Below are 144,179 nucleotides of genomic sequence, written 5' to 3'. Positions count from 1 at the left end.
CACCTCCTCATCTTCTGTCCCTGGACAGTAAAGGCGTGGTGGTGGCAAGTTCCTATGGGACCAAACTGCTGAGGTCATCGGTCCCTAGGCTTACACACTACTTAATCTACCTTAAACTAACTTACACTAAAGACAACACACACATATCCCCGAGGGAGGACTCTAACCTCCGACGGGGTGAGCCGCCCTAACCGTGGCAAGGCGCCTCAGATCACACGGCTACCCCGCATGGCAGTAAAGGCTTCGGGGCTTCGGGCTTCCTCTCATGGCAGGTGTTTCGCGCCTACTTGATAATTTAATTAAAGAAAAAGGGACAGTGCAAAAGTTACAGAACTATGATATCCAATAATGCGATAAAATTTAAACGTAATGCAAAAAAAAAAAATCACGAATGCCGTATCACATTGTTTTCATAGCAAGCACTCACAATTTTGAGGGACTTGGCACGATGACACATAGCATTAGGACAAGGAATGATACAAGAATGCACATAGAAACATAGTGATAATTTAAGTAAGTCCATTCCTTGGAGACAGCGAGGAATCTTAGATCGAGATGAATCAAGAGAGTGAGAATCGCAAGCAACGAGTTTCGTATTTCAAAAACAGGCAAAAGGGTCAAACGACGAAGATGGGATCGCAATGCTGGGTGCTCGTAGTACCAAATGATGTGATTGCTTAGTATCAACAAGTATAACTACTACAAGCTTCCTACCAGGAATAATGCTTAAAAACAGTCTGGCAGGGCAGCATGCATCCTTTTGAAAGAACACCATAGAAGTTGGAAACTTAGATAGGGCGGTCCTACTTTTGCGTGCCACCTGCTTAAAGAAGGCCATAGTTACAAGTTGAAACATAAAGTGCTATGTCACACCCATAAGGGGAGAAAGATGAAGTATCTTGAAATAATGCTAATTAACAAACACATGTCCATCAGTCTCTGCCTAGTACTGAATGACCACACACAGTTCCCTTACTCGCCACTTCTAATTGCAGATACTAGACATAATCCAGCCCGGGCCATGCTGTAAATTACTCCTCTCATTCACATTCCTAATTTTGTTTTGGATCGGTTTCCTATAATTGCCCTTGTTTTGTTAAAAAATTACTTTGTGGGATAATAACTGCTTCACTTACCTGCTTAACCTCGCTAGTATATTTTATCTGTTTGTAACTTAGGACTATTAAAGAAACTATTAATTTGTTCAGTCACACCTTTTTAACATGTCACCAAAGTTTATAGTTCAATTTATTTTCTTCTATGCGCATCTGTTGTGACTTATATACAGTCCATTAGTTAATGTGTCACATATTTTATCTTAGTTAACTACCTCACATCACATTTACACTGAAATAATCCCTTATGTTTTATTCCTAAATTTAACATTAATATTTCATCTCTGAAAATGGGGACACTCTGTAGATGCACTAGTTTAAAATCTTTTATACAAAAAAATATCTCTGCACTACATACTTATCTTTGTACCTGATGATGAGGTAATAGCCGAAAACAGTTTTGTGAATTAAATAATACATATTGTAGATTATTACACCAGTGTTGTGCGTGTGTTCATTCATAATGCATAAAATATTCTACCAAGAACCGACAGTAGAGTCAGTCTATACAAAGGTGAAACAAATATTGCCGAATAATATGCAAATCTTTTGGAATGTGTGACCTGTAAAACGCGTGAGGAGAAACTGTGATTCCAGAATACAAATTTATCATTTCATTAAAGAATTGCACCCGCCAACAAAATTACATTGACAATGGTAAAACTGAGGTATTTGAAGCATGTAGTCTGTAAACATCCGCCCTAGTTATCAGATTTGGCACCAGCTGAGTTCCACCTATACCTCCCCCCTCCTTCCCTGAAAGGTAACTTTATAGAATTTTGAGTTTACTGACGAGATGGTAGCATCATCATACTTTTTCAGATCTTCCAAATTTGCCTTTAATGGATGGAATCTACTCACTGGGCAAAAATTCTATAAAGTAGTTTGATCTGAAAGTAGACCACTTCGAGAAATAAGTAAATTTTGATACACAAAGCACAGTATTTCACTTTCAGCCGTCGAAAAACACATACAGAGAGGATAATGGTACATTTAAAATCCACGCCCTTACCAGATACGAGACTGATTCTCTCCACTTTCGTTTTACGAGATAACGACGCTGGCCCGAGACCGCGGAGACGACTCCCGACTACTCAGGAATGATATTCAATGGGACATGTTACAGAAAATATCCCTTCTGAAGTCTCAAAATACTGTATATACTTTGTTTATTTCAAATGGCTCCTGGAAATTGCAAGCACAAAATTAAGGAATATGAGGTAAAATTTTTAATTACTATATACGTAAGACATGAAAATAGTGAAATTTACAAAATTAATACTTGTACACTTTGTTTGCTTGAACGTAAAGTCATTACACAATATGTCATTCAGAGTTAACCCTTTCTGTAAACTAATCAAATTAAGGAACAATTAGGTGATAAGCATATACTTCGAAGTATTATTTAACATCTCTTTTACAAAGTAAAACAAATTTCACATGTTTGATAGTTCAAAGAACTTGGAACTAATCGGACTGAGAAGCAGTCAACTTCTTTTATTTCTTTATACAGTTTTTGGAACGTGATGCTTTGCATGCAGATGTATTGTCACTTTATTAAACAATCGGTTTCGTCCAGAAACAGACCATCTTTGAGTATCTACACACCGTGCAAAAGACAAAAAAATTGCCACAACTCGTAATTAAAAAGCAATCATAGTATTCTATTCACCATTCTTCACCTGTCATATATTTAAAATTTGCAATCAGTAATCAGTTGCACGACAGATCATAACTATTAACAAGCATCATGTTCTAAACCAATATGTTAAATCCAACTATAATACTGGAGTTCATGCAGCACGCGGTAGGTAGTGTGGCGAACCACATGCAAGACTGAACGGGCCTATGATCTTCAGCCATAAAAACGTAGCCAAAGACAGTTGAATCGTAACCAAAGATACTATACAGGACAAATGAATACTCTTAGAGATTATATGACAGGTAACAAATTGACATGTGGTAACCATCCTATTACGCACTGTCATCAAACATTCTTCAACTCTTCAGTGTTGTTACAGTAGTGTGACACACCATTAGGCATGTAATTAGTTACAAAAAGAAAATGGTGCCATAAGTTTATAAGCTATTTACAAAAGTTTGTATAGTTTGACAAGTTACCATACGATGTAATAAGCCGATAAACTGAACTCGAATTATGTCTGATTCAACAAATTGGCATGTTCAGTTTTCCTATTGGTATAATAATGTGTTCATCGTTTCACTTAGTCCAGTTAATTTGCTGATTGAGTCAATGATAGTAAAGTTACCAAAATGTCAAGTTGGAACCTGTACTATTTCTAAGAGTAATCAGTTTTCGTGTCTAGTAACTTTGGTTACAACTCTACCATCTTTTTCCATGTTCTTATGACTGAATATCCGATGCCACTTCAGTCTTTCCATGCTTTGTCACATTACCTGCTGTGTGGTGTATATATTCCATTATCATATTTTGATTTAATATGTCGGTTTTTGACATGATGCTTGTTAATAGTTCTGATTTGTTATGCATCTGATTAATTATGTCACACTGTAAGTATGGGATAGGTCAGGAATGGGAATTAACATAATATGACTTTTTGTAATTACTAACTATAACTGAGGATGGTCTCTTTTTGATTAAAACTGGTGATGATAAAAATAAGGATAAGGTGATAGTATAAACTGTGCCCACCATGATTTTCCAAACATTTCTAGAAGTAAATCATCGCCTCCTTAAAGTAACGTATTTATATAGTGTTTTCTTCCTTTGTTATTTGTATTTTACAAACTCCAAAAAACGTCACTATGTGAGCTTCCACCGAACAGTAATTACAACATGGAGAGGGCATTAACTTGAACGGATGTTTCGTTTTATTGTTAGCCATGAAGCCCTCTTCATCTATTAATGACGACAGTTTCGTTCCACTCAAGTTCAGAACTAATAAACCGTGAGATGTGAGGCATGTAGTGATGGAAAGCGCATTACTGAGTTCCTTTGACGTTAATTTCCTCATTATTCTTTCGCCTTAACTGCAAGCCGTCGATGGTAATCACAGTGCTGTGTATGTCGTAGGAAATGATACCGTTGAGACAGTTTAAAATACGACCGATTGAGGGAGCGTGGGAGTACGGCGGTGGACGGCGTGACTGCTGCAGCGGCGGCAGCAGCGGCCGCTATTCCGCTGCTGGTGCGGGTTTCGCCCCTTACATGGGCATGCGCCGCTCACTGAATCAGCGCGCACATGGCAGCCCCCGCACCGCCCCCGCCGCCGCCGGGCGTCGCCGCAGCCGCCGACGCCGCCGTTCACCCCTGCGTCGCGGAAATACGGCGATTAGCGAGTCGCCTTCCACAGGCTGCCCGTGCAGAGTATTGTCGTCGCAGTGTTTGCACTCGCCGCACGTAAGTGACGGCCTCCCACGCCAGGTGTTTGGCGAGAGCGGCCTCCGGCGCAGCCCGCGACCTCGCCGTCTCTGTCCTCCCGTCCCGCCGGTTCGTCGGTCCCCAAACGGCCAGCGCCGTAGCGGCGATAAGGGCTCTCCACCCACAGGTGTGCACCGCTCAAAAGAAGCCACATCCAAGACTACGTGACGGCCGCAGCACTGTGTACTCCACTGTGGCACTTTCCTGGTCATTTAAAAAACGACACCTTCCGCTGAATACAAATACATATGAAGGGTGGAAATGTCAAGATGCGAAACTTCACATTTGTTAGATGAATCAAAAAACAATGTATCTCGTTTTGTGCATAACGTACTTGTACAAAAATATCAGGTTTTCTGATACGACAGAATTAAGCTGTTCACCTCATCACTGCAAAAAATCACGAGACCAATTAGAAAATAAACAACTTGCTAAGAACGTTCTGAAAGCCATACCAGAAAACTGACAGGTTCTAAATACCAATCAGAAAGTTTTATTTCAAATGCCATCAATACCTGGACACTACGCTGTATTTGTGATAACACAACTACAGAAATGCAGCAGTAATGTTTTACCTAGTGGAGTAGTAGCCAACAAAAATCATTTCTCATACCTTTTAAATTTTTGCAAGAAAAGAAAACCAAATCCAAGAAAAAAATATTGAGAGTGTTCTGTTGTGTCAATCTAACTACAAAAATGCGTGCCAGAAAACAAGGGAAATTCACCGGAAGTGAAGACCAACATATTGTGAACGAATTGTTTTTCGATTTGAAAGCAAATCAAAATGTAAGTACCTTAATTACAGACCACTGATGATGCCTTACCTCAACAAAGCGAAACGCGTCCGGCGAAGAAAAAGAACATGCACTTTTGTAGCTGCAACAACAGAACAAAAATAGAAATTCTTCCAATCCATATGTGGCATACAGCAAACCAGTGCTTAACAGTATTGGTTAAAGACAGTCTTGGTTGCAATTTTAGTTTTGTATTTTTCAACGACGCGTTTTGCCTTATTTAGGCATCTTCAGGTTATCTTTTCTAGATGGACGCGAGACTCACCAAGATCTGCATAACGCATTCCCGTTCACAGGAGCGAGTAACAAACTAAAATTGCAACAAAGACTGTTTTTAACCAGTACTATAGAACAAAAATACCCTCGAGCACTGTAAAGCAACTACGGAGAAGGTGGCCACGGAAATGAAGAATTCAAGAAAAAGTCTCTCAGTATTGACTTCTGTTTGTTACACAAATCCATTCTTGTTACACAAATCCATTCTTAGGGTCAGATGCTGCAATGTTTACTGCAGAACTCTCTGTACTGTTGAGTAAGAAAGGGCAAAACCTTCATCAGGTCTTGCTGTTTTGCAACCGATGATTATGCTTGGTCTTCCAAATGAAGTATGATGTGACATGGATCAACCATGATCATTTCTCTTTTGACACACTGACATTTTCTACTCCTTTGTTTCAGTGTAAGAATCTTTAAATAGCTATTTGAAATGGATGAGTATCATACTGCTTTTGGAGACGGTACACACCTGTTCGAGGATTGACAACAACTATTCAGCAGCATCTTTAAAATAGAAGAAGTCGGTTATATGTACTGGAATTACATGGTTTGGATTCATAGCATTAACTGACTCAACAACTTCGTTTAAGTGCTGTGGAACAAAGACTTCGTTGGATGGTACTTGGAACTCTGAGGCAAGTACTCCTTGGCACAAAGACCATTGCATCTACTACTTAATGTTTTGAACATTTTCTGGATGATTTGGTACTTGGAATAAGCCTAGGGACATGCAAAAGTGTACCGAGAACGTAATGGTAATGAAAACGCTTTCTGTAAAAAAAATTAGAATTATTGACATTTTCACTCTTCATATAATTACGACTAGTTACTGAAATACTTATTCGTTTCCATACAAAAGTTCTCGAGCCATTTTAGGCTCGTCTTCATATGGAGTACGCAGAACTTACATATCTATTTTTCAGCATGATGGTCCCGCCACAACAACTCTTGAATCACTGTAATGTAGCCTTGAGTGTTAATTATATGGCAAGTTTTGTCAAAAAACGAACTACTTCACTTACTACAGAATGGACAGTAACATTATTAATATACTGGCTGATTCAGTGAATCTGTTCATCTCAAATATTTGCTGAGGCGTTCCGGGAATCACAAATCTGTTTTCACCCACATTAATCGCGAAAAAGTCCTAACTAAACGACGAAGGGTTTCTTGTCACAAATATATTAAATACGGAGATACACGTGTTAACTTCGTTTTTTGAAATGGGAATACAGGAATTTCTGCTACTAGTATTGAGGTTCTAAGAAATACAGATTCAATGGCGTTTGACTCTTCAAAATTAGATAAGTAGTTTCGGAGAAATTATAATATCTCGAACTGTGTATTTACGTGTTTTGAATCCAATGCTGCAGTCACGGAAAGTTAGAGTTGTTACATGAAACAGTCACAAAGGGCTGACGCAGCTTCGAGAGTCTACAAACGAAAGTAGTGGAGAAAAGCTTAATTTAAAACTCATAATAGTCACACTTGGCTACATGTGGCTGGATCGATAAACCAACTGGAAATCAGTGGATATAGCGTCTAAGGATGATTCACCAGTTAATTATGGTAACAGTTCTGTTCTTGTTTCTGTCAGAACACTGAATGAAAGATACACGCCAAAAACTTAATGATTGTATAAAACACAGAATTGTGGTATCAAAATCGTTACGTAAGAACTTCTCGTCATAAGTTTAATGTCAAGATACACTTCAGCAACAGCAGCAAAACGGAAGTCACAAAAGAATATGGTCATAAATACTTGTTCAAAATTCCATGTATGTCATCAAGATTTCTAAATTCTCACCGTCTACTGTAATACATGTTTTTAGACGCTGATGCAAGGATATCTAAGAGACTGAAGACAGTCGTTCGATATCATTGCACAGGCTGCTGCATTGTGATGTTTAAAATCCTCTAGGTTCGTCGGAACTTGTGCCTACACTTCATCTTTGAGTTTATCCCATAAAAAAAGTCCACTGGCTTCAGATTGGGCACGTCGTAAGCATCGATAAAGATAACTCTGGCTGAGCACTTTCCTAGTCACAAGCGAGTTGTGTGCCGGGTAGCCATCATGCTGGTACTACATACATCCACGTATTTCAAGTTGTACTTTCTCTAGGAAGGCCGACAACACTTCGGTAAGAAACTGTGCATATCTTTTACCCGTTACGGTTTCTTTAATGAAGCAAGGACCAGTCACTGAATCACCAATTATTCTGCAACATTCATAGTACACTGCAGCTCCCTCAGCCAATGCGGACACTTAGCGGCCCAATATGCATAGATCTTACGTTCAACTTTCCTTGATTTCTAAAGGCAGCATCACCAGTTTAAAAAATTCTTTGATGAAAGAACCTATGGTGCCGCATCATAACCAGAGCTCCATGCGACATCTGCAGTCCCACTGGTTAATTTGTTGGTTATGTGACACATGACAGGGATGGAAGCCGTTGGTGCGCAAAATGCGGGCAACGTTTAACAGAGTTAATCCACGGGAACTCGCAATTTCTCTGCAGCTAACATGCGAATTACGAGCAACAGCTGCCAGCTGTGCCCTTCCAGTCGTCCCACACAACGAACTATCGTTGAGTGAGTGTGTACAGTGTGTTTCGCAAGAAATATTGGAAGATGAGGACGTCTGACGACTGTGCTTTCCACAATTATGCGTGGCACGCTATTTTTTAATTGCGACATAGACACGTATGTTGCTAGAGACACACTTGAAAATGCGCAAAGCCCGGAACGGGTAGCATGAAAAATAAATAAAAAATTTTATACACAGTCTGGTGAAAAAATCTTTCTTCAGTTTTAATGAGGCTGTGGGTCACATGCAGAAGAAATAATAAAAAACTAGAGTTTCATTCCAAGAAGTGTAAGTAATACCAATATCTCTGTAGTTAATAAAACTGTCAAAATAGATTATACGTCGTTTAGTGGGGACTTTCTCACAATTCAAAAAATGGTTCAAATGGCTCTGAGCACTATGGGACTTAACATATGAGGTCAGCAGTCCCGTGGACTTAGAACTACTTAAACCTAACTAACCAAAGGACATCACACACATCCATGCTCGAGGCAGGATTCGAAACTGCGACCGTAGCAGCACCGCGGTTCCGGACTGAAGCGCCTAGAACCGCTCGGCTACAACGGCCGCCTCTCACTATTCACCTGAGTAAAAACACTTTCACGATATCTTAATCTGTTCCGGAAAAATTTGAGGTGAACAGCGCAGCTCAATCACCTTATGTACCTGGCTGATCTTCAGTACCTATTGGTTACAGAATTGATCATTATTCGTAAATCCAGGGTAACACTGTCAGGTTAATGCTGTCAGAGTTTATAATGAGTGGTGATAGACATTGAAAATAGAAACTGTCATGTGGATGTTAACAACAATACAGCCCATGCTGCCACAGTGAGTAAAGAAATTCGTTTTTCGACACGTTTTGCCTGTATAATTAGCACTGAAGGCGATACAGAAAGAGTTTCCTATCTTCTTGTCGAAGACCCATCAGTAACACCATACACCGATTTAGCAGTAGGCCTGTTCTGACTGGCCGACGGCTGTCAGGAAAGCAGTACGAGGACGGCAGTACGAGGAGCGATCTATTTTGTGGTAAGTTCCGATTTGACCAAACTGCTGAGGTCATAGCCTCTAGCGTTACGTACTACTTAATCTAACTTAAACTAACTTACACTAAGCACAACACACACACACACACACACACACACACACACACACACACACACACACACACACACGCCCAAGTCCGAGGGAGCACTCGAATCTCCGACGGGGGTGCCGCGCGAACCGTAGCAATGCACCTAATACCACGCCGTTACCCCTGGATCGGGTAGTTTGAATAATTCCCAGTAATTATACATGAATATGTAGGCTTCCCGTAAACTTTAAAAATATGTTTCTCGTTCGATCTACTAATTAACAAGCCGATAAAAGTTTATGGCAAATTCACTGTTGCTGTTGTTGTGGTATCCATTCCAGAGACTGGTTTGATGTAGCTCTCCATGCTACTCTATCCTGTGCAAGCTTCTTCATCTCCATGTAACGACTGCAAGTTACATCCTTCTGAATCTGCTTATCGTATTCATCTCTTAGTCTCCCTCTACGATTTTTACCCTCCACGCTGTCCTCTAATACTAAATTGGTGATCCCTTGATGCTTCAGGACATGTACTACCAACCGATACCTTCTTCCAGTCAAGTTGTGCCACAAATTTCTTTTCTCCCCAATTCTGTTCAGTACCTCCTTATTTGTTACGTAATCTACCCATCTAATCTTCAGCATTCTTCTGTAGCACCACTTTTCGAAAGTTTCTATTCTATCCTGAAAATTTATTAAACGAAGAAACCAAATTTGATTTACACCGGTTCCACCAGTTATTTTATGAAGTGCTGTAAATAAGCAACCAGCCGGCCGGAGTGGCCGAGCGGTTCTAGGCGCTACAGTTTGGAACCGCGCGACCACTACGGGCGCAGGTTCGAATCCTGCCTCGGGCATGGATGTGCGTGATGTCCTTAGGTTAGTTAGGTTTAAGTAGTTCTAAGTTCTAGGGGACTGATGACCTCAGAAGTTAAGTCCCATAGTGCTCAGAGCCATTAGAACCATTTTTTAAGCAACCAAAATATGAAACTTGCAGTATTATCTTGAGTTTTTACAGATGTATTTTGTAAGCTAAGCAGAAATGTACAGATATGAGATGTCTGTATAAACTCCCATAATAGAGGCGATTAAAATGTAAATTTCGTTTTCTGTAGTTGTAAATTATTTTTGAATTCACTATACCATGGACGTTGGAAGCACTGCTGTATAGTCAATTTGACCTTTGCCGCTGTCAGTGTCACCATTTACTGCCGTACATTAAACATAAGTCTGAGTACTATAGTAGAGTCACTTTAATCTTTAATGCTGTCAGCCAACATTAAGCGCAATCTTTAGCGCTGTTAGCCAACTTCAAACGTAAGTCACCATACTGGAAATAGAATATGTACTTTACGTAATGTCAATGTAAGTTTTCCGTATTATCTCGTTTTATATCTTTCACATTGTATATACTGATGATGCTCTTGTTTATTTGAAGAGCGGAAAAGGTAAATAAAAAATACTAAGGTCAACTTGTGACTGTTTGAAAAACTTAGTACTAAACGTCATTCTCCCTGCAGGCAATGCCTGCTCTTGCTAAATATGGTTGATTGTAATGAGAGGAAAACTTGTACAATATTCTAGTAAGGTGGGATTATTAACAAACCCATTACCAGCGCTTTAATAGCAGTAGTGTTTTGCGAGTGATGGTGTTATTGATATACGACATTAACAATGCTGCATTTAAACCACACTTCTAAGAACTGGCAGTCTGGCGGGATAAGTAGTAATTCATTCTGAAGAACTGACGAGACCCATTAATGGCGTATGAGCTGCACTGTTAGTTAATCAAGCAAATTTCAAATAATATACGGTCACACAGCCAATAAAAGGTATTTCGTAAGTATTAGTGTCTAGAAAGTGGTATAGATTATTGTGTCAGTGTACCTTTACTTTATGAAAAGCGGGAAAGAACTCGCACAGCACGTCAAGTGAAAGACGGCAGCGCAAGGCAAAGCCCTTAACGGTCGTGGCTTGCAACCTCGACCCAAGCGTCGACCTCAGCGCTGATCTGTCGTTCACGGTCTACACGGAGCAAAATAACTGACTCGGCGCCACTAGGTAAATCCCAAGCCCACAGGTGTGTCCCAGAAATACCTGCCACCTCTGCCTTAAGTAGGACTGGGTCAAAGAGTCAGCTTCTAACTTGCAGTGACCGAACACGGTGTCACGGCGTACCATTTCCCCGCCCTGTCATTCTACGTAGGTTGGAACTTAAATAGTGGCAACTATTTATTCACAACCTATACAAAAGAGTTACGTGTTTGCACCTGCTGCTGTCCTTCAGAGTAGTTACCAGTGTTGTGCAGAACCCGTTGCCAGCGATGTGGAAGGCGTAGTATACCGTTAGCAGAGCCTGTACTGTTGATGGTGTGAATGGAGCGGTCTACTGCCTCTCGAATCTCTGGAACAGTTCTGAAGCAAATGCCACGAAGTGGTTCCTTCATCTTCGGAATCAAATCAAAGTCACAAGGACTTAAGTCCGAGGAGTATGGTGGATGGTACAGTACTTCCCAGTCCTATCGACCGAACAGAGCAGCCACAGTTTGCGCTATATGCGCCTGCGCACTGTAGTACAAAATGATGGGTGCGTTGTGCAGAGAAAGTCGCCGCTACTTTCGCAGAGCTGGTTGCAGGTGATGCTCCAAAAACGACCAGCTTTGCGAAAGAAGCGGCGACACTTTCTGCGCAACCCACCCATCATTTTGCACGAGAGTGCGCGGGCGCATACAGCGCAAACTGTGGCTGCTCTGTTCGGTCGATAGGACTGGGAAGTACTGTACCATCCACCATACTCCATGGACTTAAGTCCTTGTGACTTTGATTTCATTCCGAAGATGAAGGAACTACTTTGTGGCATTCGCTACACAACTGTTCCAGAGATTCGACAGGCAGTAGACCGCTCCATTCGCACCATCAACAGAACAGGCTCTGCTGACTGTATACTACGCCTTCCATATGGCTGACAACAGGCTCTACACAACACTGGTGAATACTCTGAAGGACAGTAACAGGTGCAAACATGTAACTCTTTTGTATCGTTGTGAATAAATAGTTGCCACTATTTAAGTCCCAACTCTCATAGTTGCCACTATTTAAGTTCCAACCCTCGTAATTTGATGTCGACGAGAAGGAATATTTATGACTGGTTAGAGCTTTTATTATTTTCTAAAATGGAATTATCCACGTCTCCAACAAGTGTGAAGCATTTCTTGGTTAAGTCATTACCGGTACGTTCCCTTTACTCCTTGAGAAAACACTTTTTTTTCGTCTGCTACAACTCTAGGGTTTACTTTCGTAGTCGGGAGTGGAACAGTAACGGCTAGAAACAAAACTAATAATCTTTCTTTGATTACACACAACTACAAGTGGAGTCCGTTGGAAAACCCGTAAAATGCTACTAAATAGTGAATTTCAAAAACAAGTCTCGATACGACCTGGTCTATTGCAAATTTGTGCTTGTAATCTCATACGTATTATGCTACATACATGTTGCTTTTAGACTTATGAGAAGGTGAGTTGCATTCGAACTGTATTCTCATGTAAATTTGTCACTTACGTGTATGACACAAGTTCCGTTTCAATAAAATTTACATTTTGTCCAGTAAATCACAAAATTAAGTTAGTCTTTCAAAATATAATTAGTATAAGCTAGAACAATTCGTCTCTGACACATTCCTCAAAATAATACAAGAAAAATGAAGGCCATGTGTGGCGCTCCACTATAAACGAGAAGGAGGGTACAGCAAACTTGACATAAGAACATCAGAATATAATTTGGCTGTGCACTACGGACAAAGAACGCCTTGGCAAGAATGAAAAACTGTATCGCCATCATTCTAACAAAATGACTTAGGTCCAAAAACACTGCATCTCTGACAAGTCTTGTACGTGAATTACCACAGCTATTCTCTTCTTGTCTTTTATATACGTATTTAAGTGCTACGTGGTTACATTACTAGTACATTAGCGATACTTATTTATCACTTTAAGTTTATCTGGAATAGGTTAACTGCACGGAATCTACTAACAGTGCAGTCACAAAACACCTGATTATAACAATGATATACTCTCTTTTGAAACTCATCTATCGCCTCATATTGCCTAAGCATGTTGTCGGCGCATTCGGAGCCCTAGGTGACTGACACAGAACTAGGGTACTACGCGGCAGTTACTTGAAATTGCATCTGTTCGCTGGAGTATATCCTATCACTGTCATTCATGGTGAATTGTTGCACATAATCGTCGTCACGTACTATTCGTCATAAGTTATTGGTAGCACTTTCACGTTTCTCAGAATAGTTTGTGATGGATATGGAACATAATCGACTATAGTGACAAGCGGGAAATCCGAAGAGGAAGTCACAGAAAAGTCAGAGTTTAAAAAAACTGTCTTAATCATGTCTAAAAACGTTCTTTCCTCACTGCCTTTCTGTCTTTGGAGCTACTTCTGTATTTTTCTTGAAATTCAATATTTTCCCGATATTACTAATTACTAATAGAAGTACCTTTCAGTAAATTTCTCCAGTTCGAACTTTATGCACATTGGAGTAAGGGAAGGAGAAAAGGGCTTCTCAAAGACTAATACGTTTTTTATCTTCAAACTTACTATCAACGGTCGTGCTTACTTAATAAAAAAAAGTATAGTTGACGATCATGTCTTGAGCAAAACATAATTTCATTTTATTCGTATTTCCTCATTCATATGCCATTACTGCTACACCATCCTCAGGTAAGCAATATTGTACAAAGTTATACATACAGATGAGTTCAAACTAATGAGATTCACTGACAGAATTTACATAACATACACCTTATTATAACAACTATTTGATCATGTTGCTATCTGCCTGCTTTGTTACAGGTCGTATTTTAATACTGTTTGTAACTTTCAATATTTTTTACTTCAACATAATTTCTGTGAATTATAGGCCTAAAAGTGGAATTACTGTCTCTGCTTTCCTGTTTTATATGCTACGTCTCCCAAACAGCAAACTGCTGTTAATTTTGCAGACTTCTTTTCATTAAAATGTTTCTGATCATGTTTTTGTGGTTCTTACAAAGTATGCTTGGCTGTGAAAAACAAGAAGTAATTATAATGATAGCTAAAAATTATGTTTGTTACTGTTTATGGTTATTTTCACGTTATTAAACTGTATCACTCTACAGAGTGTGATACGTGACGACCTGCACCAACAGTAACAAATAGAAATTCAAGCAATAACTTAAAAAAATATTTTCTCATAGTCGCAGATGATTCATCTCTGAATCCAAGTAATAAAGTTGTTTATTCATAACCACACTTAAATTAATAAAAACTACAGAAATACGACGAAAATCGTATATCTAAAAGAAGTTGACGTAATTCTATTAGTGGTTTGAGAGACCTGAGTATTTAGCCACAACAGATACGGTGAGGAACTGACTCAAATTCCAACATTTCCACTGGTGGACCTAAATGTCATTTCATAGACGTTTTGTTGTTGTCGTTGTGAGTCTAATGACTGGTTTGATGCATTTCTCCAAGCTAGTCTATGTTGAGTAAGTCTGTTCTCTGCATGGCTAATGCAACGTAGGTCCACTTGAACCTGCTTACTGCAATCAAGTCTTTTTCTCTCTCTGCAGCTCCCACACTTCATTCCATTACCAATTTCACGACTCCTTGGTGGCTCAGGATGAGTGCCATGTATTGATACCTTCTTTAATCAAGTCATGCAACAAACCTCTTTCCTTCAACTCGAGTCAGTACTTCTCCTTTAGTTACTGGACGTTTCCACCCAGTCTTCCTTAGCTACACAATTCAAAAGATGTATTCTGGTTTTGTCCGCACTGTTTATCGTTCGCGTTTCGCTTCCAAAAATGGTTCAAATGGTTCTGAGCACTATGGGACTTAACATCTGTGGTCATCAGTCCCCTAGAACTTAGAACTACTTAAACCTAACTAACCTAAGGACACCACACACATCCATGCCCGAGGCAGGAATTGAACCTGCGACCGTAGCAGTCGCGCGGTTCCGGACTGAGCGCCTAGAACCGCTAGACCACCGCGGCCGGCGTTTCGCTTCCACATAAGTCTACCCTCCAGACATATATTTTCCTAAAAGGCATCCTGGAGTGAAGAATGAGAAGAATTTCCTCTCTCTGTTGCACAGGCGGAATCGCCCATACAACTGATATACACTGAAGCCCATCATGAGACCACGATTCTGTGTGCAACTGGAAGACCGGCAGGGAAGCGTGAACCTTATTGTAAACAATTATAAGATTGTTATTCCTTCCGTGACCAAAGATCATGGTGTTGCCATACTAGAAGCCATGATTTCTATCTCCGGGATGGAGACTGTCAAAGTATAAAATGTCAACAAACAGTATTTTCCAAAATGTGCATGCTCTATTCTTTATCAATTACCTTCACGTGTAGTGGTGCAAATTATGATACAGACACCAACAAAGACAACACATGTATTACGAAAGTCTCATATTAATCCTCGAGAAATATGATTTTCATAATCCAGGATGTAGTTCTCTACAATACCATCAAATACACTGAAGCGCCAAAGAAACTGGTGTAGGCACGCGTATTCAAGTACAGAGATATGTAAACAGACAGAATACGGTGCTGCCGTCGGCAACGCTTATATAAGATGGTTCAAATGGCTCTGAGCACTATGGAACTTAACATCTGTGGTCATCAGTCCCCTAGAACTTAGAACTACTTAAACCTAACTAACCTAAGGACATCACACACATCCATGCCCGAGGCAGGATTCGAACCTGCGACCGTAGCAGTCGCGCGGTTCCGGACTGAGCGGCTAGAACCGCTAGACCACCGCGGCCGGCGCCTATATAAGACAACAAGTGTTTGTTGCAATTGTTAGATCGCATACTGCTGCTATAATGGCAGGTTATCAAGATTTAAGAGAGTTTGAACGTGGTGTTGTAGTCGGTGCACGAGCGATTGGACACAACATCTCCGAGGCAGCGATAAAATGGGGATTTTCCGGTACGACCATTTCACGAGTGTACCGTGAATATGAGGAACCCGGTAAAACATGTTGCGTCTCGTTACAAATTGTATCGAGCTGATGGACGAGTGCGAGTATGGAGACAACCTCATGAGTGCATGGACCGTGCATGTCAGCAGGGGACTGTTCAAGCTTGTGAAAGTTCTGTAATGGTGTGGGATGTGTGCAGTTGGAGGTATATGGATAGATACGACTCTGACAGGTGACACGTAAGTCAGCATCCTATCTGATTACCTGCACCCATTCATGTCCATAGTGCATTCCGACGGACTTATCTCATTCAGGAGGACAATGCGACACCGCACACGTCCAGAATGGCTTCAGCAACGATCGACTGCGTTTAAACACTTCGGCTGGCGACCAAACTCTCCAGACATGAACTTTATTGAAAGTATCTGGGATGCCTTGCAACGTGCTGTTCAGAAGAGATCTCCACCCCTTCGTACTCTTACGGATTTATGGAGAGCCCTGCAGGATTCATGGCGTCCGTTCCCTCCATCACTACTTCAGACATTAATCGAGTCAGTGCCACGTCGTGTTGCCGCACATCTGTGTGCTGCTGGGGACCCTACACGATATTAGGCAGTTAGGCAGGTGTAACATTTTCTTTGGTTCTTCGGTGTATAAAAAGTAAGTATCTTGTATTCCACTTTCATATTAAGATTTTTCCATATTCTATACGTATAAGAATTTGCAAACTATTAAAGATTTTATTCCATAATCAGTATTCTAATGTGATATCCGGCCACGTGTGCGTTGTTTTCTTTACCACCCAACTGTGATAGAGATTCCTAACCCTGCCAAAGTATTTACAAACTGTGCTTCTTCCAAATGTCTACCATAAAAAAACTTCTGTAAACACACATTGCTAGCTATGGAAGCGAACTCTGATATTCACTATAACACATGAACTATGTTGGATGTAGGGTGTGTTATTTGTCGAAATGTTTCCAGAAATGTTGTCTCTTTACGTTGTTTCTGTATGTTTGTCTATAATGTTTCAACGCATTTCTGTGAAGTTTTCATGGATACTTTGATGTTCAATCCATTCAGATACGACAGGATATTCATTCGCTTTTACCGAATGTTACAGCATTAGGTTTCCATCTTCAATCACTAAGTAAAACGTTTATTAGGCTTCTCCAAGAAGTGTGTCTAGAAATTTTACTAGAGAGCTCAGAATTATGGAGAGTTTGGCGAAAATGTTTCTAGCCAGAGTTATAAATTATCTAAGATTACAATACGATACTTTCTGTTTTATGAAGAGAGATGTAATAATTTATAATCAATTTCGAGAAAATATGCACAAGTCAGGGCTTGCAGAAATGGAAAGTTGCACGCCAGTAGTTCAGCGATAGTAAAAATCTGGAAGAGTTATTACCTCTCTTAGTGGAACCAACATTAAGAACACACTGGTCTCTTGAACTCCTTCTCTGTATAATCGGTAGAAGTAGGTAGTGGTGCAAAAATTTTAATTCAGTTTAGTGATGGAAAGGCTTATTATTCATAAATACCCGAATGAAGCAAGCGAGAGTAAACTGTTGATTATGTTGCTCAGACAAAAGTGCAAAAAAAAAAAAAAGAAGTTACAGAGCATCTGCTACAGTTTAAATCACTGAAATGAAATGTAGTTAAACGTTACTTTAACATATTATATAGAAGTAAAATAGCATAATCAAAAAATATTAGTATATATTGCGCGATAGGTGTTCGATAGTTCATCAGTGCTCCTGGTCCTGTGCTACCTTAAACTGGCCCTGGTTACAAATGCTACTCATATCTGTTCGTTAGGATGCACGAATTATCAACTTTTGTGTCTCAGGTTCCTCACAGTATGTCTCCAACCAACAGCCCAGCGATCTTTGTTCCAGCAACGTTTTCTGAGAATTGAAATTAAATCGGGAAGTTCAACACCCTTATTTATTACCTTAGTTGGGACGTACATTGCCTGACAAAACCAGTGAATCACGCAGATGACAAGGTTGGATGTCAGTGTAACTTCATACACGTACACGCCATCGTCAGGTATGTGAATTGTTAAGAGTTACAATTCTCTGTGACTGGTAGAACAGCCACAAGAGTAGATTAGTGTTGGTCGTGTTTAGTGTTGTTACCAGGCCTTGTGGATTTATTAGGGACGTGAACAATATCATACGTTAAGTGATCGCTGTGAAGGACGCGGAGATGCCGCATTCTCGTCTGAGAACGCATTAACAGCAGCTGACAGGGGTCCCATTTTGGGTCTACATTTGGTCAGCTGGTTACACTCTCCAACACCCAAATTTGTAGGGATTTGATAGTGACCCGATGTTGGAGTGCATGTAAACGTGAGGGCAAGCATATTCTTAATCAAGATTCCGGTCGACCGCATCTGGTCACCATATTCTGCAAGAAGCACACCGTAACGACGTCACATTTGCGCCCTCGAGGCCTACGAGAAAGACAGGCCGCGGCGCGTATGTCACGAAGGTATTCCTCAGCACGTTCGCTCGCTCACCATAGCAGACAAACTACTATTCTAACCGTATTAACTCTCCACGAGGTATATATGTACAAACGAGAATTGCATATACACTCCTGGAAATTGAAATAAGAACACCGTGAATTCATTGTTCCAGGAAGGGGAAACTTTATTGACACATTCCTGGGGTCAGATACATCACATGATCACACTGACAGAAGCACAGGCACATAGACACAAGCAACAGAGCATGCACAATGTCGGCACTAGTACAGTGTATATCCACCTTTCGCAGCAATGCAGGCTGCTATTCTCCCATGGAGACGATCGTAGAGATGCTGGATGTAGTCCTGTGGAACGGCTTGCCATGCCATTTCCACCTGGCGCCTCAGTTGGACCAGCGTTCGTGCTGGACGTGCAGACCGCGTGAGACGACGCTTCATCCAGTCCTAAACATGCTCAATTGGGGACAGATCCGGAGATCTTGCTGGCCAGGGTAGTTGACTTACACCTTCTAGAGCACGTTGGGTGGCACGGGATACATGAGGACGTGCATTGTCCTGTTGGAACAGCAAGTTCCCTTGCTGGTCTAGGAATGGTAGAACGATGGGTTCGATGACGGTTTGGATGTACCGTGCACTATTCAGTGTCCCCTCGACGATCACCAGAGGTGTACGGCCAGTGTAAGAGATTGCTCCCCACACCATGATGCCGGGTGTTGGCCATGTGTGCCTCGGTCGTATGCAGTCCTGATTGTGGCGCTCACCTGCACGGCGCCAAACACGCATACGACCATCATTGGCACCAAGGCAGAAGCGACTCTCATCGCTGAAGACGACACGTCTCCATTCGTCCCTCCATTCACGCCTGTCGCGACACCACTGGAGGCGGGCTGCACGATGTTGGGGCGTGAGCGGAAGACGGCCTAACGGTGTGCGGGACCGTAGCCCAGCTTCATGCAGACGGTTGCGAATGGTCCTCGCCGATACCCCAAGAGCAACAGTGTCCCTAATTTGCTGGGAAGTGGCGGTGCGGTCCCCTACGGCACTGCGTAGGATCCTACGGTCTTGGCGTGCATCCGTGCGTCGCTGCGGTCCGGTCCCAGGTCGACGGGCACGTGCACCTTCCGCCGACCACTGGCGACAACATCGATGTACTGTGGAGACCTCACGCCCCATGTGTTGAGCAATTCGGCGGTACATCCACCCGGCCTCCCGCATGCCCACTATACGCCCTCGCTCAAAGTCCGTCAACTGCACATACGGTTCACGTCCACGCTGTCGCGGCATGCTACCAGTATTAAAGACTGCGATGGATCTCCGTATGCCACGGCAAACTGGCTGACACTGACGGCGGCGGTGCACAAATGCTGCGCAGCTAGCGCCATTCGACGGCCAACACCGCGGTTCCTGGTGTGTCCGCTGTGCTGTGCGTGTGATCATTGCTTGTACAGCCCTCTCGCAGTGTCCGGAGCAAGTATAGTGGGTCTGACACACCGGTGTCAATGTGTTCTTTTTTCCATTTCCAGGAGTGTATATATGAAGGTAGTATCTGTTCGCGAAAGAACAGATACCATTGGTGACCGTGTAGCTTCTCTAGAATGAAATGACAATTAAATCGACACCCTAGCTGCAAAGAGGCGTTGATATACATAATTGGGGACATGTTGAAAATGTGTGCCCCTATCGGAACTCGAACCCGATACCTCCTGCGTACATGGCAGACGCTCTATCCTTCTGAGCCACTGAGGACACAAAAGATAGTGCGCCTGCAGGGACTTATCTCTTACACGCTGCCCGTGAGACCCACATTCCCAAGATATCCACACCACTACATTCGTAGTGCACCTAATAGATGTTTCCCCTTTGCATCTTCTACTGTAATCCGCTGTTGTTGAGTCTTACTGTTATTAGTCCTACAATGATCGGAAGTCCATAGACCTACTTATAATTTGTTACGGCTGTACTAGGGTACAATGAAATTAAAATCATGCCAAAATGACTATCAGTTGCATAAGGCATCACTTCTTGTATGAAATGAGGACTGTTAAGCAGAAAAAACTAAATGCTTCAACCAAGCCGTTATACCATTTCTATAGAGTACTGATCCGGAATTAAATTTTGTTGTAGTACTGTTAATCAGTAGGACTTTATAACGGCAGATTCCAGTTAGATATGAAATTCTCGTTAGTACGCACACGCCCAGTTTTGAGTTAACAGGTTTAGAAACGCATTTTGTCTGCTGAGCCGAGCAAGCGAGCGAGTTCCGGCCTACCTTCGTGACGTACGCGCCGTGGCCTCTCTTTCTCGTGGGCCAAGTGCCGCCGTCACCTGGGAACAAGTAATGGGCACCCGGCAATATTCTGTGCCATCCCGCGCCATTGGTCAGGGATTAGCAGCAGCCGGATTAGGGGATTACCCTCGCATGCGTACGCTGTCGTAAACATCACAACACGAACGGCTGCACTTGGAGTAGTGCCGTGACCAGAAAGCATCGACTGCTGATGAGCGGTGTCGCATTGTGTGCAGCAATACGAGTGATCATCATCGGCGAGTATGGCGGCGTCCTGGAACTATGTCCCTTTCTTCAATTACTTTGGAGCGGTAGAGCTGTGCTACTTCTTGTGTCAGGGTGTGGGAAGCAGTCGGTTATGACTTCAGGTCATGGCTGTGGAGCTCTGACAGGACTACAATATGTCACCGGTATCCTGCGTTCTCAGATGTTACTCTCATGCGACAATATTGTGATGCCATTTTCCAACAGGACAATTCTCGCCCACGCGACGCACGTGTCTCTTTGGAGTGTCTGCGCTGTGTAGCGGTAGTGTCGCGGCCAGCAGAATCCCCATTCTGTCCCCGATACACCTTGTGTGGGACCAGCTCGACCTCAAATCTGTCCCAGTGCCAGTACCCAGTACATCAAGAATAGTTATAATAGTTGTGGGCCAGCATGCCTCAGGAGAGGATACAACGGTTTTATGACCTCCTTCCCAACCGAATGAATGCATGCATCTAGGTCACAGACGGTGCATCGTTATTGTGATAAGACGTCTAACACTGCAAACTTTCTCTAAAACTTTGACTTGATTCATGATCACTGTAATAACATCACATACTGTCTCAAACGGCGAAGTTTCATATCGTTTCCTCGTTCCTTTCTGAATTCTTCTCTTTTTCTGCCTGGCAATGTGTTTATTCAGAATGTAAACTTGGACCGTAACTCCTCCATGCGTTCCACATTCGAGCAAATTGCTCTCATTTCTTTCTTGGCACGATGACCGTCACTGATCATCTCACCGTTTTTAATTGAACTTAGTAATCATCTTTGTTATAATGACATCGCAGTAGCTAATCTCTGTTTATTGGTTAAAAATATCTAAATGTAAGGTATTTATGTTTGCTCGATGTAAAATTATTGTATTTGGATGAGGTCTATTCAGCACATTATGAGATAGTAATTTCAGTACTGGTTTGCAACCTTCAAAGATTGTGTGGCTTTTGCAGCTGAAACTGATCACAGTGAAAAAAAATGGTTCAAATGGCTCTGAGCACTATGGGACTTAACATCTATGATCATCAGACCCCTAGAACTTAGAACTACTTAAACCTAACTAACCTAAGGACATCACACAACACCCAGTCATCACGAGGCAGAGAGAATCCCTGATCCCGCCGGGAATCGAACGCGGGAACGCGGGCGTGGGAAGCGAGAACGCTACCGCACGACCACGAGCTGCGGACACACAATGACAACATTCGGTTTTATTCTGAGTCCACGTTTTCTATTCAATTTAATCCAAATGATTTCACAGTCTCGTCTATCTTATACCTTTCTACAATTAATACTTACCGTTACTACAACAACCATTCTGCCTGGGAAATACAACCCATCTTTTCAAGATATGTTCTAAGTACTTTTTAACGTTTAGGAACTTTTTATCTCTTGTTTCATACAGGACTCTGTGTCTAACACTTATCAGACTGACACGAAAGGTATTACCCGTGTCAGCGAACAGGAATTTTATTTTATGTATGGAATGACATGCCTCTTGCTTGATACATACACTACTGGCCATTAAAATTACTACACCACGAAGATGACGTGCTAAAAACGCGAAATTTAACCGATAGGATGGTGGTGGTGGTCGCTGTGTTTAACGTCCCGTCGACAACGAGGTTATTAGAGACGGAGCGCAAGATCGGGTTAGGGAAGGATTGGGAAGGAAATCGGCCGTACCCTTTCAAAGGAACTATCCCGATATTTGCCTGAAACGATTTAGGGAAATCACGGAAAAACTAAATCAGGATGGCCGGAGACGGGATTGAACCGTCGTCCTCCCGAATGCGAGTCCAGTGTGCTAACCACTGCGCCACCTCGCTCGGTTGAACCGACAGGAACAGGATGCTGTGATATGGAAATGATTAGCTTTTCAGAGCATTCACACAAGGTTGGCGCCGATGGCGACACCTACAACGTGCTGACATGAGGAAAGTTTCCAACCGATTTCTCATACACAAACAGCAGTTGTCCGGCGTTTCCTGGTGAAACGTTGTTGTGATGCCTCGTGTAAGCAGGAGAAATGCGTACCATCACGTTTCCGACTTTGATAAAGGTCGGATTGTAGAATACCGCGATTGTGGTTTATCGTACCGCGACATTGCTGCTCGCGTTGGTCGAGATCCAATGACTGTTAACAGACTATGGAATCGATTAGGTGGGTTCAGGAGGGTAATACGGAACGCCTTGCTGGATCCCAACGGCCTCGTATCACTAGCAGTCGAGATGACGGGCATCTTATCCGCATGGCTGTAACGGATCGTGCAGCCACGTCTCGATCCCTGAGTCAACAGATGGGGACGTTTGCAAGACAACAACCATGTGCACGAACAGTTCGACGACGTCTGTATCAGCATGGACTATCAGCTCGGAGACCATGGCTGCGGTTACTCTTGACGCTGCATCACAGACAGGAGCGCCTGCGGTGGTGTACCCAACGACGAACCTGGATGCACGAATGTCAAAACGTCATGAATCCAGGTTCTGCTTACAGCATCATGATGGTCGCATCCGTGTTTGGCGACATCGCGGTGAACGTACATTGGAAGCATGTATTCGTCATTGCCATACTGGCGTATCGTCCGGCGTGATGGTATGGGGTGCCATTGGTTACACGTATCGTTCACCTATTGTTCGCATTGACGGCACTTTGAACAGTGGACGTTACATTTCAGATGTGTTACGACCCGTCGCTCTACCCTTCATTCGATCCCTGTGAAACCCTTCATTTCAGCAGGATAATGCACTACCGCCTGTTGCAGGTCCTGTACAGGCCTTTCTGGATACAGAAAATGTTCCACTGCTGCCCTAGCCAGCACATTCTCCATATCTCTCACCAACTGAAAGCGTCTGGTTAATGGTGGCTACGGTCGCTACTGGCTCGTCACAATACGCCAGTCACTACTCTTGATAAACTGTGGTATCGTGTTGAAGCTGCATGGGCAGCTGTACCTATACACGCCATCCAAGATCTGTTTGACACAATGCCCAGGCGTATCAAGGCCGTTATTACCGCCAGAGGTGGTTGTTCTGGGTACTGATTTCTCAGGATCTATGCACCCAAATTGCGTGAAAATGTACTCACATGTCACTTCTAGTATGATATATTTGTCCAATGAATACCCGTTTTCTTGGTGTAGCAATTTTGAAGGCCGGTAGTGTATATATTCAAGTAATAAAAAAGTCAACATAGTTAATATCTTCATGTAGATATTATGTACCAGCATTAGTTACAAATTAACATCCTAAAATCGGATATTCTTAGTCACCTCATCTGTTGCTGCAAGGAAATCGGTGAAGGGGCCATTGTAGGCTCGATTTGGGTTTTCTTCAATATGCATCATATTGTTTGGTTTTTGGCTCAGTGTTACATTTTTGAGATGGTATCTTCCCCCATTTACGGAGGGCGTCGGCACTTCTGCCATTACCAGTTGTGAGGGAATGGGTCAGCCTTCAACATACCCCTGTGGATGTCAAAATGATCAGCATCGGTCGAAGTGGCCAACAGTCAGGTCGCTCCCCATAGGTTAACATGCATTTAATGAAAAGGGTGTCGTGTGCAGATAACTAAAAGTGTGGCCCTAGCAAACATGAGACATGGGTGTCGTACCTCACAAAAGATAACAAACAGAACCTTCATCCAACTATGACATGAAACGGATCCCTATTAATTCGAAAGTTCGACGGCCGAAGTGGCCGTGCGGTCCTAGGGGCTGCAATCTGGAACCGCGAGATCGCTACGGTCGCAGGTTCGAATCCTGCCTCGGGCATGGATGTGTGTGATGTCCTTAGGTTAGTTAGGTTTAACTAGTTCTAAGTTCTAGGGGACTAATGACCTCAAAAGTTGAGTCCCATAGTGCCCAGAGCCATTTGAACCTTTTTTTTTCGAAAGGTCTCTGCTGATACATATCGACAGCGAATTATTACAGGGGTAGTCTGATCACATGCAGTGCTGAGTAAGAGAAAACTATGAATTGTTAACTTGGACCAATAGAGATCTAACACATGAATACCTTGGCAAAGACTGGATAACAGGCGGATGGGGCAAGACTGTAATCTATTCATGATTTATGGAAACGTAAATCCGTGGCGATCACCCAGTGATCGCCTTTGTCTAGCAGAAGAAAGAAAGAATACACATGCAACTATCATATCCGACTGATTCATAATAAGCCAGTGGATGTTCGTGAAGGTATTGGCTTCTGAAATGTGGTTAGTCCTAACAGCATGTTGATAAAGGGACATGAGTTTTCCGACCCTGCTCGCCATCACTCAGATCAGTCGCCATTTTCAGCTCTGAGATGTGCGAAGCGAAATGGGTGCCTTGATATGCCTCAGACTGGGACATATCAGTTGAAATTTCTAATTCAAGCGACATATCTGCTAAAGTCACTGAGTCAACTGTTCTCTTCTGTCTCCCGAATCCAAATCTCCTCCTCCATACCCTGCACTGAAGTTTCTGCTTCTGTGTCTTGATCAAAAGTGCTCTCTCTCTCTATCAAAACTGAATCTGGTCTACACTCTGCATGTCTGTGCAATTCTTTGGCGCCAATGGAAACGGCTCTGTAAAGTGCTGACTAATGATATATTTGTTAATAAATCAGTAGTTTCCCCATCAAGCAACAGTTACATACTTCAGTTTGCAGTTATTAGACAATTCGTAGTTTCTCTTCCATTCTCCAGTCAGTTTGATGTTTAGACAATACTGTCACCTCCATGTATGCACTCCTCAAAAATCGGTGTCTTGATTACCCTACTCTGCTATTTATTTAGGTTAGCCAATGAGGAGGTCTCTTGCAACATTTTGCGGCCATCCACCTCGCGTGGAATGGTGACAGAGTCGGGCCTATGCTTCACAAGGAGAAAAGAATTCCTCTTCACAAAGCAGGTCAGTCACCTCTCACGGTATGCCACGGTTTTTATCTATCACTGATTTTCCCTCTCAAATTATTCATGGAAGGAGAGTCATCAACACAAAATATAGTTCCCTTTAAGTTTATTTGACTTAGTTTACCCTGCTTGTGAAAATTATAACTCTCTCTCGACTGCAGGTATTCATCACGCCACTTTAACTTTTTCTGTGAATGCAGTCCTAAACCCACACTGCACAGAGTGCAAAACACTATGCGAATTCAGCACGAAGGCATCTGGCCGTCGCTAGCCCTGACAATAGTGGGCATGGCGCCCAGTACCTGATTATAGTGTTTGTTGCACCTTGGGCTATCCTCTGAAAAGGCGGCCCGCAGCCCACCAGGAATTTGTTCCTAACATTGCGCCACTGGCGTGTATGGTATAGCTCATTACACACTAAACTAAGTTACGGAGAAAATTACATGCAAGACCTCTACCAGGAAAGAGGAGGAATATAGATGGAAGTGGCTTACTGCTGGCAATCACTGACCTTATTCATTACAATTGTTAACCGGTTTATTAAGTGATGGTATTAAATTTGGATATTAATGATTGTAAATCAAATTATGCTTACTGCATGAGATGCAACAGTCCGGCAATAGACTGCCATGTTTCGTAACTCCTGTGGCTGGGGAAATATATGTGAAGATGTAGTTGCAAGGAGACTCGTCACATATGACTACATGAAGATTGTTTTTTATCACTGGGGCATACTACTCTCGATGAAATGATTTGGTTGGGATGATTGGAAAAAGGTTCTTCGCCAAGGAAACCGTTTAATACTCACAATATTCATTCATTCATTCCAAAAACCATCACACTCATTCACTCAAAATATGGTGTAAGAGGGCTGAAAACATCATTTTAGGGAACACAGCATAATATCGGAAGCACCAGCATCCTCTTTACAAAACTTTACAACGGTTATCGTTTCGACACTCTCCGCACTCCCACTTGGGTATTTTTACAGATTCGTTTATCTTGCTAACTCTGACTCAGTGAGTACTCATATTCAACCTTTACTAGAACAATTGTTAGCAACTCAAATTCAGTCCTTACTTAACAGTTCTCCCTCATTGGTAACATTCACACACATCTGTACGGTACACAAAAACACAAATGATAGATACATTTATTTAAACACAGAACTTTAAAAGTTGAACTAAAACTCAGGAACTGTCAATACACACCTTAGTTGCAAGAATATGGAAATAAAGTTCGAGCTTTATTTGCTCCATAAAACAGATGACTTGTACAAAAAAGTTAAATATAGGCAACTTCAGGAATATCCATCGAGAAATATCATCATAAATTAAGAAATCGTTAACATAATTTTAATTAAGTGCACTATAAGGTATCCCCATGAAATCAAGCCACTTACCTACGTGTTTGATGTGCACAAAAAATAATAGTACATAGTTGTTAGTCAGATTTTGATGGTAGTCACAAACATTTGAGAAATAACGTAAAACATTTTAAAGTTACGGAACATGAATTCCGTACTCTCCAAAGGTAGACTCAGCATTTCATGAAATACAAAATGAAGAAAAAAACGTTACAGCCATAAAATGACGTATGTAAGAATAAAATAATGACTCTAAAATCACACCACTGACGGTATTGGCAAGAATGTAAAGGCAAACTGGTAGTTGTGCCAATTACTACAATCACACAACAAATAATACATATGTGTATGTATCAATGATTGTTATCAGTCCCTGAAATATGACAATAACACGGTTATGAATCACTTATTCGAGGTTTCTCTTAGTTTGACACACGAGCATGGTTAATCACATTTCATTTTGTTTACATGCGACAACGAAACACAGATAGTGTTCGACGTAGGCGGGACGTATTCCACTTTCAGTGTGTAATAGATGACGCATAGCTGAAGATGATCTTGGCAAGACTCAGCTCAGTTCAAAGTATCACCAGCCTACTCCCACCAGAGATTACCGTCTACTCATTCCGTACATAGTCTTCACTCTAAAGATTCCCACAAACCCATCTCAGTATCAAGGAGTCAAACCGGTAACTATGTGACCACAATCTTCACTTGTTTCTAGTATAGCTCATTTACAACATATCTACCAAATTTGTATGCCGACAATGCCACACGATTTTTGAACAACTCAAGCAAAATGCAGTGTCTTTTCTCTTGCCTTATAAATATACCTCCAATTACTAGTTCATCACGAGAGGCCCAACGTGGTTTGTAGGAAATGTCCTTTCATGTGACAGACCTCAATAGCTTAATTTCCAACTGTCACTCATCCTTATTCAGAGATGATTCCTCAGTCCGTGAACTGCATTATATCTGTCCAGGACTACGCATACAGGAGGATGATACGTTCAGCTAATGTGTCACATGGGCAACAAAAATGTCAGTTGTTCTGATGTGCGAGAAAATCTAAAAAATTCAACCACAGTATCTGCACAGGATTATGAGTTTATGCTATACATTCTCACTACCAGTCAGAATGTCCAACGTGGGCAAAATGCTGCGAAGGCTTCACTAATTCTTTCTATGAGGGGACGGCAGAGCCTTCGTCATATCCCCGTGGATGTCAGAATGATCAGCTTCACTTGGGCTGGTCGATAGTTAGATCGTTTCCCCGATGGGCTCACATGCATTTAATGACCCTAGCAAACATTGGCCATAGATGCTCTGCCTCACAAAAGACAACAAACAGTGTGTTCATCTAACAATGAAATGAAACAGTGGTCCTCATTGATCCCTGTTTATTTCAGAGCTACTATTTATTACAAAGTTTCCTAGTGACATTCATGAATAATATATTATTATACAAACCAAAGAATAAGAAAACTATCAGTTATTAACATGGGTCCGTACAAATCTAACATGTGAATACTTCGGTAGTGATTGGATAACACAGGTGGACGGGACTAGACTGTAAGCTACACATGATTTTCTTATTCTTCATGTCCACATATTTATTTCTCAACTTAGTCACCCTGTCGACTAACATATTCAACAAGAGACCAGTTTGTTGATACTGTCACTGTAGAATGTTTGACTGTGATAACCAAGCCACAACCTCAGTTCTGCTTGTACACCATAATTATCAATGTGAAGTCCTCGAAGTTTTGGAAACGGATGAGAAACGGATGGGGCCAAGCTGGGACTCTATGAAAGATGATCGACGAGAGTAAACTCAAGGCCCTGGATTGTTCCACATGTCGTAGCGTTCGTGTGTGGTCTTGCATTGTCATGCTAAAGGACAGGTGCTCCATGTGTGGACGAATTCGAAACTCCATTATGGCACGCTATTTCTCACGCACCGAGATAGTTACGTTACACACCGCCGTGTTACACATTACAGTTAGGAGCCCTTTAGCGGCAGAGGGCTACAACATAAAGAATAAAGATGAAGAACGTTAATGACGTTTGTTTTATTTAAAAAGCATCAAGAGTATCACATAAAAAATGTTGAAGCATTACTTTTCAGCACGCTATCGCAACATTCCGACTGATTCGTTATGAGCCGGCAGATGTTCACGAAACTATTGGATTCTGAAATGTGGCTAGTCCTAACGGTGTACAGCTAAACACACGAGAATCCTCACATCATCAAGCTACCCCTGTGATCGGTCACCGAAACCAGCTTTCAGATGCATGAAATGAAGGGCGCCGTGATCTGCCGCAGACTGCAGCACATGAACTGAAGTCCCTAAGTCAGATTTTCTCTTTCACCTCCCGGATCTAAGTCTCTTCCTCCATATAAGTCTCCTCTGCCATGCCTCGAGCAGAAGTGTTCTCTCTTTTTCCTGGACCAGAATTGTTCTATCAAAACTTAGTTCTTTGTTCACTCTGCAACTCCGTGCAGTTGTGTGCCAATGGAAACTACTGTGCAAACTATTGGTGAATGATATATATTTTTAGCATGTGAACAGTTTCTCCTTCACGCAATAGTTTTGTAACATTAAACAACTGCTATAATATTGAGCTTTTAGTTATTAAACAATTCTGTTTTTCTCTCCCTCTCTTAATGACTTTGATATTTTAGCCAGTGCTGTCACCTCCACATATGCACTTCTCGAAAACTGGTGTTTTCACTACCCCTAATAACATCTACATCTACATCATACTCCGCAAGCCTGTCTGGCGGAGGGTACTTTCGGTACCATTATCTGATCCCTCCAATCCTGTTCCACTCGCGAACAGTGTGTGGGAAGAATAATTGTCGGTAAGCCTCTGTATTTACTCTAATTTCTCGAATTTTTTCCTCGTGGTCAATACGCAAGATGTACGTGGGGGAAAGTAATACGTTTTCCTACTCCCCCTGAAGAGTGCTGTCCCGAAATTTCAAAAGGAAATCTCTCCGTGATGCACACCGCCTCTCTTGTAACATCTGCCAGTGGAGTGTGTTCAGTATCTCCGTAATGCTCTTTCCACAGCTAAACGATCCCGTGACAAAACGAGCCGCTCTTCATTGGGTCTTTTCTATCTCCTATATCAGTCCTACATGATAGGGATCCCAGATAGATAAACAGTACTCAAGAATCGGGCGAACAAGCGCCTTACAAGCCACTTCTTTCGTGGATGAGATACATTTCCTTAAGATTCTTCTGACGGGTCTGGTATCTGCTTTTCGCACTACCTATTTTATGTGGACATTCTACGTAAGGTCGCTCTGGATAATTACGCGTAGATATTTTGCTGCAGACGCTGTCTCCAGCTGTTTGTCATCAATAGTGTAGCTGTGCAGTAGTGGATTTCTTTTCCTATGTATGCGCAATATGTTACATTTATTTACGTTCAGGGACAACTGCCAGAGCCTGCACCGTTCATCAATTCTCTGCAGGTCGTTCTGCAAATTCTTACTAGCTTCTGGCGTTGCTACTTCGGTATAGACAATTGCATCATCTGGGAATAACCTTAAAGAGCATCCGACGCTTTCTGTTAGAACATTAATTTTATATCTACTGTAAACAGCAACGGTCTTATCACACTTCCCTGTGGTACTCCGGATATTACCCTTACATCTGTCGATTTTGTTCTGTTAAGAGCGACGACTTTAGTTCTATCTGCAAGAAAGTCTTGAATCCAATCGCAAGTCTGCTCCGATACTCTGTAAACTCGTATTTTTTCATTAAACGACAATGCGGGACGGTGTCAAACGCCTTACTGAAATCAAGGAACTCGGCATCCATCTGAGCGCCGTTGTCCATTGCGCTGTGGATCTCATGGAGGAACAGAGCGAGCGGAGCTTCACAGGATGTCTGTTTGCGAAATCCATGTTGATTTTTATAGAGGAGATGTTCATTTTCAAAAAACGTCATAATTCTTGAGCATAAAACACGTTCCATAATTCTACAACAGATTGACGTCAATGATATAGGTCTATAATTGTATGGATCTGTCTTACGGCCTTTCTTAAAAACGGGACTGACTTGCGCATTTTTCGAGTCGTTAGGTACCTTTCGTTGCTCAAGCGATCTACGATAAAATACTGCTAGAAGGGGAGCAAGTTCTTTCCCATTATCTTCATAGAAACGTACAGGTATCTCATCTGGCCCTGACTCCTTTCCACTACTAAGCGATTGTAGCTGCTTTTCAGTTCCGCGAACGGTTATCTCAATATCTGCCATTTCGACGTTCGTACGACGACGGAAAAGAGGGACAGTGTTACGATCTTCCGTCGTGAAACAACTTCGGAAGATCGAATTCAATATTTCGGCCTTCTCTCTGTCATCTTCCGTTTCTGTGCCGGTGTGGTCGCTGAAAGAATGAATGGATGATTTTGACCCACTTGCTGATTTTACACACGACCAAAATCTCTTAGGGTTTTTACTCAGGTCGGTTGACAACGTCTTACTTTCAAAATCATTGCACGCTTCTCTCATTGCTCTCCTTACACTCATTTTCGCTTCGTTCAGCTTTTGTTTGTCAGCTAGGATTTTACTTCTCTTGAATCTGAGATGAAGTGCTTTTGTTTAGGTAACGCTTTTCTAACACGGCTATTAAGCCATGGTGGGTCTTTCCCATCCCTTAAAACCTTATTCGGAACATAGTTGTCTAGTGCTTATTGAATGATGCATTTGAATTTTTTCCATTTGTTCTCCACGTCTTCGTCCTCATCACCGAATATTTGATGCTGCCTGCTGAGATATTCTGAAATTTGTATCCTGTCACCCTTGATGAGAAAATATATCTTCCTGCCTTTCTTAACATTCCTTGTAGGACTCGTCGCCATAGATGCTGTCACAGCCTTATGATCACTGATACATCCCTCTACGGTAACTGATTCGATAAGCTCAGGTCTGTTTGTTGCCAGGAGGTCTAAGACGTTCCCTCACGAGTTGGTTGTCTGACTATCTCCTCAAGGTAATTTTAGGACTAGACATCCTGAACAATGACACATGAATCCCTGCATCTGGCACCAGTTTTAATGGCGTAGCACTGCCATCCTGTGCCCCCCTATTACAACGGCATGATCAGGAAATTACGGATGATATTGTGCAAGTTCTGTCTGAAGCGCTCTACAACTACAGAAACTGACCCATGTGGTCTGTAAAAGCATCCGATCACCAGTTTTGACCGTCCTTTGATACTCAGCTTCACCCAGATTAACTCACATTCGGTATCCGTGATAACCTCGCTAGATTTTATCGAATTATTTAGTGCAATAAACACGCCACCACCATTGGCGACTAAACCATCCTTACAATAAACATTCCAATCTGAAATTAGTATTTCGTTGTCATTGACGTCTGGTTTCAACCAGCATTCTATTCCCAATACTTGGGTTGAGTTGTTTTGGGGGAGGAGACCAGACAGCGAGGTCATCGGTCTCGTCGGATTAGGGAAGAACGGGAAAGGAAGTCGGCCGTGACCCTTTCAGAGGAACCATCCCGGCATTTACCTGGAGCGACTTAGGGAAATCACGGAAAACCTAAATCAGGATGGCCGGACGCGGGATTGAACCGTCGTCCTCCCGAATGCGAGTCCAGTGTGCTAGCCACTGCGCCACCTCGCTCGGTATTCCCAATACTGTCTGTACATTATAACCTTCAGTAAGCTATACTAATTTTGGGGCCTGCAGTTTACTAAAATCATATTAATCTTTTCTGTCTCTGATCTGCGAGGACCAAGATTCTCTGAGGTCACTGTGGCTGATTTAACAGGCAAATCGTCTTTGATCCCAGGTGCTGCGATACGTATAGGTTAGTCAATGAGGAGGCCTCTTAAAACTTTTTAGACCATCCCCTTCACGTTAAATGGTGACAGATAGTCACCCCTGTGTTCTACACAGAGAACACAATTCCTGTTCACAAAACAGGCCAGTCACTTCTCACGCCATACCAAAATGTTTATCTATCACTGACTGTCCCTCACATAGCATTCACTGGAGGGGAGTTCTCAGCGCAAAACAAAGTTTCTTTTAAATTTTCTTGCCTCAGACACACCTGCTCTTAAAAATTGCTACTTTCTCATGAGTACAGGGCTTTCTCATGATGCAGGTGTTCATCGTACCAAGTCCCCTATCTGTGAATGCAGCCCTAGACCCGCGTCATGCAGAGCACAAATAATTATACGAATCTGGGAGGAAAGCATGAGGCCGTTGCCAGCCCTGACAGTAGTGGGGTCGCGCCCAGTAACTGCTTCTGGGGCTCACTGCAGCTTGCACTTTCCTCTGAAAAGACGCTCCGCAGTCTCCATGGGGGTTGTTCCTTTCTCTGGTTCACTGGGTGGCCCATCTAGCTTGGCTCATCACACACTCAACTGAGCTACAGAGATAATTACGCGCAAGACCCGTTCCAGGAAAGAGAAGGCTTACTTCTGGTAATCAGTGACGTTGTTCATTACAATAGTTGACTATTTTGCCAAGCAACAGGAATTAAGCCCAAATAGTAACGATTATAAATCAAATTATGATTAATACGTGAGACGTGCAGGTCCACCAGTAGACTGCCGCGTATCACAATACATATGAGTTTAATGTCATCCACATTCTGCGTGATTGACTAAAACCAAGAGGCTTCTGCATGGTCGTAAATCTTTAATATTGTGGTGGGCAGTGCTCTTTCCCGTGTTATTTCCAGGCGTTGTGAAGTCAAAGTCTGAGCTCGTAAGTTCTCCAACGGTGGCTAGCTCTGGTCTTCTTGATATGTCTTCTGCGATTCAAGACAGCTACGTCATTCTGTACGGACAGCTGATGGTTATCGTTAATCTTGTGGTACCGTCTGACGATAGCATTTTTACACCGTATCTCTGATGGCTGAAGCAATAGGAGTGGATTTCACTGTGGCACTGATAGTGCGCACAATGTGATTTATTACCGTGTCGATCTTGTTCACATGCGAGTTATTAATCCATAAAGGGTTGCAGTATTCCAACACTGAATAGGCAAGCCGAACTGCTGATGTACGAAATGTATTTGCTTGGTTCACATTTTAAGGATGATGTTAGTCCTTGTTATCATTTTACCCATGGCCTTCATCCCATTCTCCTTGTAAAAAAAGCGTCATGTCGAGTGTGACTCCAAGATACTGAGAGAAGTTGTTATTGTTGAGACGTCTCCCTTCAACGTTGACATTAAGCTCTATTCCTGGAGAATGGCTACAAAGGTGGAAGCATTGATACTTCTGTGTTAGCTGAGTTCGGCTGCAATCTCCATCTGTGAAAGCAGTCATTCAGCAGCTTTAAATCAGGGCTCAAGGCGTGCCGCTGGCCTCGAATAATTCGTGTTGTGCAGCTGTAGTCGAGACACCTGCGTAGCTGAACTTTCTGGACTGAGTGTTCAGTGTGTCCTAAATATAAAGATTGAAGAAAAGCGGGGCACTGTTGAGTATTTTGGTGGAGCTAATCATTTCTGAGATGATCAATTTAAAAGTTCTCCCCGCTAGCATATCATCAATGAGACAGATGTTACGAATTCATGGAGTTACCGAATTAGTTTGTACAACAGCCCGTGTCTCCAGACAGTGTCATAAATTGCACTTAAATCTAAGAAAACAATCGATGATTTTCGCTTATATATATGGGTTGTCAAAGAAAGTACCTGATATATGCAGTTTCTAGCAAGTCGAAATCCTGCTTGCTCGTTTAGGATTCATTCGAGTACTTTTGGATTCAATCTGTCATATAGGAGTCTCTCAAACTGCTTCTGTATGGTGCTAAGCAATACAATATTGGCCCATAGCTCTTTCTTTGGTTGCTTTGTTTTCCTGGCTTAAGTAATTGTCTATGATATGCCTCCCGTTGTCGTCACACTTTTATAAAACTGTGCAAGCCATTTTATGACGTACTTTCTCCAGTCACTAAGAAATTTAGGATGTATTTCGACGGACCCTGGTGTCTTCACTGCCTTTACGTTCTTAAGCGCTTCTCTGACTAAGCAGTGGAAAATTAGGAGGAAAAATGATGTACTGTTTGTCTGGAGGGAGTTAAGCTCATGTCGCATTGTTCTTGCATGAGACTTTTTCGCTCTCTCTCTCTCTCTCTCTCTCTCTCGGCGTTCTGGATGTCGCCTGTATATGGGCTGCGATCCTATTTGTAGCGGTATCTGTGATGTTGTGGTTTGTTTTATTGGGCCCGCCTGGTTTTCGAAGGAGTGGCAAGGCCTTTCTATTAGATGTCTTGAAATGAAGAGACTCTTCATCCATTTCTCTCGCCGTGGGCCATATAAGCTATGCAGCAGGTCGTCTGCAATCTCAAGGTTTCCGCTCTCGAGAAATTTCTATACTAGCTTTCGCACTTTCCATCCCGTCCCAGGCATAGCATTAAAGTTTAAGAAAGGCCTAGAAATTTTCATCTACTGTTCTGTATTTCCACTGGGTGCGGTGGCTATTAAAATCAGCCACACATATAATCGGATGTGGCAAGTGTTGCAGGACTTGTTGGGCAGGTAGATGCTGGTGGTTTATACACAATGCTCACAAGAGGTCCTCCTATCTTGACGAAAGCTTCATAAATGTCGTTGTGCACAGTTGCTGAGTATAAGTGGACAACTTTAGTCGCTGATAGAACACATATGGCCACTCCATAGGAACGATGGCATGTTGAGCTAACTAGGTGGTAGTCAGGGATCCTGCCTCTCCGATTAATTTGATCTTTATTTTCGACGTGTGTTTCCTGTATTGCAACAATGTCGATGCCATCGTCTTACTTAGTTCTTAGCATTTTGGCCCGCTTATTCCTTTTATGTTGAGCTGTCAGATATGGTGAGAGGCCCAAAAGATCCTCTGTACAGGCATGTTGAGAGTGAAGCCTTAGCAGTAACAACGATGTACAACTAGCCATGAGATCAACAATCAAACGTCGATGATTGTCTGACTGCCAGCAATTGTTAGCTCTTTGGCGTTACCTAGGGTGCACCGCATGGAGGCTAACTAACTCTGCAACCTCAATGAACACGAAAATTAGTCTTCAGTGAATAATATAAGGAAGTTGTGTCATTTCTGATTTCTGATGACCTATTTGCTGTCCAAATAAGTTGTCATGAACTACCGAAAACAGTTTTTGAGACAGTTTTATTTTGTCCACCCTTTCCTGCTGATGTGCGAATTTCAGCACTTCCTTAGGAATTTAAAGCCACACTAACCTCGAATGTTTCAAAAATATGAAAACGTTTCTCAGAGACAGCGACCACTCACAAAATTTGAGATTCAAATAATTTAATGAAGCGACATGTTTCGAGATATAAAGCTCATTTATGCGCAAAAATGACAATGAAAAACATTTAAAAAAAGTACACCTAGATACTGAAGTAGTTTTGTAGAATGTTGGCATGTGCTGTCGTTATCCTCTGCAGAAAGAGAAGGATTACATAATAAGAGGGAATATTCACTTCGTATGTTGGTCTGCTGTTCACAAAAGAACATTTTTAATTAATCAGTCAACTTTGTTTACGTGAAATTGCTGCCTTCATGAGGTGTGTTCAATTACCTCCACTACCGTGGTTCCTTGGAACTCGATAACCACTGTTCACAAATTTGTACAGGACACTGAACACGATATCACAGTCAACAATATGGTGGTCAAAACAAAGCCTGTTCAGATTAACTATGTATATATCGATTCCTGAGTCATTAGTCAGTTGCAGTGCCTTCTGCATGTCTTGCTGTCACATCTCTTATGATGGTAGATGAAATTATATTAAAGACTTGCAAGGATATTTCTGGAACACAGAATCATTTACATTCTTAGAACTGTAGGGCGGAACCAACATTGGAATATATCCAAGAAATAATCCAAGACGTTGGGTGCAAGTTCTTCTGTGAGATGAAGAGAATACAAAAGAGGAGACCGTGGCGGGCTGCATCAAACCAGTGAGAAGACGAAACAACTAAAGTAGTGATGAGTGAATGCTATGGCTGGTTTTTCTAACCCTATCACTTATAAATCTCCGAAATTTCTCTCCAGTGGGTTTCTACTACGACAGCAGTGCTCTTTAAAACCAAAAGTTTAGCCATCATTCAGTCATTCTCATTTTCCCCCTTTCTTTTTCTTTTGCTTGTGAAATTTTATTCTACTAAGTAATTTGAATTACTTTGGCACTCAGATTCTGTTTTCTATATAATTCTTTCACGTGTATGAGGGAAAAGTTACGGGATTGGAAAAAGGTAGCTTAAGCTGTTCGACGGATGAGCTTTTAGAAAATTATTTTTACCGTAAGAACTGTACCTCTTATAAGCGTATAATACAATCAGTAGTGACCCCACGTTGAACAGCTTAACACGTTCGACACCGATAATGCTAGATAATTAAATTTTTCGGGTGAAATACTTTTAATGCTTGTACTTACTTTGATCTATGTTTAAATTAATTATTTTTGACTTCACTGTTCCGCATCCATTTTCGAGGTGGTGAATCAATTAAAAATGAAAGTGGAAAATGTCTTCAGGTGGCTTCATATGGCCGTTGTGCGGTTGTGAGTTTCTCTCGAAGCGGCACACTTTCACACGCCACTGTTAACGCCAGCTGAAATACGACTACGGGATTTCAGCATGCAGGTTACGAAGCAGGTCGCTGAGCTAACAGCGCAACCAGTATACGCTTTAGAACCTAGAATTAGTGAGTGTGGTTATTCTTTCACTAGATATGGTCAGAAGATCTCATATACAACGTCCGATGTCCATCTTAGACGAATCTTTCAAGTGATGAAACACCGATCATTCATTATCATCCATTTTGCCCTGCACTGCTCTGCTTCCATTACAAAACAATTACTAGTGATCTAGCCGGTTACTTTCTAAGGTCTGCCCTTTATTGTAATAGTCCGCTTACCTGACACTGAGTAGCGCTGTGTATCAGTAGACGTTTTGGATGATTAACAAAACAACGTAATTGATAACGAACTGGTGCTAGGCCTATCGACCTAACGTAAGAAAAAACTGACGGTAGATATGTTTATACAGGATGAATCACCTAGAACTATGACCGCAAATATTGCGGAAATGGAAAGTGCTTCTGACGTGCGGTTTTCGCAGAATGAATTAGTAGTAAGGGGCTCGTATCTTTAGATAATCAACATCTACATCTACATCTACATCCATACTCCGCAAGCCACCTGACGGTGTGTGTCGGAGGGTACCCTGAGTACCTCTATCGGTTCTCCCTTCTATTCCAGTCTCGTATTGTACGTGGAAAGAAGGATTGTCGGTATGCTTCTGTGTGGGCTCTAATCTCTCTGATTTTATCCTCATGGTCTCTTCGCGAGATATACGTAGGAGGGAGCAATATACTGCTTGACTCTTCGGTGAAGGTATGTTCTCGAAACTTTAACAAAAGCCCGTACCGAGCTACTGAGCGTCTCTCCTGCAGAGTCTTCCACTGGAGTTTATCTATCATCTCCGTAACGCTTTCGCAATTACTAAATGATCCTGTAACGAAGCGCGCTGCTCTCCGTTGGATCTTCTCTATCTCTTCTATCAACCCTACCTGGTGCGGATCCCACACTGCTGAGCAGTATTCAAGCATTGGGCGAACAAGCGTACTGTAACCTACTTCCTTTGTTGTCGGATTGCATTTCCTTAAGATTCTTCCAATGAATCTCAGTCTGGCATCTGCTTTACCGACGATCAACTTTATATGATCATTCCATTTTAAATCACTCCTAATGAGTACTCCCAGATAATTTATGGAATTAACTACTTCCAGTTGCTGACCTGCTATTTTGTAGCTAAATGATAAGGGACCTATCTTTCTATGTATTCGCATCACATTACACTTGTCTACATTGAGATTCAATTGCCATTCCGTGTCCCATGCGTCAATTCGCTGCAGATCCTCCTGCATTTCAGTACAATTTTCCATTGTTGCAACCTCTCGATACACCACAGCATCATCTGCAAAAAGCCTCAGTGAACTTCCGATGTCATCCACCAGGTCATTTATGTATATTGTGAATAGCAACGGTCCTATGACACTCCCCTGGGGCACACCTGAAATCACTCTTACTTCGGAAGACTTCTCTCCATTGAGAATGACATGCTGCGTTCTGTTATGTAGGAACTCCTCAATCCAATCACACAATTGATCTGATAGTCCGTATGCTCTTACTTTGTTCATTAAACGACTGTGGGGAACTGTGTCAAACGCCTTGCGGAAGTCAAGAAACACGGCATCTACCTGTGAACCCGTGTCTAAGGCCCTCTGAGTCTCGTGGACGAATAGCGAGAGCTGGGTTTCACACGACCGTCTTTTTCGAAACCCATGCTGATTCCTACAGAGTAGATTTCTAGTCTCCAGAAAAGACATTATACTCGAACATAATACGTGTTCCAAAATTCTACAACTGATCGACGTTAGAGATATAGGTCTATAGTTCTGCACATCTGTTTGACGTCCCTTCTTGAAAACGGGGATGACCTGTGCCCTTTTCCAATCCTTTGGAACGCTTCGCTCTTCTAGAGACCTACGGTACACAGCTGCAAGAAGGGGGGCAAGTTCCTTCGCGTACTCTGTGTAAAATCGAACTGGTATTCCATCAGGACCAGCGGCCTTTCCTCTTTTGAGCGATTTTAATTGTTTCTCTATCCCTCTGTCGTCTATTTCGATATCTACCATTTTGTCAACTGTGCGACAATCTAGAGAAGGAACTACAGTGCAGTCTTCCTCTGTGAAACAGCTTTGGAAGAAGACATTTAGTAATTCGGCCTTTAGTCTGTCATCCTCTGTTTCAGTACCATTTTGGTCACAGAGTGTCTGGACATTTTGTTTTGATCCACCTACCGCTTTGACATAGGACCAAAATTTCTTAGGATTTTCTGCCAAGTCAGTACATAGAACTTTACTTTCGAATTCATTGAAAGCCTCTCGCATAGCCCTCCTCACACTGCATTTCGCTTCGCGTAATTTTTGTTTGTCTGCAAGGCTTTGGCTATGTTTATGTTTGCTGTGAAGTTCCCTTTGCTTCCGCAGCAGTTTTCTAACTCGGTTGTTGTACCACGGTGGCTCTTTCCCATCTCTTACGATCCTGCTTGGCACATACTCATCTAACGCATATTGTACCATGGTTTTGAACTTTGTCCACTGATCCTCAACACTGTCTGTACTTGAGACAAAACTTTTGTGTTGAGCCACCAAGTACTCTGAAATCTGCTTTTTGTCACTTTTGCTAAACAGAAAAATCTTCCTACCTTTTTTAATATTTCTATTTACGGCTGAAATCATCGATGCAGTAACCGCTTTATGATCGCTGATTCCCTGTTCTGCATTAACTGATTCAAATAGTTCGGGTCTGTTTGTCACCAGAAGGTCTAATATGTTATCGCCACGAGTCGGTTTTCTATTTAACTGCTCAAGGTAGTTTTCAGATAAAGCACTTAAAAATATTTCACTAGATTCTTTGTCCCTGCCACCCGTTATGAACGTCTGAGTCTCCCAGTCTATATCCGGCAAATTAAAATCTCCACCCAGAACTATAACATGGTGGGGAAATCTACTCGAAATATTTTCCAAATTATTCTTCAGGTGCTGAGCCACAACAGCTGCTGAGCCCGGGGGCCTATAGAGACATCCAATTACCATGTCTGAGCCTGCTTTAACCGTGACCTTCACCCAAATCATTTCACAATTCGAATCTCCGTCAATTTCCTTCGATACTATTGCACTTCTTATCGCTATAAACACGCCTCCCCCTTCACTGTCCAGCCTATCTCTGCGGTATACATTCCAATCCGAGTTTAGCATTTCATTACTGTTTACGTCTGGTTTCAGCCAACTTTCTGTTCCTAGTACTATATGGGCGTTGTGACCGTTTATTAATGAGAGCAGTTCTGGGACCTTTCTATAGACGCTCCTGCAGTTTACTATAAGCACATTAATATTGTTATTCCTTGTTGCATTTTGCCTACTGCCTTGCCGCGTCTCAGGAGGCGTCTTGTCGGGCCTAGGGAGGGAATTCTCTAACCTAAAAAAACCCCATGTGCACTCCACACGTACTCCGCTACCCTCGTAGCCGCTTCCGGCGTGTAGTGCACGCCTGACCTATTCAGGGGGACCCTACATTTCTCCACCCGATAGCGGAGGTCGAGAAATTTGCACCCCAGCTCTCCGCAGAATCGTCTGAGCCTCTGGTTTAAGCCTTCCACTCGGCTCCAAACCAGAGGACCGCGATCGGTTCTGGGAACGATACTACAAATAGTTAGCTCTGATTCCACCCCGCGAGCGAGGCTTTCCGCCTTCACCAACTCCGCCAGCCGCCTGTACGAACGGAGGATGACCTCTGAACCCAGACGGCAGGAGTCATTGGTGCCGACATGAGCAACAATTTGCAGTCGTGTGCACCCAGTGCTCTCTATCGCCGCCGGTAGGGCCTCCTCCACATCTCGGATGAGACCCCCCGGCAAGCAGACAGAGTGAACACTGGCCTTCTTCCCCGACCTTTCCGCTATTTCCCTAAGGGGCTCCATCACCCGCCTAACGTTGGAGCTCCCAATAACTAATAATCATAATAACACTTAGAAAGTGTATTTTTCTGCAAATATACACTTTTTTAAGTGGAATAATGTCTATTGACATTAACAAACTATAATTAGGGTAAATTAAAATGTCAGTGGCGTTTGTTGCAGGATTGTAGTGTGAGTCGTTTACAAAATATCATATTTTGAAGAGTTCCCACTCCCATACTGGAACAATACCTGTGGCAGCATACACTGAAGAACAACAGAAGTGCATACGCTAGCTATGTGGATTCTGCCGAGTAGCGAGACAACTGACCATCACAGGTTGCGCTCAAAATGACCAGCAGCAGCGGCAATACACGCTTCCAGTCTATTATGGAAAGACTGCTGCACAGCTGCTAGCATTTCAGGGAAGATATCCGAGCAGGTTGCAGTAATACGTCGATGAATGTCATCGGATGTAGTTGATATGTCCTTGGCCTCTAATCCGGGGAAAGAGCTGGAACACAGGTTCTCTGCCTCCAATCCAACGATTTGGAAACAATTCGCAAAGACATGCTGTACTTCATGCACTATGGGCTGCATAGCCATAATGTTGGTACCACAGGTTCCTCCTAGTCTGCAGAGGAACGTCTTCTAGCATCCGTGGAAGATGGTCCATTAGGAGGCTGCGGTACTTGTGCGTGTTCAGTATTCCGTCAATGGGAAACGGGTCTATGAGGTGATGGTTCACTATCCCACACCACACGTTTACACTCCATGAATGTTCCACGTTCCACGTGACAAAGCGAACTGGGATTGTCAGTAGACCAATGGTGTATGTTTCCTGGCCATGATTGGTAAATGTGGCTTCATCAGTAAACAAGGTACATGATACATCTAGGGTACCCATGTACAGAAGTTAACACGATTCTCACAATCTTTTCCAAGCAGAGAGAGATGCGATAGGCATGGATCCTAAGTCAATGGAGGGTGCGTAGGGCCTGACTCATGCCACTTCGACGTGAGATTTCACGAGAGCTAGCGTGCCAATCAACTGCAACAGCAGCAAGAACGTTAATTCCCTTCTTTTCTGTAGTCACTTCTTTCCTACTGTCACGTTGTTTGTGTGCTACACAACCATTTTCACATAGCCGACTGAAGAGGTTGATAAATAATTGCCGAGATGGTTTTTGGGATATTTTGCCGCATGCACCGTACAAGGCGGAACTGCATTCTTCCTACACTCTCCTTTACCATGAGCATGTCAGCTTTTTCTGCACTGGTGAATTCCATCGTCCACTTACGACCTACTGCTTGGGCGGTCACACACTAACTGACGACCAAGTCGCAATGCACTCGAGGAACACACAAGCACACTGTAAGCATAATAACATCTTACCAGCAGCTACGCAGATTGAATGGCACAAACAAGTATCGATGTGAAAACTTCTCAAACCATGATATTTCGTACACTACTCGCACTGGAGTCCTGCAATAAGCAGCACTGACAAACTAATTTACCCTACGTTTAGTTTGTTAATGTCAATAGGCATTGTTCCGTTTCAAAAAGGCTGTGTTTGCTCAAAATGACACTTTATAAGTATTGTTGCAATACGAGCCTCTGCCTCCTTCTTTCATTGTGTGAAAACCACACATCAACAGCACTTTCCGTTTCCGCAATATTTGTGATGCAGGTTTTAGGTGATTCAACCTGTAGACGCGGTTGTTATTTTCGTCTTCTTTTTTTCTAGTCAGTTACAATACCTTCACTCTATGACTCAAAATTATGAAAAAAATGGTTCAAATGGCTCTGAGCACTATGGGACTTAACATCTATGGTCATCAGTCCCCTACAACTTAGAACTAATTAAACCTAACTAACCTAAGGACAGCACACAACACCCAGCCATCACGAGGCAAAGATAATCCCTGACCGCGCCGGGAATCGAACCCGGGTCTGGGAAGCTAGAACGGTACCGCACGACCACGAGATGCGGGCAAAAATTATGAAAGGAACAGCAATTTATATCCTCAGTACCCTCTTACATAAACATGAAGAACATTAAAAATGATAGTACTGGTGCTATAATGAAATGCATCTATAGAATTAATAACTTGGATACCTGTCGGTTGTAATTAAACTTCCCTATTTAACACGTTATAACACGGAAACTAATTATCGCACGAGTACCAAACTTGGTAGCATGGCTGCATGATTTCCATGCGTCACAGCCCACCGTCCAGTTCCAACTATGGCCGCCAGGTGCCGTGATCAGTCATCGTGATTCATAGTCTCACACACCTGACCAGTCGCAGTGCACTTGTTGACGTGTCAACGTGAGCTTGGACAAAAGCAGCAGGGCATTATGGGTGAAGCTTTATTATCAAAACAGCAGTAATGCTGCAGCTGCATTTCGAGAACATCGCCAGTGAAAGAATTACGGAAGGGTCCTCTTTCTCCACCTGCTGTGCTGAGCATTATGATGACTTTCAAATCAACTGGAGGACTGGGCTTCGATCCGGGAAGAGGCCGACGATTGGTTGTACCACAGATGGTTCATGAAATCGCTGTTGCTATGGTAGACAACGCTGCGCGCAATTCCCGATCTTCAGGCAGTGCGCGTGCTGTATCACATCAGTTGAACATCCCGTGATCCACTGTACGGAAGGTGCTCCGAACCATTCTCAAATCGTATCCGTTCAAGATCCATATCGTACAGCAGCTTGCACAGCAGGACGCACAATGACCTGTTGAATTCGCTGTCCACTTTCTCTCTAGGAATGAAGTTGACGAGGGCTGGCCCTGGACTATCCTATGGACACATCAAGCTCATTTTTCTCTCACGGGTGATATGGACACACAGAATTGCCTAATGTGGGAATTTTCAGCTCTGTTCACTGTTTATGAAGCTCCTCTGTATGGTGAACGTGTCACCGCATGTTGTGGCGTCACACCTGCATTCATCATTGGCCCATTCTTTGAACAGGCTGGCGCTCAACGACGAAAGACGTGCAGCGTGACTGGCCAGCGTTATTGCGATATGCTTCGTCAGCATGTCATTTCCGCCCTACAGGAGAGAGACGCATTGAACTCAACAGTTTTCATGCAGGATGGGTCCCCACTGCACATCTCTCATGAAGTTCACCTGCTTCTCCGAAACCCATTTGGATCAGTCGCTCATTTCCAAATGCTCACTCCCTGAGATTTGTGGTTGTGGGGCTACCTGAAGGACAGGGTTTACGAGGACAACATTCACACATGTGTTGATTTGAAGTGCAGGAGAGGTAGCCAACATACCTACGGACATGTTTCGTTCTGCTGTTCAGAATGCAGTTCTGCGCCTTAGGATTCTTCTGGACACTGATGGACCCCATATTGAGATCCGTTTGTTGCAGTAATGGTATCCGTATGTAATGATATGATGCCCAAGATGCATCGTAGCAGCACATTACAAGCGTTTCAATTGAATTGATTCTGCATTATTTCTCTCCCCCATGTTCTTGATACTAATTATACCAAATTTATTACTCGTAGGGTAATTAGTTTCCGTGTTAAATAGGGAAGGGCAGCAGCCTTTCCGCAGTGGATACACCGGTTCCCGTGAGATCACCGAAGTTACGCGCTGTCGGGCGTGGTCAGCACTTGGATGGGTGACCATCCAGGCCCCTGTGCACTGTTGCCATTTTTCGGGGTGCACTCAGCCTCGTGATGCCATTGTGGAACTACTGGAACGACTAGTAGAGGCTTTGGCCAAGAATACCATCATAACGACTGGGAGAGCGGTGTGCTGACCCCACGCCCCTCCTATCCGCATCCTCCACTGAGGATGACACGGCGGTCGGATGGTCCCGGTAGGCCACTCGTGGCCTGAAGACGGAGTGAGTTAAATAGGGAAAGTTAATTATGACCACCCAGTACACAATATTAATGTTCCACAATTATTTATTTAATAGGACGTTATAAACCGGATTTCGACCTCTTATACCACCGTCAGATAACTTAATAATAAACAAATAATCCACACAACTTAAAATTCATAGCTGTACAGAGATTGTTTTACAAAGATTTGTGACATTTATGACTATACCTATACAAAACACGAGCATAATGTAATATGTAAAGAGACTCTGAACAAATAAATCTTATGTTACAGTATATTCAAATACTAAGACAATATGAAAGTAGAAGCCGGTTACTGTGTCAGGTGGTCGAACTGGTGAAAGTAATGAATAGATCAAAAATCCAAAAACGGGGGAGCGTATCGAGAGAGAAGTCCATCGAATGTGGGTATGGAACAGTTATAACAAGCTTATTGTCTAATGATGAGAGAAATAATAACTGGCTACTGCTACTTTAATAAGAGTTAGTAATGGAACTGTGTCGGGTCATTAAGGACCAGGTCAGGATTCTTTGATTGGTGTTTATTAATGACCAGAATTTCAAGTAATGTTAAGTTTTCTTTATGGAGACATCGCATTTCACATCATACGAATGACATTCATTCTGAGCATGTTCAGCAGAGGTGGAATCTTTCTTTTTCATTCTACAACTCCTTTCATGCTCAGTCAGTCCAGTAGTTATAGCCCTACCATAAAGGAACTAAAGGCAGAAAACTAGTATAACTGGAAATTCTGGCGGTTAATAAACACCAATCGAAAATTCTTGACCTGGTCCTTAATGACCAAACACAGTTTCATCACACTCCCTTATTAGAGCAGCAGCAGCCCGCTATTATTTTTATCGCCATTAGATAGTAAGCTTGTTATAAGTGTTCCACACCCAGATTTGATAGACTTCTTTCTTGGCCCTCACCCCCCCCCCCCCCCCCCGCTCTTTAGTTTGTATCCTCTGCCATTACTCACTTGTACAACATTTTTTGCTTGTACTTTGATATAGTTTTAATACTTGAATATACTGTAATATAAGATTTATTTGTTCAGAGTCTCTTTAGGTATTACATTATCCTTGTGTTTTGTAACGATATAGCCATAAAATCTCACATATCTTTGTACAACAATCTTTGTACATCTATGAATTCTCACTGGATTTGTGTGCACTATCTGTTTAGTACGAAGTTATCTGACGGTGACCTAAAAAGCCGAAAACCGGTTCACAATGAACCATTATATAAATAACTGTGGAACATTAATGCTGTGTATTCAAGTTATTAATATGTCTATATTCCTCCAAGATCTGACGGAAAATTCCATAAATATCATCTATAGAACTTTGCTGAAAAGTAAAATATGTATGTATTCTCTTACGGAATGGCTTCATAACTGCGGATACTTCTGGAAGCAGGCAAGTACCAAATTCTGCAAATGCAATGCTAATCATATAATTGAATCTCACTGTATAACTAAAAGTTCATACCACGATTCAGTACTCTATTAAAGAGGAAGCAAGCCAGAATACAGATGTAACGCTTTCTCATAAGTCGTGACTAGCTTAATGGTAATGACGTAAATCACAATTAATAAAGCGTTTTGTTATCATGTTGTTCTATAATAAAAGCTGTCAATTTCCAATTTGTATGTAGTTATGTGCACAGGACAGGGAAAAAAATTTGGATGTTATTGAGGAAAAAATGCACTTACTTTTCTATGTGACCTTTAGGTCATTGCCCTTCTTTACAGTTTTTACGTCTATTATATTGCATTTCAGCGACTCTATAAGTTCTAAAATAAATCGATCTACAGCTGCCATACACTCTTAAACTGGCTCAAATATTTGACAACGGCGACATCTTTATATGTGAGAAAAGAAGCAGTAGAGTTGTAAACCTTCATCTACTTTTATTTTGTTTTCGCTGATGATAAATCTTCCAAAACCAAGCCTTTTATGATGATACCCTATGTCGAAACAGCTCCAGTTAAACAGCACAGGCCAGAAAACAAAATGATGTAAAATTACTTCGAAGGGTACCAGAAAACGAATAGCGATTAGCTCAAAGCCACTACCGATGAGAAAATCCGTATCAAAACAAAATGTTTTGCCGATTTCGTCGCATTTAACTGTAGTATTGGAGTTCGTCGAAAAACGGCAGCTTAGAGATTTTGTTTACTGATGCCTATAGCAACAAATAGGAGAAAGGCAGTATTTCACGAATTAGACGTAAATACCGTACGAGTAATTAATATTTTAATGAAGGAAGGGTTAGAGAAAGTTTATTGAATGCTCCGACAACGCTGTGCTCATTTTAAATAGAACATTAGCTCAGTGTAACGAGAAAGAAATTCGACCGTGGTCTATTCAGGAAATATTCCGGTTATCGCCCGAAACAGTTTAACGAAGCCACGGAGAAATTGAGTTTTAAGGAATGAATGCCATTTACTCGTGCGTTATGGGATTGTATTTGAAAATCATTCTCACGGTGAAATCAGTTGATGATTTAGAACGCTGTTCGAGAACCAGGGTATACCCGTGGTCTATGCTCCTTCGTTTTTCCCCTTCGATACCTAACCCCTTTGCAAGTTCCTGGGAATTCCGGGTGTAAAGGCCTCTCAGGAACCACAGTCCACAATACGCAGCTTACAGGAGCGTACAAAATTTAGGCTGCAAGAGGTATACCGGGGCTGCAGAGAAATATTTCAAATATGTAGATCTCACGGCTCTGGTCTTTGGATAGTCAAACTTACGGCTGCATTTCTTCTCTTGTTACTTAGTTCCTAGCATACATAATAAATCTACTATCGACCTTTATTTCATTTTCTGTTTTCCACGAAGCGCTTCAAGCAAGGGGAGATATCATCGGGCTTCTACTACTTTTTACACAACACAGAAAGCAGTCCCTATAAAATTACTTTATTCTTTGCATTCTGAATACCAGTGCTCATGTTTAATTAATAAGTTTACTCATTCTATGCTCTAACAATATGTAGCCACACAAACTGACCACATAAAGCTATCCAATACTTAACACAATAATTATTTCTCGACTTTCATGAAGAAAGCGGCTTTGCTTGTAGTTAAAGTAAATTCGAAGGAGACCATACCTATTATAATATTTTAATTTGCAGAGATGTTGAAAAACAAAACAAAACAAAAAACAATAGAGGTAATGCTACGAGTAGGACAGTTGCGATACTTCTTGCATTTAAAGTAGAGGGTTAACCTGCAAAACATTTGCACACTTTTGTAAGTGGTTTTGCTTGCTAAAAAGAGACTTCTTTGAGCTATCTGTTACTAATATTGTTTTTTTTAAGAAGTAGATTAATAGACAGGTAGAGAGAGAGAGAGAGAGAGAGAGAGAGAGTATGGAATGATTTTCATCTTCTTTGAAGGGATCGAAAAAAGACAATTTTAACTATCAAAAACATGGCTCTGAGCACTATGGGACTTAACATTTGAAGTCATCAGTTCCCTACATTTAGAACTACTTAAACCTAACTAACCTAAGGACAACACACACATCGATGCCCGAGGCAGGATTCGAACCTGCGACCGTAGCAGCAGCGCTGTTCCGGACTGAAGCGCCTAGAACAGCTCGGTCACAGCGGCCGGCTTTAATTATCAGATCATGTATGCTGGAAGTAGATATTCACGTATAACCAGAATGACTTCTGTTTTGTACTAAACCCAAGAACATGATGTTCATTACAAAGCATCGATTTCTTTAATGTTACCGTGGAAACGGAACATTGAAAAATGAGACCAGCACTCAAACAGCTTCATGTATACCAACTTCTTGAAACAGAGCTTTTAGTTTACTAAACCATGAAGTTCAACTGACAGATAGTCTGTTAATAAATTTCTTCTGTCAAGTGCAAATCTATTAAAGGACATTGCCCCCTATTCATTAATTAGGACAATGTATTTGACATAATTGAAACTGCTTCTCCAAAACATTCGATTACACTAAACAGTTGCACAGGACCGGTGATGTTGTTCAGAGGGCTTCGTATTTTAGTGAGGGAAAAACAGTAATAGCGTCTGTGAAATTGACACAAACCCCTCTGGCAACGATCGTGGAGATATGTACCGTCTATGCAACTAATTGAAGGCGGTTTGTTTACTTTTTGGCAATAACAAACTGCCTTCAATTAGTTACATAGACAGTACATACCTCCACGAATTTAAAGCAACTATGGCAAAGACGGAAAACAGAAAAAATGACTCTTTGGCTACACTTACGAATAGCAGTCGTGAGAAATTCCAGCAAACTATCTCTATATGATTAACATATTTTTCTTACTACAAAATTGAAGGATTTCTTGCAAGCGTCCATTATTATAAGAACAATCTAAGTCAATGCACTTCAGTAGTCTCCTGTCCATCTCTCCATCATAATATATGGATTCATCTGGCGTTTATTGTTCAACAGCGCTACCGTGATCGTTAGGTTCTACTTATTTCGTGTTACAAATATCGCTGAACATTTCTACAACTGCTACGATTTTGTACCAATGTGCGAAGGGATGAAGAATGGGTGAGAAAAAAAGGAACCTGGATGGCTGGACGACAATACGAACCCGCTCCTTCGAACTGCCGTAACTACTGCCCCACCTCGGTCTGTACCAATGCATTAACAAACAACGGATTCACATCCTCGCACATGGATTCAGCTGAGTGACAGCTTGGTACGTGTGCCTCAATGCAAATACGCCACCTATTTTAACAATCGTATTTTGGAAAAAGTGATCCTTTTTGCAGCAGGCTTAGACACGATGCCCCTTATCGGTGTTTATACTGTAAACGCAGCCGACTGCAAATCGTGGCTCATGTCGGCACGCATGACTCTTGCCTGCTCGGTACAGAGGCCATTCTCGACTCCTACAGGCGGCTAGCTGCTGGGTTGAAGACAGATCGCTTTGCTATCACTCGCAGGATGATCAAGCTTTAGTCGAACACATTTTTTTTCAACCGACACTGATGGAATTCTCCTCTTGATCTTCTAAGACTGACTTTTAATACAAAAAACTGAATGTAGTGTGTAACAGAAAACTGCCTCACTTCGAATTTTTTCGGGCAACTTTCTTGCCTTGAGGCAGTCAATAGAGAATATTCTCAGTGCTCCCTCTAAATTCCTAGTACCACTTTTAAGGACATATCTACAAGAGATACTGTTTTGCTTATCCTGGCACAGAAACGTCTTTATTATTTCGAAACAGGTAAAGGAGCTACCATCTTATATTTAATGTGCCCGTCGGGCAGACCGTTCGCCGGGTGCCGGCCTTTCAATTTGACGCCAGTTCGGCGACATGCAGTCGATGAGGATGATAGGATGATGATAAGGACAGCACAACACCCAGTCCCTAGGCGGAGAAAATCGGCCGACCCAGCCGGGAATCGAACCCGGGCCCAGAGGATTGACAATCCGTCACGCTGACCATTCAGCTACGGGGGGCGGACAGGAAAGTAAATAATAGTTTATTATTACGCCAGCGTCAGGGTTATTAGAGACAGAGTAATAGTTCAGTTGGAGAAGGAAGCGAACGGAAGTCGGCGGATGCCTATGTGCAGCGGCTATTCTGGTCGTGCACTGATTTAAGGATGCCACGTAAGCCAAACGTTTGGTGACTGGATGGGGATTTTCTGACTCTCCTCTCATTCTTAACTATTGTGCCACCTCACGCCTAAGAATAGTACTGAAATGGCTATCTTATAGCAACGATGTTCTTCAAAAATTTCACTATGCAATCTTTTTTTTTCGTGTCTTTAGAGATACAGAAATTCAATAAGAGGAATATGTTCTAGGAGCATACATCTAAATGAATTCCAGATTTCGCATATGAAACAGTAACTAAGAATCTTTCTCAATATAAACTAAGTTATCTAATATCGTGTTTAAGTTAATATATAATTTTATCTCCGTTATTAAATTTTTTCTGCCTGTCCAAACTTCTTCAGATTGACTATTGACTGTTTTTCATATTTAAGGAGCGTTGGCGACGTTTATGTTTCTTTCATGTACACTTATGTTGACGTCAATTTACACAGAATTTCCTTCCCATTACAATGGCGAAAATGTTCTGTTTTTCTCGTAAATTTAATGTCAGCCCCTTCTTTCATGGAAACCCGAAACCCGGCTTCAGGGTCGTGGAACTGTACTAACTCTAATACTTGTGATAACAATCAAAGGCTGTAAATATTTCATAGTGCGTTTCTACTATTACATTAAAATAATTATTTGTTTATTTTTAGTGCAACCCTAAACCATGTTAACATTCCTCCGTTTCCGGTCTCTTCACTTCCCGCCAGCTACGAAGATTCTACAGTGTTTTAGCTACGTCAAGGCTTTAATGCAACTACGTCTTATTAACTGCAATATACTGATAGGGAAAACTTTTGAAAAACACTTATTCTGCGTTTATTCGCTAAATATTATCAATGCATTTACTTCATCCTCAGAAGGTTCTCATTTATTATTTATCTGAAATTTTGTTCGAAAATATTTCTTGAGACGAGAAAGGACATATTTGGGCTCAAAATTGAAATACTGCTTTCTATTTAAAAGTAATTAATTTATTAACGACTTTGTAATCCCAATCATTTCCACTGCTTTTCCTGTGTAAACTTTTTAAGACGACTGTTTTCTACTTTTTATGAAGGTAGAAGGCTATCTACTGCAACGTGTGCGAGTACTTCCATGTGTCCCTTCTAAATGAAATATACTATAGTTATAATACAGTTACCTTGAATTTTAAGAGCCTGCGTAATACTTTAGCCGAATACTTCAGTGATAACTATGAACAATTTTCATTCTACACCAATATTCGAATGTGAGGACAGGTAGAGAACGCAGCTGTTGTGATATGGCATTTATTTGTCGGAAGGTAGGCAAACGTGAAGTCCGTAACATTCCACGAGGGTTGGGACATTAGTTTTTTCAGGTAGCAGCCTACAAAAGAAATCAGTCCGTCTCCGTGTGAACTAAATTACGATTTTACGTGCCATATGGGCGCAGTGTTGTGTGTGACATGCGGCTGGGTGTCCCTGACCGCAGAGCCACTTCGTGATCCGAGCAGCGCCAGAATGCAGGCCGCTTGTGTACACTCAGCACAAAATGCCCTCCCAAGGTCGTCAACAACCGTAGTTGACACAATGCTGCCGGCAGCGTTTGTTTCCTCTGAGAGCCATTTGATGTGGAGCAAGTCACATGAATGGTGTCAGGAAGAGAGATGAGGACATTGCGAACTACGGCTCCCTGTGTGCTTTACGTCGGCAACATGCGCCTTTTGATCGTGTCAATCTCTTATATACCCAGTTAAGATGTGTGGGACCAGATTAGTTACCTGATTTGCACAAGCAGCGTCAACTTCATAGCTTTCTCAGTGTGCACGCCCCCCAGCTTCGTTCCTCAAATATCAAATATCTCCTAACTCGCCATAATCATGACACAAGAACTGGCATGTAGTATTATATCTGTACCCACCTAAAATATAAACATTCTCAAACTCCTGCTACATTGCCACTGTCCGCCTCTATACGTAGCCTTTGCAAAATCCAACACGGCATTCCACTTCACTTGCCCAACTCTGAAGAAAACGCTCATTTCTTCTAATACTCTTCTTTAATCACGTTTCCTTTACAGTCTCCCAAGTCACCTCGCTTCTTCGTCTGTCTTCGTTTCTTGATTACGACTGTTTCCCCTCGTCCCTCAAACTCTATAGCTTCTCTTTCTTCCTGCGCGTATGTTGGTGCAGCTTGACGCAAAGAATATGTAAGTTTACACATAAAAAATAAATATTATCACAACGGGAAAAAACATTATATAGCATTAAATGAAATATACTGCACGTTAAAAGAGTGTAGGCAGCAGACATCAGTAAAGAAAATTAAAAAAGAAATATAAAGTCTGCGTTCACAGCGCTATTGAGAATGATATGTTCATGACACCTCTATGAGAACTGGTGCTGGCAGTGAGGATGTTTAGCTGCCAAAAGTATAAATTTTTGACGGACTTTTCTCACCACAGTGTCCTGCTATGTTAATTTCTTTAGCACAAGGTCCGGTAGCTCATCATCAGTTAATTTCGAAACGAATATTCGTCCTCTAAAAGAAGCTATTTTCGAAGCAATGTCAAGTGTCCTCTCTCCTCCCGTCTGCACATTCATTTTTATCGCCCACAATGGAAGTTTTAATCTTTTCGCGTTGTTCATTGCCACGATATACATGGTATTACAAAAAAGAATTCCATATTTTCAATGTGGACTCTAAAATGCACATCTTAAGAGCTATGAGCACTCGCTTATGTTTGTAACTGGGAAACACATCTCTTTCATTGCAAGCTCTGCTATTGCAAACGATATACAGACGGCGGTAAACAGCTCAGTAAACAAATGAGAACACATTTTTCTGCTATTGTGAAACACCAGAGTTTATAAAAAAAAATGCTTGCTGTTACCTGCTCTTGTGAGACATTGGTGAAGGAGGTGCTCAGTATGATTCTCTTTCATGGTAAAGCATGCTTCTGTACGACGTCTTAGGAAATCGCGCACTACGTGAAAAATTCGAAGTTGATCATGGATGAGCTGGCACGCTTTGATACGTGTTCCTGTAATGTTTGCACGTCGTTAATGGGACTTGTATAAACCAAAAGGTTTCAAGTGTCGCCACAACCAAAACTCGTAGGGATTATGAAGGGGAAATGAGTTGGTCAACGCACTGGACCTCCCTGATTAATCCATTGCCCATTAAATGTCTAGCTGAAGTTAGAAACACACGATATCTAGCACTAGTCAACCTGTTTGGTACTATGTAGGGTCTTATTGGTCTATCCTCAATAATTCCTGCCCAAACATTACTTGAAAATCGGCGCTGATGACAATCCCATCTCGCGTGCAACTAACGTCGTCTCTGAACTGTATCTTCGTAGTGGAAAGTGAATCTTCACTGCAACTTTGCAACGGCCATTGACAGAGCTGTATTTTGACAGGCTGATGCTGGGGTCGAAGGGCTGGCACACCCTGTATAATATGGGTATAGCAACTGTTCACCTAGGAAGCCAGAGAAATGTGTCCTCATTTGTTTACTGCATTCTGTAGGTCGTTCGTAATAGCAAAGAGCTTGCAGTGGAAGAGAAGTGTTTCAGAGTATCGAAGATGAACAACTGCTCGTAGTTCTTAAGTTATGTATTTTAGAGCCCGTTTTTGCTGGATATTTTTCTCCTGTTTTGCCCATATTACCTCTCGAAATATGGCATACTTTTTTAAAAACTCCGTATATTCGAGTGACCGGAGAAAAAGCAACAACTACTTATTTCCTTTTAGACTTCGAAGTCATAGCAATTGGTTGTCTGAGCACGCAGTAGAGTATTCTAACACGCGCTTTCCGACCTATCTAGTCACAAGTGTCTTTTCCTTTTCCCTTTAGGGCGCTCTTCGGCGTGCACTTTAAGGAAAGTGTAAATGGGCGCTAAGGGACTCCATAGCTTGCCTAACGTTGGAGTTCCCAACAACAAGAAACACATACCCTGCCCTTGTCCTTGTAAAAGGGTGTAATGTCGGTCATGAATTTTCACAGCGTCAATAACTGTAATGTAATAAAACCAACAACGGCATATCAATGCGTCAGTCCTTGTTCATTTGGTATAGCACGTGTTGCTTAACGACCACGATCTTGATCTCAACGGAAAAGCTCATGATGTTCAGGTAAAGAGGTCTAAAGCAGATGAATACTTGTATTGTGAGTGGCCAGTGTTGCAGAAGTTTACCAGCTACCACATGCCTCAAGAACAATTAAGCCGGCCGGATTGGCCGAGCGGTTCTAGGCGCTACAGTCTGGATCCGCGCGACCGCTACGGTCGCAGGTTCGAATCCTGCCTCGGGTATGGATGTGTGTGATGTCCTTAGGTTAGTTAGGTTTAAGTAGTTCTAAGTCTAGGGGACTGATGACCTCAGAAGTTAAGTCCCATAGTGCTCAGAGCCATTTGAACAATTAAAAAATTCCCATATACAGAGGAATGTAATTTATGGAAAAGTTGAAACACATATGATGGAAAGACAAGGCCTAGCAGAAATCCTTGGAGAACGTAGGGGATATTGAATTTAACTGATGATGAAGTAGAAATATAAGAAGGCAGCAAAGGTAGCAGGGGAAAGGGAAAACAAACGTCTAAATAATAAGATTGACAGGTAGCAGGAATAACTACAGGACAAATGTAAGGATATAGGAACATGTATAACTAGGAGAAAGATAAATACCACTGACAGGAAAACTAAAGATATCGTTGGAAAAAAGAGAAGAAGATGTATGAATATCAAGAGATCAGATGGAAAACCAGTTGTAAGCAAAGTAGGGAAAGTTGAAATGTGGAAGGAGTATATACAGGTGAAACACAAACAAGGGAAATGAACTTGAAGGCAATATTATAGAAAAGGAACTGGACATACATGAAGATGAGATAGGAGATAAGATATGCAAGAAGAATTTGACAGAGTACTGAACGACCTAAGTCGAAACAAGGTCCTTCGAGTTGACGACATTGAGTAAATCTATGCAGCACTTGTAGACCTAGAGAAAGCTATTGACAATGTCGACTGGCATACACTACTACTGATATCCCAGGGAGAGCCAGCCATGACAAAAATATGGCATCTGGTAAGCAAGATGTATGAGACAGGTGAAAGAAACTCATACTTCAAGAAGAATGTAATAAAGCAAATTCCAAAGGAAGCTGGTGTCAATATTGCCGAACTATCCGTTTAATAAGTTACAGTTGCAAAATGCTACCCGCAAATCGTGGTCGTGCGGTAGCGTTCTCGCTTTCCGCGCCCGGGTTCCCGGGTTCGATTCTCGGCGGGGTCAGGGATTTTCTCTGCCTCGTGATGGCTGGGTGTTGTGTGTTGTCCTTAGGTTAAAGTTAGGTTTAAGTAGTTCTGAGTTCTAGGGGACTGATGACCATAGATGTTGAGTCCCATAGTGCTCAGAGCCATTTTGCAAAATGCTGATGCGAATTCTATACAGAAGAATGGAAAAACTGATGGAAGCTGAGCTTGAGGAGATCGGTTTAGATTCAGGAGAGATGTTGGAACACGCGAGGCAATACTGTCAACGCGACTTCTCTTAGAGGGTACATTAAGGAAAGCAAACCTATGATTACAGAATTCGTAAACTTAGAAAAAGGTTTTGAAATTGTTGACTGTAATACTGTCTTTTAAATTCTGAAGGTAGCTGTGTATGATACAAGGAACGAAAGACTATTTACAACTTGTACAGAAACCAAACTGCAGTTATAAGAGTAGAGAGGCATGAAAGAGAAACAGTGACTGATGATGGCCGAAATAGAAAGGATATAAAATGTAGGCTGGCAATTGCAAGAAAAGCGGTTTCTGAAGAAGAGTAATTTGTTGAAATGGAATACAGATTTAAGTGTCAGGAAGTATTGTCTGGCGGTATTTGTTTGGAGCGCAGCCTTGTGTGCTAGTGAAACGTAGACGATAAACAGTTAAGACAAAAAGAGAACAGGAGCTCTTGAAATGTGGTGCTGCAAAAGAATGCTAAAATTTAGATGCGTAGATCGCGTAACTAATGAGGAGGCAGTAGTTAGAAGAGTATTGCACAGAATAGAGTAGTGTGGAGAGCTGCATCAAAACACTCTGCGGACTGTAGACAACAACAGCAACAACAACAACAACAACGTATTCAAGTTTCCTAATGTGTTTCCAGAAATTTATTCATCGTGGTAAGTTGGTCATTATAATATGAATATCATTTTATACAGAGGTTAGCGCTATGTTGTAACCTCGGAAGCTGTGCTTCATCTAGATTTCAACGTCCTTTTGCGGAAGTGCAGAAAACCGCACGATGAGATATGTGGCTACAGACGTTGGGAATGTTGTGTAACGTTCCCTGGCTTCTGCGAAATGTGATCAACGTTCGCTGTTGCCGTCCACGGGTTCCAGGCATAATGAAACGTATGACACTTCGATATGCCATGTAACTACTCACCACTGATAAAGGAAACGTTATATCAGCGGATTTCAGACTTTTTTCTACGTCTGAATTTGTTACACCAGCCTCCTTTTCGATCACGGAATCGGGTTAATTAAACATAATTCCCAGAACGTCGAGCTTAGCCTTGTTGTTATTTAACTACATTCGTAGAAATTGCTTGTCTGTCTAGTGGATCGGTGGTAATTTGTTGTGCTCAGTCTACATTTAACCTCAAAACTAGTACCTTGTAACGTCCTCTAATAAAAGTAAATGTTAAAAGCTACATGGATGATAAAGTCACATATCATACAGTCACTTCAGTTTCTGGGTAAACAAGTTTTGTTTTCGCGTGGGATACATCGAGTAGCACTATGACTTCCCCCTTCAAATCCTTTGTTTGATTCGTGATAGTTTGAGGGACGAATGGCTCCCAGTAGCCCTCTGTGTAAGTTGGAATTTCTCTTATTTTATCGTCATTTCGTGTGATGATATATGTAAGGGGAATAACACGGGGCTCGAATTGTTTTCGAAAGCGAACTTCTGGAATTTTAACAGCGAGCCACACCGTTATGCTTAACGCCACTCTTTCAGTGTCTGCCACTGTAATCTCCGCGATGATTTCGTGTTCACTAAGGGAATTCGTGACTAATTCCGCTGTTCCTCTTTGAACATTAACTCTCCGCTACTAGTCTGGTAAGTGCCCCAGACTGACAAACACTAGTCAAGAATTTGTTGAATGCGCGTTTTGTATGTTACTTCCTTCATGCACGATTTGCATTTCCTTGGGACTATTCTTATGAAACAGATTGGCGTCTGGGTTTCCCACAAATACAATTAAGTGGTCTTTCCATCTTTACTCGTTTCGGTAACATACTTCTTCGCATTCTGCGGTTGTGAATGTTTCCAGTGATGCATAGCCAATAGTGGTCTGGAAATGACCGAGTCGAAAGCTACAAACGTATATCGTTCGCATACATTTGACAGTGCAGTACATGTAGGGGTACTGTTGTTCCTAAAACTGTAGAGCAGGCAACTTCCAGAGAAGGTAGTATAGACTAAAACAAGAGAAAATATCTAGTAAACATGGGCTCTGAAAAGTAACCTTAAGAGCTAAGAGCACTTGTTCGTCTTAGATAATATGAAACACATCTTTTCTACTGCAATCTCTTTGGCTTCCTAATTTTGGAGGAGGTAGTATGGACCAAAACAAGAAAAAAATGTGCAGATAACATGAACTCTAAAATGCATACGTCAAGAGCAATGGGCACTTTTTCAGTGGAAAAGATGTGTTTCACTGTAGCGAAGATTAAAAAGTGTTCATAGCTCTGAAGGCATGCATTTTAGAGCCCATGTTTACCGATTTCTTTTCTCTTTTTTTTGGTCCATTCTGTCACCTCTGAAAGCTGACTACCCTACAATCTTAATAACAACAATACCGCTACTTATATACCTGGTCAGATGAATCAATACAGTTTACGCTTGTAACTTTTGACTGGGTCGTTTCCGGGCGAGGGTTCCTTATCTCAAGCTGATACATTTACCGTTCTCCATCACTCCTAAATGTTTGTAACGTCATCACAGAATCAGCCTGTACGTTTATGTTGATGGTCAAATATTAACTACTGATCCGCTGTATAGCTTCTGGGATTTCAAAATGACTGAGTTCTCGGTTTGATATGTAATAGTAAAATCTGCGAACAGCGTCGTGGAATTATGAATGCCATCCAAACATGTTGTGAACACAGAGAGGCAGTTGTGACGTAACGGTTGGTAATGGAAGCAAGACTGAAGAAAAATCAAGATACGTTCATAGTATTTGTAGAACCGGAAAAAGCGTTCGATAGTGTAAAATACTGCAAGATGTCCAAAATTCTGAGGAAAATAGGAGTAAGTTACAGGAAAAGACGACTAATGTACAGTACGTACAAGAAACAAGAGGGGACAATAAGAGTGGAAGACCAAGAACGAAGTGCACGGATTAAAATGGGTGTAAGAGAAGGATGTAGTCTTTCACTCCTAATGTTCAGTCTATACAGCGAAGATCTAATGTTGGCAATAAAAGAAGGTTTCTAGAGTGCAATTAAAATTCAAGACCAAAGGATATCAGTGATAAGATTCGCTGGTGACAGTGCTATCGTCAGTGAAAGTGAAGAAGAACTACAGGATCTGTTGAATGAAATCAACAGTCTGATGAGTACAGAATAGGGATTGAGAGTAAAGGAAGACGGAAGTAATGAAAAGTAGCAGAAATGAAAACAGCGAGAAACTTAACATCAGAATTGGAGAACACAAAGGAGATAAAGTTAAGGAATTCTGATACATAGGCAGCAAAATAACCAATGACGAATGGAGCAAGGAGGACACAATAGCAAACTAGCGCTGTCAAAAAGGTCATTGCTAGGCAAGAGAAGTCTACTAGTGTCAGACATTAATTTGAGCAAGAAATTTGTGAGAATGTACGTTCTATGGTAGTGAGACATGGACTGTGGGAAAACAGGAACAGAAGAGAATATAAGCACTTGAGATGTTGTGCTTCAGAACAATGTTGAAAATTAGGTGGACTGATAAGACAAAGAATGAAGAGGTTCTCTGCACAATTGGTGAGGAAAGGAATGTATGGGAAGCCTGACAAGAGGAAGGGACAGGATGACAGGTTATGTGTTAAGACACAAGGTAACATCTTCCATGGTAATGGAGAGAGGTATAGAAGGTAAAAAGTGTGGAGACTGGAATACATCCAACACACAATGAAGGAAATAGGTTGCACGAGCAACTCTGAAATGAAAAGACTGGCACAGGAGAGGAATTTCGGGGCAGGTCGCAACAAACCAGTCAGAAGATTGATAATTTTAAAAAAATAATAAAAATAAAATAAATTAATACAAAAGAAGAAGAAGAAAGTGAAGTGAACAACAACGGTCTGATAATATTCTCTTCCAGTATTCCCTAAGTACTTTCAGCTATCTTCAGCGTCTTTCGGCACGAGGAGATAAAAACTGTCGGTATGATGTACCTGCCGGTCTGCGGCGTTGAGCTAGGTGAGGCGCTCGTGGTATGACAAGCATTTTGCCTCGGCGACGCTACTCGGACAGATACATCTCTTAATATAGACTTACCAATCGTTGGAGGTCATAACAGGTTACGACATTTCAGAAACACGGCTCACAGCACATCATTTATGTCTTCACAACTGATAAATAGTCACCATGTCACCATTAAAGCCAGTACTGTGTTACATAAAAACCTGTATGATGGCTATAAGAACAGGGGTGATGAGCGATATCGAGCAGCACCAATGTAAACGTTGGAATTGGTTTCACAACTCGATTATGAAAGCTCTTGAACTGGTTCTTTAATCTAAATCGATCTGCACGATGGGGCCACTGGAACATGTGTTGTGGAATATGTATTTGTTTCGAAACGAAATGAGTACTTCGAACACTACCAACTCATATTAAAAATATCAACGCATGGGGTATATCTCTAGGCAACCGTTCTTTTACTTGTGCAATTTGAACTCCTATTGTCCATCTTTAAACAAGTATTTTGTCAATGAAATTAAATCTGAGATGTGAGATAGATCTTAAGTCGACATGGACGTGAAAAAGCAGCTTTTGCATCTTATACTTTCAGCATCACTCTTCACCTATATCGCATACGACGTTTCAGTTATATGTCAACAGTGAATGACATTAGATACAGTAAATCAGTGTTAGGAACTATATATATTTACGAGTAGAAGTTTAATTTTTACAACAATTTGTCTACGAGTTGAGTTTTGAACGCATGTCAAGTTTTCGGTAGCATAATCTAGAGCATCATGCATCTAATGTCACTCAAACTGTGTCAGGCTTTTGATAACATTCATAGGATTATGTAATTCCTTAGATCTTGTGGTTTGGAGTATACTACGAGTACATATCTTTGTTGATGTTAATTCTTAAAGGAAAAACTTTTTTTTTGTTATTTCCTCTGGTATACTCCAAACCATAAGGTGTTAGGTGTACATTAATTCTATTGATGTTGAGAGAAGCCTGACACAATTTTAGTGATATTAGAAAACTTAGAGCAGGAGAGGCATCACAGGACATTTTAACTTCCAGTGTCTATACTTTTAGAAATAAATTCATAAAACTTTGTCAGCATCACCAGGAAAGATTCAGGATTCACGCTCATTGCAGTGGAAGTTCGGAAACATAACAAATTAATTTTCTTTACGTGTGAAATTTCATCATTTTTTCACTTACTTATGGCTGCATTTGTTGCTATAGGTACACTTTTCTTCCTAAGTTACAGAGATTCTTCGATGAATTTTGCACAGCATACGAAGGAGGGGGTGCTCCATGTGTGGAGGAACACTTCGAATTAGAATTATAGCAGGTTGTTTCTCACGCATCGACATACAGGGGATAGGCGAAATAATATGAACCCCTGCACTTACTTGAGAATGCTTTATTAATAAGGGGTTGGACCCCCATTTGCCCGTAATACAGCTGCGATTCTTCTTGGAATACTAGCATATAATTATTTCATAGTCTCCAGTGGAATGTTAAGCACTCTTCGATCAGAACCTCTTCTAACTCTTGTAATGACGAGGGAGGCGGAAATCTACTCTGGAGTCTGCGCTCCAGTACTGCCCACACGGGTTCTATAATGTTCAAGTCCAGGGACTGTGCTGGCCCGGGAAGACGCTGCAGTTCAGTTGCGTGCTTCTCATACCACGATTGCACTGTCCTCGCTGTGTGAATGGGTGCATTATCGTCCTGAAATGTGTCATTATCGTTGGGGAACAACATTTGAATCATGGAGTGCTGCACCTGATCACATAAAATGTTCGCATAATTGTTGGCTGTATCACGGCCTTTGAGAGTAATGATAGGAGCAGAAGAATACCATGATATGGCTACCCTCACCATCACACTTTTACCTCCACGATTAGCCGTTGGAATCAAGCTATGAGGATTGTAGGCTTCTTTTGGTATTCTCCAGACGTAAACCCTGTCCAGTGTTGGAAATAACGAAAACTTTGACTTGTCGGACCCCATGACGTGTTTCACTGATCAGCCGTCCAGGATTTATGTTCCTGACACTACGTTTTACGCTTCTTTGCGTTGGTTGTCGTCACTAATGGTTTCGGTATAGCAGCTCGTCGGTCGGCCGATGTGGCCGAGCGTTTCTAGGCGCTTCAGTCTGGAACTGCGCGACTGCTACGGTTGCAGGTTCGAATCCCGTCTCGGGTGTGGATGTGTGTGATGTCCTTAGGTTAGTTAGGTTTAAGTAGTTCTAAGTTCTAGGGGACTGATGACCTCAGATGTTAAGTCCCATAGTGCTCAGAGTCATTTGAACCATAGCAGCTCGTCCATGAGAATTCGCTTTATGGAATTCTCGGTGGACAGTCTAGATAGAAACGGGATCTCGAAGATCTGCAGTCACTTTAGAAGCCATAGTTTTGTGTTGTTTTGACACAATTCATGATAGCGTACAACGATCTCTGTCATTTAGTTTTGATTTATGCCCACTACTACTTTTACACAATGATGTCTTTCCATGTTTTGTGTAGGGTGTTATGACTGTTGAAACAGCTGCTCTTGAAACATTCAATAAGTAGGTTGTCTTGGTTACTGATGCTCCAGCTAATCGGGCACCCACAATCTTCCCTCTTTGGAACTCTGTTAGGTCTTTCATTGCACGTCGACCTCGGCCTCTGAATGCAAATACGAAGTGTACACCACTCGTAAACAACCTGCATTGATGCTTAGTCCGTACTGTACATGCACAGTCCAGCGCGACACGTGCGTTACCTGCGTTGTTGACCGTCAAACACAACCATCCCATTACAACCACTATTCACATTATTCTGCCTATCCCCTATAGCTCTTTACTCTCAGGAAGAAATGAGTGCTCCTGACAGGCGATCTCAAGTTGATTGCATATTTCTAGAGATCCAGAAGGCTTTTCACATACTTCCTCACGAGCAACTGCTAATCAAAACTGTGTGCCTACGGAGTGTCGTCCCAGTTGTACGACTGGATTCGTGATTTCCTATCGGAAAGATCACAGTTCGTAGTAATCGACGGAAGCACATCCACTAAAAAAGCAATTGCAACACGATTTAGACACGGTGTCTGTATGGTGCGAAAAGTGACAGTTGACCATAAATAATGAAAAGCGTGAGACCATCAACCTGAGTACTAAATGGTATCCGTTAGATTTCTGTTACATGGTAAATCACAGAAACCTAAAGGCCGTCATTTCAACTAAATACCTGGCAATAACAATTACGAACAACTCAAATTGGAACAGTCACATAGCTAATGTTGTGGGGAAGGATAATCAAAGACTGCGTATTACTGGCAGAAAACTTAAAAAATGCAACGTGTCGAGTAAAGAGACTTGCTACACAACGCTTGCACGTCCTTTGCTGGAGTACTGCTGTGATGTGTGGTATCCTTACGTGATAGGATTGACGAAAAATTCGAAAAATTTTAAGGGAAGAGTGAAGTGTTCGTTTTTCCCGCGCGCTCTTCGGGAGTGGAATGGTTGAGAAATAGTGTCAAAGTTATACTATGAACCCTCTGCCAGGCATTTAAGTGTGAGTTGCAAAGCACTCATGTAGATGTGGATGTAGTTACAGTACACACCGCCATGTTACACGCTACAATTCGGAACCCTCTAGCCACAGAGGCTGCAAATATGTGGACATGAAGAATAAAGATGTAGAATGTCAATATCTTTTGTTTTATTTAAAGTTCCAAGAGTTTTCATATAAAAATTCGGAGATATTACTTTACAGCACGCCCTCGTGTTAGGCTGCACGCAGTGAAAGCAAAATGAAAAATACAACCGAGAACAAGTACGGTGAAACGAACACAAGATAAACGTTTGTTACTGTGGTGCGACGAATGTAGGGCAGAAGTCGTAAAAGTTGTAGTAGCCCAGGTAAGTATTTGCAGATGTCATTTTTTCGTCTGGAGAGCTCTTTGTTTCCATCAGAGTCTCCTACGTGAAATATAATGAGTGCTTTGCATGTTGTTGAAGTCGTGAACTCAGAAGATCTTGTAGCCGACACAGCGTGTCTCGTTTGAAAGAAATACCAAAAGACTTTAAAAGCATCGCACCTGATCACGCGAAGAGCATATTTACACGGAAAGAAATCTTCCGTTGTTACTATACTGTTCCAGAAAGTAAAAATAAAGACAAGATATGCGCGTTTGAAGATAAAAGTGATTTTCACGCAATTCGAAAATCATTGCGTGCCATTCAAAGAATTCTGGTTGTGATCATTGCCATAAGATGGTGGCTTTTCATATACTAAACACAGTATGTGTTAAAATGGTACGTGGATATGTGCTTTCCTCACGTCGCAAGGGCGCTACATTCACTATGGCGACAAAAACTTCTTGTGATCACTCAGTTGTAGTACATTTCAAAGCTTTTACTATCTTCGATACAGTCCTGATGTTTACCGCAGATACTTTGCATGGTAGCTACGAGTGAAGATTCGGATAAAACGTTGGCAGTTTTAAAGAGATGAAACTGTCTTGCGGCCATTTAATATCAATATAACCAGCTGTCAAAGATATTTGGAAAACTATGGTCTGGCGAGTGATTTTGAGGAGAAAGATATTCGCTAAGTGTAGTGTGACGTATTAAATAAAAGTGAAATACTTAAGGTGGTGCGGAAGAATTTTGTTAGTATTCTTTTTGCATCGTACGATTCACGTAATAATCGATTTAACGTAGGTAATGACAGACCTTCTTATCTAATTCATCCCCTTCTCCCACGCCCGGTGCCAAATGAACTCTTCTTGCTTTATCCTCTTTGTGGCGTTTGTGATGATGAAAGTTATAAAATACATTTAGATCTCGCAGTCTCGCTCTAAAGAAACTATCAACCTTTCGAAATCAACGCACAAAACAAGAAGACAAATAGGCAAACTGATAAAACAATATATGCATCAATACTGTTAATGTAAAACAATTAAAAAATTATTTGAGAGAGAAGCGAGCTCCGGAAAAAATATCAATTCTCTTACAGGAATCCATACATTCTATTCCAGTGAACGACGCTTGTCTGTAGTGACTTATCGTGTCTCCTTGTCACCGCTAGGTACACATTGCACAAGGCGGTGGAATTCGTGCCACGACAAGCGGTGAGTCACTGGCGACGCACATGAATACTGCGTATCTATTGCTGATACAGTGCCATATGATTGCTCATCGACTTCTGTGGCCTGTTTTGGCGTCTAAGTTAGGACGTCATCAACGTAATCTCTTAACATAATATTGCTATGAACTCAAGTTTAAGACCTGATTTGATACTTATTCCTTTACTGGTGGTGTATTTCACATTTTGCTGTGTTAATATTAACATTTTTTACTGTGTCGGTTAGATGTCACCACTAATTGAACAGAAAAACATTTTTAAATGACAGCCATCTTGTGTTTTCAGACTGGGAGAAATACGATCCGCTAGGTTAATGATAACTTAGTGACTAAAAAGTACTACAAGTGCCTGCACAATATTCAGCTAGTAGTGATCCGATTATGACACACATGCCAGATGCAGAAAAGAGCTCACCAGTAAGTAATTACAGTGGATTAAGGCATCACTATAAAGGAAATATTGGTGGCAACATTAATTAGTAAACTATCCTACAGAGCTGTCATTTTTCGCTGAATATTTAATTTGGTGTAAGTTCTATGAAAACGATTCACATTAGAAAGCCAAAAATTAAATGTTGCTGCTCACATTGTTACTTTTTCCTCAGTGAACTAGGACACTGCTTACAAAACCTAGAATATTGCTAAAGTGTTCTAGAAAAGTACCAGATAGAATTAACAAGGGATACTGAACGTATACAAAGAAGGGCAACACGAATGTTCACAGATTTGTTCGACCCGTGGGATTATGTTACTCATATGCAGACAAAACAGAAATGGCAGATATGTGAAAGATGCAAACTACCCCGAGGAAGCCCACTTACAAAATTTCTGGAACCAACTTTGAGTGATGAATCTGGATATATGCTAGACTCCTTACATATCGCTATCGTACGGATAGCGAAGTCAAGTTTAGGAAGATTACACTAGTTACAGGACGAAAAGAGACATCATTCATCCCACGCTCCATACGTAAATGGAATAGAAAGAAGCTTTAATAACCATTATCATGGGATGTGCCCTCTCCTATGGACTTCACAGTAGTTTGTCGAGTATGAATGTAGATGTAGGTATTGTGAAATATTGATTACTCTGTGCAACATTAATAACTCCACAAAGAGAAAGAAAACTTGTAGTAGTCTAAACGTACACCACGAAATAAATTTTCCAAAACAAAATTTCGATTGTTTGCAAAAAAAAAAAAAATCTAGTTCCGAAATATTCATGGTAAACTCTCACATTTAGAATGACGTTTATGGGAGTACTCTTATTCCTCTACAAAGTAGAATGTTTGTCACAATAAACACTTGTTTGTCTGTAGTGTATGCCCGGCTTTAAACGACATAGTCACATTATTACAATCCGGTGAAGAATGCTGTTGATTTCTCCACGGTTTCTACATGGTTATCTTGCACTCTATTGGACAACGCGTTTCTGAGTACCACATATTGCATCGGTAACTGATTTTCATTTCAGTCTGAAAAGTCCATTCAAGCATGTATGGCAAAACAAAATGAGTGACAGAAAATGACGTTTTCTGCTAATATGGCTGGCAGATTTTCTATTTTACACCGTGGTCTCAGATTTAAATTTTACAATACTTCGAATGAAATAAATCGATCGATTATAAATTTTAATGTTGCGGGATTCAGTATACCGCGGTTTGCTTATATGAGTTTTCCGGGGAAGGTGGGGGAGGAAGAAGACGTGGAGGAGGAGGAAGAGGAGCTTGAGAGCAGAGCGCTTTGGCAAGCCACCTTACAGTGTATGGTTCCATTATTAAATGCTGCGTGGGAAGAACGGTAAGCCTCCGCATGAGCTCTAATTTCCCTCATTTTCTTGTTGTCGTCATTTCGCGCAAAGTATTTAGGGGGAAGAAATATGTTGTCAGACTCTTCGTGGAACGAATTTTAACAATAAATCTCCATCTGATGCACGTCTCTCTTTCAGTGTCATCCACTGAAATATGTTGAGTGTATCCAAAACGTTCTCTCGTTTATACGAAACCGTCAGGAAGAACATTGCTCTTCTCTGTCTCTTCTATTAATCCAAACTAGAAAGTGTCCCACCCAGGCGAAAACCGCCGCCTGTTAATGCCACTTCTTAGTTGGCTTCCTGTGGCTGCGTGCACCCCGTGTCTGATCATTACACCATACGAATATTCGAAGTAGAATGTTTGTCACAATCAACATAATCGAAACCTGTCAGTAGTCCAGTAGTCAGTAACACTAACTACAAGTTCATATAAGTGTGCGTGTCGTCCCTCGGTTAGGTTAGGTTAGTGTTCAACGTCCCGTCGACAACGAGGTCATTAGAGACGGAGCGCTAGCTCGGGTTAGGGAAGGATTGGGAAGGAAATCGGCCGTGCCCTTTCAAAGGAACCATCTCGGCATTTGCCTGAAACGATTTAGGGAAATCACGAAAAACCTAAATCTGAATGGCTGGAGACAGGATTGAACCGTCGTCCTCCCGAATGCGAGTCCAGTGTGCTACCACTGCGCCACCTCGCTCGGTGTCATCCCTCGTCCAATTAAACTAATCCGTTATATGGTCTCGGTCTTTGTCAGTTTTAAGCGTTTTTATGACGTGAGGTGGACGTTGTTGAATTTTCCTCTCACTGTTTTTCAAGAGCCAAGCGGTGTAAATTTCAGGATGCCCTTAAACAAAGAAAATCCTTAACCATTCTTTTTTGTATATACTGGGGAACTCGAAAATACCATTCACTTAACTAGCTCCCCTACTTTGGAATTTTTCGAGTATTTCTTTGCGCAGTAAGACTCTATATGCTCCTGTGTCAAGGGATACGGTCCCCACGAAGAAGAATGCTGGTCACTTAGCGAGGAGCGATATGTTCGACATTATTTTTAACGTTTCCGAGCATCACCTGGCACGCTGTGCGAATTTCTCTTCTCTCAAAGAGTATGATATTCATAGGAAAAAAAAAATTCCCACTTCACAGTGACCTTGCAGGAAGATGTTAAGCCGGCCCGTGTGGCCGTGATGTTCTAGGCGCTTCAGTCTGGAACCGCGTGACCGCTACGGTTGCAGGTTCGAATACTGCTTCGGCCATGGATGTGTGTGATGTCCTTAGGTTAGTTAGGTTTAAGTAGTCCTAGGTTTTAGGGGACTTGGCAGCCAACCGGAACGATTGGCATTCGCCGATATTCGCCTATTTTTGAAATGCTTATGCCAGTCGTAAGCCAGTGTCTAACTTGAGGTGCTGTCTCCAATAGCTTAGTTCAACATTTGGTACATTCATGCAGCAGCTTTCCCTAGATTAGAACAAAACTACAAGAAATGTACTCGCAGTTGCGGATATGAACAACGTTCAGGTGTAGATTAGCAAAAATTTGTTTCGAACCGGGGTACGAACCCCACTTTACTCGAGCCGGCGCCTTAACTGCTTCGGCTACCCGAGCGCGAATCACAGCCACGCCCAAACTTCCACATGTCCTCATCTTTGTGTCACAACCTACACTCTTATGTAACGTATATTCCCACCCAGGAAGGACATATTTATCGAGAGTCGAGGGCCTCGTATTGGCGAATAAATACGAAATCGCAGTACCTGTGTTATTAAGACGTGCGATGCATGTCCGAAGGAATATTGCATCGTACTTCTTATTAACACAGGCAATGCGATTTCGTATTCGTGAAACAAAACTACATACAGACAAGTTGCTCTTTCAGGTCAGCAGTTCCAAAACCAAAAAACTCATGGACACATGACAGAAGAAATATGCTCACCAACTTACCAAACCACTCCGTTCGTAGCCACGTGAAACACTTTTTCAAAAAACATGTTTGGGGAGACACCTACCGATATTTCTGTATGCTCCGAACCATTTACGCGAAAATTTCAGATTTCGGGATCTTTTGGGTATTAAGTCCTGTTTGTCAAGGTTTTAGTGCAGATCCAAGGCGCTAATGTTTGCCTCACTGTCGCTCGTCTTCTCAGTTACGCCAGCCAACGACATTTTGTGAGCTACTGAACAATTCTTTGTGAAAATACATATTTCACCCAGATGAAGGTGATTGGTTATGCATTCGAAGGTAGCTAGGAAAGGCAGGATAAAACATAAGTGACTTTACAGGAATGCCTAATAATGTAGCCCTCTAAACGTACGAGAGCGTGCAAGTAGTTCATATAGCTTCTTATGCTGAAAGAGCAAACCGAGACCTCGATTGCAGAAAGATGGAGGTAATATTGTTGGGCAGAGGCGCGCGCGGGCAGGCGGAGCGCCTTGTGTGCGGCAGCCCCTGGCCCCTCCCTGGAGAGGATCCACTCGGTAAACAGGAAACGCCCGCCGCAGCAGGAAACGCTGTATCCACACCAGGCGCGCGTGAGCGCATACCGCGGTGCCAGGGCTACCGGCTGCACGATATTTCTTTTCCCGTCGCAACATGGGATAAGTCGAGTGTAACCTTGACCTGCAAATTATTTGCTTCATATTGCGTTTGAAAAATGTCTCCCCTTATGAGGTTATTGAAAAAACGTCGTGAGTTTTGTTGAAAAGATGGACTCCAACACAATGCCGTAAGGAAACAGTAGACACTGTAAGACTGTCAAAAGAAAGAATGAAGTACATTTTAAGCCATTCATTAGCTATTTGAAAGATCTGGACAACGCGAGCGCTGCGTTTGTTGAATGATGACAAAAGGAAAGGGCAAACAGGAATTTTTCAGTAAGTTTCTGGACAGTTTGAAAAAGAATCCAACAATTTGCTGTGTCGATTTGTTACGGCGTGCCGGCCGGAGTGGTCGAGCGGTTCTAGGCGCTACAGTCTCGGTCGCAGGTCGCAGGTTCGAATCCTGCCTCGGACATGGATGTGTGTGATGTCCTTAGATTAGTTAGGTTTAAGTAGTTCTAAGTTCTAGGGGACTGATGACCATAGATGTTGAGTCCCATACTGCTCAGAGCCATTTGAACCATCAGAAACAAAACAGAAAACTAAACGAAAATGGTGGAATGGATTTTTTTAATGACGAACAGATTTTCCAGACATATTAAATGTTCAAATGTGTGTGAAATCTTATGGGACTTAACTGCTAAGGTCATCAGTCCCTAAGCTTACACTCTACTTAACTGAAATTATTCTAAGGACAAACACACACACCCATGCCCGAGAAAGGACTCGAATCTCCACCGGGACCAGCAGTTCCAGACATATTACCTTGTAAAGTTTATGGAATATTGCGTCGGAAGCCTGTTGGAAGAATACTGCCAAAAACTGGAACACACAATATTAACGTTCTACAATAACATTTATTTTATGATTTGCTGTGAACCGGTTGGCTCTGAGCACTATGGGACTTAACTTCTGAGGTCATCAGTCCCGTAGAACTCAGAACTACTTAAACCTAACTAACGTAAGGACATCACACACATCCATGCCCGAGGCAGGATTCGAACCTGCGACCGTAGCGGTAGCGTGATTCCAGACTGTAGCGCCTAGAACCGCTCGGCCGCTCCCACCGGCTTTCGGCTTTATAGGCCATAATCAAAGAACTTAAAACTGTACGGATTATCTACGCAACATTATTGAGAACTTCTAGATTTACAAAGGCTGTTATTTCCAAAGCTGTGTCGCGATTTGAATATTATTTATCTATATAGAAGCTCTCACTGCCGTTGTGTGGACTGTCTGCTCAGCCTTAAGTTGTCTGAAGGCCTAGAAAGCAGCAAGCCTGTTCACTGCAAAATATGAATTAAACGTTAATGTGCAACGTTAATACTGGGTGTTTAAGTTACTAATTCTTGTAAAGGCTTAAATGATGTCTTTTGAATGCTAAGAACGTGTTCTAAACCATATGGACGAAAAATACGAGAGGAAAGACACGGATTGTAAAATTGAAAGAAAAATCGCCATTCATCAGGACCATACATATACATACGAAAGTTCTTTGACATTGAGAGAACTCAGGAAGTCGTCGAACATCTAGTGTATGCTCCAGATATGGCACCGTCTGGCTTCCACACATCTAATATATAACGAAATGTGTTCCAGGTAATTTTCTTGAGGTCAGGACTAGAGATGTTGAAGAAATTGAACTGGCAGACACTTGAAAAATAGACTTAAACTATTCCGATAAGCCGGTCACGTTGGCCGAGCGGTTTTAGGCGCTACAGTCTGGAACCGCGTGACCGCTACGGTCGCAGGTTCGAATCCTGCCTCCTAGGGTTAGTAGGGTTACGTAGTTCTAGGTTCTAGGGGACTGATGCCCTCAGAAGTTCAGTCCCATAGTGATCAGAGCCATTTGAACCATATTCCGATAAGCCTACTTACAAAGTTTCAAAAACTGGCTTTAAATGATGACTCTAGTAATATGCTACAATCCCACATGTATCGCTTCCGTATAAATTGTGAGGCCAAGATGAGACCGATTACAGTAATCATTCTTCCCGTCCCCAAATGTGAACGGTACGGCAAAAACCCTAAGAACTGGTAGAGTGGGACCCACTCTCGGTCATGCACTTCACAGTGGCTTGCAGAGTGTAGATATAGTTGTTGATGTAATAGATAAAAACGTTATGACAATCGTATATGGGTATTTTGCAAACCTTCCACTACTACATTTAAATGGAGGAATCTGCAAACTGGAGAAATGCTGGAAAAGAATATTGTCATATACAAACGGGTACGACAATAAATAAGTGCACTTTCTAGAAACGGAAAGAAACTCTTTTAGTTTTAGGTTGAGAAAATTCCACCTTGGCGTCATAGCTCAGTCAGTGGACTATTTTAATCCATAATGGGGAAAACCTCGGGACAGAGATGAGATACAGCAAACTGTTTTAGGTAAACGTTATAGATAGCAAAGAGGGTTCCGCTTTGCTACTAATGGCCGTGACCTTGGGCGTGATTTTCGAGGTGATCTGGAGATTAAAGTGACATTTTCAAATGGAAACTCTAATATTTTATTTAAGACTTGGGAGGAGCGGCAGATTTTAGGTATAAGGTTCAATGAAGGTCAAATACCCCTATATGTCTATAGTCTAGTAGGGATGAACTCGGAATAGAGGAGGGATACACCAAAATACAATGTTAGATACAGACTAGAAGGTGCATAGCGAAAACTGAGAGGCGAGGGGACTCACTCAGCGATTTGTAAAACAGTTATCTACGTTTTATTTTTGGTTATTCTGTCTTGCAAATGTCATTTATTTTGAAACGTCCCCTTAGAACAATTATATAAGACTGGTCTATGTGAAACGTCCTCTTTGAACAATTATACACGACTGTGCTTAAACTGACACACAATATTTTTAGCGCAACGCAATCTGACTTCCAAAAATCCCTACGAAAGAATGGCCCTGACTAACATTAACCTATACGTTTCACAAATCACTTACCTCACAAAAATCTTTGTTACTCAAGCTACTGCAATACAGCGAGCGCCACTACTGCCAGCTAAATAAACGATTCAAACTACTGAAGGCACTAACTACTGATAGGCATAGTTAGCAAATGAAAGATTTTAATAGAGAACAAACAATGTATTTACCTCACTAGTCATAATATATATATCAGTTCGTGACACCAATTCTTACAAATTTCAAAACTCCGCCATCTCTCTCCCCACGTCCACCACTGCTGGCGGCTCACCTCCAACTGCGCAACGCTACGCGCTGTTAGCATCCAGCTGCCTCTGCTCAACACTACAATGGCAGAGAACAATGCAAACTAAACACACACTGCGCACAGCACAGCCAGTGATTTTTCATACCGAGCGCTAAGCGGCGTTACCAATAAGAAAACCTAAACAGCCTACTTACAATTTCTGCCAATAAATATAGTAATTCAAACTAAAAGTTCAAATCTCTCTTTGCTATTTCCAAATCCAACGCCACAAGCAGGGCTTTCCACGTAAAAAAAAAGCTTAACTTCGAATGAATTTTCATAATTATCTTTAAGATTATGGCTAATGGCAATTGTACATGACCCCATATGCATCTTCCAATTAGTATCTAACATTGTATTTTGCTGTACCCCTCCTCTGTTCCGAGTTAGTACCTAATGGAACTAAAAACATATTTTCTTATTTGACCTTCACTGAACCTTGACATGAATTTAATAAAACTTCATTTTATGCGTAAAATGTGCAGCTCATTTCGTATCTTACGTCAAATATTAGAGTTCTCATTTTTTTAAAACTATCGTTCTAACCTCCAAATCACCTTCAAAATCACGTTCAAGGTCACGGCACTAGTAGAAGTGAGTGACCATCTTTCCCACCTACAACTTTCACCTAAGTCACTTTACTGTATCTCATCTCCATACTGAGTTATTCTCCATGGATTAAAATGATCCACCCTATATATACGTATATACATTGTCCATTCACATTAATGTGAAAGCAGAAACAGAGGCTGTGAGATTCTGCAAAGTACCAGCAGGGCGACAGGGATGCGAAGCCATGCCGACTCCAGTACTTCAGCCAGCTACGCTGGGTTTTTAGGTTGAGGGTCCACGGCGCGAACAGCCCGAATGAGGTGGTCCCACACACTCTCGATTGGGTTTAAATCCGGAGAATTTGGTGGCCAGGGGTGTACGGTAAACTCTATCTGATGCTCTTTGAATAACACACATTGTTTAATACGTTGCAGTATCCTGCTGGTAGATGCCATCGTGCCGAGGAAAAACAAACTGCATGTATTTGTGGACATGCCCCTCAAGGATATGCTGCCCGCGGTGGCCAAGCGTTTCTAGGCGCTTCAGTCCGGAACCGCGAGACTGTTACGAACGCAGGTTCGAATCCTGCCTCGAGCATGGATGTGTATGATGTCCTTAGATCACCCAAGGAATGCCACCAAAACACACCTCAGACCATAACGTGTCTGCACGGTGTTTCTTTCAAACGGCTCACGCCAAACATGGCAACGACCATCTGTCCGATGGAGCATAAAAAGTGATTCATCTCAAAAGACAACCTGTCGCCACTCAGTGGACATCCAGTTGCCTTCTTCGCCAATGAACAGCAAGCAGCATAGGTGCATGAGCCAGGTACCTGTTGCGGAGCCCCATACGCAGCAGCGTTGGCTAAGAGATCGTTCAAGATACATTGTTGGTAGTCCCTTGATTTATCTGGGCCATCAGGTGCTCAACAGTTGTACGTCTAATCGCCCGTACACATATCCACAGCGGTCGGTCACTCCTGTCATCTATGGCCTGTGGTGCACTACAGTTGCCTCGGCGCTGGTCTTTGATAACACCATTTTACCATGCACAGTATACTTTAACTACGGCGGCACGCGAACAGTTTACAAACTTAGTCCTTTGCAAAATGCATCCACCCTTGGGCTTAAAGCCAGTGATCATGCCCTTTTGGGCGTCAGATGAGTTGCTCCGTTTCCTTATTACCACAACGACTGCACTGTCCCCCCCACCCACCACCCCTCACGCTTTATATACCCTCCGCTGCTCCACTGCTAGTGCTGCCACATGCCGTCTGTGTGAGTGGTTATACTGCACGTTAACATCGACTATAGGAGGTGGTCACAGCAGTGGAACTTGACCACACACACACACACATTGTATATATATATATATATATATATATATATATATATATATATATATATATATATATGTGTGTGTGTGTGTGTGTGTGTGTGTGTGAGTCACTAACTATTGATACCTAGAATATCTCCTAAAGTTGAATAGTAGCTGAAACGTTTGCAGGACAAGTGTTGCATGGGACAACGGGGGCCATAATATGACATTACTGTTTTGTTGCTAGTTGGGGTCGCGTCAGAGATATGAAGGTCAACCTTTTTTTAATGGGATGCTATTGTACGGTACTTATTTTCTGATAGCGGCTATAGAGACGAATCCAATGAGGTGTAACAGTAAGGTCTTTGAAGGTCAACGAAGGTCAAAAGGGTGGCATGAACGTCCATTTACAGAACGTGCTCGAAGTGATGACCATTGGTATCAATGCAGTGCTGAAATCTTCTTATCATGGATTGAGTGGTATTCATTATCATTTCTGCACTTATCGAAGCACATGCTCTGACAATTCTCTCTCGTATATCGTGCAATTAGTAAATATTCGCCGAATACTGCGTATCCATGTAATGGGCCATTGAGGTGTAAACACCATTCGACGGTTTCGCAATATAACACTAATAGGAACGATAAGACTAGTATCGTCCAATCAAGCAAATGTGAATGATGTATTCCTTCGAAGAACAAGTCGATATGATTCTCAATTATCGAGAATGCAACGAAATTTAGTGAGAGTTAGAGACTTGTACGCTGAAAGATGTCTCAACGTACTCACCCTAACCGTTGTACATTTAAATATGTGCCTGATAAATTGAGAACAACTGGACCTTTAACACATCGGAAACATATCCGGCAAAGGAAAGTTACTAACGACGAAACGGAAATTGGTACTCTTGCCACGGTGGTCCAAGATCCTTGTGTAAGTTCGCGTCAAATCGCAAGGGAATCTGCCATGAGACAGTGTAGTGTTGTTCGTGTTCTGCATCTCCATAAATATCATCCTTACCATATCAGTCTCCCCCAAGAATTAACTGGTACAAATTGTATGCGTCGCACTCAATTCTGCCGATGGGCTCAACTTCAGACTCAGAGGCATGACACATTTATTAATTTGATTTTATTTACTGACGAGGCTTCATTCGCGAACCATGGAAACGTTAATTTGTGTAACATGCATATTTTTGGCAACTGAAAATCCACACCAAAAACCGTGGTCGGTGAATGTATGGTGTGGGATTCTGGAGAACTGAATTACAGGCCCCTATTTCATGGAAGGAAATTTTAATGGTATGAAGTACACCACATTCCTGCAAGAAACATTACGTATGTTATTGGAAGAAATACCTTTAGGAACAAGGAACGGAATGTGGTATCAACACGATGGGTGCCCGGCACATTTTTCGCTGATGGCTAGAAATGAATTGCAGAGACAATTCCCATATCATTGGATTGAACGCGGAGGAGATGTGTCGTGGCCGGCTCGTTCGCCAGACTTGACGCCTCTGGATTTTTTCTTGTGGGGATTCGTAAAATACATTATTTATAAAGACGTTCCAACTACACCTAAGGATATGCGAGAGAGCATTGTCAGAGCATGTGCTTCGATAAATGCCGATATCATAAGGAACACCACTAAATCCATGATAAGAAGATTGCAGCACTGCATTGTTATCAAAGGTCGTCATTTCGGACACCTTCTGTAAATGGACGTTCATGCCACCTTTCTGACCCTCGTTGACCTTCAAAGACCTTACCGTTACACATCATTGGATTCGTCTCGATAGCCGCTATCGGCAAATAAGTACCAAACTATAACACCCCATTAAAAAAAAAGTTCACCATATCTCTGAAGCGACCCCATCTAGCAACAAAAAACCAACGTCATATTATGGCCCCCGTTGTCCCATGCAACTTTTGTCCCACAAACGCTTCAGCTCCTATCATACTCTCGGAGTTATTCTTGGTGGGAACAGTTAGTGTCTCGCCCTGTATATTGAAGGAGGGTGCTAGGGTAGGAAGACGGACAGGCAATGATCTCTTAAAAGCAAGGTAAAATAACAATTCAACACTGTTACAGAGCAACATCCTTAACGTCATTTTGATACCGGAACCTAGAAGAATAAAGAAGTAAAATTGCGATATAACGTCGCGTCGGCAGTGATGTCATTAGAGACAAAGGACATGCCGGTATTGGGGAATGATATCGGTTGCATACTTTTCAAAGGAACCTTTCCAGAATTTATCTTAAGCATTTAGAATAGGCAGGAGACATTTAAATCTGAATAATCGCATAGATATTTGAAACGGTGCTCTTTGGAAATCGAGCCCAGTGTCTTACAAAGGCACCCTCTCGTTTGGTAGGAACCGCGGAATAAAATAAATGGAAATATAATGATATTCATCGAAGGTAAGCTGTCATAGCGATCTATCGGACAGAATTATCAGCATTTTCATATTGTTCAAAAACTTTGCTGTTGTCAGAAAGAAAGTATGCACTTGTATTACTTAAAGGATATACAAACGACTTTGCGGAACTTCCTCTAGGTGTCCTGAGCCCACCTCACTAGCAGACAAGTGCAAGATACGAAGTATAAACAAGAGAAAGTAACAGGTAATATGAGTTTTCAGCATTAGCTGTAACTTTTGGCAGCCCGTCACATCGTTTAAGTTCATAAGGGTAGCACTATTAAGCGACATCAGGAGTAAAGAAAACATAAAATTACTAATGATAATGGCGATTACAAGATAACAGTCCGTCATTGTGGTACTTCTTCATTATGCACAAAAGCTGTAAATATAAGGTATACAAGCAAATCAGCTTATTTATTATGTAAAGGTAAGATGTGAGGTTAATAACCTATATTTTTATAGCTTGGATGCAAATCCCAACTGAATCGAGTTTATAGTAAAATTTAACGTCACTTTGCCAAATCACTATGCGTCTGTGTGTGTGTGTGTGTGTGTGTATGAGAGAGAGAGAGAGAGAGAGAGAGAGAGAGAGAGAGAGAGAGAGAGAGAGAGACAGAGAGGCGGGGGGGGGGGGGGGGGGGGAGAGGCAGAAAATTAGAGTGTGATTCAGAAAATTGCAGTCTTATGGGACCAAACTACTTAGGTCATCGGTCCCTTAGCCTACACACTACTTAATCTAACTTAAAGTAACTCACGCTATGCACAACACACACACACACACACACACACACACACACACCCATGCCCGAGGGAGGACTCGAACCGCCGACGGAGAGAGCCGCACTGACCGTGACAAGGCGCCCTAGACCGCGCGACCGCGCGCCTACCCCGCGCCGCTTGTCATTCAGATTTCACATTAAACTACACGTACATCCATCAATGAACTCATTCACAAGCCAGAGAAAATTTCAGGTGTATCACCTCTGTTAAGAAAATTTTAGCATATTTTACCAGTCCAACACATTTTCAGATATATGAACAGTTTACTTGGTCTTCGTTTGTCGTAAGAAGTCAACGAATGACGAACACCTGCACGGAAAAACTTCTATAAGATATCATTTATTTCTCAGTATTGAGGGTCTGGGCAACATCCGAAAAGTAGATGTCAGTGGATTTTCATACTTATTTGGGAAGCAACATGCCTTATTTGTGACTAACAAAACGTTCGCTCTAACAGACAGAAATGGTGGAGTGGTGCCTCAGCAGTTCTCAGTGACTCACATTGCTCGTGATGTTCTTAAAACACTTCAGGTTGACACGAAATAGTTCCTACAGCAATCTGAGACTGATCTCTTACTACCGTTCCACAGCTAAACTATTGTTCTACCTCAAATGAATTTGCTGTTGACAAGTTTTCATACTACAAGTGGAGATCAATATCTAATGCAATACATTTTTTTTAAAAAATCAGGTTTGTATTATTCGAGGTTCCAATACCTATATAATTCATTATTCCACATTCATCGGGCTACAAAACCCTATTTTTCAACATAACCTCCGTTCGATGCGACGGCCTTACGCCACCTTACTGGTAGGGCCTCGATGCCCGCATGGCACAACTCTACTGGTCGACGTCGGAGCCAACGCCTTGCTGCATCAAAAATCTGCCCATCATCCACATACTTGCTTCCCGCGGAGTGCATCCTTCACTGGGCCAAACAGCTGGAAGTCGGAAGCTGCGAAACCCGGGCAGTTGGGTGGATGAGGAAAAACAGTCCAATGACGATTTGTGGGCTCCTCTCGGGTGCGCAGACTTGTGTGAAGCCTATACCAAGGAGTTCATTTGCATTTTTGTGATGTCGAACACGCTGAAGTCCAATATTGTAGGAGTCACAGCTGTATGCGTCCGTCCGGTATGCGGAAGATCGGACAGGTTTGCACGACCTTGTTTCGATGATTACAGACGCCTTATCGAACGAGTTACCGTGCTCTTGTCCACTGCCAGGTCTTCGTAGACATTCCGCAAGCGCATATGAATATCTACGATGCTCTTGTTTTCCGCCAAAAGAAACTCAAACACAGCTCTTTTCTTGGAACACAGGTCCGTTACAGACTCCATTTTCAAACCTGCGTATAGCGCCGTCATCTGTAGAAACTTCATGAATCTATAGGGACTGAAGCGGGAATATACAACGATTTCCCACAGTAAATTCCGTATTTTTTCAACCGAAATCGACTGTCAAAAAAAAGTGTTGCATTATTTATTGAACGCCCTTCTTAATAACACTGTAACATATAGTTAGCAGGTCCAGATGCATGTGCAGTCTATGAGGAGAGCTCAAGATCCCTGGTTTCAACAAGCTTAAGTGTGTTAGGAAACAGCAACAACTGGGACATTTGCCGCATTACTTGCTAGCTTAATGTAACAACAAAATCGCAAAAGTTAAACACACATACGACGATTACTGACGTCCCACTGGGAAATGGTAGCAAGAGATGTAAGGGACTGTACCGAACAATTAGCGTTTATGCTCGTTGAACTCTCTGTCTGTTGATTTGCTGATTGTTGCAACCACATCGCAATTTTCATGTCTTCGCATAACAGTTGTACCCTCAGCGGTGGGATTAATAAATTTCATAGACTAATGTCATCTTAGTGCTTAGCATCCCTTTGTCTCAGATTTGATACCTTATCCCGTGAGTTCAAGTTGCTGATCTCTTCCCTCTTTCCTGCTCCGGTGTTTGTTCATCCTGCTGTTGGATACACCTTCACTTTACTGCCATTCTTCTTTGTACGTGTCCAAGTGTTATCATGGAAACTGTATATACGTATATACCTGCGCACTTTATTATTTCGAATCCCCGGTCCAACTCATCCTTGGTCTTGTTTAAAGTGGTATTCTAGTGACCTTTTTACTTCGTTTTATTCTCATTTTTGATACATTTAATAGAACATGTGATATGTACTTCTATCCTCAACTTCTCCGTGATGACAATGTATTTTATTGCATTACATTTCTTTTATTTGTTACTTTAAAATATTTGAACAATCGGTTAAACATTGCTGTTTACTACGTAAGGCGAATAAGCAAGAATAAGTTAATCTCTATCTTGAGTCTATCTTGTCTGTGACTTAGTTTATTTCCATGACATAGATAAAAGTCAAATTTAACTATGTAAGGAATGTGTAAAGGTGATTTGGAGATCAGCTTTGAAATTTATAAACTTCAAAATGATCAGTGCTTTAAATATTTTAAGAGAAGCAGTCGAATATTAGTTTACTTGCCAGTCTCTTTTGTCATGAACAGCAGTTTCAAATGTTCAGATGTGTGTGAAATCTTATGGGACTTAACTGCTAAGGTCATCAGTCCCTAAGCTTACACACTACTTAGCCTAAATTATCCTAAGGACAAACACACATACCTATGCCCGAGGGAGGACTCGAACCTCCGCCACGGTCAGCCGCACAGTCCATAACTGCAGCGGAGCAGACCGCTCGGCTAATCCCGCACGGCAACAGCAGTTTCGTTTAGCAAAATCGGAAGATAGCCCCACGAAAGAAATCAAGATTTTACTGAACCAATATATTAGATATTTCCTTTTCTGTATATTTGTGGGTGATATAGCATAAAGTTTGTAAATGCTGTGAGCATATTACTGCGGAATAAATTTTGCATTCGCTGCAGTGAATGTTGCAAACGTCTAAAATGAAATACTACGCATACTGCAACATTGTCTATGCCACAGTAGAGAGTTACTGCAATGTGCCAACAGCCCTGCTTAACAATCAGAATCCTGATTGCACTTCATTTTGTCTGAAACTGTTTTAATGTTCGCTGTTTATTGTCTTTCTGTACAGTTTCATCCGCCTGAGCTATTATAAGACCAGCAACGTGCATCAAACGAGAAATGTAGGTAGTTAAGAATCTAGATTCGTTTATTTGTGTCTACGGCGGTGGTATTCCTCGAAATTGTGCAATTAACTCTGACCAGATTAGTATTCGCAGAATTATTTATTTTTTAAAAGTGATGTTCCGGACTTACAACAGCGACAGGCCTTTCATACGCTCAGCGTTGCTGAGGGTCCAAACACGCAGAACCCACAAGAAAAATAAGCTGTCGACCTGTCACGTAAAGGATCGGGAGTTCACTGGGGCTGCTTGCGAGAAATCCGCCATGACTGGGAAAGATTTGCTGTAGTGTAAACTGATCTCCAGTTCTGACTAGATGGTACTTACAGACTGCACAAATACTCAATTCTCTATCCACAGCTTTTGAAACAGTTCTTACAGGCTATATAAACAACATGTTATTGTTAATTTAGATATATAGTCATTAATATGGAGTGAACTGGGAATATCCCACATGTGTACCAACGGCGATTTATAATTTCTTATTGTGTTACCACTAGGATTTTTGTTGTGTACTACCACTGTGTATCCTTTGTTCCATTTTCGTCTTGTTTACTCGTTTAGTATACTCTGATTGTAAATCTTTTTGTATGCCGAATCAGTCCTTTGTTAAGCCTATGTCAGTTCATACCAGGGTGTAACTTAAACTAATGTCTACCATGAACTATAAAAACAAATTGTAAAATAACATTTCCTGTGCTGAGATGGCTGTGTGGACATCCTTCGAAAACAAATAAATCCGAAAAAGAAAAAGAAGTTTTGCTGGATTCAGTCAGTACATAATCGCAATTTCCCTCTATCACTTTTATCAATAGGTGCCATGGATGCAGGGAGACGTCCCACATGTCTTCCTGATGCTGAAGCAAATAATTTACTATTTAACTTAAGGCTTCCTATTTAAGCCGATTTCAGGGAACTGAGGACTGGAGTGAAACTGTTTAAGCCAGAATGATTCAAAATATTTGATAGAATAATAAGTGAAACGGAAAATGTGTCTGACATATAACACATCATTTCGTCTTACTTTAATTTCCTGCCAGGAAAATGTTCAGCGGGAGCTCTGTATCTCAGTTCATTGGTGGTTCATTGAACCCTCTGCCAGGCACTTCACTGTGAAAGCTGAGTAATCACGTACATGTAGTTTGAGATATATACAGCACATTTTGGTGCCAAATATAACAGAAATATCGAAACAGCAGAGCAGTGTAATTGAGGAAGTGTCTTCCCGTATTTAACGAACTGTTGACAACTTTTGCAAGGTTTAACTGTCAGTCAATATGGTGATCTGTACAGAAAAGTTGTGCCTCTGGAAGCCTCGTATGGAAAAAAAAGCGGACATTGTTCCCACACCGGCAGTATCAGTAATTTGGTGGGTAAATTCCGTAAGAGTCAATCAGAGTGCTTCATTCATTCACAAGACAGCCTTTGTGCTGGGTCATAGGAGCCTCTATGGACTGGTTCTAGCAAGATGGGGCATGGTATCCGCGGCAGGATGTTGTCCCTCATCCACCATCGTGGGATTGGTGCTTCTCCAGTGGGTGTAGGACATCGAAAATTTCAGCATTATTTCTCTTCTGCAGGGCAGTGCTTCGAATTCTGTTTGCGTAATTGTTCTGATTTTCCTGTCTGTGCTTAGACAATGGTCATTTTCCCAACAAGAGGAATGCTTTTAGGATTAACAGTGTTTTCCCAAGCGTGCACATACATGATGAAGGCTTTCAGCGGAGAGTACGTTTACCGTTTCTGAGACGTATGTTGAAAACAGGACGTCGCGATTTCCAGGAAGTGTAGCACAGGATGCCTCGTTAGGACCATCAGGAAGTATGCATTCAGTGTTATTCTGAGCTATTTTCGTAAATATGTCCTGGTAGGGCGAGAATTTCCATGCAGATAAGCTGAGACATCACGAAAGCTTCTACAAAAAAACATGTAAACCGACCGTTAACAAGTTCTGCAACACTTTACGGTTTCCGAGAGATAGACTTGGCTCTTATTTACATAGTATATGTCAGTCAGTATACGTCAGTATAACAATGACAGCCTTTTAGCTGCTCCTGCGAGGGTGAGCCGCTATACAGACATCACTCGCTTGACAAAAAAAAAAAAAAAAAACGGCTCTGAGCACTATGGGACTCAACTGCTGTGGTCATCAGTCCCCTAGAACTTAGATCTACTTAAACCTAACTAACCTAAGGACATCACACACATCCATGCCCGAGGCAGGATTCGAACCTGCGACCGTAGCAGTCGCACGGTTCCAGACTGCACGCCTAGAACCGCGAGACCAACCCGGCCTGCACTCGCTTGACAATTAGCCCCCTGCTGGACCCTCAAGTTCAAAAATTATGAGTCAGCCACGGTAAACACTTGCGCGGCTAGACGCATCTCCCATGTCCTGTTAGGACCACTAGGAACAATGCACCCTGTGCTTTTCTGGGAAGCACTGCAAAACATTTTTATGGCATACAGAGGGAGACTTGGCTCTTAATTACACAGACCTGTGACGTCAGTATACCACTGATAACCTTTTATCTGCACCTATGATGGTGAGTCGCTCGGCAATTAGGTCTTCGCTCGACCGAAGGCAGAAAGGCATCGCGCTAGCAACGGTGAACACGTGCGAGACCCATAGTCGTCTCCTGTATGGAACGGCAGGAGCACACTACCCGCCATGCATATCTTGGAGCTCTGTAGGTAACAGCTCGCTGATATGTTGCAGTTGACGCTAGTTCGAAAGCGCCTTTACGTGCATTAGGTGTTAGTGCACCGCAAAATTTTCGGCTGTTTAAGCTTTGTGAGCGTGTTTGCATAGCGTTACACAAGCATTATTTTTTGACAATGTGCGAGTTGTTTTCGTGTCTGTTGCATTATTTTGGGAACATATCTGTGGGCTGTGCAATGCATTATTTCGACAGGTTATAATTAGTGAGCGTGTTTTCATAGCGTTTTACATGCATTATCTTGACGATTTACGGTTTTTTTCGTGTATGTAGACGGTGCAATGCATTATTTCGGTGATTTACGAGTAGTTTGCATATCTGTAGACTATGTAGTGTGACCCAAGCATGCCAGGACGAGTGTTTGGATCAGTGTAATAAAAAAAATATGTAAAATCGTTCCCTATATAAACTTTTCCAAAATAAATAAAGTACACTCCTTCTTCTCTCCAGTAGCTGGACACAGGCTGAGTCCTTTTTCGGCCATTTTCCCCAGACTGCCAAGGGACGACTGCGCCCTCTGCTGGCAGTACTGTGTACTAAGTTAGTAAGACTCTGGACCTGATGGTGATCACAATGGGTGGAGCTACTGCCTATGACGAATCAAATTGTTTAAATAAAATTTGCATGCAAGATAAAGACTTACGTCCATCCTATGCAGCAGCCCAGCACAGGCTGCGTCCTTTTCCCACCGAATACAAGGAAGAGGCGGCGGTTGGATGACTTAGGTTAGTGGAGGTAGCCAAAATGACGTTTTTTCCCGACATTTTCTTATGTTAGTAGAGGTAGCCCTTGTGTTCTTTTCTCCCCACCGAAATTTTAACTTCTTGCCATTTTCTTGGGGAGGTTGTGAGGTGAGGGTGTAAGTTTAGTGCTGTCTGGGGTGGCCGAGCAGTTCTATGCGCTACAGTCTGGAACCGCGCGACCGATACGGTCGCAGGTTCGAATCCTGCCTCAGGCATGGATGTGTGTGATGTACTTAGGTTAGTTAGGTTTAAGTAGTTCTAAGTTCTAGGGGACTGATGACCTCAGAAGTTAAGTCCCATAGTGCTCAGAGCCTTTTCTTTACTAGGTTAGTGGAGGTGCCCAATTTACCTATTTCCCGCCAAAATTTCAACTTCCTGCAATGACGTCACTGCGACGTTGCCACATCTAACGTCGCAATATTGGATCCGCCATCTTGAATAAATTTGGCAACAGTGCAGAGTGGTGCCATACATAGTTTGGCCGGCTACTTGTGTGTGTAGTGCATAATTTCATTCGAAAACATAAGGGTATCAGCCGGCCGCTGGTGGCTGAGCGGTTCTAGGCGCTTCAGTCCGGAACTGTGCGACCGCTACGGTCGCAGGTTCGAAACTTGCCTCGGGCATGGATGTGTGTGATGTCCTTAGGTTAGTTAGGTTTAAGTAGTTCTAAGTTCTAGGGGACTGATGACCTGAGATGATAAGTCCCATAGTGCTCAGAGCCATTTGAACCATTTGAAGAAAAATGCACCGATGATAACTGATATCAGTCGAAATCGATTTGCAACAAGATAAATAAATTATGTTTCCTCGACTGGTTTATACATTATTTATAATTTTATATTCCACGGTCGGTGCTCAGAAAGGAAACCTTATGGAGCCCAACATTCACCTGGGATATTAACCTATATAACTGCATCAATGGTTTCAAAAAGTCGATCCCACCGCTGTGGACCTCTTCTTGTCAGTGACGTATTGATAAGGCGTCTCTGTCGCCTTAAAGGCATTGTAGACTAACATCAACTCACCACGTCGAATCTCAAAAGTAACTAACGCCCACGATCGTTACAGCGTGTATTTGAAGCGAACTTGATTTACATCCTCATAGTGGCGCTACTATCGCCACTCTTATGCGACTTTCGCGAAATCTGAAGTAAAAATGCCTCTGAGCACTATGGGGTTTAACATCTTAGGTCATTACTCCTCTAGAACTTAGAACTACTTAAACCTAACTAACCTAAGGACATCACACACATCCATGCCCGAGGCAGGATTCGAACCTGCGATCGTAGTGTTCGCGCGGATCCGGACTGAAGCGCCTAGAACCGCTCGGCCACCGCGAAATCTGAATAGACATCATCTTTCTGATGTAGGAAAACGCCTACCAATCTTCGTTTATGTCGCACAACTGCTTCTTGGTGTTGCGATTTTTTTTCCGTGAGTGTACATTCCAATTCCAAAGACCTTACAGTAGCGTATCGGCAAGCAGCAATGACAGACATGCACCACTCACGCCATTATAGAGCCGACCAGACTTGATGAAGACAACCACTTCTGAAGTGAAAAATGCACATTCAGGCATGGTGACATAATCGTTGAAGGATATGTTTCCCTGTATAACGTAACTGCCAGCTATGAAACAACTGCATTTTTTCCTGGGTGTTGTGTGATTTCCTTAGGTAGTTAGGTTTAAGTAATCCTCAGTTCTAGGGGACTGATGACCACAGATGTTAAGTCCCATAGTGCTCAGAGCCATTTGAACCATAAGAAACCATTTTTTCCTTCGGGCCACAAATATTTTCACGTCGAACGGCGTAGCTGACTCACTTAAATCAGTTGTGTCTGATGAATTATTGGTTAAATTTCACCTGATGTGCTTTTATGTTCAGTCTAGGCAACAAAAAATATTCTACCAGAAGTTATTACAGTTTTATCTACATAAAATCGAGCTTTTTGTGTACTGAATCTACGATTCCAACGTCGGGCTGTGGGACCTTAATGGGAGGCTACTATATCAGGCTATCGCGTATAACTGCAGGGTATCCCAGTGGTATACACTGGTCTCGCATTTGTGAGGACGGCGGTACAAATCCCCTTTCGATCATCCACATTCACGTTTCGAGTGGTTTTCGTAAAACGCTATAAACAAATGGCGGAATAATTCCTTGAAATGACACGGCTCATTTTCTTCCGAAACATTCCATAGCCCGAGCTTGTGCTTCATTTCAAAAAATATCGGCAGTCCGTTAAACAGTAATCTTCGTTTCTCTTCCCATAACTGCCACAGTTTGATGGTAATAACCTCCTCGAATTGAAAACTTGTCGCCTATACGGCTCGTTGATTTCTAGTAAATCATATTTCATCCTCCACGTAAGTCTGTATTGGTTATTTTAATGCTCTCACTGTTGCCGAAACGCAATCATTACAGAAAAACAAAGACCTTGAGCATCGGCTCCCTTAACATTCTCAAATGTGATCCATCTTTTATTGTTTGCCACCACAGTTCTCCTTAGAGTTGCGATCAGACCCTGTTATTCGTACTGAGCAGTTTTCTGTATTATCGAGTAACTGATGTCGAAATAAGAACTCGTTTAGTGTACTCATGTAACAGTTTCTTGCTACGATCTCTCAGGGTACTTAGTCTGAATTTTGACTTTGGCTGTATCACCTGCAGGAGGACACAGTTAAGCATTATCAATTAGCGATACTCCAGTGACTAGCTGCACTACAACTTACAAGATAACGCGCTGTGACCGAGCAAGAAAATGCCAGACGTCTTTTCCAGGTGTTGTCCGCTGTCACAGAAGCGCATAAACAATGACCTTCAAGAATCAATGTAACCAAGAAACTTTAGGACACTCATACAGATACCTTAGCGTTTCCATAACAGCACACAGGTGGGAAAGTGTATGCTAGAATTACCGATTCATAAATGAAATAAGCCAGAACAATTGGTTTTACGCAGGCACAGCAGAATCTGCAGCTCTCACGACTATCGAATTTTTATTGCGCTCCTTAATTTGTGTGATCTTTACATGAAGTGTTTCTTCAACCTTATGTTTCCCAGCTTTACTATGGTTTGGGACTTGCGGTTATTTATGAGATAAAAGATAAATTAAAACAATTATCTGTGTCAATCAGTTTTATTTTCTCCCACGACGTGTTTCAAGGGCTTAGACCCTCATCTTCAGGTGGATCACTGGATTAAATTATATTTTTTATTGCTGGACGTTACCTTTTACCTGTTCCCAAGTTTCATTTTGAATATTTACCTGCAGGATGAACTCTCAGGTACGTCATAAACGTACATTTTCATCTTTACATGTCCTACAAACATCTGACAACAACATAAACATGTTAAAATTCTATACTTACTCGTTTAATGCAGCTGTACTGACAGTTTCGTTATGGCAGAGGTCCACACTTGACCTGTCTAAATCGTTCTCATTTAAAACGTTCGAACTGACAACTAGTATCCCTTTTGCGAAAACCCCCTCTTCAGCGCCGAAATTATCAACGCTAACTGGAATCATATATTTTCATTCACCTCCTGCATACGTGGTTCTGAGCACTGTGGGACTTAACATCTAAGGTCATCAGTCCCCTAGAACTTAGAACTACTTAAACCTAACTAACCTAAGGACATCACACACATCCATGCCCGAGGTCCTGCATACGTGCCACATTCCTACGTATAAAACAATGTTATGTAGCCAGTTTGTCATTGTCTACAAATGGCTCTACGATACACAAGATATTGCTTGGTAGATCCGTTCCCTGTGTGTTTTGTGGACTCTTATAATGCGAACTGAGCCTCAAATGATTGCGTACATTAGGGTTACAACTTTTTCCAAATTTAAAAGCCTGTGGTTGCAAACGATGAAATTCTGCCTAAGACTCTCAGAAATCTCGTCCATTTTGTTAAATTGTGAAAAAAACTCCCGCACCTAACAAGTATTAAACGGGAGTATCCAAAACAAATTTACACCGCTTTCATTGGCAAATGAAATATAGCACACAACAAACTACAAGAAGGTTTCAAATTTGTGGATTACTGTTAATAAACTTTCTGTTAAGGTATTTGTCACTTTTACGAGTGCTGTGAAGCTTTTACATCAGCTTTACTGCACGCTCGGCCACAACAACTGAGCGAGGCACATCAAGCACGGACCGTTCATTTTCTCAATGAGTGTAAAAAGATTTTAAAGCCTTAGGGCATTTCAGTTTGGACACAGCAGCATGCAGCTCATCGTATGTGTCCTCTAAATAGTGTTGATTTGAAAACGATCCCTTTGCCTGTACAGGGTGAAAAGTATTTAAACCGACAAACTCTGGGAGGCTGTAGGGGACATCAAAACAAATATTTTTCCCTAATGTCATTTTTTCCTATGACGATTATTTAAATCGGTGAAGGGAGATTTCTCTGGCGGCAAATTAATTAAAACAACAAACACTTTTCCATTGTTTATGACCAAGAGACAACACATTAACACAACCCAATTTCAATTACAGTAGACTTTCAAAAATGACTCCATTGACTCGTAAACAAAGGTTACACCGTCTGATCATGTCTTTCTGACACGGGTAAAAACTCCAGGAGAATCCTGAATTGTTCCTGCTGCTGCTACTATCCGGGCAACCAGATCCTCTTCTGATGCAACAGAAGTTGCGTCAACAAGGTTGCGCATCTCTCCCCCACACATAAAAGTCCAGAGGTGACATATCTGGGGATCGAGCAGGCCATGGTACAGGACCACCTGTGCCAATCCACGTTTCTGGGAACTGTCGGTCCAGGAATCGACGCACACGACGACTGAAATGAGCTTGCACCCCGTCATGTTGGAACCACATGCGTTGTATTCCAGCAATTCTGGCAATGCTCTTGCGAGAAAATTGTGATAGTGATTGGCATTTAATGGCCTAGGTAGCAGATACGGCCCAATTTAACGGTCCTCAACAACACCGACCCACACATTAACGAAGAACCGCACTTGATGGGCGCTAGTAACTGTGGCATGTGGGTTATCCTCACTCCAAACATGCGAATTGTGCATGTTGAAGACTGCATCACGCCCGAACTTAACTTCATCGGTAAACAACACAGAGGATGGAAAGCCGGCCGCAGTGGCCGAGCGGTTCTAGGCGCTACAGTCTGGAACCGCGCGACCACTACGGTCGCAGGTTCGAATCCTGCCTCGGGCATGGATGTGTGTGATGCCCTTAGGTTAGTTAGGTTTAAGTAGTTCTAAGTTATAGGGGATTGATGACCACTGCAGTTAAGTCCCATAGTGCTCAGAGCCATTTGAACCATTTTAGAGGATGGAAATGTAGGATGTATTTCACACTGTTCCAGGTACCACAGCGAAAATTGTGCTCTGGGTGGATAATCAACTGGTTCCAGCTTGTGTACACGCTGTAAGTGCTATGGACGCAGCAATTGCTTTCGAAGGACTGTTCTTACATTCGTATGATTCGTCCCCATGTTACGTGCAATTGCTCGAGTGCTGATTGAAGGATCCCGCTCCACATGGTGCAAGACAGCTTCCTCAAATCGCAGCGTTCTTACCTGTTCAGGTAATCTGCTAAATGACCCGGTCGCACGCAGACGCTGGTACACAGCAGCAAAAGGTCGTTTGGTGCGGGATACGACGATTAGGGTATTGTTATTGATAAACCCGCTGTGCAGGTCGTCCGTTGTGGTGCGCTACGTAGTACGCACCAACCATATCAGTGTACTCACTCCAGATGTATCGCTCCATTAGTAAACAGAGACAAAGCACTACTACACTGCTGGACAGCAGTTGCTTGCAACTGAAGATCGTAACACGGCCTCTAACAACTGAAGAGCGTAATACGGCTCCACCGGTTTAAATAATCCTCATAGGAAAAAATGACATTAGAGAAAAATATTTGTTTTGATATCCGCTACAACCTCCCAGAGTTTGTGGGTTCAAATACTTTTCACCCTGTACATCTGCGATGAAGTCAAGTAGTTTTTAGCTGATCTCTCCGTTTTGGAAGGAGAAAATAAACGATGAGTGCAAAGATTGCCCGTGAATTCCACATTACACTGTAAAGTGAATGTAGCTTCCGCTGTTTCATTAGAGGCCATTTTTTCTGCTACTGATAGAACTGATTTGGAAAATAAACTCGAAATCATCTCTCCAGCCTGGATTTTCATGTGTCGGTGTCTTTTCCGAGCCAGAATAGCTTCCTTATACGTCTTCATATGCTGGAAAAACATCTTCGATGAATTCTTAGTTGATTCTGGGTGACCATGATTTTATCGGGAACAAGGAATCCATAAAGTACCGTAGAACCAGGTCGAGAATATGATATTTTCACCCTATAAATCGAGGCGCTTCTGGACATTTTTGTCTCAAAAGTCTTTGGAGTCTAGCGACTACATCACTTTCGTAACCCGTGTTGACTGCTGTGGTGTCCGAAATAATCATTTTGACACTCCTCCGTGCGTTGTATTCGTCCAAGAGGGCCTGCAACATGATAAAGATATCCTAAACTGATTCGCTTTCACAAGCTAAAATTCCAAGATTATAGTTCTTACAGAATCCTTCAGGCAGCTTAGCTGGTAAAAATGCAAGGAGAATTCCTCTTCACCAATAAGTTCTTTGTGCCGGTTCTTGACTTCTGTATTCTGGATCACTCGACGCCAGATCCTCGATTGTGATAGTGTAGGTACATGTATTCCGTCTTCAGCCAAGTTATGAAGAACTTTTGACGTTTTTCTTGTAGGCGGGGACACTTTTGACACCATCTTAACTGCAGATTTTAATGCTGTTTGAGGATGACACTGGAGTTGTCGTCCGGTGACGTCGCATATATTCTCGACTGGAGAAACATCTGATGATCGAACACATCAAAGCAACATGTCGTCACTGTAAAAAGCATGTTGGGTGACAACAGCGATATTTGGGCGAGAGTTACCCCGTCTGAAAACAATCCCTGGAATGCTGTTCATCAGTGGCGGCACAGCAGGTCGAATCACCACATCGATGTACAAATTTGCGGTCAGGGTGCATGGGATAACCACCAGTGTTCCTGCGAACAATGGCCCACCTTCCAACAACGGTGGTTTTCGACAGACATATTGCCCAATACATATTCTTCATTCTCCGATGGATTTCTACTGGTGTTATCGTACGTCGTCCAAGAACGAAATAACAGTACGTTGGTCCTGTTTGGGGGCATTTGGTAATAACGCCGCCGTAGTACATGGTTCCACATTTACAGCTCTCACGTCGCAAAGACACGAATGGCACAGTAATCTGTTGCCTACATGTCGGTGTTTCTATACCAGCATCGGAGATGCGCTACGTTGCATGTAAGTGACAGCAACGCCCTCAAACAAACTTTTTGATACCCCTGATAATATAATGTCACATGTGTCAATTTTCCCTGTAAATTATAAAACACCCTGTACATTTGTTTCCTAGGATTCTGTATAAGCTTCAGAAGAATTAACTAAATAAAAGTATCGACCATGTCATTACTGTCACTAGAATGCTTTAGAAAATATCAAACTGCAACGAAATTTTACTTCTCTTCTTCAAAGAAAGCTGTTACTATTTTATCATCCATTCAACTTGAAGGAAGGAAGTAAGATGAGGGTTTAACGTCGTGTTAACATCAAGGTCGTTGGAGACGGAGCACAGCTCGAATTTATTCAAGGATGAGGAAATAAATCGGCCGTGCCCTTTCAAATAAACCATCCCAGTATTTGCCTGGAGCGATTTAGGGAAATTACGGAAAACCTAAGTCCCTAAATCACGAAGGCCAGACATGGAATCCCCCCCTAATGCGATTCCAGTGTGTTAACGACTGCGCCACCTCGCTCGGTATTCAGCTGGCGCAGATGAAAAATTTCATATCGTATTACAACAACTAATTCATCAAATCTTTAAATTACCACAATAGAGATATTTATAAAACATAAGGTGGATTTATCTGCAAGCCTATCTTTTTTTTTAAATTTTGTCTTTATTGTATTGCAAGAACCACATGCTTTTCAAAATTTGAATGAAGTCTAAGAACAAATACAAAAAAAGTTGCCAAATAACTGCACGTGGTTAAGTTTGTTACCTCAAATACAGTTGAAATCGTCTTACCGAGTGAGGTGGCGTAGTAGTTAGCATGCTGGACTTGCATTCGCGAGGACGGCGGTTCGAATACGTATCCTGCCATCCGCATTTAGATTTTCCGTGGTTTCTCTAAATCTCTAAAGGTAAAGAAAGGGATGGTTCCTCTGAAAGGACGTGGTCAGTTTCCTTCCCTGTCCTTTCACTGTTCACAGTCAGAGTATGAGCCCTGCCACCAACGACCTTGCAGTCGACGGCACGATAAACTTTAATCTTTTTCCTTTCTTTGAATTTCTTTGTATGGCATGTGTGTCGTGTTTGCGAACGAAACGTATCTATTGTCTCACAATTATCACTGTTGACAAAGTTCGGCGCTCGTTGTCCCAGTTCGCTGTTACAGTCCACCTTGCTCTACATCTTCCAGTAATGAATAGTTAAATGATATATCTTTAACTTAGAGACTCCCTTCCACCGTCATAGAAGCGTCCCATGCTGAATACGGCAATTTCACATTAATCTGTAAGACAATTAAAAAGAAAAACTCAGAAAATATCTCTGAATATCTTCGAGATATTGTCGGTGTAGTCCATATTCATCATAATTTTCAGAGAGCTACAAATTTATTACGTTTCAGTCAGCGAAAAGGACATCAGTAACAGCGTGCGAGCAGCAGCTGAGTTTTAATGACGCACCATTGCCACTGACATCCGTTGCACAATTATTTTCATTCGGAGGTAGCGGCAGAAAAGTCAAGTGTTTACGATCAAGCTGAAGTGAAAAGAACCAGAGATAAAGACTCTGGCTTCATGACAAAAACTTGAATACTACAGGTCCGTGCTACGATGCCTTTACAGCTGCCTTTCTATCTTTCTGTTTCTTTTTTCTTTTGCCCTCTGTGGGCTGACTTCGTTCCAGCGTCACTTAACATCTTCCGCTTTAAGTCCAATGCTGGAATTAAGCATGACGTCCTTCTATATAAAAATGCGTGGTCTTTGAGATGGGTTTTTGCAACAGACTTTGAAATGAGCAAGACAGCTTACATTCCAGTCACAGTGAAGCAGTGCAGGCACTCGTGAAGGCGAAACACACTGCTAGTATACACTCGCTCGGAATCCGTGGAGCATGCGCCCTGCAGAGATATTCTGAGCGACCTTTTGATTAAAAGCATATCCCGCCACTTCGGTATCCGCATTAATGCTGTACAGAATCATCTTTACAACTTTTATTGTTATTACAAAAATATTCGAATGTAATAAAGGTGATCTTAGAGATGTCCATGATGGATTCAGGGCTGACGCATTTGCAATTGCATACTTCCTAATGACTTCTAGTGTCATCTTCAGATGTACAAGAAACTTAAAATCCTTCTGTTGCTTTCATTTTACCGAACTTTAAGCGCTGCGATAATACACTGCATTCACATTTTGGAGAACGCCTGTCAAATATCCGCCCTCCCATGCGGACTTAAGTATTTCACTGATTCCCCTAAATCACTTTAGGCAAATTTCGGGAAGTTGCTTTACAGTAAGCATTTTATCTACATCCAAATCCATAGTTTGAAAGCCACCGTAAGGCGCATGGCGAAGGGTACCTTGTACCACTATGAGTGGTTCCCTTTCCTTCTCCACTCGCAAATGGAACGAGGGAAAGACTACTGTCTACATACCTCCGTACGAGCCCTAATTCGTCATACCTTGTCTTCACAATCCTTATGAGAAATACAAATTGGTGGCAGTAGAAGTGTTCTGTAGTCACCCAAAAATGCCGGTTTTCTATATTTTCTCAACAGTGTTTCGCGAAAAGATCATCTTCATTTGAGATCACGATGCATCTCCGTAGTACTTGCGTGCTGATCGAACCCACCGGTAACAAATCTAGTAGCACGCCTCTGACTTGCTTCGATATCTTCCTTTAACCCGACCAGGTGGATATCACAAACACTCGAGCAGTACTCAAGAACGTACTCACCGGTGCCCTGTACGCGGTCCCCATTGTAGATGAGCCACACTTTCCTCAAATTCTCTCAATAAACCGAAGTCGACCATTCGTCTTCCCTACTGCCGTCTTTACGTGCTTGTTGCAAATGGCTCAAATGATTCTCAGCACTATGGGACTTGACTTCTGAGGTCATCAGTCCCCTAGAACTTAGAACTACGAAAACCTAACTAACGTAAGGACATCACACGCATCCATGCCCGAGGCAGGATTCGAACCTGCCGCCGTAGAGGTCGTGCTGTTCCAGGCTGTAGCGCCTAGCACCGCTCGGCCACCCAGGCCGGCTGCTTGTTGCATTTCACACCGCTTTGCAACATTACGCATAGATTTTTAATCGAGTTTTATGTGTCACGTAGTACACCATTAACACTTTATTCGAACTTAACAGGACCGCTTTTCTAATTTTGTAACAATTTGCCATTCATCACACCAAATAGAAATTCTAAGTCACCTTGTATGCTCTTATAACCGCTGAAAGATGACACTTCTCCTAGTACTACAGCATCACCAGCAAAACGTCGCTGCTCACCATAACCGTTAGATCATTGATGCATATAGTGGACAATACCGATCTTACCACACTTCCCTGAGACGCTACTGGCGATACCCCTGTCTGATGAACACTCACAGACCGGAACAACGTACTGGATTATACTACATATGAAGTCTTCAATCACTGTCATATCTGGGATCCTATTCCGTATGCTCGGATCTTCGTTAACAGTCTGCACTGGGACACCGTGTCAAACGCTTCCCAAAAATCTGTGGAATCTGCCTGTTGTCCTTCATCCATGGTTCATGTTATATCGTGAGAGTAAAGGACAAGCTGAGTATTGCACGAGTGATGCTTTGTAGATCTGTGATTTGCGGAAAGAAATATGTTACTTTCTAGATTAGAAAATGCTCAAGAATTCTCCAGCAAACCGATGTTAAGGATATTGCTGTGTAAGTCAGCGGGTCTGTTTTCTCACGATTCATATACAGAAATGTCACTTGCGATTTTTTCAAGTCGCTGCGGACTTAGCGCTGGGCAAAAGATTAGTAATAAACACGTACTAAGAAAGAGGTCAATGCCGAACAGTACTCCCTGTGAAACCGAAATGGGGTCTCATCCGATCCTGTCGACTTATTTCAACTCTTTCGGTTCCTTCGCAACGCCGGGGATGCCTATATCTATTTCCTCCGCACAGGAGTCTGCGCAACGGTCAAACGATGAGATGTCTGTGCAAGCCTCCTGCGTGAATGATTTCTGAAATGCGAAATTTAAAATTTCACATTTCATTTTGCTATCTTCTGTTGCTACACTCCTGGAAATTGAAATAAGAACACCGTGAATACATTGTCCCAGGAAGGGGAAACTTTATTGACACATTCCTGGAGTCAGATACATCACATGATCACACTGACAGAACCACAGGCACATAGACACAGGCAACAGAGCATGCACAATGTCGGCACTAGTACAGTGTATATCCACCTTTCGCAGCAATGCAGGCTGCTATTCTCCCATGGAGACGATCGTAGAGATGCTGGATGTAGTCCTGTGGAACGGCTTGCCATGCCATTTCCACCTGGCGCCTCAGTTGGACCAGCGTTCGTGCTGGACGTGCAGACTGCGTGAGACGATGTTTCATCCAGTCCCAAACATGCTCAATGGGGGACAGATCCGGAGATCTTGCTGGCCAGGGTAGTTGACTTACACCTTCTAGAGCACGTTGGGTGGCACGGGATACATGCGGACGTGCATTGTCCTGTTGGAACAGCAAGTTCCCTTTCCGGTCTAGGAATGGTAGAACGATGGGTTCGATGACGGTTTGGATGTACCGTGCACTATTCAGTGTCCCCTCGACGATCACCAGAGGTGTACGGCCAGTGTAGGAGATCGCTCCCCACACCATGATGCCGGGTGTTGGTCCTGTGTGCCTCGGTCGTATGCAGTCCTGATTGTGGCGCTCACCTGCACGGCGCCAAACACGCATACGACCATCATTGGCACCAAGGCAGAAGCGACTCTCATCGCTGAAGACGACACGGCTCCATTCGTCCCTCCATTCACGCCTGTCGCGACACCACTGGAGGCGGCCTGCACGATGTTGGGGCGTGAGCGGAAGACGGCCTAACGGTGTGCGGGACCGTAGCCCCGCTTCATGGAGACGGTTGCGAATGGTCCTCGCCGATACCCCAGGAGCAACAGTGTCCCTAATTTGCTGGGAAGTGGCGGTGCGGTCCCCTACGGCACTGCGTAGGATCCTACGGTCTTGGCGTGCATCCGTGCGTCGCCGCGGTCCGGTCCCAGGTCGACGGGCACGTGCACCTTCCGTCGACCACTGGCGACAACATCGATGTACTGTGGACACCTCACGCCCCACGTGTTGATCAATTCGGCGGTACGTCCACCCGGCCTCCCACATGCCCACTATACGCCCTCGCTCAAAGTCCGTCAACTGCACATACGGTTCACATCCACGCTGTCGCGGCATGCTACCAGTGTTAAAGACTGCGATGGTGCTGCGTATGCCACGGCAAACTGGCTGACACTGACGGCGGCGGTGCACAAATGCTGCGCAGCTAGCGCCATTCGACGGCCAACACCGCGGTTCCTGTTGTGTCCGCTGTGCCGTGCGTGTGATCATTGCTTGTACAGCCCTCTCGCAGTGTCCGGAGCAAGTATGGTGGGTCTGACACACCGGTGTCAATGTGTTCTTTTTTCCATTTCCAGAAGTGTATATTAGACCGATCAACGAGTGACTAGGCAGAAGTCTTCGACCTGCCTAGTGATTTTACGTAGGGAAAGAATTTCTCGGGTTCTCAGCAAGATGTTTAACTACGATATGACGGTGGAAATTGTTTTACGCTTCTCGGATCTACCCCTTCATAGAACACCAGTTCCTGCAAACGTTTATATGTCGACATTTCCGGGTTGTTTTCTGAACAGAGATTGCAACAGTCTCTTTTTCATTAGCACTTTCCGAATCTTGTTATTTAACCAGGTGGGCCTTTTCCGTTCTTAATCCACTTACTTCTTCATAGCGCGATTTACAATCAGTTCAAACTTTATTCATAATTCCTCTAGGTCCAACTTATTGGAACTAATCGATGTCCATTCACTGTTTGTGTAGGATGCTAACAACTGCCTATCTTCTCTTTCCAGCATAAAAAACATAAGCGATCACACAAAACATCTCACCAAGCATAAAGATGTGTCAAGCAAAATGGCTTGCACAATGCAGCAGGAATGTGGACCCAATATATTACAATAACCCACAGATAAAAGACATCAAATAAGCAAATTTTCTATAAAACAAAGCACTACGTCTCTGACAGCTACGTGAACACCATAATCCATCTTCTCTACTGAAAAGCATGCAAAGAAATACGAAATATAATATTCGTCGTGATTACTACTCTACATCTACATCTACATTTATATTCCGCAAGCCACCCAACGGTGTGCGGCGGATTGCACTTTATGTGCCACTGTCATTACCTCCCTTTCCTGTTCCAGTCGCGTATGGTTCTTGTTGATATTAATTTCGGTAAGAAATCACTAAAGATTCTACCACTTGCTGAAGGCAAAAGAGCACGTTTTATATCACACATGTCCGCTCCCGGTAGCTGAGTGGTCAGCGCGACAGAATATCAATCCTAACGGCCCGGGTTCGATTCCTGGCTGGGTCTGAGATTTTCTCCGCTGAGGGACTGGGTGTTGTGTTGCCCTTATCATCATTTCATCCCCATCGACGTGCAAGTCACCGAAGTGGCGTCAAATCGAAAGATTTGCACCCGGCGAACGGTCTACCCGACGGGAGGCCCTAGTCACACGACATTTACATGTATATCACACATCGCATTGCAACTGCTTGGTCCAAGTCTGCACAATTCCCCTAAATAGTAAAATGAATTGCAAGAGAAACTGATTTGAAAGCAAATTTGATTGTAAATCGATATAGTGAATCCTAGGAGTAATTCAATCATAGTACGTTTAATGTAAGTGCTCGGAAAGAACGTGGGACACAGACTTCCAATACGTAAGAAACTCAAAGCGCAATGCACACAAGTGGCAAAGTACTGGGAAAGGTTCATTTATTGCAGTGCGGCAAAACTGCCTATACTAGCATTCGGATGAATTAATAGCTAACATTCTGTATCAAGCTTCGAAACACACGCTCCTCACAAAGACAGATTCAGTCTGTGAGACACGCTTCCAACCCATGAAAGTAACAGCAAATTCGCTGTGCGAATCAAAAAAATAGTTTTGCATGAACCTCGCATTCGCTGTGAATGATTAGCAAAATCGTATTACAAATGTACTCTTTTTGTTCGCGGCCGAGCTGCATATCACCTTCTCATCGTACAGCAAAACTGCAACAAGCGGCATTAGGCTTCAAAACACTACCTTTCTCCATCACGGCTGTACTCAAGAACGAGCAACAGCTTGTAAATAAGTGACCGCAAGTAGAGCCTCGTCCACACCTCGGGTGAGTAGGAAACAATTTAGATTTACTTCTGCATCCATTCCCGGTCCAAGCGCGTATTCTGTCTGAAATCGCCTTGTCGTCATCGGGACGCTAATTCATAATCTTCCTTTCTTTTCCTTGCTTAGTACAAATATTGTACACACAGCAGTGTTAAGTGAATTACGTCATTTTGCAGCCAACAATCTGCATTCTGTGTGAAATTATTTGCAAAAATCTATCACAAAAGTGGGTAGAGCACAAAATATATATCCACATTCAAATATCCTTGTACTTAATTTACATATGATTTCAATTATTTATTCTGTCATTTACTTTAACATCTTGTGAATTAAGAGGGACACAGAAAGGGATAGCTAGCACCAAATAAAATTGAGACATCAAGATAATGTCCATATCACTGGAGCACCAAATCACATCATTTGTCAACTATGTCCTGAAACTTACGTTTTCTTTTCCCTTAATGTTTAACCTGTAATGAAGGAAATTATGACAGCCGACTGTCTACATAGGAGCAAATAAATTTCGCCCTGGAGATTAGTGTGTTTGTGGAAGGAGTGACGACAGGATGCATAATCGATGTGTTAACGTTTGACGCAGAAATTGTCGATGTAATTTAGTGAAGCGGGGCTAATAATTTCGGAATGATATTTGTGTTACCACTGTTAAAACTTATAATTGTTCTGGCAGCTCGGAACTCTGATTTATAGCTCGTGCAGTTGAGGCAACTGGATATCAGCTGTAGCTGAACATCGGTTTTTCTATACGTTATGGTTCCGGTATTCTGAACTATCTTGTGAATAAAATTTCATGTACTACGCTGAGCTCTTAATGACTGATTTTACTTTAACTGCCGTCAGTTAATCTTAAAATAACTTAAATGGTAATGGTAGTAGCGATTTTTAGAAAGTTTGGTTGTGTGTATGATTCCTCTACTAGATCGGTTAAAGTAAAACCAACACCTAGAAATTATTTTTTGTGTTATCAGTCTTATCAGTCTTCTCACTGGTTTGATGCGGTCAGCACGAATTCCTGTCCTGTAACTGCCACCTACGTCCTCAATCATTTGTTGGATGTAGTCTAATCTCTGTCCTCCTCCACAATTTTTATCCTCCACAGCTCCCTCTAGTATCATGCCCTGATGCCTTAACGTATGTCCTATCATCCTGTCCCTTCTTCTTGCCAGTGTTTTCCATGTATTCATTTCATCACTGATTCTGCGGAGAGCTTTCCCATTCCTTAACTTATTAGTCCATCTAATTTTCAATATTCCTCATTAGCACCGCATCTCAAAAGATTAGATTCTCTACCGTTCCGATTTTCCCACTTTCATTGTTTCGCTACCATACAATGCTGTGCTCCAAAAGTATATTCGCAGAAACTTCTTCCTCAAATTAAGACCTATGTTTGATACTAGTAGACTTCTCTTGACCAGACTTTTCGCCAGTGTTACTCTGCTTTCTGCGTCCTTGCCCCACCCATCATGGGTTATTTTACTACCTAGGAAAAAAAACGTCTTAGCTTCGTCTATTTTGTGATCCCCAAATTTGATATTAAGTTTCTCGCTGTTCTCATTTCTGTTGCTTCTCTTTACTTCCGTCTTTCTTCAGTTTCCTTTCAATCAATAGTCTGTAGTCATTAGACTGTTCATTCCATTCAACAGAGCCTGTAATTCTTCTTCACTTTCACTGAGACTAGCAATGTCATCAGCGAGTCTTATCACTGATAAACTTTCATCTTGAATTTTAAGTCCAGTCTTGAATCTTGTATTTATTTCCGTCATTGCTTCTTCGATGTAAATATTGAACAGTAGGAGCTAAGAGCTACATCCCTGTCTTGCACCTTTTTTAATCCGAGCACTCCGTTTTTAGTCTTCCAGTCTTGCTGTTCCCTCTTTGTTTTTGTACATTTTGCTTATTACCCGTCTTTCCCTACAGCTTACCACTATTCTTCTCAGTATTTCGAACATCTGGCATCATTTCACTTCGTCGAACGCGTCGACAGATCCTATGAACGTGTCTTGATTTTTCTTCAATCATGTTTCCACTATCAACCGCAACGTCAGCACTGCTTCTCTGGCGGATTTACCTTTCCCGAAGCCTACCTCATCGTCATCTAACAGATTCTTATTTTTCTTCTCCATTATTCAATATTATTCCTGTCAGCAAACTGGATGCATGAGCTATTAATGTGACTGTGCGATAAATCTCATACTTGTCGACCTTTCCTATCTTCGGAACTGTGTAGATGGTGCCTTTCGATTCCTTCACAGTTTTCACGCAGTCATTTCGAATTAGCTCTCCCAGACGTCCTATCTATTTCGTTCCTAAGTAATTTTTATTTCTATATCGCTGAATTTCCCTGAACATTTTTGTTCTTTTTTTCCCATGGTTTCTTCGCAGCTGATTTCCTCGTGCCTACGTTTTTCGTTTCAATTCTATGATTGCCCTTTTCAGAGATGTCCATTCCCATTCAACTGAGCTGTCTGCTGAACCATTCACTATTCATTATCGCAGTATCCCGCTTCATTGTACACTAATTTTTCCTGACTAGACTGTTAAACTTCCGCCTACTCTTCATCACTACTAACTACTCCCGGCTAGGGAACAGAAATACTTTAAAACTTTTAGTGTTGCGGTGTGCTGAAGCAATGGGTTTTAGAAGACAGATTAATTGACACAGGATTGGAAAAACATTACAGTAACGGACCAGTTGAAAGAAGAGATGATTCGATCTTTGTTACCAGTCTTGACCACATGGCAAGCTCGTCTTGTGGAACCAGACCATTTCGACGCACGCAGCCGCTATAAATGGAAGCTTAGGATTTATCGGGCTTAAGCGACGGGACCATTAGTAATAGTTACAAGGTTGGGAAAAAGACATCGACGGTGAAATCATGGGTAGGAGACTAGATGTTGGATTTCCACATCTCTGTTATTCACCTGAAGCACATTACGAAACCAAGAAAAGCACAATTCTGGATTACTAGACTGGGAAAAGAAAGCTACTCCTCCCGAATGCAAGCTTGGGCTTGAATCGCTGCTCCACCTCACTCGATGCGCAGCCGTCAGACATATGCTATGTATTCCATTTGTTTATGACCGAAGAATGCTCTCCAGATACCATCACACTTATCCTACGACCTAGAAAGAGTGAGCTGTAATTACTTGGGTAAACAGTAAACAGTAAGTTGCATCTGTATTTATAAAGGCCGGCAGCTTTGGCCGAGCGGTTCTAGGCGCTTCAGTCCAGAACCGCGCTGCTGCTACGATCGCAGGTTCGAATCCTGCCTCGGGCATGGATGTGTGTGCTGTCCTTAGGTTAGTTAGGTTTAAATATTTCTAGGGGACTGATGACCTCAGATGGAAGTCCCATAGTGCTTAGAACCATTTTGAATCTCTCCAGTTGTACCGTCATGGTTTCTTTCGCTATATACACACACAAACACGCACACACACACACGCACGCGAACGGCATAAGCCACTTTCACCAAGGGCGAACTCTTATTGCCCGGTGCTTGGGAACAAGCATCTCGGAAACTGTGAAGCTGAGTGGCTATTCCTGTGATGCTGTCGTGGGCATGTATTGAAAGTGGTTGAAGGACGGTGAAATCATGGGTAAGCGACTAGATGTTGGACTCTTACTTCTCATTGCAGAACGTGGAGGTTGGAGGCTTGCTCGCTCTGTTAAGTACGATAGGCCATCAGTATGGCAGGTTTGACGTTATGGTACAGTGCTGGTACAAACACGTGTGTTCCTGAGCACACAGTTCTGTGCGCATTGTTGAACATGGGGCTCCGCAGCAACGTGTTCCCTTGTTGACACAATGACATCGTCAGTTACGAACATGACCTGCACTTATATCCCAACAACTTCCAAAGAAATAGGCAGCTGGCAAATGTTTTCAATCCAACGAGGAAGTTATCACTGTCGTACATGGTGTTTTGCGACAATCCGGGATTGCAATTCAAGTATGGCGCCTTCTCTGTGGAAAACATCGAAGGAAGTGCACAATCCTTAAATCAGTGGTTTTCAAACTTTTTTCATCCACTGCCCCGTTGGCCTGAACATAAACACCGACAGCTCCTTTCGCACATGACATCCTAATCGACGTGTGGAGCAAATAAACTCGAATTTCGAAAAAAAAGAATAAAAGAAGTCATTTATTTATTGACTGTTGACATGTTGTTGTTGTCTTCAGTCCGAAGACTGGTTTGATGCAGCTCTTCACGGTATTGGATCCTGAGTAAACCTCTTCATCTCCGAATAACTACTGCAACTCACATCCATTTCAATCTGCTTACCGTGCTATTCTCTTGGTCTCCTGCGTTTTGTAACCCCCTCTCCTCCCTCCCCCTTCACCCCAGCCTTTGCTCCAATTCTAAACTGACGATTCCTTGATGTCTCAGAATGTGTCCTATCAATCGATTTCTTCTTTTAGTCAATTTACGCTACAAATTTCTTTTCTCTCCCATCCTGTTCAGTACCTCCTCATTAGTTACGGTATCTACCCATCTAATCGACAGCATTCTTCTGTAGCACCACAGTTCGGAAGCTTCTATTTTATTTTTGTCTGAACCGCTTATGGTCCAGGTTTAACTTCCACACAAGGCTACATACACTCCAGACATGTCCCATCAGAAAAGACTTCCTGCCACCTAAATTTATATTCTGTGATAATAAATTTCTCTTTTTCAGAACTGCTTTTCTTGGCATTGCTAGTCTAAATTTCACATTCTGTCTACTTCGGCCACCATCAGTTATTTTCCTGCCGAAACTCATCTACTACCTTTAATGTCTTATTTCTCAGTCTAATTCCCTCAGAATTGTCTGACTTAATCCACGCTACTCCATTACCATTGTTTTGCTTTTTTAAATGTTCAGCTTATGTCCTTTCAAGGCACTGCCCATTCTGCTCAAGTGCACCTCCAAGACCTTTGCTGTCTCTGGCAGACTTACAGTGTCGTCGCTAAACCTCAGAGTTTCTATTTCTTCTCCATGAACTTTAATTGCTTCTCCAAATTTTTATTTGGTTTTTTTTATTGCTTGATCTATGTACAGACTGAATAACATTGGGCATTCGCTACGAGCCTGTTTCACTCTCTTCTCAACAACTGTTTCCTTTCATGCCCTTCGTCTCTTATAATTGCCGTCTGGTTTTTGCACAAGTTTTATATAAGGTTTCGCTCCCTGTGTTTTACCGGTGCTTCCTTCAAGTACAAGTTAATCATTTTTTAATATTGTTACTGAAATCAGTGGGAAGTATCATTTCTTCAAATGTCGGCAGAAGACTGAAAATTGGGACTTGTATCTCTTTCTTCATATTCATTCGCGATCTACACAGATCAGCCAGAACATTACGACCACCTACCTAATAACCGATATGTCCACCTTTGGCACCGATAAAAGCGGCGACGTGTAGTGGAATGGAAGCAATGAGGCCTTGGTAGGTTGCTGGAGGGCGTTGGTACCACATCTGCACACACAAGTCACCTAATTCCCATAAATTCTGGGGAGGGGGGCGATGAGCTCTGACACCACGTCAATCACATCCCAGATGTTTCGATCGGGTTCAGATTTGGCGAGTTGAGGGGGCAGCACATCAATTGGAATTCGCCACTGTGTTAGAATCACTATACCACACTTCTGGCCTTGAGACATGGCGCATTATTTTGTAGGAAAATGTCAGGAAACATGATTTTCATGAAGGGCTGTACGTGGCGTGCAACAAATGTACAATACTCCTTGACTGTCATGGTGCCTTGCACGAGCTCCACTGGATACATGGGTGCCCTCATGAATGTTCCCCAGAGCATAACGGAGTCGCCACCAAAATATCTCCGTCCCGCAGCACAGATGTCAAGGAGCTGTTGCCCCGGAAGGCGGCGGATTCAGTCCTTCCCAGCGGCATGATGAAAAACGTATCAGGATTCATGCCACTGCGAGTACATCCAGTGCCGATGGTCACGTGTCCATTTCAGTCGTAGTTACCGATGTCGTGGTGTTAATATTGGCACATGCATGGATCGTCGGCTGCGGAGGCCCGTCGTTAAGGGTATTCGATGCACTGTGTGCTCAGACACACCTGTACCCTGCGAGGCATTAAAGTCTGATGTTCATTTCGCCACAGTTCACCGCCTGTCCTGTTTTACCAGTCTGCCCAGCCTACGACGTCCGACATCTGTACTGAGGAGTGGCTGCCCAACCCCACAGCGTCTGAACGTGACTTCACATTGGTTTCGCCACGTGTTAAAGACACTCACTGCAGCATTCCTCGAACGCCCTACAAGTCGTTCAATTTCGGAAATGCTTGTTCCGTGCCTCCGGACAATCACGATCTGCTCTAGGTCAAAATCAGATACATCACATGCCTTCCCCATTCTACCGACGGACATCACGCTCACTGATACTACATGCCCGATGCGTGTGATTGAGTAGCAGTCATTCCTCCCTATCGCCTGGACAGGTTCATATCAATAGTAGGTCGGCGCTCATAGTGTTCCGGCTGATGAGTGTATATTTCGTGTTGGTGGCTGCCAGTGCTGAAAAACACACCTCAAATAAGTACGATGTTGTAAAAGGAGTCAAAACTCGCAGGGCCTTGTTACCCTACTTGCGGATACTTCTGCTTCATCATGTTCCAAATCTGAGACAGTGACGAGGAAACCAACTTCGGTTTCGACGTGGATTTTGAAGAAATGACGATAAATTGATCTTGTTCTTCTGCAGCTAGTGTTGATGGAAGTTCTATAATGAGACAGTCCTTGGTCTAGTTGTATTGATCAACTTCCTCTGGAAAGTACTCCATAAAGTACAATGGGTGCAGTCAAATTTTCCTCAAACACAGACTTCAGTTCTTCACTCAGCGGAAAGTCTTTGTCTTCTCAAACAGTGTGTAGAGCAGGAAAAACGTAATGCATATTTTTGTCATTCAGTTGTTTCTTCCACAATAGTGATTGCTTCTCTAAGGCTGAAATTTAGTCTGACACTTGCAGAACGCTGGTCTCATTGCCTTGAAGAGATACATTCAATGAAATTAGTTTTTCAAAACTGTCACAAAGATAGGTCAGCATCAAAACAAAGTAGCTGTCTACAAACTTCTCCATAAATGTATTTCTTCAACAGGATAAGATAAAGTACATTCCCTTTTCAAGACATTCTCGCATCAAAGCCAACGAGAGTAATTGTAATAACTCGGGAAAATGTGCTCAAAAAATGGCTCTGAGCACTATGGGACTTAACATCCATGGTCATCAGTCCCCTAGAACTTATAACTACTTAAACCTAACTAACCTAAGGACATCACACAACATCTAGTCACCACGAGGCAGAGAAAATCCCTGACCCCACCGGGAATTGAACCCGGGAACCCGGGCGCGGGAAGCGAGAACGCTACCGCACGTCCATGAGCTGCGGACAAAATGTGTTCAGCTCACGTACCAAAGCACATTAGTTGAAAACATAGCGATTTAAGAAGCCGATTTTTAATTAAGCTTATCACTTCGATAACTGATTGAAGAAACTCGCGAAGAGCACGGCTTATGCTTTTTGTGGCCAATGGTTCTCGATGTAGAAAACAGAGTATGCAAATAGCATAAGGAGCCTCTTTACGGATCAGAGCCTGCAATCCGGAGTAACAACCAGTTATGCCACTACCACAGGCAAATTAGTAAGAAAATAAGCAAATGGGGGAAAAAGTTTTATAATTTCGGGAAAATACTCATATGGGGTGTAGTAATAATAAACAGAGAAGTTCCCCTTCGTAGGGGGCCGCATCCTCTTTTTATCCTCTCCAAAAGTCAATTTGTACCATGTTTTAAATTTATACGCAAAAAGGCTCATTTTTCGCACAGAGCTCTTACTAGCAAATACATTCCTTACAAAATTGTACACGAAAAAGATTTTGTGCATCTTTTCATTTGTACGAATGATATTTGAGGTTTAAGAACATGAATAGAATTTTGTTAACGTAATAGTTTGCTGTTGTTTTTTACGTCAAGTTCCCCTTCCCATTCACTCAACACTCCCCTACCACTTGTGTCGCTGCCGTTTCTTCCCAACCAGTGACCAATTCAGTTTTGTGAACTGTCAAAGTAGTGCGAGAGAGCGACAGGATTTATCAGGTTGTAGTGTTATGAAGTGCTACTTCATAGTCTCATTTCTTTTGTTTGAACTGGGAAAACAGTAATGCTGGACCATACTACCTGTTTTATTTCTGGTAAATCTGTTTCGGAAGGAGAGAAATCAATAGTGGCGAAGGCCTTGGAAACTTTGATACGCGTCAGCAAGGAACCGAAGGATGGGGCTCATAATCTTCTACAGAACGCTGGACTGATTGAAGTGCATAATGTACGTCGACGTGAATATATTAAGGAACGTAATATAAGGAAAGTAATCAATCAGAATGTTACACAAGCAGATAATAAAAGTTTGAGAGCCTCTTCCTCTTATCAATTCAATTTCAAAAAATACTGTTTCATATGTGCTGAAAACTGTGACACAGACGGGAACAAAAAACCACTCCACAAACGATGTGGAATGTTTGAAGTTCGCTCTTTAGCTGTGGAACATGCTGCTTGAGAAAGCAGAGAAACACGATGATGATTTCGGTAGAAAGGTTGCCAAACGCAAAAACGGCTCTGAGCACAATGGGACTTAACATCTTAGGTCATCAGTCCCCTAGAACTTAGAACTACTTAAACCTAACTAACCTAAGGACATCACACACATCCATGCCCGAGGCAGGATTCGAACCTGCAACCGTAGCAGTCCCGCGGTTCCGGACTGCAGCGCTTAGAGCTGCAGCGCCACCGCGGCCGGCTGCCAAACGCATCTACAGTGTTTTGTTTTTAGTAGCTGCAAAAGCCCGTTGTTATCGAGATTGCTATGCAAAATTAGTGTCGATCCCCTCCTCTGTTCGAAAAAGAGGCCGCTCTCAAGATACCAACTTTGATGCTGATTTTCAAGAATTATGCAAGCTTATAGATAGTTCAGAGGAATGTCAGTTTTCACTGCTTGATTTGTTGCGGAAAGTTAATGAATGTCTTCCAGAAGGAGAGAGTATGACTATAAAACCTCTGCAAAACAAACTGTGACAGAGGCGGAAACAGAAAACCATTCCACAAACGCTGTGATGAGGTCTTGTTTGCCACAATGCCAAAAAATCTGCCAGTTGTATGTTTTCTTGCCAGTGGCCAGAAACTTTTGAATCAATGGTACAATGAACGAGCTGTTAATGAGAAAGATGAGAGAAAGAGAATAGTAGAAGCACCAGCAGCTATCATCCGTGAAGATATAAGAATGACTCCTTACAGAATTGCCGATTATCCAGGTATCAATGACTTAACAGAGAATGCTGAAGTTGTGGCTCCTGATAGTTTACACCAATTTTTTAAGGTTTGGTTTTGTCAAAAAAGAAAGGTAGTGAACAGTCCCCTTTAAAATAAATGTACAGGAATATCCCACGCGATTGTGTCAACTACCAGGCCTCGTTCATTTATCTCCCCACTGCAACTTGGTCTTGCAGGGGACTAGTTTCGTAAAGTAGAATAAAAAAAACATTGCTGAAATCGTCTCGAATACGGGTTTCTGCTCTTCATATAGCACTGTGGTTTTATTTGAGGCTTCTGTCGTTCAGTTCTGGAAACCAAATATTTCAAATGGTACTTTCTCGCACTGGTTTCGATAATGCTGACTTCAATATTGCAACAGTGGCTGGCAATGGTACATTCCATGGTATGGGTGGAATCAGGTATGTGACTCCTGGGAGAGCGACAGAAAATCAGAAAATAACAAAACTCTTTGTCATGACGAGCTATACTGAAACAGGAAGAGCCCAAAAAATTAGTCAGCTAACATTCTGAAGGCAGAATAGAGTTGGAATTGAATAAATTGTTGTGCAGAATGTCTATTCAGAACAATCTTTCACTAAAGCAACAGTGCCTACCAATCACGATTTTACTTGGATGATAGGAAAGTTTTTACAGCTTTCTATTCCTGCATGGTAAGGTTTTATGGAGAAAATCAAAACTGGGGAACCTTAGACGCAATCAAATGTATTAGCGCTTCCGTTCATCAACGACCCGCCCACAGATTATAGTACATTATAACTGCCTTAACTTATGCCATCACGGAGAGCAAGAAGACCGCACAGCGAACATGTATCGTGATGTTTGATCAACCACTCTACATTAAAGCTAAAGATATAATTGCAATGGAGGCTAATGGAGGGTATTAGCTTTCACTAATGTAGTTATTCGATTTGGAGGCTTTCACTTGATAATGTCTTTTCTAGGAGCAATAGGATACTTAATAAGAGACAGTGGACTCTCTCAACTTTCGGAGACTGTATATGCTGCACCTTCTGATCCCCATATACTTTCTGGTCGTATATAAACGAGGGCAATTCAGGCTCAAAAAATGGTTCAAATGGCTCTGAGCACTATGGGACTCAACTTCTCAGGTCATTAGTCCCCTAGAACTTAGAACTAGTTAAACCTAACTAACCTAAGGACGTCACACACATCCATGCCCGAGGCAGGATTCGAACCTGCGACCGTAGCGGCCTCGCGGTTCCAGACTGCAGCGCCGAGAACCGCATGGCCACTTCGGCCGGCAATTCAGGCTTAATCTGCAGTCATATGTGCACTTTACATCATAATACTGGAGGAATTGGCAGTCATTGAGGAGGAAAAACAACACATTAAAGACTGTATTTCTGATCTGAGTGGAAACGGTTCAACTTTCGGCGATTTGGAAAAAGATCAAATTATCGAAAAACTGAAAATAAATTTCTCAACACAACGCATGATATTAAGCAAAGACGGAAAGCTTCCCAGTTATGGATACAATACATTCAGCTTTTCATCTTCGCATTTCATTTCATCCAGGTAGAGTGTATGGGAAATTGGGAGCTCCGTATAGAATGAGTGAGAGCTATGCTCCCAATGTTCCATGCAACTGGACACTCCTTATGCTAAGGCGTGTCATTTGTACCTCCTTGAAAAGAACAGAAAAAAAACATGAAACCCGCGGAGATCGATAAATTCACCAAGAACAGCTTCTTGACGGTTCGAAGCTCTGATAAGTATTGGCGTGGAATATGGGCCGACATGACGATAGGACAAACGCTTATGAAAAACCTGAAGAGTATTGGAGGTGTTTCGCAAGGAAGTGGTTTCACCGATAGTGCGTTGCTTCGATGGATTTGCGGTATAACAATAGTCCATCACACATGTGAATCTGCGGAAGAGTTTTGAAATTTACATTCGGTTTCAAGTGATCAACATGTTGAACTGAAGTGTGGGAGGATAGAAATTGACGATAAAATTCCCAGAACACTTTATCTGCGGTTGCAACAACACACTCCATTTGTTTATAAGGAGCAATTGTATTCATTAGGATCTGGATGAGCAGCTTCTCAGGAAGTAAACTGCTACAAATCTGTGTCTGTTAGTGAAGAAGCTCTTCAGACAATTAGTTACTGCTTCGCAAAAATTTGGTTATCTGAAGCTTAAGCGATGAAGCATGATTAGGAAAATGCAGTTATTTCAGAGAATACTGTACACGTTTAACTCGCGTGATGATTTAAAGGATTGATTCAGGTACGAATTATCGTATGTACCACTGTCCCTGTTTGACAGCAATGAATGAGGGAAACAAAAAAAGTCGTCACTGTGCGATCTTTCCAAACAAGTATCTGAAAAGAATATTGACAATAATGAATCGAAGTTTTTTATTATAGATGGGGGGTTTCTTCTCCACTATGTCGTGTGGCCAGAGAATGAAACTTTTGGTGACATTTATAAAACCTTAATAGCCTCTATTCAGAGTCTTTATTAAGATGATGTTGCTGTTGTATTTGACGGGTATTCAAAAATTTCTCTGAATATAAAAACTACTGAACGCCAAAGTCGAACAATGAAGAGGACCTCACGAGAAATTTTCTTTAGTGACGAGACGTTATGTGTTGAAACATAGTACGCCTTTCTCAGCAACGTCAGCAATAGAGAAATGTTTAATACACAGTTTGTTCAAATGGTTCAAATGGCTCACTGAGCATTATGCGACTTAACTTCTGAGGTCATCAGTCGCCTAGAACTTATAACTAATTAAACCTACCTAACCTAAGGACAACACACACATCCATGCCCGAGGCAGGATTCGAACCTGCGGCCGTAGCGGTCACTCGGTTCCAGACTGCAGCTCCTAGAACCGCACGGCCACTCTGGCCGGCCAGATTGTTCAAAAACTAGACAGTTTAGTTATTGAAACCAGGATTGCGGATGACAATGCAGACGTTGAAATTGTTGCAAAAGCAATAAATGCCTCAAACTTTTTACCAGCAAGTGATTATAGTGGGTCAAAATGCTGATCTTCTTGTGCTACTTATCGCCGGCCGGAGTTGCCGTGCGGTTCTAGGCGCTACAGTCTGGAGCCGAGCGACCGCTACGGTCGCAGGTTCGAATCCTGCCTCGGGCATGGATGTGTGTGATGTCCTTAGGTTAGTAAGGTTTAATTAGTTCTAAGTTCTAGGCGACTGATGACCTCAGAAGTTAAGTCGCATAATGCTCAGAGCCATTTTTGCTACTGATCGCTCTTGCTCCAGGCGACACAGACATAATCCTGATGAAGGAAAATAAAGGTAAAATCAGAACAAGGTGTTACAGTTCTAAAGATATATGTAATTCTACACTCATTCATGAATGCAAGAATTCAATATTGTTTCTTCATGCAGTAAGTGGTTGCGACAGCACTTCAGCCTTGTTTGTGAAAGGAAAGCTGCAAGCTTTCCAACTATTAAATCGGTATCTCCAGCTTCATAATATTCCACGGATATTCAACGATCCTGCTTCCTCTCCTGATACCATTGAAAAATCAGCAGAGAAATCTATACTCTCTCTCTACACAAAAACAGAGAGTTCTGATGGTGACAAGCTAAATGCCATTCGATTTAAATGTTTTAATGTACTTGTAGGTCAGGCAAACAACGCTGTCATACTCTCTCATTTGCGACCCACTACTGATGCATGACGCCTCGACTGTTACCGAGTTTACCTACAAGTCCGGCTATGGCTGGTGAACAACTTGGATCCCAGAAACTGGGGCAGGAAGGAATCAAACTGATCCCTCTCCCTGATTGACATGAAACGACCCCCTGCTTCAGAGAAAATATTGCTACTGATTTCGTGCGGCTGCACTTAAGGCTGTGGAAGAAAGTGTGGATGTGTGAAGGCTGACCTGCATTGCGCAACAATGTGCAAAAACTGTCGTGGACAAAGCTGCACTAATGTCCCTCGCAGTGATTTGACAGAAGATTCGGATGCTGGTTTCATGTAAAACAAATATTTACAAGAATGTATTTGTTTGACAGATGTTGTGGTATTTTCATTGTCTACATGCTGTACATATGATTGTAATCATATAACAACAAAAGTAATTGTTGACTGGGCTTACAGTAATTCTTAATTTTCATGAAAAATGATGTTCATCCCAATAATTTCAGTTGCATAAATCTAAAGAAAAATTCCACTTTTTTACCTTCAAATTATAGCGCTCATAAGCTAATTACCTTACTCAAACATGCATTTCACCGGCTCTGAGTAGAATTTCGACAGAAATATTTTCTGTCATATAGATAATCGTTAAATGAACCGTTTTTCGTAAAGTTTTAAGAAAGAAAATAAATTACATTAAATGGTGGAAGAGGGGGAAGTTCCCCCGATTGGGGGAGGGGGGGGGGGGGGACTTTCCTAGTTTTCACTTCTACATTCCCTAAGAGTGTTTTGCCAAAGTTTCAAAATTTTATAAACTTTTCCCCCATTTTTCCTAATTTGTCTGGACTATACGACCTCCGTCTCTACAAAAGGCTGAAAAGTTTTTCCTCCAAGTTTTGTTTTCTTGCATGAAAAGTGTAGTATTTCAAAGATACCTGTTTCATTTGTTCCAAGGGATATTTTTCTGGAGAAAAAAATATCTTCACAAAATTTGTTATCATTTATAAATTGTACGTAATAAAACAAATCCGCAGCGTTATGGTTATCTGTAGCTTCATCCAACTGAATAGCGAAATCATTATTACCTTTGAATTTTACGATCAACTCGTCATTGATATCGTCAGCCAAATGGAGCATTCCACGAGTAATAGTGTTGTTTGACAAAGGCGCACTTGCCAGTTGCTTGGTAGCTGACTCACGCATCTTAATAGATAGTATGTCCAGAGCAGCTGATAAAATAAGGACTCCCGTTGTGCTGTGAGCTTTCTTGCACTTTACTACACAGCAAGAAATTTTCTAAATAAAAGAAGAACCTTTGTAGGAATCATAAAATGTTTAGTGAAAGTTTACTACTGTTCTGTCGTTTCGTTTTATATCTGGCAGAAGTTTCCTTGTGGTTCATTTACCAAAGTACCGTGATATGTCCCCAAATGTCGTTTCACTTTATTAGGAAGCATGCTAGCAGTAGTTAGGACTCCGAAATAACATTGTGGTTTTCCTTCATTTCAAAGAGTAGTACACGTAAAATGGAAGTTCAAGTAACTCGTCATACTGCGTCTATTCTTGTCTTTATAACTGCATGACGCATTTGAAACATCACACTTTGCTCTTACATTTAAAAGTGTGCAGTGCTGACAGAGAAACGCAAATCACAAAACACAAACAAAAACGATCTGCATCCGATAAAACTGAACTTCAAACTGATTACTACTGAATAAAAACAAGTGAGTCACTTAGTACGATTCGACTGCCATCTACCATGCTGTCATAGAAATAATATTTACTTGTCGGTCTGCGAGGCATCACTACTTGCGCATGCGTTGTTCCTTGACTGAGAAAGCAAATACACTGAGACGACAAAAGCCGTGGGATATCTCCTAGTATCATGTTGGACCTACTTTTGCCCGGTGTAGTGCAGCAACTCGACGTGGCATAGACTCAACAAGTCGTCAGAGGTCTGCAGAAACATTGAGCAGTGTTGCCTCTATAGCCGTACATAACTATGAAAGTGTTGCCGGTGCAATATTTTGTGCACGAACTGACCTTTTGATAATGTCTCATAAATTTGCGATGAGATTCAAGACGGCCGATCTGGGCGGCCAAATCGTTCGCTCGATTTGTCCAGAATGTTCTTCAAACCAATCACAAACAATTGTAGCTCGGGGACATGGTGTCATCCATAAAAATTCCATCGTTGAACAAGTAGCTGAACATAACTATTTCCAGTCAATGATTTGTTAAAGTGGACCAGAGGAGCCAATCCATTCCATATAAACACAGCCCACATCATTAAGGAACCACCACCAGCTTGCACAGTGCCTTGTTGACAACTAAGTTGCGTGGCTTCGTGGAGTCTGTGCTACATTCGAACCCTACCGTCATCTCTTACCAACTGAAACAGATACTCATCTGACCAGACCACGGTTTTCCAGTTGTCTAAGGTCCAATAGGAATGGTCACGAGTCCAGGAGAGACGTTGCAGGCGATATTGTGCTGTTAGCAAAAGCACTCACGTCGGTTGTCTGCTTCCGTAACACATTAACGACTAATTTCGCCGCAGTATCTTAACGGATTTGTTCATCGTACGTCCCACATTGATTTCTATGATTATTTCAAGCAGTGTTACTTGTCTGTTAGCACTGACAACTCTACGTAAACGCTACTGCTCTTGGTCGCTAAGTGAAAGCCGCCAGTAACTGTGCTGTCCGTGCTTGAGACGTAATGCCTAAAATTTGATATTCTCGGCACATTCTCGACACTGTGGATCTCAGAGCACTGAATTCCCTAACAATTTCCGAAATGGAATGTCCCATGCGCTAGCTCCAATTACCATTCCGCGTCCAAAGTCTGTTAATTCCCGTCGTGCGGCCGTGACGACGTATGAAATCCTTTCACATGAATCACCTGAGTACAAATGACAGCTCAGCCAATGAACTGCTCATTTAACCCTTGTGCACGCGATACTAACGACAACTGTATATGTGCATGTTTATCTCGTGAATTGTCATTTCAGTGTAAACCAAATTAATATTTTTGTGAAACCACTGCGACGCCCCTGGAAGCCGCGAAGCACAGTTTGGAAACCCCTGCATTAAATGCGTCTGCGTCGAAAAGTAAGTACATTTGTGTGCAGGTTGCCCTCGTAAGAAGTTCACGTTCTTCCAGAGAGGTATGCGGCCTTAGAGAGAAACTGATATCAGAAGCAGCTTAAGTGTCTTCTCCTTGGGAGTGGACATTAGGCCTTATCCGTAGAGCAGTTACCTGTGAGATGTCAACGGCCTACGTGTTATCAGCAGCCGTGTGGCGCCCACAAAGACACAGCGCTGATGCTGCGAGGTGTTGGCCAGGCACGTGTTGACGGAGCTGGTAATGCGGCTTTCCAACAACAGAGAGAGTTCATCGCCGGCTCTTTAGAAGGACTCACCATAATCTCTGCATTATAAAAGAACTATTTTCTTTAGAAATTTGCACAGTTCTAAGAACTACAGAGATGGCGAGTGAAGTGAGGTAGTACTTAAGGACTAAAGCTCGATTCTGGGTTTGAGGTCTCAGTCCGGGTGCCCCGATCTACAGTTTTCATTATATCTCTACATCTCCTCAAGTGATTACAAGACTGTTTTCTTCTTCACGTAACCGCGGCTGATTCCCTCGTAAATCCTTAAGTGCCGGGCTAATGTTTCATATCTGATGACGTTAAATCCTGGCCATCTTTCTTTTTAGATTCACGTTACGTAAGAATGACCCCATTTAATCTTACTGAATTAAAGGTCTTACCACCAGTATTGCGTCTGTTTTAGTTTAATAGAAAACTCTCTTTTCTAGAGATGCCTGCATTTGTGTTTATTTCTATCTTGTTTGAGATATTACAGTTTAACACTCTGACATCAAAGTACTGAATTTATACTTTCTTCGCATAAACGGAATATATTACAATACACACTGTTAGAATTGCATACTTTGCCCAGTCCCACAGTATTCTACAGTATGGAGTTATATTCTGGGGTAGCGCAGCTGCTAGCTCAGTAGTCTTCCGGTCGCAAAAAGGAGCTATAAGAACAACGCACCATGTAAAACAGACTGACTCATGTAGGCCCCTCTTTCAAAAGTCTTCCATCCTCTCTTTCCCCTGTCTTCTTATCCTAGAAAATTGTTAGTATGTGAGGAAAAATATCAAAGAGATAAATAAAAACTGTAATATACATGAACATAATACCAGGCAAAAAGACAAACTCCATGTTCAGTCAGTAAGGCCAACAGCCTTTAAAACCTCCAATACAAATAGCGCACTACAAATGTACAATAGTCTGCCACATAAAATTGAAGTTATTTCTTTATTTTCTCTGTTTCAAAAATCCCTAAGGGCATTCTTATTGGATCAAAAAATCCCTAAGGGCATTCTTATTGGATCACTGCTTCTATTCAGAGTCAGAATTGTTAAACCATGTGAAGTACAACAGACATAAAACAAGAATATGCAAAAACTACTACTGCTTCTAAAGCAAGATCAAATATAATGAATTTATTGTCCTATTAAAATAAATTTTAGAATTATATGAAACCTGTGTGTGTGTGTGTGTGTGTGTGTGTGTGTGTGTGTGTGTGTGTGTGACATGAAAATGATATCCCACAATCTGCAGAGATTTATTGGATGAATAAATAAATAAATAAAATAAAAGACACAAACATATAACATTTTCTGCAAAAATACAGAAACTGATACCATTAACTGCATATTATGTTATTTTTGAATCATGAGCGCTCAGCTATACTTCGTCTACATCTCAGAATAGATGTGCACTTCTTAGTCCACTGACAGCAACCATCCTGGACCTTGTGTCGGAGTAATTATGAAACGTTTCTTTCTTACTTAACGTTATAACGCTCTCTAGTGTTAACATCCGTTGATGTAATGACGAATGGCGTTACAGTGTAAGAGACGTAGGTATTTGATCACTCAAAGGAAATTCAAAATGGAGCGATAACTGCAGACGTTTCATATTTATTAACTTTCACGTGAAAGAAATTCAGGAGTACTTAGAATAACGACGCATGGGGATATTGGCAACACTATAACTTTGACCAAGGGATTGAAGGGGTTAAACTACTCACTGGGCCTTCGGTGTACTGGAGGCACTGCATTATTTGAAAAGAGGCAAAATCACGAGTCGTCGGACCACACGGCATGCCTCCAGTCATTTACCGTCCAGTTTCCGTGTTGTCTGACCTATCGGAGACGTGCAGCTTTATATGCCGTTAAGGCCAATTGTCTTTTGCGAGGCACCCTGTTCCAAATGTTCACTGAATACAGTTCACTTCGCAATGTTCACACATATAATGGTTGAGATGGAACAAACAGCAACAATTCCTGTCAGGTTTGAAACCGACTGTCTCTGATAAGACGTGACATTCATCAAGGAATTATTTTATTTTCATTTATTTTTTTACGCTGTGTTACAGATCTTCAAGTGGTAGACCATTCCTCCTACACACATTATCAGTCCATGTTGTTACACCAACACACATTATCAGTCCATGTTGTTACACCAACAAATAGGGCAACTTCATTTGCGGTGTGGTCATGGAGATGGCCAAACAAACTAGATTCTTCCTGCCATTCTGTCATTTCTCTTCGTCGGTCCCTCTTACTGTACTGATTACAAACAACTAACTGATACAGTCACATCGCTTCACTACCTTGACTTGCGTCAGTAGTAGAGGGTGACGTACCTGCCTGGTGCCAGTTCTACAGTATCTACAGTCCTTCAAAGCGACCGTGTGTCCTTTTTAAGATGATGACTGGTATTTTGTGCACTGAGCTTATCTCACAAATTCTCAATGAGGAAGACTTAGTGACCGTTCTAATTATATGAGTCGTTGAAAATCATGCATAGCGTGCTGATAACGTGAGACGTGTGTGCACAGGCATTATTCCGCTGGAGCATGCGGCCTTACCTCGTTAAACACATCGGCTCCCTTCAGCTCACCGAAGTCAAGCAATGCCGGGCGTGGTTGGTACTTGGAAATCATGCATATTGTACGTGTGGCTGCGTGGTACAGCGGTTATTAGACCGCAGTCTCTGTAACAAAATGTGATTGAATAAATTGTCTCTAGCATAGAAACCGTACGTTTCCAGATATAAGTTCATTTTACGTTTCTTGTTTCGTTCCTCCCATCGATCAATCCCTAGAGATGGTACAGCTGTGTATACATACAGGGCGTTTGTTTAACTTGAGGAAACTAAATATCTCGAATAAGAATCATCGGGAAAAAATATTCTAGATGAAAAGTTAATATCAGTGATGGGTGTGAAATCTTATGGGACTCAACTGCTAAGGTCATCAGTCCCTAAGCTTACACACTATTTAATCTAAATTATCCTAAGGACAAACACACACACCCATGCCCGAGGGAGGACTCGAACCTCCGCCGGGACAAGCCGCACAGTCCATGACTGCAGCGCCTTAGCCCGCTCGGCTAATCCCGCGCGGCAATATTAGTGAAGAGGACTTCTGTCTGTGCAATAACTGGTCACCTCCCAATCACCCCGCCTCACCCCGCCTGCATGGTAGGGGTCAACTTTGTATTTTCAAAGGGGAGCTCCCCATTTTCATTGCATATTCGGATTGTACATCTAAAAATACGTAAGAGTCATTCAAACTATTTTTCCCTCGTGGTAGATGGCGCTGTAATCGACAAATATCAAGCGTGCCTGTTTTTGCAATTAAGAACTGACGAATTTAATTCCACGTTTCACTGACTATATAAATGAAAGCTTTTGTCTTCTAACGGTTGATGCTGAGTCTATATTTGTTAAGGGTCGTGGAATTAACACGAAATTTAATCTTGCTGGAGATGTAACATTGTATAATAGTATTTAGTTCGAGTATATCGCGAACCTCTAGAAGTAGGGGATATAACTTTTGGATAAATAAACTACACACTGACGTCAAAGGCCAAGAAGCGGTTTCTCCTTTTCTTTTATAGCCCTGGAGCTCACCTCAGTATCCTGTGCGCTGGGTTCTCAATAGATTACGTAAGTTAATGCAATATGCTGTTGCGGTCTGTGACCCTGACCGCTGATAAGTACTTAGCGGTTACTGGAGCGTTGCAAATGAAATTGTACGGTACAGATAACATTGCTAGACATTGCAATTTATAGCAGATAAGCTACTTGTATGATAACGTAGTTTTATGTTCCCTACGTGGCTGATTGTGGTGAGTCCCCAAACCGTCGGAATGCCTTATTTCGATGGCCGTCCCCCCTACCCCGCCCACGGGGTAACTGACTCCAGTGTGCGTATATCCATACAACCGCCGTAATTCTCGTTCTGGCCGCTACGCGGCTAATATCGGGATACAAACTGCAGCCATTATAATAAGGTACAATGTTCACCAAGTGATAATATTAGGCGCACCTGCCATACGTAGGGCTACTCAACGAAATCGAGTACCCCAGTGGTGATAGGCAAGGGGACTCACCGATATCAGGGGTCTCGATGGGAACAGAAAACCATTACATCCACGTCGTTGTGCCTTGATCACACTAAATGTAGTTTCTAACCAGACACTGAAACGGCTTACCATATTGTATTGTGCAATCAAGTTTCCAACGCTAAAGTAAATTTCGAAACATAATAAAAATTTATAAATCATAGAGCACAGCTAACAATCATTCTTTTTTGCAGGTTCTGTTTGCCAAATCCAGATTTCGGCTAGTGCCTAGCCATTATCAACGCTAAAAATTACAAGAAGTATATAGTCAGGCGATACTATAAAAAGTTACAACTCGTGGTATAACCTATATGGCTTACGCTTTAGATTACATACCACTATTTTCTAGTCTCACTGCATGGCAGTTCTCTGTGTTCGGGTGTCAGTCACAGTTTTTTGAATACTACTGTGTAATGAAGGTAGGCTGTGTGGAGAACACATCGATTGGCTGTATGGCGCCCTCTATATGAACAACGTAATATACTCGTATAACACTCAAAGGATAGCACTTCTGGTCTCTAGTAAAACACTTCAAATTTTCAGGGGAATTACATAAAATAAAATATAAGTTAAATTATTTACATTGCTGTCCGACTTATTTCCACATTTGCCAGTAAACACAGAAAATATAAAAAAATTCCAGGTTAACTCCTTGTGAAGCAATTGTGTTGTTATTCTTTGAAACACATATGTAATGTAAGAAAGGTAAAGCTTTAAAAAAAAAATTATTTTCAAGACACGAGGATGTGCTGCAATTACTAGAATTGATTTGATTTAAATGTTTTTTATCTTTTGTACTATTTTTCTCTTTATTTGAACATCATGACAGGTATGCTCTTCCTCTCATTTACTGAATAGTTCATAGATGGCGCCAAATGTCAGATTAGAAAATAGTGTTATGTAATCTAACGCATAAGCCATAGAGGTTATGCCACGAGTTGTAAGTTTTCATAAGATCGCCTGACCATATACTTCTTGTATTTTTAGCGATTATAATGGCTAAGCACTAGCCGAAATCTGAATTTCCCAAATAAAACCTTCAAAAAGGACGACTAATTTCTGGCTCTATTACTTATAAATCAGACCATAGTCGCTGAGTGCACCCACGTTCGTAATGGAAGGTAACCTGATAATAAAACTTATTATTCATTCAATTGATAGCAAATTTCGCATATAAATATCAACCGTTAGAACAAAATGTTTACTTTATATCGTAAATGACATGTAGAATCAAACGCATCGGTTGGGTCTAAAATGAAAAAACAGGCAACTCGATATTTGTCGAGTAAAGCGCCATCTAATACGGGTGGAGAGCTATGGTTTGAGTAAGAGTACGAATTTTTTGGTGTAGAATCCGAATATGCAATAAAATGGGGTATTCTCATTTGAAAATAAACAGCTGACCACGTCCATGTAGAAGGGGTGGTTAGGAGGTGGCCAGTTGTACAACAGACAGATATCCCCTTTACTAATATTAACTCTTCACCGAGAAACTTTATTTCGTACCATGCGTCGTTTTCGGAATATTTAGTTGTTTCAAGTTAAAACAAACACCCTGTATATAAACGGTTCCGAGAAAGTCTGCGAATCAGTGTGTCGCGTAATTTGTCTGTGCACCGGTCATTGCTAAAAGTGTGTGCATTCCGACAGCGGCCCTGAGGGGCCATCCGCTGGACGCTATGGAGCTCCAAGGACGTAAGAGAAGAAACGTTTCAACACCAGCACTAATGTACAGCTGATCGACGCACTAAGCAATACTCAGCCTTTCTTTAGTCCCAAATGCTACGTAAGTGGAATATACTTAGACAATATTTCTCGTCGACTTCACTCTCTAACGTCTACAATACTTACCTACTCAGCACGATTCTCGGAAAACAGGTAGCTCTGTCCATTGCAGTTTTTGCTAGGTCAATACGTTTTCGCTGAGTACGCGGTAACTTCGTCGTAAGCAGAAGACTGAAATTTTGAATTCGGGGTTGGCACACATTTTACCGAGCGAGGTGGCGCGGAACTCGCATTCGGGAAGACGACGGTTCAAACCCGCGTCCGCCCATCCTGATTAAGATTTTCCGGGTTTTCCTTAAACCAGTTCAGGCAAATACCGGGATGGTTCCTTTGAAAGGGCACAGCTGACTTCCTTCCCCTTCCTTCCCTAACGCGATGGGGCCGATGACCTCACTGTTTGGTACCCTCCAAATTAACCAACCAACAAACCAATCTATCAAACACCATGAAATTCTCAGAGTACTGGAAAATATCGCCATAAGAAGTGCGGTACTTTCTATATTCAATAGCACAAAACACACCCTTAGCAGTAGGTGAATGTCTTTCGTATTTCAGCGCTCCGAAGGATGTACAGCAACGCGGGAAAGAAAATAGCTTTTGTTCTATCTCCCCTTCGCCTCACAGAAAAGCCTTGAATGAGCCGAGACAGGATGCTGTGACGTGCCTGGCAGATGAATGCAGCTCCACGTGGCCTTCCACAGACTTCCTTCCTGTACCACCAAACGTGTTGTCAACTGAGGAGCCATTCTTTCATATGTTGTGGAAACTCTGTAATTGTCAACTCGATTCTCTTTTAATAAAAATAAGTTTTCCAAATCTAATGGAAAATTTAAAATTCCGTATTTATTTCTAAGATACTGGTACGAAAGGAGAAACTGAACTTTGGTGTCCTGTATTACTTAACATTTTATTTTTATGAAATAGTCTGAGGGCTAGCGTCTGCATAGAATGTAAAACAATTAAAGACAGTTTTCCTTTTTTGTACAAACTATTGTGTCAGAATGCCTTATTATACCATGAGGTGTCATTAAATATGGTTAGTTAGATTAGATTAGAGATTGTATTATATTAGTACTTGTTCCACAAAACATGAATACGACACTTCGTAATGATGTGAAACGTGTCAGGCTAATAAAAGGTGTCTATACAAGATATTACATTACACAAAATATTACATGACACTTAATATTTTTAATTTTTTGTGGGGGTGGGAAAATTACCTACTTACTATATCCAAAAATTCATCTAATAAGTAGAAGGAGTTGCCATTGAGAAATTCTTTTAATTTCCTTTTAAATGCTATGTGGCTATCTGTCAGACTTTTGATGCTATTTGGTAAGTGCCAATGCCTCATCTCCAAGAGAACCGAACTGTAAGCACTCGAATGCAAAGTTTCGCGACGCAGTCCAGCAGATTCCGATAACTAGAAATTCTCTTGAACGGCATACTTTCATCGGATCGCGACCATATATACGATGATATCGCTGTGTAAAAGATAGCAGTCCTACCCGATGAGTCACGTAAGATAGAATATATCATTTGTCTGTATGAAGTGTAGTTTATGTTCTAAGGAAACAAAATATACTTCTGATCATAGAATGAAGGCTTTCACGCGCGGTATGTTAGTTGCTGGTGAGTCTTCCGGGTTGTATGGCCGTCGTGCAAGAAAATATTTGATCCCTGAGGTTGCTTTCAGGGCTACGGTGGACATCTTAGGAGGTCTTCCTGGCGATGCTTGAATGTTGTTGACTCAGCCGGCAAGACTCCAAGACTCAGCATCGCCAGGAGCACCTCCGAAGATGTCCAGCGCAGCTCTGGACGAGACGTCAGGAACCGAAAATTTTTTTGCACTACGGATATACAACCCGGAAACCTCACCAACAGTTAAAATATACTTCCTTCGCAATTAACGGACATGATACTGATGATTTTCAATTGGCAATTGTCTCTACAAATGACATTCTTGGATCTACTGTTAAATCGAAAACAACTAATCTGGGTATGGTCAAGAGGCTGCAGCTGCAGTCACTTATTACTCTATGATACACCGCTTTTGTCCCTTTACTTAATCAAACTGGAATCAAGCGACATGCTTTTGCTTTTTGTGGTTAAAAGTACGTGTTTGCTCCTATTTTAATTAAATACAACGCATGTGAATTGATAACGTACAAAACAGATGCCACATATCTGCATTTCTAAATGGTTTGCCGGAATTTTATGTGTCTCATTTCCTTATTCTCGGGACATTACTATTTTTAAAGTTTTAGTTCGCATTATGGCAAAGGCAGGGGAATATTTTTCTAAGAATGTTTTCGTCGCAGTTGCAAATTCTGTGCTGTATCTGTACTCGAAACGTGAACCACCAGGGAAAATCATTGGGCACGAAAACACAAATCTGGGTTTGAATGAACATTTCCCTCGCGAAAAGATTGTCTACAGGGTGATTCCACGATGTTGTTACAAACTTTCACGGACGACGGAGAAGGATAAATGTCCCAACCTGAGGTCAGAGACTTTGGTCCGGAAACAACTGAGTCGAAAGTCATGAGCGAAAATCGTTCTGATACCTTTAACAGTGGAATACATGTACCCGTACTGTTGTTGCTAAGACTGCATGGTACGCAACGTTCAGAAGTGATAGTCTGGACAAAAACAAGGAAATAACGTCAAGTAAACATGGGTTCAAATATGCATAATTTAAGAGCTATGAGCTATTGTTCATCTTTGATACTGAGGAACAAATCTCTTCTACTGCAAGCTCTTTGGTTTCCGTATTTTTGGGGGAGGCAGAATGGATCAAAACAAGAAAAAAGGTCCAGGAAATATGGACTCTAAAATGCATACCTTATGAGCTACGAGCACTTGGTCATCTTCGCTACTGTGAAACATATCTCTTTTACTGAACAAATGCCCGTGGCTCTTAAGGTAAGCATTTTAGAACCCATATTTGCTGGACACTTTTTTCTTGTTTGGTCCATACTACCTCCTCCAGGAATACGGAAAGCAAAGAGCTTGTAGTAGAAGAGATGTGTTCCACAGTATGGAAGATAAACAAATGTTCATAGCTCTTAAGGTATGTGTTTTAGAGTTCATTTTTACAAGACTTTTTTATACTATCGCCTCTGAAAGTTACCCACCTCACAATCGTAGCGACAACTGTCTCGGTACAAGTATTCCTCTGTCAGAGGAATCAGAATGACTTTCGCCTATAACTATCGAGTCGGGTGTTTCTGGACCATGGTCCCTTACCTAAAATTGAAAGTTTGTAACATCATCACAGGATCATTCTGTATAATGCTTCTTGCCCTGCTCTGTGGTATCAAAAGACTAAAAATATACGTTTAACAAATATTAGCTGACTATAAAATTCTTTCGTAGTGGTTCAGGTGACATAAATAGTAGCAGTTAATAACGTGAATCAGACTACTACAGAATTTTCCCTTGCCTTTGTCGAGTAATCGTTTACCTACTTATTCGTGTTGACACATTCTATCATATCCAGAAAGACCGAGATATTTTTCAACGAATGTTTAGTATCTTTGCCATTATGTTAGAAATTCTGTCAGTCTGATTTCAGATGTCTGTTGGAAAGCGTAGTCGTAAGTTAATCGGACTAGCTTATCTTTTGGACATCAGTAATCTCAGAGCAACCCTGATACGATATGTATACGAATACATTATTTCAAAATTAAGAAAGTAATAACAATAACACTGAATGAAGTTAAGAAAGAGAATGGAACATTCTAGGAAGAAAGAACTTACCAACGCACAATATTAGAAAGTTGCCTTGGGAGTACGTTTCATTCACAGTATAGGAAATCATGTATATTTTTTGTTAGAGTTTCAATTTGGTTGGTTACTTTAAAGGGTATTAGAGTGGATACGTTTATGATTTCTAGGGCTGTCTCATTTCATTGTTGTTGAAACCCACACTGCCATTCAAGCTGTTAATTACATGTTTAAAACATAACTTCTGCCCTGCTTTGAGGGGCAACAAAACATAACATCTCCCCTTCTTCGAGGGGCAAAAGTCCATTGTATGTTATGTGTGTCGCTAGAAAAAGGCTAAAGCCATTCGTAACTGCCTCTCCACTTAGGGCTGTACAACAGAGAGCGACACGTATATGACTTCTGTTAACTAATCCAATGAGTACAGGTCTGCTGTAACAAGGCCAAATTCTTACCCAAATATCAGTTCTCTTGCGTATATGCCGTAATGCGTCAATGGAGCTTCTGTGCGACACGGCATCGAGTCAAAATCACATAATCTATAGAACTGGAGCTGTACCTCAAATAATGTATGTATGAAGTTATCTACAAACTTGTTGAAGAGTTTGGTGTATGTCACTATCACAACGGATGCTGGTAGATTAAGATTTACAATTAGATAAGGCAGTGTAATCAGTTTAAATGATGAAATCGATTTACTCGTTTGACAGATCAAGACAATTGTTTCATCAGCTTCGCAACAAAGTGACGTTAGATTGCAGAGTTTTGACAAGTGGACGACACTAGCGATCGGGGAGAGGAATGTAATCTTTATTTTCTTGAGCTAAGGTTCGTGTTCTCTTCGTAGTCTTTATCACTGGAATCTGATAACAGCTGTACACGGATTTGATGGTGGACGTAACTGAATAACGCGCTTTAGCTGCGCAGCACTTTCAGTCAGCACCAAATATCACTCTCTTTTGCAATAAATAAATAAATAAATAAATAAATAAAAAAGATAGCCATACGTGCAAGGCATTTGCTTAAAGCAGTCGACGCGTAGCCCTCTGTTGGAAGGATTGCTCGTACCAATGACATAATGAATGTAATATTTCACTTGTGTCATTGAAGAAATTTCCATCACTAACACTATGCTGCAAAAAAGTATTTGACGGTATTGCCAACAACTAATAATAATAATAACAATAAAATAAGAACATTAATTATAATAATAATGATTTCTGGTTGGGCCAGTACAGGGTTAGCAACACAAAGTCAAAAAAGGGCGACGCAGGAGTTACGTCAACTAAGTAATAGTAGTAGTAGTAGTAGTAGTATGGTATTCTGCCTTACGGCAGGTCTTGTCATGGATTAAGCCTCTTCCACTTCTGTCTGTCCATAGCCAGTCTTTTCATTTCTGAATATTTGTCTCCTTTGATATTGTCCAGCATTTGATATCTTCTTTTCTCTCTTCCCCTTTTTCCCTCCACCATTCCTTCCATTGCTTCCTTCAATAAACAGTCCCTCCTGAAACAATCTCCAATCCAGTTCCGTTTTCTCTTTCTGATGACTTTCTGCATTTTTCTTTCTTCTCTAACTCTTCTTAATACTGCTTCATTACTTACTCGGTCTTCCCATTTCACTTTTTCCCTTCTTCTCCATATCCACATCTCTAGTGCCTCCAACCTTCTTTCATCTTCCTTCCTCAATGTCCAGATCTCCGCACCATATAGTGCAACGCTCCAGATGTAACATTTGCGAAGTCTTTTCCTCAAATCTCTGTTTAGTGGTCCACAAAGTAATTTCTGTTCCCTCTTGAATCCTTCTTTTGCCATTGCAATTCTTTTCCTAATTTCTGTTGAGTAATACATACCAAAAATGGTTCAAATGGCTCTGAGCACTATGGGACTCAACTGCTGTGGTCATTAGTCCCCTAGAACTTAGAACTACTTAAACCTAACTAACCTAAGGACATCACACACATCCATGCCCTAGGCAGGATTCGAACCTGCGACCGTAGCAGTCGCACGGTTCCGGACTGCGCGCCTAGAACCGCAAGATAATACATATCATCCATAATTACACTTCCCTAGTAATTGAAGTTATTCATTTGCTCTATTTCCTCTCCCCTTATTTTCATACGGCATTTTCTCCCCTTTGCTCCAATTACCATGCTTTTCGTTTTCTTCTTGTTAATCTTCATTCCACATTTATCTGATTTTGTGCTTAAAGCATCTAACATTTGTTCCATCTCTCTTGCACTCTCTGCCATCACAACCATGTCGTCTGTAAATCTTATACACTCCACTCTCCGACACCCAATACAAACTCCTCTCCGTCCATCAAAACTTTCACTAATAATTTCCTCCAGATATATGTTGAACAGTGTCGTTGATAAACAACAACCTTGTCTTACACCTCTTCCCAGTTCAATTTATTCACTCATTACACCTCTTATTTTTACTCTTGCTCTCTGGTTCAAATATAAATTTCTGATTAGCCGTCTCATTGTACAAAGAGGTCCATCCCATGGACGTCTAGGGAAGTAATTCCAGTGGTGGTTTCCCGTTGCCTTCCACTCTCCTCCACATCCTGTTGGCTCGCTGACCCAGTTTCCCACTGGGGTTGGTTACCCAACCTTCCACTGAAAATAGGAATGTGATAAACTATTACGAACAACCTAGTGAACTGAGTATCACGGTGAAGATAGACACAGGGGCACGAACCACGACAGTAGTACACGTACTTGGTTTAAAAATCAAGGTAGGAAGTTGAATGTGTGGAGGTGTTCTGGAGGCACTGAACGGTTTGAAATAGATTATGTGATGGTAAGGCAGAGAATTAGAACGCAAGTTTAAGGATACGGAACCAGTGTAAGTCAACACAACGGAATATTGTTCGGAGCTGCAAAGGGAGCTTTAGGCAACGACTAACTAACGCAGATGTAAGGAATACATTAAAACATGAATGGCTAACCGTGTGGGATGACATAGTGAAGGCACAAAGGGAAAAATCAAGATAAGAACCAGAATAAATCGTTGAGTAACACACGAAGTATTAAATTTCATTGGCGAAAGGAGAAATTAAAAATTCTGCAAATTAAGCGGGAAAAACAAGATACAGACGCCTTAAAAGTGAGATTGACATAATAAGTACTTTGGTTAACCTAGAATGGATACAATATAAATGCAAAAATGTAGAGGCATAGATAGCTATAGGAAAGATGGATAGACAGAAGCCTGACCAAAACAGTGAAGCGTCCAGAGGGTGAAGGAGGAAACGAAAAAAACTTCACAAGTTGACATGGATGTGATGTTATTTTAGTGATTACAAAATGGAGTCAAATGTTATAAGAACTTGGAAGCATAAGTCCACTTAAAAGTATGACGTTGCGGCCCATTTGGCCTGGATGCATGGACTGATTCCATTGTGTAATAAAGCTGTTGTATCCTCTCCTGAGGCAACAACAGCTGCAAATGTTCCGTGATATCCTGGGTACCGGCACTAAAACGAAGTTGACACCCGAACTGGTAGCAGACGTGTTCAGTCGGGGAAACGTCTTGGGATCTTGCTGTCCACGGAAATACCTCATCATCTCGCAGAGATGAAACTACCTGGTAGATTAAAGCTGTGTGCCGGACCGTGACTCGAAATCGGGACCCTTCCATTTCGTGAGCAAGTGCTCTACCGACTGAGGTACTCACGAACCGCCCTCAGAGATTTACTTCTTCCAGTATCTTATCTTCACTATATAGATTTCAAAACTTCAGTTGTAGCCGGCCGCGGTGGTCTAGCGGTTCAGGCGCTCAGTCCGGAACCGCGGGACTGCTACGGTCGCAGGTTCGAATCCTACCTCGGGCATGGATGTGGGTAATGTCCTTAGGTTAGTTAGGTTTAAGTAGTTCTAAGTTCTAGGGGGCTGATGACCACAGATGTTAAGTCCCATAGTGCTCAGAGCCATTTGAACTTCAGTTGTAGAGTACTTACTCGCGAAAGTCAAGGGTCTCGAGTTCCCTTTTCAGCTCAGTACTCAGTGTAAATCTGTCTGTTTTATATCAGCGCACACTACGCTGCAGAGTGAAAATTTCATTCTGATCACGTTGACAGTTCATAGAGATACGTGGCATGTGTGGAAGAGCATTCTCCTGTTGAAAAGTGCCACAACGATACTATCACATGAGACGCAACACATGGAGATGAAGTATGTTCATGACGTTCCATAGTGCCCTCACAGTTCCCTCAACCATTACCCTCGTGACCTGAAATCATACCCAATGGTTCAACTCACCATGACGCCAGAAGTAAGTAACACCGCTACACCTCTGCAAAATACAGGAAGAATGGGACCTCTAACCAAGTCGCCGCCAGCCTCGACGACGATAACCATGTGGGTAGCGCAGATCGCGAGTCGTCACTGAAGGAAATGCGACGCCATTCATGAGCAGTCCTAGCTTCCCGGTCACCTCACCACTTCAAACACAGCAGTTTGCGTAGCGGCAGCCTGTCCATGGGTCTGCCATTTCCTACTCAGGATGCTCCTAGTCTCCGACCCCTAGAGCGTAATGACAGAACGTTGCAGGGAGTCCATCACTTGTTCTAGGATGGTAGCTGCAGGTGTGAAGGAGCCTAGATGAGCTTGGTGCGCAGTACGGCGATCCTCCATTTTTGTGATCCGTCGTGGTCCACCGTAACCTTGAAGACGATTGTGCCTATTCTGATGTTCCCATGCACTCCAACATCGAGCCAGTATCACATCCGAATGCCCCACAAATCTGGATATTGAACAATTCGACCAGCCGACCAAATGGAGAACTGCAATTTCTGTCAGGAACTGATTATGCTGTCTCAAATGAGTACGTGGCATCACTATGTGCTTCACAGTGGCTACTCAAGAACTAATTCTGTTCACGCCCCGTGTGTACCGTACTAGGCCTGGTAACAACACTAAACACTAATAACACTAACGCAATTTGGTGGCGACACTACTTCACTACCTGTCGCAGAGAACTGACAACTGTAATCATTCAGCCGCCCGTTGTGGCCGAGCGGTTCTAAGCACTTCAGTACGGAACCGCGCTGCTGCTACGGTCGCAGGTTCGATTCCTCCCTGGGGCATGGATGTGTGTGATGTCCTTAGGTTACTTAGGTTTAAGTAGTTCTAAGTCTAGGGGACGGATGACCTCATATATTAAGTCCCATAGTGCTGGGAGCCATTTGAACCATTTTTTTGTAATCACTTACATACCTGCCGATGGTATGTACGAAGTTACAGTGACATCGGACCATGGCTTCTGGGTGCTTCACTTCTTTTGTCAGGCAGTGCACATGCTGGTAACAGGTAAATTACACAAAACTATAGAGAAAGGAGTAGTAGCTGTATGAACATCAAGGTCTCATATAGCAATGGGGCATTAGTCAAAGCAGAGAAGGCTGAAAGGTGAAAGGAATATACGGAAGAGCTATACATCGTGTGAGAAAAAGATATGATGAAAAGTTCGTGACACATCTCTTCCATCTAGAAGAAATGCGTTGTGTTCCATTTCAGTGAAGGAAATGTTTATGAAGATGGTATCTGCTCTTTCGGACATGTCCGAAAGAGCAGATACCATTTTCATATAGTTAAAGCTAACCGGCCATTGACCTTATTCGTCTGTGCTGGATGCACATGCATTGCCCGAACTCTTACGGGACTCGGTAAGATTGTCTGCCGCGAGCAATGAGTGTAATGGGCTGGATCACTTCAAATGTAGTGTGTGGACGTTAAGTTGGGAATGTGGGTCCCACAGGGAGCGTGCAAGGGATAAATCCCTGCAGTCGCACTATCCTCTGTAGCCTCAGTGGCTTCGATGGATAGAGTATCTGCCATGTAAGCAGGAGATCCCGGGTTCGAGTCCCGGTCGCTGCATACATTTTCAATTCTCCCCGTTGATGTATATCAACGCCTACCAATAGCTTAGGGTCTCGATTTAATTATCATTTCAAGGAAATGTTTGCCAGCGGGGCCTACGAGAAAGACAGGCCCTGGCGCGTACGTCACGAAGATAGACCTAGCTCGCTCACTCGCTCAGCTCAGCAGACCAACTGCGTTTCTACACCTGTTAACTCCTAATTCTGTGTGTATGTACAAACGAGAATTGCATCTTCTACTGGAATCCACTGTTATGGAGTTTTATTGTTTAGTAGTCCCATAATGATAGGAAGTCCTTAGGCCTATTCATAATTTGTTACCGCTGTACTGGCATACAACAAAATTAAAATCATGCCAAAATGATCATCAGTTGCATAAGACGCCCCATCTTGCATGAAATGAGGACTGTTACACAGAAGAGACTGAATGCTATAAAAAGGCCATTATACCATTTATGTTGAGAACTGATCTTAAATTCTTTTGTACGACTAGTAGTCAGTCAGACTTCATAAGAGCAGATTCCGGTAGAAGATGCAATACTCGTTAGTACTTGCACACCCACTTACTAGTTAACATGTTTGGAAAAGCATTTTGTCTGCTGAGTTAAGCGAACGAGCAAGCGCAAACCTACCTTTGTGACGTACGGGCTGCGGCCTGTCTTTCTCGTAGACCTCGTTGGCCAGTGACTGACGTCATTCCTTGTGTCGACATGATTCTTACTTCATTACCTCGCAAGTAGCACCTACTTGTTTATACTTTAAGTGGCCATTACAGACCTCACAAGCACATAACTGTTTACTAGTGTTCATTATTCACTTAGCTGCCAGTACAGTACGTTCGAAGTGCACACACTTGTGAAGTTCTCTTAATGTATGAGTTAGCATACGGCAGGGGCCGTAAAACTCAATGATTCTATCAGCAGAGATGAATACAGGCTTCATGCCCCTATTTAACATATTTTCTTCTTCTGTGTGTGACCAGGGTGTCCTGAAAGTCTAGCTGAAACTTTTTTTTACTTGAAAATAACTCTAAGAAAAAGGAATAAGGGGTTGAAGATAAACTGGATAATGCGAATCTGCAAGAAGAATTTTATAGAGCACTGAACAACCTAACTTGAAATGAGGCACCTACAATAGGTGACATTCCCTCAGAATAATCCATGGGAGGACCAATCATGACATCGCTCCAGGCTAATGCCGGGATGGCTCCTTTGAAAGGGCACGGCCGACTTCCTTCCGCGTCCTTCCCTAATCTGATGAGACCGATGACCACGCTGTTTGGTCTCTTCCCCCAAAACAACCCAACCCAACCCAACCAATCATGACAGTCGAAATTACGCAGTACAATTTCCAGAATAATAAACTATTAATATGTTTCCTACAGCTTTCTTAAGAAATGATACTCAACAGTCGACGGTTCTTCGCCAGCGGAGTTGTAAATACGGTATTAGTACATATTTATCGTATTAATATATTTATTTCTAACAACTATTCCAGATAAATAATACTGCAGCATTGTAACAAACCGATCGAGGTAATAGGCTTTCAAAGGCATCTAAGTATTCAGGGTGCCAAAAAAAGATTTGTCACTCCCTAAATTGTTACTCACACTTAATGTTGTTTTGAATATTTCTAAACATTGCTTTTAAGCACATTTATCACTTGAAATGGATCCATACAATGTAAATAACCGCAAATTCCGTCAAGTATGAAATTCACATTCAGACAAATAAGAATTCACTTTAATAGAATTTTTATAGGTATGAGACTGTGTCATGTGGAAAAACTACTGACGTTAGGGTTGCCATTAAACACATACTGTAACAGCTCCTATTAGTTTTTATGATTTTTTATTTTCTTTTTATGTGAAATGAGTTGCGATTATTATCCTAACATTCTGTGCAGGTTTTTAGTTCATTTTAGTAGTATCTTATTTATACGGTCGCCTGTAAGGGTTTTCGCCATGTTATTACAGTACCTAACAAGCTACCTAATGAAACAGTTACAGAAATGAAGACAATCGTGGCCTATTTGCAACTCCTAAGTCAATGTTAACGCAACCGTGCTCCGAAGACAAAACGGCTCACCGAACAATGGTCGTTGGGTTTAGATATATCTTCCTAGCTGCTTAGATCTCTTATAACATCACAGTTTTGTGGCAGTGCTTTAAACACAGGCTAAGATAATACTTACCATTAGGCAATCTATTTGAAAATTTTGTAGAAAATCTGGTGGCGTATAACAGGTGTAGGTGAACTGAAGTTAATTGTTGGATGTGTTTACAGGACACCCGATTCTGCTGTGACAGTTCTAGAGTCATTCACAGAAAATCTACGGCAATAGCACTTAAACCCCAGATCATGCAAAACTGGTTTGGAGGCGACTTTAACCTGCCGAGTATAGACTGCCTATGGATTCATTGCGGGGGCTACAGACAGTCATGCGATAAATTTTGAACACGTTTTCTGAAAATGGTCTTGAACCGCTAATTCGACAACTCACACGCGATGGAAATTTCTTAGACCTTGTAGCTACAAATAGGCCGGACCTTATCAACAATGTCAGTGTGGAAACAAGAATTAGCGATCATGATGCCATTATAGCAACTATGATTATGGGAGTTAATAAATCAGTCAAGAAGGCTAGGAGAGTGTTTCTGCCAGATAGAGCAGAAAACCAATTATTAACATCTCACCCAGACAGTGAAGAGGCATCAGTTAGTTCCAGTAAGATGGTGGTAGTGGAATTAAGGGCTAAGTTTAAGCAGACTGTTAATCGTGGTCTGGAGAGTTATGCGCCTAGTAAGTGGCTAAAGAATGGAAAAGACCCACCATGGTTTAATAACGAAATCTTACGGGTGCTGAGGATGCAGAGGCTGTTGCACTCTCGCTTCAAAAGGGAACTGACGACAAGCGAAGGTTAGCAGAGACTGGTGCGTCTGTGTAAAGATCTGTGCGCGAAGCATACAGGAACTACCACCGTTACATCTTAGCAAAAAGATTTGGCAGAGAACCCTAGAAAACTCTGGTCGTGTGTAAAATCGCTAAGCCGATCTAAGGCTTCCATTTAGTCCCTTGTTGACCAGTCTGGAGCGGCAGTTGAACATAGCAAAGCAAAAGCCGAAGTTTTAAATTTCACGTTCAAGAAATCGTTCACACAGTAGAATCGTACAAACGTACCGTCATTTGACCATCGGGCACAGTCCAATATAACACATATAATAAGCATACCTGGTGTACAGAAACATCTGATAGATTCAAAAGCAAATAAATCACCAGGTCCGGATGGAATCCCAATTCGATTTTACAAAGAGTATTCTACGGCATTTGCCCCTTACCTAGCTTGCATTTATCGTGAATCTCTTGCCCAGTGCCAATACCCAAGCGACTGGAAAAAAGCGCAGGTGACTCCAGTATATAAGAAAGGACCCGCAAAACTAAAGACCAATATCCCTAACTTCTGTTTGCTGCAGAATCCTTGAACACATTTTCAGTTAGAATATAATAACCTTTCTTGGGACGAAGAAGCTCATGTGCACGAATCAGCACGGTTTTAGAAAGCATCGCTCGTGCGAAAATCAGCTTGCCCTTTTCTCACATGATATACTCAGAACTAAGGATTGTAACCTCCCCCTCACTTATCGACCTTAATGATAGTAAAAATTAAACCGCGTGTACCTAATGGAAATTTGGGAAAAGCAATCGTCACCGAAGTCAATCTGTCGCTAAAGAGGGAGGAAAGGGTTACATCTAAATGAAACCAAAAATACAAATGAAACTGGTGGAAATTAATTTTGAAAAGGGGTACAGTTAATAAAGAAAGTAAATGTGCGGTCGTTACGTTGACAATTAACTGGCGTTAATTAGATATTTGAGATTTGCGGAAAATTACGGTCGCCAGTCTTATGGACAACTACTATAATAACTGAAAATGAAAGATTAATGCACATATAATTAGCACTAAAAGCGTGGCAACTGAAGGTTGACACGTGTTGTGTGGAAACTGAATGTTTGCCAGAAGTAATAAATTTCGCTACATTCTGATTTAATTTAGCAAAATAATTAATAAAACCGGAAAATAAAAAGTTAATTTAGTGACTGAAATTAATAGTGAACAATGTTTCTGAAGCACTACGAAATTCAATAAATAAGCTTAGTCTTGGGATACCTCAACAATCATTTCAAAAGCTAATTGAATCTACGCAGTTTAGAAATAAGAGATTTAACTTTGAACTTTAATTAAGTGATTCCGAACAATTGACAATAGTAAAATTTAGTCCGTACCAAGATGAGCTGCAGTCACAGGTAAGCTAAAATATGGTAACAAAACTCGCACTCCTAATTTGTGCTTGTGTAATCTAACATTGTAGCCAGCTATGAATGCTTTAACTGAACTTTGAAATTAAAGCAGTGAAATGGAATGATATTACGTTAATGCTGGCGTTTAAATTTCAACGACACTCAGGTTCATTCCGGAAAAGGAAGGGACCCTGCTTAGTAATGCAATTGGGACAATGAGCAACAAAGGTTAATGCTACGTTGCTGTAATTTGTGAAACAGATTGGACAGTTTGAAAAGCTGAGGTCAGCCATACACTTCTAAAACTTTACGTGCTTCCAGTCTTCCTTGTTGGTTGATTGAAGGTTTGAAGTCTTCGATCGGGGAGGTGGCGACAGTCACTCATTGTCGGCCGTCGCTGTTGCAGAAGCTGGATGTTGGCGCGCCTTCTTCTCGACACGGTCTCCAGCCAAAACGGGCTCTTGATGTATGCCAGCTAACGCTTCCCGTCCGCGACACCATGTCAGGAACTAACATAGTAAGTCGAGTGTAATTACATGCTGCCAAACCCCGAAAGCGCGGCAACTCGCGAGAGCGTCACTCAACACACCTGCTCCACCGCCCTACTCCCGACAGACCCCCCTCTGCCCACGCTCCACTCCTTAGAGTTAACCCTACCAAAGATCCCAAACACTTTGGTTCTCCACACGACCTATCGATGTAGTCGTTCGATAGCATAGTTTTCCCTGGGTTACACCCAGCGTAAAAATACAAATAATATTTACAAAACAAACCAGTTATACATCGACATAAATGCATAAATAGTAAAATAATTACAATCTATAAAGACACAGAAATGTCATATCTTCAGGTAACAAATAAAGGAAAAAAATTATAGTACAATACATGGAAATAGGAGGATATGCATTTCCGGCGTTACAGGATGAAGTGCATAAGGCAAATTCCATATTTCTAGATTTACGGAAAGCATTTCACACGGTGTCCCATTGCAGGCTGTTAACGAAGGTACGAAATATGGAATATGCTGACAGATATGTGAGTGGCTCGAAGACTTCTTAAAAAATAGAACCCGGTATGTTGTCCTCGATGACGAGCGATCATCAGAGACAAGGGTATCGTCAGGAGTGCCCCAGGAAAGTGTAATAGAACCGCTGTTGTACTCTATATACATAAATGATTTGGCTGACCGGGTGGGCAGCAGTCGACGGTAGTTTGCTGATGATGCCGTGGTGTACGGTAAGGTGTCAAAGTTGAGTGACGACTTAGACAAAATTTCCATTTGGTGTGATGAATGGCAGCTAACGCAAAATGTCGAAGAGTATAAGTTAATGCGGATGACTAGGAAGATCAAACCTGTAATGTTCGGATATTGTATTACAAGTCCTTTAAATATCTGGGCATAACGTTGCAAAGCGATTTGATGTGGAAGGAGCACATGAGAATTGTGGTAGGGAAAACGAATTGTCTACTTCGGTTTATTGGGAGAACTTTAGGAAAGAGTGGTTCTCCTGTAAAGGAGGCCGCTGATGCGACCTATTCTTGAGTACTGTTCGAGTGTTTGGGATCTGTACCAGGTCGAATTGAAGGCAGACATCGAAATAATTCAGAATCTGACTGCCAGATTTTTTACCGCTAGGGTCGAACAACACGTAAGTGTTACGGAAATGCTTCGAGAACTGAAATGAGAATCCCTGGAAGGAATTCCTGAAGGGAAACACTATTGAGAATATTTAGAGAACCGCTATTTGAAGCTGGCTGCTGAACGATTCTGCTGTCGCCAACATACACAGCGCCCAAGGACCACGAAGATAAGATTCGAGAAATTAGGGCTCATACGTAGGTATACAGTCGTTCTTCCCTCGCTCCATTTCGAGTGGTACAGGAAAGGAAATGACAAATAGTGGTACAAGCTATCCTCCGCCACGCCTGGTACGGCGGCTTCCGGAGTACCTATGTAGATTTTGTTGTGGTCTTCAGTCCAGAGACTGGTTTGATGCACCTCTCCATGCTACTCTATCCTGTGCAAGCTGCTTCATCTCCGAGTAACTACTGCAACCTACAGCCTTCTGCATCTGCCTAGTGTATTTATCTCTTTGTCTCCCTCAACGATTGTTACCCTCCACGCTTCCCTCCAATACTAAATTGGTGATCCCTTGATGCCTCAGAACCAGTCCTACTAGCCGATCCATTTTTCTAGTCAGGCGGTGCCACAAATTCCTCTTCTCCCCAATTCTACGCAGTACCTCCTCATTAGTTACGCGATCTACCCATCTAAAAAAATGGTTCAAATGGCTCTGAGCCCTATGGGACTCAACTGCTGTGGTCATCAGTCCCCAAGAACTTGGAACTACTTAAACCTAACTAACCTAAGGACATCACACACATCCATGCCCGAGGCAGGATTCGAACCTGCGACCGTAGAAGCCGCACGGTTCCGGACTGCGCGCCTACCCATCTAATCTTCACCATTCTTCTGTAGCACCATATTAGAAAGCTTCTATTCTCTTCTTGTCTAAACCATTTATCGGCCATGTTTCACTTTCATACTTGGCTACATTCCATACACATACTTTCAGAAAACGCTTCCTGGCACTTAAGTCTATACTTGATGTTAACAAATTTCTCTTTTTCTGATACGCTTACCTTGCCATTGCCAGTCTACATTTTATATCCTCTCTATTTCGACCCTCATCAGTTATTTTGCTCCATAAATAGCAAAACTCATCTACTACTGTAAGTGTCTCATTTCCTAATCTAATTAACCGGCTGGAGTGGCCGAGCGGTTATAGGCGCTTCAGTCTGGAACCGCGCGACCGCTGCGGTTGCAGGTTCGAATCCTGCCTTGGGCATGGATGTGTGTGATGTCCTTAGGTTGATTAGGTTTAAGTAGTTCCAAGTTCTTGGGGACTGATGACCTCAGATGTTAAGTCGCATAGTGCTCAGAGCCTAATCTAACTTCGTCGTCCGCCCCCGGTAGCTGAATGGTCAGCGTGACGAATTGACAATCTTCTGGGCCTGGGTTCGATTCCTGGCTGGGTCGGAGAATTTCCTCCGCCCACGGACTGGGTGCTGTGCTGTCGTCATCATCATCCTATCATCCTCATCGGCTGCAGATCGCCGAAGTGGCGTCAAATTGAAAAACAGGCAACCAGCGAATGGTCTGCCCGACGGGGAATCCTAGCCATACGAATAAATAAATCTAATTCCCTCAGCGTCACCTGATTTAATTCAACTACATGCTATTATCCTCATTTTGCTTTTGTTGATGTTCATCTTATATCCGCCTTTCAAGACACTGTCCACTCCGTTTAACTGTTCTTCCAGGTCCTTTGCTGTCTCTGACAGAATTACAGTTTCATCGACAAACCTCAAAATTTTAATATTTTCTCCTTCGATTTTAATTCCTACTCCAAATTTTTCTTTTGTTTCCTTTACTGCTTCCTTAGTATACAGATTGAATAAGATCGGGGATAGGCTACAACCGTGTCTCACACTCTTCTCAACCACTACTTCCTTTTCATGCACCTCGACTCTTAATAACTGCCACCTGGTTTCTGTACAAGTTATAAATAGTCTTTCGCTCCCTGTATTTTACCCCTGCCAATTTTAGAATTTCAAAGAGAGTGTTCCAGTCAACATTGTCAAAATCTTTCTCTAAGCCTAGAAATGCTAGAAAAGTAGATTTGCCTTTCTTTAATCTATCTTCTAGATAAGTCGTAGGGTCAGTATTGCCTCACGTTTTCCAATATTTCTACGGAATCCAAACTTATCTTCTCCGAGGTTGACTTCGACCAGTTTTTCTAATCGTTTGTAAGGAATTTGTGTTAGAATTTTGCAGCCGTAACTTGTTAAACTGATTGTTCGGTAATTTTCACACCTGTCAACATCTGCTTTCTTTGGGATTGGTATTATTGTATTCTTCTTAAAACCTGAGTATATTTCGCCTGCCTCATACATCTTGCTCACCAGATGGAAGACTTTTGTCATGTCTGGCTCACCTAAGGCTATCAGTAGTTCTAATGGAATGTTGTCTACTCCCGGAGCCTTGTTTCGGCTTAGGTCTTTGAGTACTTCTCAAATTCTTCACGCAGTATCGTATCTTCCATTTCATCTTCATCTACGTCCTCTTCCATTTCCATAATATTGCCCTGCAAGTACATTGCCCTACTATAGACCTTCTATATACTCCTTCCACCTTTCTGCTTTCCCTTCTTTGCTTAGAACTGGTTTTCCATTTGCGTTCTTGGTATTCACACAGGTGGTGCTCTTTTCTCCAAAGGTCTCTTTAATTTTTCCTGTAGGCAGTATCTATATTACCCCTAGTGATATACACCTTTACACCCTTACATTTGCCCTCTAGCTACCCTTGCTTAGCCATTTTGCACTTCCTGTCGATTTCATTCTTGAGACGTTTGAATTCCTTTTCGCTTGCTTCATTTACTGAATCTTTATATTTTCTCCTTTCATCAATGAAATTCAATATCTCTTCTGTTAGCCAAGGATACCTACTACCCCTCGTCTTACCTACTTCATCCTTTGCTGCCTTCACCATTTCATCCCTCAAAGCCACCCATTCTTCTTCTGTTGTATTTCTTTCCCCCGTTCCTATCAATCGTTCCCTAATGCACTCTCTGAAACTCTCAATACCCTCTGGTTCTTCCATTTTATCCAGGTCCCATTTCCTTAAATTCCCACCTTCTTGCAGTTTCTTCGGCTTGAATCTACAGTTCATAACCAATAAATTGTGGTCAGAATCCTCATCTGCCCCTGGAAATGTCTTACAGTTTAAAGCCTGGTTCCTAAATCTGTCTTACCATTACATAATCTATTTGAAACCTTGCAGTGTCTCCAAGCCTCTCCCACGCATACAACCGTCTTCCATGATTCTTAAACCAAGTGGACTATGATTAAGTTACGCTCTGTGCAAAATTCTAACAGGTGGCTTCCTCTTTCATTTCTTACCCCCATTCCATTATTCACCTACTACTTTTCCTTCTCTTCCTTTTCCTGCTACTGAATTCCAGTCCCACATGACTATTAAATTTTCGTCTCCTTTAACTATCTGAATAACTCATTTGATCGCACCATACATCAGTTCAGTCTCATCATCATCTGCGGAACTAGTTGACATATAAACTTATGCTACTGTGGTAGCTATGGACTTCGTTTGTGTCTTGGCTACAGTAATGCGTTCACTATGGTGTTCGTTATAGCTTGCCCGTGATCCTATTTTTTTGTTCATTTTTAAACTTACTCCTGCATTACGTCTATTTGATTTTGTATGTATAAACCTATATTCACCTGACCAGAAGTCTTGTTCTTCCTTCCACCGAACTTCACTAATTCCCACTATAGGTAACATTAAGCTATTCATTGCCCTTTTTAAATTTTCTAACCTACCAGCTCTTATCCGTAGAACTCCAGTTTTCTTTTTCGTGATAATGACGTCCTCCTGAGTAGTGTCCTCACGGAGATTCGAATGGAGGACTATTTTACCTCCGGAATACTTTACCCAAGAGGACGTCGTCGTCATTTAGCCATACAGTAAAGCTGCATGCCATCGGGAAAAATTACGGCTGTAGTTTGACTTGCTTTCAGCCGTTCGCAGTATCAGCACAGCAAGGCTGTTTTGGTTGATGTTACAAGGCCAGATGAGTCAATCATGCAGACTGTTGCCCCTGCAACTACTGAAAATGCTGCTGCCCTCTTCAGGAACCACACGTTCGTCTGTCCTCTCTACAGATACCTCTCCGTTGTGGTTGCACCTACGGTACGGCTATGTGTATCGTTGAGGCACGCAAGCCTCCCCCCAACGGCAAGGTCCATGGTTCTTGGGGAGGAGAGGGGGGGGGGGGGGGGGAGGAGATGTAGACACACCACTTAAATGTGTAGAGCACGAACTATTTACAACTGCTGCGCAAAATACTAGGTCATGTCAGCACAACAAAAGCTGTAGAAGCCTATATGTAAGAAGGGTAAACTTACAGACAAATACATGCCAAGTGTAAATACTTGCGAAAACTTATTCGACTACTTAGCAACAAATAATCCTGAGCAGATAGGAAGGTTTTTAACTGATAAAGGGAACAGTGACCACAAGCTCGTTGCAGCGAGACTTAATACCGTAAGAATTAAACTCACCAAAAGTAAACACGAAATGTATCCATTTAAAATAGTTCATAAATATTCGCTTGACGCCTTCCTAAGAGACAGCCTTCATTCCTTCTATCTATGGAACTAGAGACCAGATGTGGCCTAAATTCTAAGGAGTAGCATAGAAACCAATGGAGAGGTTTATACAAAATAAATTAATAGGAGACGTAACTGATCCTCTGCACTACGCAAGACAGGTCAGAACACTGTCGCAGAAGAAATGAAAAAAGCATACCAAATATAAAAGAAAGCAAAATCCCCAATATGGGTGGTGTTTTACAGAAGCTCGATATTTAGAGCGAACTTCTATGCGAGGTACTTTTAACATTTCCTACAACGAAACTATGCCTGGGAACTTGGCACGAAATCTAAAGTGATTATGGTCATATGTGAAGTACACTAGAAGCAATGCACAATCTGTACCTTCACTGCGCAATAGCAACTGCAATGTCACCGATGACAGTACAGCGGAGTTACTAAATACGATATTTCGGAATTCCTTCAGTGAAAGAGACAAAGTAAAAATACCAGAATTCGAATAAAGAACAGCTGCCAACGGGTGTAACATAGAACACGATATCCTCAATGTAACAAAGCAGCTTAAATTAATTAATAAAGGCAAGCCCTTCAGTCTACATTGGATACCAGTAAGATTCCTTTCAGAGTATGCTGCTATAATAGTTCTGTACATAACAGTCATATATATAACTGCTCGCTTGACGAAAGATCCGTATCCAAAGACTAAAAAGTTGCACAGCTCACACCAGTACTCAAGAAAGGAAGTATGACTAATCCGATAAATCATAGACTCATATGACTGACGTCGATTTTCAGTAAAACTGTGAAACATATGCTGTGTCCAAATATTATGAACTAGTCTAATTAGAGGAAAACGACCTCGTAATATACAGTCAGCAAGGATTTAGAAAATATCGTTCTTTTGAAACACAACTAGCTCTTTATTCTCATGAACTAATAAATGCTATCTACATGGAATCTCAAATTGATTCTATATTTATAGATTTTCAAAAATCCTTTTGATACCGTTCGTCATAAGCTGCTTCTAACCAAACTGCGAGACTACAGAGTGTCGTCTCAGTTGTGTGACTGGATTCACGACTTCCTGTTAGGAAAGTGACAGTTCATGGCAAATGACGAAAAGTCATCGAGTAAAACAGAATTGATATCTGGCGTTCATTAAGGAAGTGATATAGGCCCTCTGCTGTTCCTAATCTATATCAACGATTTACCAGACAATCTGAGCGGCCCTCTTAGACTGTTTACAGATGATGCTGCTATTCACCATCCAGTAAAGTCATCATACATAAAATCCAATTGCGAAATTGTGTAAACAAGATATCTGTATGGTTCGTAAGGTGGCAGTTGACCCTAAATAATGAAAAATGTGAGGTCATCCGCATGAGAACTAAAAGGAAACGGCTCAGTTTCGGTTACACGATAAACTACTCAAAGCTAAAGGATGACAATTCAACTAAATACCTGGAAATTACGATTATGAACAACCTAAGCTGGAACGATCGCATAGATAAAGTTGTGGATAAGGCAAATCAAAAACTTCTTTTTATTGGCAGAACATTCAGGAGATACAACAGGTCTACTAAAGACTACCTACATCACGCTTGTCCTTCCTCTGCTATAGTATTGCTGAGCTGACGGGATCTTTACAGGTGTGATTGACAGAGGACACTGAAAAAGTTAACGGAATGGCTGTTCGTTTTGTACTACTGCGATATAGGAGAAAAAGTGTCACGATATGATACGGTGGCCGAGCGGTTCTAGGTGCTTCAGTCTGGAACCGCGTTACCGCTACGGTCGCAGGTTCGAATCTTGCCTCGGGCATGGATGTGTGTGATGTCCTTAG

The sequence above is a fragment of the Schistocerca gregaria genome, chromosome X (genome assembly GCF_023897955.1).
Source record: "Schistocerca gregaria isolate iqSchGreg1 chromosome X, iqSchGreg1.2, whole genome shotgun sequence".
In the NCBI taxonomy this organism is placed as follows: Eukaryota; Metazoa; Arthropoda; class Insecta; order Orthoptera; family Acrididae; genus Schistocerca; species Schistocerca gregaria.
This window is presented reverse-complemented; position numbering follows the sequence as displayed.